This window comes from Mobula birostris, chromosome 2, assembly GCF_030028105.1.
Source record: "Mobula birostris isolate sMobBir1 chromosome 2, sMobBir1.hap1, whole genome shotgun sequence".
NCBI lineage: Eukaryota > Metazoa > Chordata > Chondrichthyes > Myliobatiformes > Myliobatidae > Mobula > Mobula birostris.
The window spans coordinates 118165327-118292948 of NC_092371.1; the positions used below are offsets into that span (position 1 = coordinate 118165327).

The 127622-nt window shown below is 40.4% G+C and overlaps 2 protein-coding genes across 2 annotated transcripts; both read right to left on the bottom strand.

The window, feature by feature from the left end:
• Positions 1 to 3231: 3231 nt before the first annotated feature.
• Positions 3232 to 92885, bottom strand: nphp1 (nephronophthisis 1). Its single transcript, XM_072246858.1, has 20 exons — positions 92749 to 92885; positions 85309 to 85367; positions 80280 to 80340; positions 75185 to 75330; positions 73270 to 73465; positions 71545 to 71646; positions 70233 to 70384; positions 65941 to 65989; positions 58888 to 58972; positions 54611 to 54705; positions 53761 to 53889; positions 52995 to 53069; positions 48420 to 48530; positions 47013 to 47095; positions 38699 to 38775; positions 38526 to 38619; positions 34888 to 35000; positions 31013 to 31086; positions 14178 to 14222; positions 3232 to 6119 (listed from the first exon to the last, which is right to left on the bottom strand). Exons 1-20 carry the CDS (start codon positions 92812 to 92814, stop codon positions 5841 to 5843), a joined length of 2091 nt encoding a protein of 696 aa, XP_072102959.1. The 5' UTR covers positions 92815 to 92885; the 3' UTR covers positions 3232 to 5840.
• Positions 92886 to 96425: 3540 nt separating this feature from the next.
• Positions 96426 to 100170, bottom strand: LOC140209098 (mitoregulin). Its single transcript, XM_072277623.1, has 2 exons — positions 99940 to 100170; positions 96426 to 97646 (listed from the first exon to the last, which is right to left on the bottom strand). The coding sequence occupies exon 1, from the start codon at positions 100155 to 100157 to the stop codon at positions 99987 to 99989; it is 171 nt and encodes a 56-aa protein (XP_072133724.1). The 5' UTR covers positions 100158 to 100170; the 3' UTR covers positions 96426 to 97646; positions 99940 to 99986.
• Positions 100171 to 127622: the final 27452 nt, after the last annotated feature.

Genomic DNA, 127622 nt, shown 5'->3' on the forward strand with positions numbered 1-127622 from the left:
GACAGTCCATCCCAGGATGACAGCATGCCTGATCTCAGCACTACCATTACACTGGTGCATTATTCATCGAGCTCAGGATGGAGGAGCAACACTTTATATTCCATCTATGTAGCGTCCAACCTGATGACGTGAACATCGATTTCTCGAGCTTCCTGTAACTGGCTTCCCCACTTCTCCATTCCCGTTTCCCCCTCTCACCTTACCTCCTCACTTGCCCATCACCTACCGCCAGTGCTCCTCCCCTTTCCCTTTCCTCCATGGTCTTTAACCCTCTCCTGTCAGATTCCTCCTTCTCCGCTCCTTTATCTCTTTCAGCAATCAATTCCCCAGTTCTGTACTTCACCCCCCCCCCCCGGATCTACCTATCACTACCACCTTATACTTCTTCCTCCCCGTACACACCTTCTTACTCAACTTTTCCTCTTTCCTTCCAGCCCTGATGAAGGGTCTCGGCATGAAACGTCTCTTTTCCATAGATGTTGCCTTGTCTGCCAAGTTCTTCCAGCATTTCATGTGTGTAACACAGACTTCTATTACTTGTGGTGATATGAAGATGGCTTGAAGTCGTTCCATCTGGATATAGGCCTCTTTAAGGCTGCCCTTCTGAATCACTTGCAGCCTTTTCCCTGGCAAGCATGCAGCTGATGCTCTCCTACCCAATCCTCCGTTAGTTTGCCTGGAGTCACTGCTGGAAAACTGGGAAGCAGCAGATCTGGTAAATATGAGCAGTAGACAGATAAAAGAGTTATACACAAGAATGTATTTTCAGTTATATGGTTTCATAGTTTGAATAGGTGTATATGTAATTTGGAATCATAACATTCAGATTTTGCATTGAAGTGGACACTGTAACGTTGAGGAAAGATAATACAAGAAAGGTTCTGTAATGAAGAATACTTGCATCTTATTCACTCACAGAACACAGACATAATTGGCAAAGTCCAATTCTAAATTCTCCTTGAGAAGGTAATAACAAGCCATCTGCTTTTGGGAAATGAGGTTGCAAGAAATTTTGTTCCACTGCACTGTTCTTCCAAGCGGTGAATGCCAAAGACCTGGCAGGTGCTACTGGAAAAGTTTCAGTGAGTCTCTGCACTGCATTTTAACGATGGCACATGCAGCAGGTTGAGATTGTATGGTGGTGGGAGGAAATGTTCAGGGTGTTAGTTGAGCTGCCAATGGATTGTGCTTCTTTATCCTGAATGATGTTGAGCTTCTTGAGCATTGTTGGTGGTGAGCTCACTCAGGCAAGTGGAGAATATTCTGTCACACTGTAGATGAGATCAAGATGATGAAAAAGCTTTGTGGACTCAGAATTTGTCCCTCACTATAAACAATGCCTCTCAAGTGTTTCAGCACAAAACATCAACTCTTTATTTTCCTCTCATGATGCTGCTTGACTCTAACATTTTGTGTATGTTGCTCAAGTTTTCAGTGTCTGTAGAATCTCACATCAAAGTTGCTGGTGAACGCAGCAGGCCAGGCAGCATCTCTAGGAAGAGGTACAGTCGACGTTTCGGGCCGAGACCCTTCGTCAGGACTAACTGAAGGAAGAGCTAGTAAGAGATTTGAGAACAAAACTTCTTGCAACCTCATTTCCTAAAAGCAGATGGCTTATTACCTTCTCAAGGAGAATTTGGAATTGGGCTTTGCCAATTATGTCTGTGTTCTGTGAGTGAATAAGATTCTCAAATCTCTTACCAGCTCTTCCTTCAGTTAGTCCTGACAAAGGGTCTCGGCCCGAAACGTCGACTGTACCTCTTCCTAGAGATGCTGCCTGGCCTGCTGCGTTCACCAGCAACTTTGACGTGTGTTGCTTGAATTTCCAGCATCTGCAGAATTCCTTGTGTTTACATCTGTAGAATCTCTTGTGTTTATGATTTGGTACTCTATCCTTCTTTATCTGACCAGTGCTAGGGGTCAGATAAAACAAGGACAAAGTTTGCTCCAACATGGCAGCTATAATACCCTGGGTTCAGCTGCAGCAAATTTGAAGAGATTATATGCAAATTCTGAATTCCTGTGTTGACCAAGTTCTTCCAGTCAGTGACTTGTTCGCACATGATGAGCACAGAATGATCAAAGCTTCTTGATGCTCTGGTATTGGTCCATGGTGTTTGCGGAGAGCTTTATGAGGTGGGTGCAATACATCAGCAATCCCCTGTGAGGGAGTTTGTACTGTCAGTAAATCTCTTTGCCTGTACTACTTGCTCCCTTCAACCAAGGAGATGAATTTCTCTTATTCAGCTGAACGTTGCAGGGTGGAAGACTTCACTTTATATTTTATTTTCATCTCTTTCACATGTTGCCCTAGATGCCCATCCTTTATCTCCTTGTCTTACTTGATGCCTGGTAAATGACTCCAAATCCTACAGCAAAAATATCAGTCAAGCTCCAAGGGCAGCACATCTATTTGCTTTCACCTGCAACTTGATATCTACTCAATACAGTTAGGAACGTCAATAAATGCTGACTATTCTATGCATGAATGAACAAAGTTCATGTATTGTATATGCCACTCCCTGTACACATGTCCCACACTCCTGGTTAAATGCCTCTAAGTAGGCATTTTCTTCAGAATGCCACAGTTTAAGTTACAGAGGATTGGTTCATCCGGACAGACTTCCATGTTTACTTTGTTAAAACTGACTCGCATAGGTTTAAAATCTTCAATTTCTGGATAAAGTAAAGCAAAAGAAAGTATCCAGTATATAATAGGGAACTCCTTTTAAAAAAATGGAACAAAAATATCCCATTATCTTGCTCATATACCCAATGCGCAGCTTGAGTGTCTTACATATCTTGGGCTTAAGTCTGCTATCTTATTTTAATCATCATGGTTATGAGAAAAGCGAGGACAAGAAAAGCTGGCTTCAGATAGAATGTGTCCAGCAGAAATTGCATTGTGGAACATGTAACAGCTTTGCTGTAATTAAATTTCCTTTGTGTATCATTATCCCAAGACATTTAAACAAATAAGGCACACTACAGAAGATTTCACTGGGTCACTCATAGTTAATTTCACACATTGAATCTAAATTTCTTTAGGGATGCCTACTCATTCCAATGGTACTTCCAAAACTGTGCTCCTTTTTCATCGAGCTCAAAAATTAAATCACAGATATTAATAAGGTACAGAAATTGGAATACTAGACATAATGCTCCACAAAAAATACTTTGAACAAAATGATGAAAAGATTAGACATCAGACTGTATTATTTTGCTGAGAGACTGGAGTGATGAACTGGAAAAGGATTAGTTAATTGCACTGATAAAATACAACTTGTAGATTCATAGACAAATATTAGTCCACTTTCCACTTTGGGTTTCCAAGATAAAAAATGTTTTTCCTAGCTGTGCACTACTGTGTCACAATACACTATATTAACTCAAGTCATTACACAGTTCCTTTGTTTCAAGGATACAAATCACATTTTCTGCCAAATAAGTTAACTTTAATTATAATAATTTTACAACAATCCTTAAAAGACCAGCCCTCACTGATCTAAGTATAGAAAGTACCTTCATAATATGATTTAAAAAGTCATCTGTACAAATATACACTTTTAAGATGAAGTGATTGAAAAAATAACTACCATAATTTTTTGCACACCCAGTCAATGTAAAATATGGCAGCAAAATTATCTTTTGTGTAAATATAAACACAAGAGTTCTATAAGAAAGGCCTCTGTAAACCAAGGAGCATTATCTGATTTTTGTAATAAGATTTCTCCATAAGATACTTCTCAGTCACACGACATACCTGTATTATTGTGCGTAGCTACAAATCTATGTCCATGTACAGCAGTTGACTGGCTCCAATTTTACACTAGCAATCCAATGGCAGTGTAGATAAATAAGCAAAAAAAAAAACTGCTGTTTTGCCTACATCTATTAAGATAGAACTTCACTGCACACTTCACCCCTGATCTAAACAGTGGCATTGCCATGATGTGAATATATGGACCATGATTGGCACAGATGACTGCTGGATGGATCATTGCCTCATCTGCTCCACCATATGCATCAGACTCATGAAAAAGAGGAGGTTCTCAAGAAACAGACCAAGCCAAGGCTAAAACACAAGACCCTGCTTGATACAGCCACCAAACGGCACCTTCAGGCCTTGTTTGGTGAAATTCTCCAACAAGAATATCCAGAGGATATCAAAGAATATCAGGGTGAGCTTAAATCCACCATCCTTGATAGCTGCAAAAACATTATTGGGTCCAGAAAGTATCAGGATTGGTTTGATCATAACAACATGGAAACAAAACAACTTAGCTCCAAGAAAAGCCTATTGTGCCCGCCAGAATGACATCGGCAGCAAGGCCAAAAGAAAAGCTTACTCCAGAGCCAAGGCAAATGTCTAGCTCAGGGCGAGGGAGCTAAAGATTTCTTGGTGGACTGAGAAAGCCCTGGAAATCCAGCGACTGGCAGACTCTGGTAACCAGTACCACCAAAGCAGTCTATGGCCTAAATTACTTCAGATTAAACCCCCTGTGCTCAGAAGATGGGAAGAATTGCTAAAGGATCAGAAGGATATCAATAAACAATGGAAAAAGCTTCAAGACCTTCTTACTGCTAACCGGGGGTTACTGACCAAATCCTCTAGAGACCTGTGAGAAAAGACAAGGGGGGGGACCTCCCTGTATGAATTACGTCCATGATTCCATTAGGAGCCTGAAAGGCCACAAAGCCACTGGTCCTGATGGGATCCCAGCAGAGATCCTTATGAAAGGTGGACCACCGCTCCTGCACCATCTGGGAAAATGAACAACTGTCCTCATAGCTCAGGGATGCTCTAACAGTGACCATATCCAATCGCGGCATTTTCCAGAGGCAGCTCCTCCCTTCAATAACAGGCAAAATGTTTGCATGTATCCTTGTCAACCAACTCCTTCCGCTATTTGGTTTCTGAATCACAATGTAGTTTCTCCCCATCTAGGGGTACACAGGTATGACCTTCATAGCACACCAATTAGAGGAAAAATGCTGAGCACAAAGGCAACCGTTGTATTTGGCTTTCATATATATGACAAAGCCATAGACTGCCAAGTGCTCTGGTGTATACTAACCAGAAATGGCTGACCTGACAAGTACTTACAAATACCGAGGCTACAGCAGGATGACATGTCAGCCACAACTCTCAGCAACTGTGGTGCTTAATCAAAACCCTTCACTGTCAAAACAGTAGTCAATCAAGGCTGTATCACTGCATCCACCCTACTTGCCTTCATTATTGCTGATATCCCTCACCTCAATGGCCAAGACCTACCACAGTGAAAAGATTTGGGAAGGTTTATGTCCAAATATTCTGCTAACAATGAACATAGAGTGGCAGTGAAAGGTCAGAGAGATCATTCAAAACATAGATCAATAGAATTCCAGGTATTACAGGAATCAATGAATATGGGAACAGTGCAGAAAATGGTATTGAAGTAGATCAGGTATGATTTTGATGAACAGCAAAATAGGTTTTAAGAGCAAATTGTCTACTTCTGCCCGTTTCTTATATGAAATGTTCCACTAATGGCTATTGCAGCAGAAACTTCAAATTAAAATGAAATTAATCAGGATTTGAAAGAGTACAAAAGGATACAGGAAAAATGACCAACATACTGTACCTGCTGAAATACCAGGACAGATCTGAGAGGGGGAAAAGCTGTACAAACCTTTGACAATGTACAATCATGCATCAAGGCACTATCAGTAAGCTTATAAGACTAAACTAACTGAGCAATCTTTGGTTATTTTCAGTCCCTTTCTCCAAACAATTATTGAATGCTTTTATGACCACCTTTAAATAATACTATTCTCATTTATAGTTGGCCTCATGGCTATGTCGATGAAGTAGATTTTTGAGTCACTCCCAAGAAATCATAGCTTACTTCTGAAATATCAAAAACATGATAGGTATGCTCTGGAGAAAGTAGACTGTAGAGTGAGCCATTTTTCTCTTGGGTTTGCTGTAAAAAGTTAGCAATGTCTTTCCACCGGCTAACTTCAACTTCCTCGTCAGCCCATTTGTTTGCTGGGAGAGTTGAAGAACGAAGAAGAGGGTATACACTGTCATGGTACACTTGGACAAATAAACGTCTCATAAATTCTTCATCTCTCTGTAAACAACAGAAACAAAGGGTGAACTACTTCTGCTATGATAAGGAATTTTTAACATTCATTTAAACAGCAATTTTTCTGCAAGTTAGCTGTCAAAATATGTAAAGTATTAAAAGCATTTTAAAATCCTATCCCAATTTCACCACATCCTGTAGCAAGTGTGACTTTGTTCAAAACAAACCTTTAACTGGTTTATCTTGTTAATACAAAATAAACAGATTGTTAGCATCTAGTACTGATGAGTTCGGGGAAAATATGAAAATAATCTTAGTAAACAGTAAGACTGTACTTATCTTTTCCTGTCTGCACACCTTTCTAGTTCTTAGCACCATGTTGACAGCAGTGCTACACTAATGATACGTCAATGGAGTTTATATCTTTTCTTTAAAACTCTAAAAAATGTACTTGTGGGTGAAATAGAATCACAGCAGCAGACAAGTTTAAACAGGATAGCAATTGGCATTAGCTTTTTAATACTAAAATAGATTTTGTGCACTTAAACATCTATGGAATGTACTGTAGCACCGATGTTATCATATCACAAGATAAGAAGCAGTAGTTAGTTACGTGATTTAGAGGTTGTCTCCCTGTTAACAATATGCACATTGTGGAGCCAAACCAGTTTTAGAAACTTATAACAATTGGAAACAGCATATCCCTTATGATAAATATCTCTTAATTCTTACCAAAGAATTACAAAACATGCAAAAAGAGTCAGAACGACATGCTCAAAGCTTCTTTATTCAAGTACAACATCCTCACTGTCTGCTTAAGCTCTCTGACCAGTGACCACTCAAAATGAGGAAGCAGTATTCAGGCTGTTATTGAGACCTTTGGGGACATGCATTCTGAATATTATGAAGCTCTGCTTAAGTGAGAGAAGGAACATGCCATCTTGCAAACTACACATCCACTTGTCCATTGGCCACTGCCCACATGGTAGTGAAAGACTCTGCAGATCCTACAATGGCCTCATCAGCCACTTCAGAACCCCCTAAAGTAGAGCAAAAGGAAATTATCCTTTAATCAAAGGAGTGTCTAGGAAGAACCTATGTCGTACTATTTTAGTATAGCATAGAGTTGAGGTAACTGAATTAAAAGAGAGTTGGAAAAAATATTTATTTAAAGTCTGGAAGGGTGGTTGACGAAAAAAATGTCATTGTATTTAGAACTGGTATTCACTATGTTGGTGGACTTTCCTATAAGGCTGTGGTCAGTGTCCTGCACAGTGGCAGTTGTCACTATGCCTTCAATCTGCAGCAATTTGGTTTGCATTGTATAATTGCTTAATCAATAATAAATACTGTTTGCTGAGAACATGGCTTATGGCATAATCTATGCACACAAGCCCATAATGTAATAATCATTATTTTATCACTGGAAATGCATTGGAAGATTATTGGCATGCTCTGCTCCGACTAACTGAAAAATCACAATAAAACTCCAGTTGCTGGAATTCTGAAATAAAATCAATCAGCAGATCAAATAGCATCTGTAGAGAGACACAGAGTTAACATTTCAGGTCAATGTCTCTTCAACAATACTGCAGCGATTATACCTTGAGAAATTCTGATCATCAGAATCACTTATTTCAGCCTTGCTACCTTCTCTAATCTATTCACGGCTACCTGCCAATGTGAACCTAATAATAATATTTCCATTCAGCTTACTCACTTCCAACCACCCCTCCTATATGCAGCACTCTATCCATTATGGACCAACCCTGATATCTTGCTTGAATCAATCAATAAAAGTGCTGCATTGTAGTACGGCAAAATGACATTGAGTACCCATAGACCAAATGCCAGTTTTTCAGACACCTCCTCAAATCCCTCTCTCTGGATTCTGATCCCTTGATAAAATGTCTTTAGCCACATTCCTAAGTTGAGCTTGCAGCCTAATTGGCTATTGTATATTAAGTTTGATGATTGAGAAAAGTGTGGAAAGGTACTGGGCATCGACTTAGAAGTTACTGGGCAAAAGGACTCATCTAGTTCCTGAGCAAGCTGACATAGAATCTTTCTTTCTTTCTTTTTAAATCTTTTTATTGAATAAGTATACAAAGGGTAAACCATAAAGGCACTAATACACTGTTAGAAATTACAGGAAATATTAATACAGAAGAAAAAATTGATACAAACAGTGCAATTTAAACATAAAATAATATGGTAAAATAATAGTATACTAATTTTTTTATATATATATATATCTCAATAGAGAAAAAGAAAAAAAAACCTCAAAAAAAGACCCCCCAAAAAAAACCCACCGTGCAACTAAACTAAAAGCAAAGCAAAGCAATGGGCTAACTTGGAAACAGATAGAGTTAAAGAACTTAAAATCATGTCCTCAAACCCGACCTCCATTAAAAACAGTTTAAAAAAAAGGCAAGAAGGGAATATAAATATGGAACAAAGAGAAAAAAATTACATTAAATGAAAATATTGAATAAAAGATCTCCAGGTCTGTTCAAATTTAAGTGAGGAATCATAAAGATTACTTCTAATTTTCTCCAAATTTAAGCATAATATCGTCTGAGAAAACCAAAAAAAAGGTAGTTGGAGCATTAGGCTCTTTCCAATGTTGTAAGATACACCTTTTCGCCATTAAAGCAAGAAATGCAATCATTCTACGGGCTGAAGGGGAAAGATTACTGGAAATTTTAGGTAATCCAAAGATAGCAGTAATAGGATGAGGAGAGATATCTATATTCAATACCTTTGAGATAATATTAAAAATGTTTCTCCAAAAAGTTTCCAGAGTAGGACAAGACCAAAACATATGAGTTAAAGAGGCTATCTGCCCCGGACATCTATCACAAAAAGGATTAATATGAGAATAGAAATGAGCTAATTTATCTTTGGACATATGTGCTCTATGGACAACTTTAAATTGAATTAGGGGATGTTTAGCACAAATAGAGGAAGTATTGACTAATTGTAAAATCTGCCCCCAGTCATCCACGGAAATAATAGAACCCAATTCTTGTTCCCAATCTGACCTAATCTTATCAAATGGACCTTTCCTAAGTTTCATAATAATATTATAAATAATAGCCGTTACACCTTTCTGACATGGATTAAGGTTAATTATAGTATCTAAAATATATGTAGGAGGTAGCGTCGGAAAGGAAAAGAGTATAGTACTTAGGAAATTTCTAACTTGGAGATATCTAAAAAAAGTGTATTCTTGGTAAATTATATTTATTAGATAATTGTTCAAAAGACATAAGGGAACCATCTAAAACTAAATCCAAAAACCGTGAAATACCCTTAGTCTTCCAAATTTGAAACGTACGATCCATGAGAGAGGGAGGAAAAAATACGTTACCTAAAATAGGGATCGCTAGCCCAAATTGGTTGAGATCAAAAAATTTTCTTAATTGAAACCAAATATGCAAGGTATATTTAACTATCCGGTTAAAGACCAGTTTAAGGCATTTCAAATCAAAAGGAAGAGAGGAACCTAAAATAGAGCCAAGTGCATAGCCCTGAGCAGAATGTAATTCCAATACTATCCATTTAGGAATGGATAGTGTATCTTGGTCAAGTAACCAAAATTTCATATGTCGAATATTAATCACCCAATAATAGAATCTAAAGTTAGGTAATGCTAGACCTCCATCTCTCTTGGCTTTCTGTAAATGTATTTTACCCAATCTCGGGTTTTTATTTTGCCAAATAAATGAAGAAATTTTAGAGTCAATTTTATCAAAAAAAGATTTTGGAACAAAAATCGGTAATGCCTGAAATATATATAAAAATTTTGGCAGAATAAACATCTTAACTGCATTAATACGACCAATCAAAGTTAAATATAATGGAAACCATTTAGATGAAAGTTGAGTAATATGATCAATTAAGGGTAAAAAATTAGTCTTAAATAAATCTTTGTATTTACAAGTAATTTTAATCCCAAGATATGAGGAATAATTATTAATCAATTTAAATGGAAAGTTATTATACAAGGGAAGTTGTTTATTAATCGGAAAAAGTTCACTCTTACTAAGGTTTAATTTATAACCTGAAAAAAGACCAAATTGTGCTAATAAATCTAAAGCAGCAGGGATAGAGTTTTGAGGATTAGAAATATATAAAAGTAAGTCATCAGTATAGAGTGATATTTTATGGGACTTTAAGCCCCGACTTATCCCAGTAATATTTGGAGATTCCCGAATGGCAATTGCAAGAGGTTCTAAAGCAACATCAAATAATAAAGGACTAAGAGGACAACCTTGTCCAGTACCTCGAAAAAGAGGGAAAAAAGGTGAGCTTAAAGAGTTAGTACGGACCGAGGCCATAGGAGAATGATATAACAGTTTAATCCAGGATATAAATTTCGAGCTAAAATTAAACATTTCAAGCACCTTAAATAAGTAAGGCCATTCTACTCTATCAAAAACTTTTTCAGCATCTAAAGAGATAACACACTCAGGAACATTTTGTGAGGGGGTATAAACAATATTTAACAGTGTGCGAATGTTATAGAAAGAGTAACGACCTTTAATAAAACCCGTTTGGTCTTCCGAAATAATAAAAGGGAGTACTTTTTCTAATCTGTTTGCTAATAATTTAGAAAAAATTTTAGAATCAACATTTAATAAAGATATTGGTCTATAAGATGCACATTGAGCAGGATCTTTATCCTTCCTTAATTTTAGAGAGATTGACGCTCTATAAAAGGATTCAGGAAGTTTACCAAGTTTTAATGAAGCCTCCAAAACCCAGGGATTAATGAAGGTGCAAAAAACTTATAAAATTCCACGGTAAACCCATCAGGGCCAGGAGCTTCCCCAGGTTCATAGAGGAAATAACATTCTTAATCTCATCAGTAGTAATGGGAGTATCAAGCATAGAAGACATAGAAGAAAGAAAGACTCAGATTGATAAGTGGAACATGTGCTTTAAGTCTCCGGAATACTTTAAAAACTTTTTTCCTTTTAATAGGATAATTAAGACCATTAGTATTCCAGGAGACAAAATTAATAATAGACTCCATAAACCCTAAAGTCAACCCGCAAAAAAGAGGATTGACGATAGGTTCGACCCACGAACCCGGAAAGGGAACAGAACAAACCAGAGATAACGGGTAGAAGAACGCAACCAATGCTTCAGTAATGTAAATAGCCCAAGAAGAAAAAAACTAAAACATGAAGCCCCTCCCACCACCCCCCACCCCATGACCCCAAGGCTAAATCTAAAGCAGACCCGCCAGAAAGAAGCAAGCACTAGAATTACCCCCATGACTTCCAATAGACGCTCAATAAAAAGTGTAAATATAAAAAAGATCAGCTAGTTATAAAACAGTAAAAGAATAAAAAAAGAACAGTTAAGACAAATACGATATAAAACAGAGAAAAAGCCAGAAAATATAAGGAAAACTGTAACAGACCACAGACCCTATGATAACCAAAAAAAAAGAAACAAAATTATTAATATAAACTAGCTAGGAAAACCTACAGAAAAAAGTACATTTAAAGACTACGAAATTTAAGGCCTCAAAGGAAATACACAAAATGATGCTGAGGAAATAACCACCCAGAATCCCCAAGGAAAAAGAAAGGAATGACACAGTTAGAAAGAAAGTTTAGCAACCTTATTAATTAATCAAAAATAAAGTTTTCTGCCCATATAAAGCAACCAAAAATTAAACCCGACAGATTCACAACCTCCGATCAAACGGAGATAATTAAAAATTACGATTAAGATGTTGAAGGTGAAAATTGATCCAGATAACTCTGGGCATCCGATGGAGATTCAAAAAAACGAAGGGCTCCGTCAGGCGTGCAGATCCTTAAACGCGCCGGATAAAGCAGCGCTGGTTTTAAATCCATCTTGTAGAGTTCCGACATCACAGATCTGTAACGAACCCGTTGATCCCGAATCTGTTTGCTGAAGTCCTCCACGAATCGGAACTGAAGATCCAAAAAATCAATATAACCTTTAGATTGAACAAATCGAAGCAGTTTCTCCTTGTCTTGAAAGTAATGAAAACGTAAAATGACATGTCGAGGTTTATCTGACTTAGATGAATATGATGGAACTCTGTGAGCCCGATCCAATAACGGTGGTTGGTCAGGAAATACGGTAGGAAATGCATCTTTTAAAAGTTGAGAAAAAAACTTTATAGGGTTGTCAGATTCAACAGCTTCACGAACACCAATAATTCGAATATTCTGCCGTCGCATTCTGGATTCTAAGTCAGAGTTTTTAAAAGTCAGAAAGTCCAGTTTTTTCTTCATTGAAGTAATTGTTTCTTCAATTTTCTCCATCTTGAGTTCATTTTGTTGCGTGGATTTTTGAAGATTAGATATAGCCGACTGATGTTCCATGATAGATGTTTGCATTTTATCGATTGAATCCGCAATTTTCTGGAAATTAATTGAAATTTCCGCACGAATCAGCTCCGTTATGGAGGTTGAAATTTCCCTTTGAATTAGATTCGATATAGCTTTCAGAGTCAACGGCGGTTCAGTCGGAGGGAGATCGGTACCTTTCGGTCTAACCGGAGGTTTGCCGTCTTTCCCATTTTTTCCGTTCTTGGACATAGCAGACCTTAAAAGCATCCGAATATCAAAAAGCCCAATTTGTTTCAGATTATTGTAAAAGTCGATACCTTAATGGTTAGATAAATATAGCTGATCATAAGAAAAAAAACTCAGAGGTAATGGAGCAAGTCAAGAGCACGACTTCACTCCATGAGCTCTACCGGAAGTCCCGACATAGAATCAACAGTCTGAATGACCTACCTCTCAGTTGTAAGGAAAATATGTAGAAAATGAAAATAAAGCCCCAGCACTGAATGTCATGCCATTGTCCCCCAGTCACTGATCCTCTATCCACAGCCTTCTGCTTCATAGCCCCTTAACCATGCAACACCAGCTTCCACTTTCTCAGGAAAACCCACAATTGGAACTGTCCAGGTACACCCATTGCTTCAGTTTACTCTTCCCCCACTGACTCCAATTCTTGTTGCCTTGTCGCCATTATTTTGCTCCTGGGGTAGTCCTTCGTACTTACATTCCAAACATCTCTGTTAGACTTCTTTGGCCTCAACCAGCTCACCCTCACTTTTGGCATGCAATTTCTCAACAGGTCCACTCCACAGATGGATAGACAGAGGGTCCCAACTATTTCCCCTCCATCAACTATCAGGCTGAAACTGTTCTTACATGGAGCAACAACTCTACTCACTTGCTCCAGATCAAAGGTATGGAAACTTGGATGAGTATACGTTGAACCCGTATCTTCATTGGATATATGAAGCTTTCTTGGTTTCAAGACCAACTCAGCCTTTTACCTTCAACTCCTTATCTGGTATATTTATGATTGTATTGGTGCTGTTTCCTCTATCCATAAACAACTGAAAAATGATTTCCTTCACTGCAAATTTTTGAGCTGCTTTCACTTTCAAAGGGTCTCTTTTTTCTGTATTTTTCTGTCTCCATCTCAGAGGACAAGTTCGTGACCATTATTCATTAGAAACACAAAGATTCCCACTATTAACTTGATTATGATTCTTCTCGCCCTTCGTTCTATAGGGATTCCTTCCCATCTGCCTCTTCTGAATATTTACACATTCTCACTTTGGTTGAAAGGTTTTAGCCACAACTCTGACCTACATTTCACAGCTTGCATATCCCCTTTTGTTTGTTTTCCTTCCCTCATTAACCTATTAATCAGCAAATATTGAGATTAGCTGGGAAATATACGCTTTACTCTAGAGATGTTCCATCTATCCTATCAATTGTCTTTACAACATTGAAAACTGATTTGATTTCCTCAGCAGGGAACTGATTTTGGACCAGCAGATCCAAAACAATGGTTAGAGAAAAAGTACACCTCTTTCAGAATCTACAGACAAATTTGTTCTATTTTCTTTTCAGTTATCTCTCTTTTGAATGCTATTATTGAATAATTTTATACTTCTACAAAACAATCTAACAGGAACTAGCAATCTTTCAAAAGTCTGTTATTCTCTTTAAATTAACAGTGCCTTTCAATATCATTAACTTACAAGCAAATCTGGCTAAAATAAATAAAACTAAACATAAAATTTACCTTCTCTGATCGTTTTACAGTTAATTCCTTCTCAGACCACGCACTCTGTCAAATGTAAAACAAACATATCAGTATCAGTGAGAGAGATGTCTATTCCTAGTTACACAGATAATTCCTCAATTTAAAATGCAAGTTGAGGTCAAGGTGTTTGAGGCAGCATAGTAGCGTAGAGGTTAGCACAACCAGTGACCCGGGGTTCAATTCCCACCGCTGCCTGTAAGGAGTTTGTGCACTCTCCTTGTGAACACGTGGGTTTCCACAGAGTGCTCTGGTTTCACCCACAGTCCAAAGGTGCACTGGTTGGAAGATTAATTGGTCATTATAAATTTTCCCATGATCAGGCTAGGCCTGAGGAATGCAAGGCAGCGCAGCTCAAAGGACTGGAAGGGCCTATTCCACACTGCACGTCAATCAATCAATCAATAAATAAATGATGTTCAAAGTTTGAAACCTAGCTTGCAGTTTCTGTGGAATATATATAATTATTTTGTCTCAGCTCTTAATCTGCATTGTTCCACAGAGTTATTTCAGGTGTTTCTCAAGTTGAGATTCTAGCTAAAAAGAATCAGAAGTCTGCAGTGCACATAGCTTGATAAGGACAGGCAATCAGTGTTGCCAACATGATTCACAGGTCAAAGTTACAACAAAGGATGCCAAGGCAGTTAAGAAGACAGCAAACAAATGGATAGGTTCTAAGCCAATGACATCTTAGACTCTTTATATTTGAACAATGCACAAATAAAATCCAAACAAAACTGAGCCTTTGATCTGAAGGCACTCACAACATTAAAACATCACAGCCCTATAAAAAAGTCAAATACACCTGCATTTCTGTAATATTTTTCACCTCCCTTGTAGGATGTCCCAAACTGGTTTTCAGTCAATGAAGTACTTTGAAGGAGAATCACTAATGCAATTTAGTAAGCAAAGAGAATTTTTTTAAAAATACTGTTTCTTTAATCCTTGATGTACAGCATACATGTTCAGGTCAGAATAGTTCCTTTGGCCTCACATGGTCTGCTATTGTTTTATCTAGTTGCTCATGAAAATGCCCCGGCTATAAATTTGCCAACAGTACCAGGATACACCAGATCAATCCCAACTCTTAAAAGGAGCATACCAAAAGTGCTACCTAGCACAGACAAGTGGTAGGCAGCACATCATCACATTCAATCATCTCACCCCAAAGGCAAACCCAGCTCGTGATGTAGTTGTACGAGTGAGCACGTGTGTTACTATACTGTGAGCTCTTAACTTTCATGGGGCACACATTCCAGAATAGAGTATGAATCCTGTACAGTCAAGTTTATATGGTTTATGTTATATGCATGTATAGAGTTAAATGACTATAAATGTAAATAGAAACTGAGACAATGTTTCTTTGAACCAGGATGTAAAGCACAGTAATACACATAACACACGATAACTTATGAAGGTAAGGATAAAATCTACAGATGAATCACACATAAATAACAAACTAAAGTGCATAATACTAAATATCACAAGTTACAGAACAGAGTAACCAGTGACATTTCGAATACGATGGGGCCTGGAGTTCAGAAGCTTAATGGCCTGGGAGAAGAAACTGTTTTCTCATTCTAACCGTTCTTGTTTTTAATGCATTGTAGTCTCCTGCCTGACTGTATAAAGTCAAGGAGGATGCTGGATGGATGGGTGGGATCCTTAATAATACTAAGGGCCCTACATATGCAGCGCTCCTGATAACTGTTCCTGATGGATGGTGGGGAGACTCCTATGATCCTCTCAGCTGCTCTCACAGTCCTTGTAAGAACTTCTGGTCTAATGCTCAGCTGCTTCCATACCAGCTAGCGATGCAACTTGTCAGGACAGTCTCAATAGTAAAGCACAATTAAGATGGGGGGGTGGATGTGTGGGAGAGCCTTGCTTGCCTCAATCTTCTTAGGAAGTGGAGGTGCTGCTGTGCCTTCTTGTTCAGGAAGGGGTGATATTAAGGGACCAGGTGAGGTCACCTGTGATGTGAACTCTCAGGAACTTGGAGCACTTAACTCTCCCTATGGAGGAGTCATGTATTCGCAGAGGGAGATGGTTCATCTGCACCCTCCTGAAGTCCGTAATGATTTCCATTGTCTTCTCCACATTCAGGCTTAGGTTGTTCTTCTCACACCAATCCACCAGCCGCTCCACTTCCTCTCTATACTCTGTCTCATCATTGCTCTTGACAATGCCAATCACTATTGTGTCATCCGCAAACTTGATGACACGGTGTGAGCTGGATCCTGCGACACAGTCATGCGTCATTAGTGTGAACAGCAGTGGGCTGAGCATACAGCCTTAGGGAGCGCCAGTGCTCAGCATAATGAAACAAGAAATATTGCAGCTCACACGGACTGACTGTGGCCTTACTATTAAGAAGTCCAGTATCCAATTGCAGAGGGGGGTATTGAGACCAAGCAAGGACGGTTTCCCCATCAGTTTCTGAGGTAAGATGGTATTGAATGGCGAGCAAGTCTATAAATAGCAGTCTGGCATCTAAGACTCCATTTTCCAGGTGGGACAGAAGAGAGTGGTGGGCAGAGGCTATTGCATCGTCAGTGATCGATTTGAGTGGTAAGCGAACTGGGAAAGGTCCAATGTAGCCAGGAGAAAGCTTTAATGTGCTCCATGACCAGCCACTCAAGGTATTTCATAATGGTTAATGTTAATGCCACCGGACAATAGTCATTTAGGCAGCTTCCTGTTGCCTTCTTTGCCACCTTGAAAACCAAGGAGACGATGAATTGTTCCAGAGATGTTGAAAACATCCGTCCGCACCTCCATCAGCTGGGCTGCACAGTCTTTCAGAATCCAGCCTGGTATATTATTGGGCCCTGCAGCTTTGCATGTGTTGACTCTGGCAAGAATTTGTACGAAAATACAGAAATGAAATAAAAAGGCAAGTACAGTATGCAAAGTGTCATAAATAAAAATCTAATACTTAATAACCTTACCATAATACGCACAGACAACATAACTACTATGAATTTGTTAGGTGGATCCATAAGGATTCCTCGAAACATTATGTTGGTAATCTAACCAGGAAAAGGGCCACATTAGACCTTGTATTGTGAGATGAGCCTGGCAAGGTGATCAGAGATTCAATAGGAAAGCATTTGGAGAACAGTAATGATAACTCCTTAAGTTTTCCGATATGGATAAGGATAAGCCTGGAGCTTGGGGGAAAGTGCTAAGTTGCAGAAAGGCTAATCACAGCAGTATTAGGCAGGAGCTGGGGTGAATATTATATAAGACCATATCTGACTGTTCGGAGTCCTTTAAAAGCCAGCTGGTCAGAAATTAAGACTAACATGTTCCCATGAGGAAATCCTACAAGGATGGCAAGGTTCAGGAAGCCTAAATGATGATAAATTCTGTAAATTTAATCAACAAGTAAAGTGAAGCATATGCAAGGTCTAGGAAGCCCTTGAGGATTATAAAAGAATCAGAAAAAAAACTAAAATAGGGAATTAGGGGGCTAAAATAGGCCATGAAATAAATGCTTTTGCTGAGTAGCATTATAAAGAATCCCAAGGAATACATACATTAAAAACAAGAGGGTAACTAGAGAGAGAGTCACTAGGGGTAGCATAAAATCAATTTTAAGGCAAAGTAGGGAATTTAAGCCTGGGGCCAGAGGAAGTAGACAAGTTACTAATTGAGAAAATCAATATGCACCAAGGAGAAGGACATGAGGGATAGTGAAATCAGAGAGGGGTATGTTGATGTCCTAGTGATGTTGATATCAAGGTAGAGATAATTCTACTATGACAAGGAACATTAAAGGTGGTTAAGTTCTTACTGCTTCACGAAGTCTATTCTAGATTCTTAAAGGGGCAAGAGAGGAGATTTCTGGGGTCTTGACAAAGATTCTTGTATCCCTCTTTGGATACAGTCAAATTCCCAGAGGACTGAAGATTAGCCAATGATGTTCCTATGATGAAAGAGATAAACTTCAAAATTATGGGTCAGAGAACTATATCAGTGGTGGGGAAATGATTGTAGAAAATTCTTAGGGATAGACTTTACACACATCTGGAAAAGCATGGATTTGTGCAGAACAGATATATCTTTTGAATTTTTTTTATGGAGGTGATGAAGATGTTTGTGGAAGGTAGGTCAGTTGATATTATCTATATGAACTTTAATAAATCATTTTACAAGGCCCCTCATGGTAGGCTGAACTAGAAGATTAAGACACATAGAATTCATGGAGCCTTAATAGATTGGCTTGGCCATTGAAGGCAGGAGCTAGCAATGGAAGACTATTACTCTGACTGAAGGTCTGTGTAGAATTATGAATAGTGAGGAAAGTTGTCAAAGGATACAGCAAGATATAGATCAGTTAGAAACATAGATAGAGAATTGGTAGATGAAGTTTAATTCAAACAAGTGTGAAGTGTTGCACCTTCGGAGGTCAAACATAAGTGAAAAGTTTACAGTAAATGGCAAGACCCTTCGGAGCATTGATGTACAAAGGGATCTTGTGGTTCAAGTTTATAGTTCCCTGAAAGTTGCTACCAATGTAGACAACACGTTAAAGTAGTCATATGGTATTTGGGCCATTAAGTATAAAAGTTGGGAAGTCATATTACAGCTGTATAAAATCTAGGTTGGGCCACATGTGGAACATTAGATGTAGTTTGGGTCACCAAATTACAGGAAGGATGTGAAGACTTTGGTAAAGGTGCAGAAGGGATTCATCAGGGTTTTGCTTGGGTTAGAGATTATTAATTATAAGGAAAGATTGGACCACCTTGGACTGTTTTTTCCAGAACTTCAGAGGCTGAGGGGTAACCGGATAGAAGCATACAATTTATGAGAGGCACAGACAGGATAGAGTCAGGGTCTTTTTCCCAGGATGGATATGTCAATTCTAGAGGACATAGTTTTAAAGTGGGGGGGGGGGGGAGTTTAAATGAGATTTATGAGACAAGTTATTTTTCATGAGTGCAGTAGGTGCCTGGAAGCCACTGCCAGGAAAGTTGATGGAAAGATACAATAGTAACCTCTAAGAGACATGTGGAGAGGTATGCATTTAAGATAAACAGGCAGAGAATGGACGGAGGTGGACTACGTGCAGGCAAATAGAATTGGTTTAAATTGGCATGATCAGCACAGAAATTGCTGGAAAGTGTGTTCCTGTGCTGTATTCTAGTAGTTGAATAATTATTATGTCAGTTTGCCTCAGTTCAATGTCAACTTCCAAGTTTTAGTGGGTAGGGTCACATTGGTAGTACCGTGTGCTCTTCTGATCACCACATTACAAATAAGATATGGAGGCTTTGGAGAGGGTGCAAAAAGATTCACATAGTTTTCTCTGGAGCTTTGGAGGTTGAGGGGTAACCTGATAGAAATAATATTAAGTTATGAAAGACATAGATTGGGTAGATAATCAGAGAATATCCTTGGACTGAGTTGGTAGATGCAAATAACACATGTCACTATGTTTCAATGTACACGTATGAAATAAATTGAATCTTATCTCTTACTGTATCTCATGTGCAGACAGATGGGATTAGTTTAAGTTGGCATCATGATCAGCACCATCACTCTGGGCAGAGGAGCCTGTTCCATTTGTACTCTAGTATGTCCAATGTTTGTGTTCCATTTGCTTCCTAAATGTCGTTTGCTACTTCAATGGTAGTCACTTAGCTATCAGCTGTCAAATGCCATTTATGAATTTGCTGACGACACAGCATTGTTGACAGAATTTGAGATGGTGACGAGAAGGTGTACAAGAGCGAGATAGATCAGCTCGTTGAGTAATGTCACAGCAACAACCTTGCACTCAACATCAGTAAGACCAAAGAATGGATTGTGGATTTCAGAAAGGGTAAGACGAGGGAACGTACATCAGTCCTCATAAAGAAATCAGAAGTGAAAAGAGTGAGCAATTTCAAGTTCTGGGGTGTCAACATCTCTGAGGTTCTATTCAGGGCCAAACATATTGATGCAATTACAAAGAAGGCATGACCATGGCTGTATTTCATTTGGAGTTTGAGGAGATTTGGTATGTCACCAAAGACAATTGCAAATTTCTACAGGTATACTGTGGAGAGCATTCTAACTGGCCGCATCACCATATGGTATGGGCAGACTACCGCACAGGATTGAAAGAACCTGCAGAAAGCTGTCAATTCAGTCAGCTTCAGCATGGGCACTAGCATCCATAGCATCCAGGGCATCTTCAAGGAGCGATACCTCAAAAGGGAGGCATCCATTATTAAGGCCTCTCATCAACCAGGATATGCCCTTTTTTCATTGCTACCATCAGAGAGGAGGCACAGGAATTGAATTGACTTTATTACTTACATCCTTCATATACATGAGGAGTAAAAATCTTTACATTTTTATCTAAATGTGCATTGTGCAATTTATAGTAATTTGTAATAAATGGTATGTACAACAGGACAGTCACTATAACATAGAAATACAATTGTATCAGCGTGAATTAATCAGTCTGATGGCCTGGTGGAAGAAGCTGTCCCGGAGCCTGTTGGTCCTGGCTTTTAAGCTGCGGTATCGTTTTCCAGATGGTGGCAGCTGGAACAGTTTGTGTTTGGGGTGACTCAGGTCTCCAATGATCCTTTGGACCCTTTTTACACACCCGTCCTTGTAAATGTCCTGAATAGTGGGAAGTTCACATCTACAGATGTGCAGGGCTGTCCGCACCACTCTCTGCAGAGTCCTGTGATTGAGGGAAGTACAGTTCCCATACCAGGCAGTGATGCAGCCAGTCAGGATGCTCTCAATTGTGCCCCTGTAGAAAGTTCTTAGAATTTGGGGGCCCATACCAAACTTCTTCAACCGTCTGAGGTGAAACAGGCACTGTTGTGCTTTCTTCACCACGCATCCGGTATGTACAGACCACGTGAGACCCTCGGCGATGTGAATGCCGAGGAACTTAAAGCTGTTCACCCTCTCAATCCCAAATCCTCGATGATGTCAATAGGGGTTACCCTATCTCTATTCCTCCTATAGTCCACGACCAGCTCCTTTGATTTTGCAACATTGAGGGAGAGGTTGTTTTAATACCACTGTGCCAGGCTGATGACTTCTTCTCTGTAGGCTGCCTCGTTATTATTTGAGATTAGGCATCCGAAGACACACACTCAATGATTTAGGAACAGCTTCATCCCCTCTGCCATCAGATATCTGAATGGTGATTGAACCCATGAACACTACCTCACTACTTTTCTAATTTAACTAAATATATATTTACTGTAATTCACAGTTTTGATTATGTATTGCATTGTACTGCTGCCACAAAAACAACACATTTCATAACATATGCCAGTGATAATAAACCTGACTCGGATTCTTCTGATTCTGGTAACAAACAGCAGAAACCAGTCAAACTCTTCCCTGTTAGGATGCAGTAAATCAAAAGCATACTCTGTTGCTTTGATATAGTGAAGTTTACAAGTTATTCATTGAACTACCATTATTGACAGAAATGCCAGGTGAAAGATCATTTAGGGTGGAGTAACTACATTATATTCCAGAAAATGACGGATTGTTAATTAATCTGGGATTAATTTAAGAGATTGCTCTATGTGAAATTTTTTGATTACATGCATTTGTCTCTCAAAATTCAAAGGCATCTGGCCAATTTATTTTACCTAGTTGCAAGGGTACACTGTAGATACCCCTTTTTAAAATAGCTTGTTTATTTAATCTTAAGGAGAAAGAGAACCACAGGTAAACAACATAGATTAGTTAAAGTGCATGGCTTTCATTTTCCACACCAGGCCCTTCATCCAGTCCATGCTCAAACCATTTAAACAGCTACTCCAATTGACCTGAACCAGGACCATAGCTCTCCATATCCCTACTGTCCATGCACCTATTCAAATTCCTCTTAAAAGTTTGAATTGAGCTCGCATGGACCACTTGTGCTGGCAGCTCATTCCACAATCTCACAAGCCTGAGTGAAGAAGTTTTCCCTCATATTCCCTTAAAACTTCTCAGCCTTCATCCTTAACCCATGACTTTCTGGTTGTAGTCCCACCCAACCTCAATGAAAAAAGCCTGCTTGTATTTACCCCATCTATAACCCTCATAATTTTGTATACTTCTATCAAATCTCCTCTCAGTCTTCTACATTCTAAGGAATACAGTCCTAATCTATTCTATCTTCTCTTATAACTCAGCTCCTCCAGACCCAGCAAGATCCTTGTAAATTTTCTCTGCACTCTTTCAACCTTGTTTACATCTTTCCTGTAGATAGGTGATCAAAACTGCACACAATTAGGCCTCACCAACATCTTACACAACTTCAACATAACATTCCACCTCCTGTACCCAATACATCGATTTATGAAGAACAATGTGCTAAAAGCTTTCTGTATGACCTGATCTACCTGTGATGTCACTTACAACAAATTATAGACCTGTATACCCAGATCCCTTTGTTCTACCACACTCCTCAGTGCCCTACCATTCACTGTGTAAGTGATGATAAAGGAGTCAAGTTAAGAGGAGCAAGCAGGAGATTCTATGGATGTGAAAGAGACACAAGAAGGCTAAGTTGCCTCCCAGGTGTCAGGGTCAGGGACACCTTGGATCAGGTCCAAAGCATTTTAAAAGGAGAGGTGAGCAGCCAGAAATTGTGATACATATTGATATCAACAACATAGGGAGGTAAACGGCTGAGGTCCTGAAAGAATATAGTGAGCTAGGTAGAAAGCTAAAAAGCAGAACCTTAAGGGTAGTAATCTCTGGATTGCTGCCTATGCCATGTTCTAGTGAGTGTAAGAATAGGATGATTTGGCAGATGAATAACTTGACTGAGGAATTGGTGCAGGGGGCAGAGTTTCAGATTTCTGGATCATTGGAATCTCTTCTGAAGAATGTATGACCTGTACAAAAAGGACAGGTTATACGTGAACCTCAGGGTGACCAATACCCTTGTGGGTGGATTTGCTAGAACTGCTGGGGGTGGGGGGGGAGGTGTTTAAAACTAGTTTGGCAGGGGGATGGGAACCAGAATAATAGATAGAAGATGGAACAGTTAGTATCGAGGTAGATGTAGCATGTAGAAAATTTGTGAGGAAGGATAAGCAGTTGATAGGGCAAAATTTTAGCAGGTGGGATGGGCTGAAGTGTGTCTATTTTAATGCAAGTATTAGGAACAAGGATGATGAATTTAGAGCATGAGTCAGTATATGGAACTATGATGTTGTGGCCATTATGAAGACTTGGCTGTCATAAGGGCAGGAATGGCTACTAGATGTTCTGAGGTTTAGATATTTCAAAACGGAACAGGGAGGGAGGTGAAAGAGGTGGGAAACTGGCATGGCTAATCAGGGATAGTGTCTCATCTGCAGAAATGGAGACATTGTGGAGGCATTATCTACTGAGTCAGTGAGGGTGGAAGTCAGAACTGGAAGGGAACAATCACTCTACTAGGAGTAGTCAATAGAATGCCCAATAACAACAGAGACACTGAGGAACAGATCAGGAGGCAAGTCTTAGAAAGGTGCAACAATAACAGATAACATAACAAATAATATTGATTGGTACCTCCTTAGTGCAAAAAGCTTGCATGAGGCAGAATTTGTTAGTTGCATCCAGGAAGGATTTCTGACATTATGTAAACAGACCAACTATAGGAGAAGCCATACTGCATTTGTGTGAGGCAATGAAACAGGTCAGAAGTCAGATCTCTCAGAGACAGAGCATTTCAGAGACTGTAACCACAACTCCCCGACCTTTTCTATAGCCTTGAAGAAGAATAGGAGCAGACAGTATGAGAAAATATTTAATTGAGGAAGGCAAATTATAATTCTATAAGGCAGGAACTCAGGAGCATAAATTGGGAACAGATGTACTCTGGGAAATACACACAGAAAAATGGAGGTTGTTGAGGGAGCACTTCCTGGGGTTTCTGGATAGGTTTTTCAATTCAGGCAAGGAAAAGATGGCGATGGTTTACAAGAGATGTGGTACACCTAGTCAAGAGGAAGGAAGAAACTTATTTAGGGTTTGGGAAGCAAGGATAAGACAGGGCTCTAGAGATATAGGTAGCCAGGAAGCTAAAGAATATACTTGGCAGAGCTAGAAGGGGGCAATGGAAGACTATGGCGAGTAGGATTAAGGAAAACTCCAAGCTGTTCTACACATATTTGAAGGGCAGGAGGATGGCCAGAGTGAGGGTAGTACCAATAAGGGTTAGTAGACATGTCCTTAGAGACAGTGGAGGTAAGGGAGATCCTTAATGAATACTTTGCTTCAGTATTTACCAGTGAGAAGACCTTAATGATTGCGAGGACGGTGTAAAATAAGCTGATTTTACAGCTTATGTGAAATAAGCTGAAACATACTGCTGTTAGGAAAATTTGAAAAATATTAAGCTAGATAAGTTCCTGGGGCCAGATGGGATGTATCCCAGGTTCCTATGAGAAGTGAAGGAAGAGAGTGCTCAGCCCTAGGTGATGATCTTTGCATCCTCACTGGCCACAGGGAGCAATACCAGATGATTACAGTGTGGCAAATTACATTCCTTTTTTTAAGAAAAGGGAGTAGGGATAACCTAAGGAATTGTAAACCAACAAGTATTACATCAGCAGTGGGCAAATTATTGGAGAGGATTCTTAGTGGCAGGATTTGTGAGTATTTGGTTAAACATGGTCTGATTAGTGATATTCAGCATGGCTTTGTGAGGGGCAGGTCATGCTTCACGAACCAGACTGAATTCTTTGACAATGTGACAAAGCACATTGATAACAGTAGAGAACTGGATGTAGTGTAAATAGATTTTCGTAAGCCATTTGATAAGGCTCACTATGGTAGGCTTATTCAAAAAGTCAAGAGGCATAGGATCCAAGGAAACCTGGATACAGAACTGATTTCTCTACAGAAGGCAGAGGGTGATAGTAGATGGAGTATATTCTGCCTGGAGGTCAGTGTACCAATGGCGCTCTGCATGGATCTGTATTGGCCCATATGGTGCTACTCCAGCTCTTTGTGATTATTATGAATGGTTTGCATAAGGAAGTGGAAGAGTGGGTTAGTAGGTTTACAGATGGCACGAAGCTTGATGGATTTGTGGATAGTGTGGAGGATTGTTGTAGTTGCAATGGGAATTGACAGGGTGCAGAGCCAGGCTGAGAAGTGGCAAATGGAGTTCAACCTGGAAAAGTGTGAGGTGATTCATTGTAGAAGGTCAAATTTGAAGGCATAATACGGGGTTAATGGCAAGATTGTTAGCATTGTGAAGTAATAGAGGGATCTTGGAGCCCATATTCATAGATTTCTCAAAGATGCCACACAAGTTGATAGGTGCGTTGGCCTTTATTTGTTGGGAACTGAGTTTAAGAGCCGCAAGATAATGTTACAGTTCTATAAAGCCTTGAACACATTTGGAATGTGATGTTCAATTCTGACCACCTCATTAATGGAAGAAGGATTTGGAAGCTTTAGAGAGGGTGTAGTGGAGATTTACCAGGATACTGTTGAACTAGAAAGCACGTCTTACGAAGATAGGATGAATGAGCTAAGGCTTTCTCTTTGGAGCAAAGGAGAATAAAAAGTGACTTAATAGAAGTGTACAAAATGATGAGGCATAAATCGAATGGATAGCTAGAGACTTTTTCCCCTGAGCGGAAATGGCTAAAACAAAGGGGCATAATTTTACTTTGATTGGAGGAGCATATAAGAGGACATCAGAGGTAAGTTCTTTACACAGAAAAGTGGTGGGTGCTTGAATGCCTTGCCAGGGGTTATGGTAGAGGCAGATACATTAGGGGCATTTAAGAAATTCTTACATAGGCACATGGTTAATAAAAAAGGAGGGTTATATAGGAGGGAAGGATTACCTATATCTTAGAGTAGGTTAAAAAGGTGGTACAACATATGGGCCGAAAGGCCTGAACTGTGCTGTAATATTCAATGATCTATGAAAAGGGTTGTGGGCACTTCTCTTGGGAATTCTGAATGATAGAAGTTTGAATATAAGCATGAATAAAGGAGGAGAAATACAGTATGATATTGCACCTCCAGAGTCAGCAGTGAACCAGAAACCTATAGATGTAAAAGTATTCTGTACCTGGGAGATATTTTTGGTTAGCATTAAGCAATGGATTACCAGAATAAGCAACATCAATTCATTGGTGATTGGTAGGAACTGGAGGGGGAAATTCTCCAACAGCTGAGTGAACAGATTAGAGTTGTCCAAAAGGACAGGGTTTGCTCTCAGGTAGAGAGAACCACAAGTGTATAATTAACTAATGATTTCTGGGTCTGAAGAAGGAGCCAGTGGAAGCACTAAACCCGACGTTCAGGATAAGGTGGCAACCTTGTGAGCAAAAGTAGAGTTCTAAATTTCAGAGCAGCCATGCTGGACGTCAGATTGTGTGTGTGAATTTCATTGATTGAGATGTACTCAACATATTTAACAGAAATACAAAGGAGTTTAAATTTGTCAATGTCAATGTGAACAGTCTGTTCTGATCTGACTATTAAATTATAAATCAACTGAGTGGGAGAAAGCAAAGTAAGGAAATGGGCATAATACTCACATACAGCTGCATATTCGTTCCTTTCACAAAGCAGCAGCAAGAGAGTATATCTAGTAGAGATTAATGAATTGAGAAAAGGAAGTATTTGCTGAATTTATGGTATGACTTCAGGCATTATGCGAAGTTCACAAGAGATCAATTGACATTAAAGTGAACTCCATCAAGTGTTCAAGTAAATAAATACAATGTCTCCATCGAATGTCTCAAAGGGAATGCTTGATAACTCCAAAGTAAAAAAGCACTTCCTAAATAAAATAGTGCCACTAATGTACTCAACACATTCCCAAACACTAGAGAAATGTGTCACCAGAAAAAGATTCACAAAGTATTAGATGGAAACAAGCATCAGGTGGGGCTTCCCACAGTTGTAAATGTTCATAACGAAAGCAAACTGAATTTTTAAACAGATGTAAGTAAAAGATAACATTTCTGTCAAATTCCTTCTTCGATAGAAAACCAGTGAAGTAGGGAATGAAGTAGTGCTGATTACTTGAAGTGTTCATTCCTTTGAAATAACAAGCATGCTTTTAATTCCCCCCATCCCATTGTCAATGGGATTTTTTTTAAAATGAGCAATGCAAAGGAGAGAGAGAAATATATCAGGACTTTTGTTTAGACTCAAAGTAAACAGAACTAGGATCTCAGAATCTTAATCAGGTTTATCGTCACTGACATATGTTGCGAATTTTTTGTTTTCTGGCATTAGTACGGTGCAAGCGTAATAAATTACTTAAAGTTAATTTTTTAAATTAACAAATAAATAGTGCAAAAGAGAAATAGAGTGGTAGTGTTCATGAACCTTTCATAAGGGAAGAAACTGTTGCTAAAATGTTGAATGAGAGTCTTCAGGCTTCTGTGCTTCTTCCTTGTGGTAGTAAAGAGAAGAGGGCATGTCCCAGTATGACTATGACTATGTTTGTACTTGCACACTAAGTGTAAGTCCCTAGGGTCCATAGGAACCATAGAAACTACAGCACAGAAACAGGCCCTTTGGCCCTTCTTGGCTGTGCCAAACCATTTTCTGCCTAGTCCCACTGACCTGCGCACGGACCATATCCCTCCATACACCTCCCATCCATGTATCTGTCCAATTTATTCTTAAATGTTAAAAAAGAACCCGTATTTACCACCTCGTCTGGCAGCTCGTTCCATACTCCCACCACTCTCTGTGTGAAGAAGCCCCCCCCCCATGTTCCCTTTAAACTTTTCCCCCTTCACCCTTAACCCATGTCCTCTGGTTTTTTTCCTCCCCTTGCCTCAGTGGAAAAAGCCTGCTTGCATTCACTCTATCTATACCCATCATAATTTTATATACCTCTATCAAATCTCCCCCCATTCTTCTACGCTCCAGGGAATAAAGTCCTAACCTATTCAACCTTTCTCTGTAACTGAGTTTCTCAAGTCCCGGCAACATCCTTGTAAACCTTCTCTGCACTCTTTCAACCTTACTTATATCCTTCCTGTAATTTGGTGACCAAAACTGAACACAATACTCCAGATTCGGCCTCACCAATGCCTTACACAACCTCATCATAACATTCCAGCTCTTATACTCAATACTTAGATTAATAAAGGCCAATGTACCAAAAGCTCTCTTTACAACCCTATATACCTGTGATGCCACTTTTAGGGAATTTTGTATCTGTATTCCCAGATCCCTCTGTTCCACTGCACTCCTCAGTGCCTTACCATTAACCCTGCATGTTCTACGTTGGTTTGTCCTTCCAATGTGCAATACCTCACACTTGTCTGTATTAAACTCCATCTGCCATTTTTCAGCCCATTTTTCCAGCTGGTCCAAGTCCCTCTGCAGGCTCTGAAAATCTTCCTCACTGTCTACTACACCTCCAATCTTTGTATCATCAGCAAATTTGCTGATCCAGTTTATCACATTATCATCCAGATCATTGATATAGATGACAAATAACAATGGACCCAGCACTGATCCCTGTGGCACACCACTAGTCACAGGCCTCCACTCGGAGAAGCAATTCTCTACTACCACTCTTGGCTTCTTCCATTGAGCCAATGTCTAATCCAATTTACCACCTCTCCATGTATACCTAGCGACTGAATTTTCCTAACTAACCTCCCATGCGAGACCTTGTCAAAGGCCTTACTGAAGTCCATGTAGACAATATCCACTGCCTTCCCTTCATCCACTTTCCTGGTAACCTCCTCGAAAAACTCCAACAGATTGGTCAAACATGACCTACCACGCACAAAGCCATGTTGACTCTCCCTAATAAACCCCTGTCTATCCAAATGCTTGTAGATTCTGTCTCTTAGTACTCCCTCCAATAACTTACCTACTACTGACGTTAAACTCACCAGCCTATAATTTCCCGGATTACTTTTCGGTCCTTTTTTAAACAACGGAACAACGTGAGCCACTCTCCAATCCTCCGGCACTTCACCCGTAGACAGCGACATTTTAAATATTTCTGCCAGGGTCCCCGCAATTTCAACACTAGTCTCCTTCAAGGTCCGAGGGAACACGCTGTCAGGTCCCGGGGATTTATCCACTTTAATTTTCCTCAAGACAGCAAGCACCTCCTCCTTTTCAATCTGTACAGTTTCCATGGTCTCACTACTTGATTCCCTCAATTCCATAGATTTCATGCCAGCTTCCTTAGTAAATACAGACGCAAAAAACCTATTTAAGATCTCCCCCATTTCCTTTGGTTCCACACAAAGCCGACCACTCTGATCTTCAAGAGGACCAATTTTATCCCTTACAATCCTTTTGCTCTTAATATACTTGTAAAAGCTCTTTGGATTATCCTTCACTTTGACTGCCAAGGCAACCTCATGTCTTCTTTTAGCCCTCCTGATTTCTTTCTTAAGTATTTTCTTGCACTTCTTATACTCCTCAAGCACCTGATTTACCCCGTTTCCTATACATTTCATACAACTCCCTCTTCTTCTTTATCAGAGTTGCAATATCCCTTGAGAGCCAAGGTTCCTTATTCCTATTCAATTTGCCTTTAATCCTGACAGGAACGTACAAACTCTGCACTCTCAGAATTTCCCCTTTGAAGGCTTCCCACCTACCAATCACATCTTTGCCAGAGAACAACCTGTCCCAATCCACGCCTTTTAGATCCTTTCTTATTTCTTCAAATTTGGCCTTCCAGTTCAGAACCTCAACCCTAGGACCAGATCTATCCTTGTCCATGATCAAATTGAAACTAATGGTGTTATGATCACTGGAACCAAAGTGCTCCCCTACACAGACTTCTGTCACTTGCCCTAATTCGTTTCCTAACAGGAGATCCAATATTGCATCCCCTCTAGTTGGTCCCTCTATATATTGATTTAGAAAACTTTTCTGAACACATTTTTACAAACTCTAAACCATCTAGACCCCTAACAGTATGGGAGTCCCAATCAATGTATGGAAAATTAAAATCCCCTACCACCACAACTTTATGTTTCCTGCAGTTGCCTACTATCTCTCTGCAGATTTGCTCTTCCAAGTCTCGTTGACTATTGGGTGGTCTGTAATACAATCCCACTAATGTGGCCATACCTTTCCTGTTTCTCAGCTCCACCCATAAGGACTCAGTAGACAAGCCCTCTAATCTGTCCTGCCTGAGCACTGCTGTAATATTTTCCCTAACAAGCAATGCTACTCCCCCACCTTTCATTCCTCTAAGCCCCAGAGTCATCAGAATGCAAACTACCACTGGTCTGTTTCTATCCTAATTCTCAAGAGCCTATATAAAAAGGAATGCATTTGAATTTAAAAATAAGTTCAAATATAACTTTATACCTTGCATTTCCAATGCACATCTAATGTATCTAACACATTCCCAAGCACAGGGAAATGCATCATCAGGCTACAGTAAAGCTATGATAGTCCAGCAACATTAGAGCCTTGGTATTGTTGGACTGGTAGGATTGCCAGACTATTGGATATCAGTCTGATTAATACACCAACACACTTTTAATTCTCTTTTTGAGGAAACAATTTGTACATGGTTAACTTTGCTTTAAACAACAGAAATACCTCCTAAACAGAGGCACTGCAGGTAGGAATAGTTGAATTCATTGAAACCCTAACAGGAGCACAGAAGGATTTGCTGACAGAAGAACTATGAACTCTGTAATGGTAAAAATAAACTCCTTGGAAGTCAATGAGGACAAGGATAATGCTGGAACATAGTTTATGGAACTTCTGTAAACTGGAGCATGCAACAATAGGGAATAAGCTGGTCCTGAAGTAACAAAAGACTGGTAGCTTGGTAATTTTGTGCCAATAAAAATAGTGCAAAATCTCAACAGAAGACTTACCCTTAAAGCATCTACAATATCAGTTTGCTCCACAAGTTCTGAAAATGTTGCCAACACTGGGTTACAGATGAGATCTATAATGCAAATAAACAATAAAAATCAATGTCAATATGTGCACTTTATTCTAATTTTTTAAAATTACACTTTAATCATAATAAAAAAATAAGAATAAACCATTTAACACCTTTTCATTCTACATTCATAGGTAATGCATTAAGTAGCATTAGCTTACATTTTTAAACTGATAGCACCTATGGCATTCGCCACAGCCTGGGGTGGTATGCTACCACAATAATTGAGGGGTTTTCTCAGCCAATCAGGCTCCTCCATTTCCAGTTGTAGAAAAACCCTGTACTTTGGTAACATCTCACATCTCCTTGTGCAATGCAAATTAGACAAAGATTAGACAAACTGTCTCAAAATCAGACTTTTGATCTACTGATGAAAGTCACATCATTGTTGCAGTTACTGAGGTAATCAAACAAATTTATTGATAAAGCAGTTGGGAGCTGTTATTGTGAAGGGAGTATGCATTACATAAAAACTTTCTGGGGTAATACTGGGTTACACCACTACTAACTTGAGTACAGCAGAGAAAGCCTGTACAGTTAATATTATGAACAGCTTCAGTACGGTAAATAAAACACTTCTGTGGTTAGCAATTCATGATGGGAGCTGAATGAAGCGGGTTCATTCATGTAAAATTGTCAGCAAGAGAGTGAGCGATATGATTAAAAGGGAGCATAGTAGCGTACTGGTTAACACAACACTATTACAGTTCGGGGAATTCCGAGTTGGGAGTCTATTTCCGGCGCCATTCTATAAGGAGTCTCAGTAGGTCCTTCCCATGGAATACATAGGTTTTCCCCGGATGCTCCTGTTTCCTCCCACAGTCCAAAGACATACCAGTGAATTAGTCACTGTAAATTGTCCAGTGATTAGGTTAGGGTTAATCAGATTTGTGGGGTTGCTGAGGTGGTGCGGCTCGAAGGGCCAGGAGGACCCACTCCACACAGTTTCGCTAAATAAAATAAAATTTCTTTCCATGTAGAACAATTAAGACAAAAGTCATTACATTATTATAGTAAGAGACATAGGAATATTTATTCAATCAGTGAATTATACTAATAACACAGAGTGGGCACTGAGATTGGTTTTAGCTTCATGTTTAAACCACTTTTTATAATGCTGAACATCTACGCTCTGTCCGCCAGAGAAAGCAGGATCTCATTAATTCCACATCCCATTCCCATTCTGACATGTCTATCCACGGCCTCCTCTACTGTAAAGATGAAGCCACACTCAGGTTGGAGGAACAACACCTTATATTCCGTCTGGGTAGCCTCCAACCTGATGGCATGAACATCGACTTCTCTAACTTCCGCTAAGGCCCCACCTCCCCCTCGTACCCCATCTGTTACTTATTTTTATGCACACATTCTTTCTCTCACTCTCCTTTTTCTCCCTCTGTCCCTCTGAATATACCTCTTGCCCATCCTCTGGGTCCCCCCCACCGTCTTTCTTCCCGGACCTCCTGTCCCATGATCCTCTCGTATCCCCTTTTGCCTATCACCTGTCCAGCTCTTGGCTCTATCCCTCCCCCTCCTGTCTTCTCCTATCATTTTGGATCTCCCCCTCCCCCTCCAACTTTCAAATCCCTTACTCACTCTTCCTTCAGTTAGTCCTGACGAAGGGTCTCGGCCTGAAATGTCGACTGCACCTCTTCCTAGAGATGCTGCCTGGCCTGCTGCATTCACCAGCAACTTTTATGTGTGTTGCTTGAATTCCAGCATCTGCAGAATTCCTGTTGTTTTTGTTTTTATAATGCTGTTTACATTGTAAATTCATGCTGGTATTTATGTATTTATGCATATTTCATTCCATATCTGCACTTTAACCTCTAACTTTGTTTTATACATATAATTCTTTATTCTTTATAATTGTTGTTTTTGTTGCATGTCAAATCAACACACCATAGCAAATTCCTAATACATGCAAGTGTACACTCAATGGCCATTTTATTAGGTCCTTCCAGACCTAATAAAGTAGCTACTGAATGTATGTTTGCGGTCTTCTGCTGCCGTAGCCTATCCACTTCAAGGTTTGATGCGTTATGTGTTCAGAAATGCTCCTAGTTACTTGAGTTACTGTCGCCTTCCTGTCAGCATGAACCAGTCTAGCTATTCTCCTTTGACTTCTCTCATTAACAAGGCATTTTCACTCACAAACTGCTGTTCACTGGATTTTTTTTTGTCTTTCACACCATCCTCTGTAATCTCTAGAGCAGGAGTTCCCTACCTGCCACAGTCGAAGTTACTTAGATTAAGGACGCCACGGTAGTGTAGTGGTTAACGTGAAGCTATTACAGCTCAGGATGTCGGAGTTCAATCCCAGCATCCTCTTTAAGGAGTTTATATGTCCTCCCCATGGAATGCGTGTGTTTCCTGCAGGTGCTCCAGTTTCCTCCAAAAGACGTAGGTTAGATGGCCGTTGTAAACTATCCCGTGATTAGGCTAGAGTTAATATAGGTAGGTTGCTGGCAGCACAACTCAAAGGGCTGTAAGGGCCTGTTATACACTGTACCTCTCAATAAAATACCATCAATCACATTTCTTCCCCAATGTGATGTTTGGGCTAAGCAACAGCTGAATCTCTTAACCATGATGGCACGTTTTATGCATTGAGTTGCTACCACATGATTAGCTGATTAGATATTTACAGTAACAAGCAGTTGTATTGGTGCACCTAGCAAAGTGGCCATTGAGTGTGTATGGCACATAAGTTCATCCTTGATTCTGTCAGAAAGAATCTACAAAAAAAAAGCTTGCAGAAAAATAATAATCCATTGATACTGAAAACCATTATAGTTCTATGATAGCATACTAGTTTGTTTTAAACGTTATGTGTGTAATTTTGCCACAGATTCTACCCATTGATATGCTTTGTTTCACCCTAGCATGTCAAATTTCTGAAATAACAGTTTACTCCAGTATGTGGTAGAACTAGCTCTCCCTCAGTAAATTATACTGCAAACAGTGATAAAATACCAACCTAAGAAAACTTCCTGTTCATGAACACCAGTTACAACTTCTGTAAATTAAGGCAATTTTGAACTATTGTCTCTTACTACCACCCATCCCTTCCTCTTAATTGCTCAGGTGCCAGCTTTCATCCATTAGTTTACTAAATAGCTATGATTTAGAAGCTTACCTCGAGGATGAATGGGGGCAAGAGTAAGCACAACTATCCTTTGTTTACAGAGACATATTTACTCTCCTCCCATCCGGTAGACGCTACAGGAGCCTCCGCTCCCGCACCAGCAGGCTCAGGAAGAGCTTCCACCCTGAGGCTGCGACCCTGCTGAACCTCACGTCACAGCGCTAAGTAATATTGCACCCATATTGGACTATCTCAGTACTTTCATATTTGTATGTTGTAGCACTTACTTTTTATTCACAGTTATTTTGTAAATAATACTATTCTTTTGCACTTCCAATCGGATGTTAATTGCATTTCATTGGCTTTGTATCTGTACTCCGCACAATGACAATAAAGTTGAATCTAATCTAATCTAATCTAAGTAATCAACAGCAGGAAATCAGGACAATTCTCCATGTCCCTAATGCACAGCCACTTGAGCCAATTGTCACACACACAGTTCTCTATGGGTGAGATTAGCTAACAGCACCAACCAGTGGTTTATCCTAGCATGATGCCATTTCAGCCACTCACCCACTGCATAAATTCAATCAGCTTCACTGAATCTAATATAACGTGCTTTTAGAAATACATTTAAGTCTGAGCAATTCCTAGTCTAATATCACAGTAACTTTCAGAATTGGATATAATAGAGGCTTTTGGCTTAGCATTCTCACCGGCACTTTGCATATTAATTCTGTCTTTAAGAAGTGCTTCTGCAAGTAACTGTCGATAAAAGGCCAATAAGTGGACGTAGCATTTGGGACCAACCAGTGTTTCTGGAAGCAAGCTGCAAATAAAGGAAGCAATTATTTAATAGGAGCCAGCCACCAAGAACAGAATTTTAATTGTCATGCCATAGCTGTAGGATAAGGACTTTTACAGCTGCACAATTCAAACAGAAAATCCCAGGAGAGGTGATAGAAGCAAATACAATGGCAATGTTTAAGTAGCATTCAGACAGGCACATGAACAAGCAGAGAATTATGGAAAAGTATCACATGCTAGCATACATGTGGTTTAAAACTGGTATCTTGGTCAGCACAAACATTATGCTAAAGTCTAGGAGATGTGATATTATATTGAAATTGTATAAGACATTGGTGAGGCCTAATTTGGAGTATTGTCTGCAGTTTTGGTCACCTACCCTCAGGAAAGATGTAAATAAGGTTGAAAGAGTGCAGAGAAAATATACAATGATCTTGCCGAGTCTGGAAGACCTGAGTTATAAGAAAAAATTAAATAGGTAACAGCTTTATTTCTTGGAACATAGAAGACTGAGAGGACATTTGATAGAGATATACAAAATTATTTGAGGTATAGATAAGCAGACTTTTTCCACTGAGGTTGGGTGAGACTACAACCAGAGGTCTTGGATAAGGGTGTAAAGTGACAGTATAAGGAGAACATGAAGGGAAACTTCTTCATTCAGAGGATCATGGAACTGTGGAATGAACTGCCAGGACAAGTAATACATGCAAGCTCGATTTCAATGTTTAAAAGAAGCTTGCATAATAGGGATATGGAGGGCTATGGTCCCAGTGCAGGCCGATTAGAGTAGGCAGATTAAATGGTCTGGCACAGACTAGATGGGCCAAAGGGCCTGTTTCTGTGCTGTACTGTTCTATGACTCTATGAAGGCCTGTTCTTGTGCCATTCTGTTCCATGTTCTAAACTGCTAGAAACACTCACTAGCTCAGGCAGCATCTGTGGAAAGGGAAACAGACTTAACATTTCAAGTTGAATTGTTTACATAACATTGCTGTTTTGAAAAGTTTTCAGCCTGAAAATGTTAACTCTGTATACTCCTTTGTCATGTCTGGATCTTCCCAGCTCTGGATTAAATTCTATTTGCTATTTTTGTGACAACTGACTAAAAGAGCTAGATTTTCCTAAAATATAAAGCTTTCCTCCTCAATATCAATCAAGCAGCTGATTTTTACTTCACCTACCTACTTCTTTATTATTGTCTCTAAGTCTCAATCATTTAATATATATAAGAGGCAAGGAACCAATTACGGGGACTTGTCGAATTATATTGCTGACATCTTTCCTGCCACAATATACTCTATCTGTGAATGATTACCCTTTGACCCCGACTACTAGATTAATTTCTACCATACTTCTTTTGGGCTCATAACTTTTTGATCAACTTGGTACGTGGGACGTAATCAAAACCCATGCCGAAATCTATGCAGACTGCATCAAACATGCAGCTCTCATCAATCCTCCTCATTACCCATTATTTTTAGGATGCAGCCTTCCCTTAACAAATCCATATGGATTGCTGTGATGAATGAACCTTTAAAAATTAAGATTTTTACTGATCCTTAAAGTGATTACAATAACTTTCACACAAAGAACATTATGCTAACTAGCCAGTAATTCCATCCTTGTCATTGAATATAGACCCAATCTTCTTAATGCAACCATTTCATCTCAGGAATCAACCAAGAGATGCTTCCCTTAACTGCCTCAAATGCAAATACTGAATATCCTCCTTTTACTAAAGACACAAACTATATGCAACATTCCACAGGTAGTTATATCATGCTGTCAGTTGTAACAAGACTATTTCCCTCTTGTATTCCATTCCTTTCAACTTTCCATTTGCCTTCTTAGTTACTTGTTTTATCTCATTACTCCTGTGAATCATGAGGCCATCCAGAACACCCATACCACAGTATTTTCTGTTTTACTACACTTCCTAATGGAATGGATAGAGTCACGTTATGTTTTATGTACTAAATTTTTGCCTACTCTATTTATTTACATTCCTATGTAAACTATTTGTGTCCTCCCGCAACACTTCATTTCTTCATGTTTACACTCGTGAAGATTGTAAATAGTTGAGGCCCTAACACTAATCGCTGTTGCAGATCTGTTAAGGACCTATTCATCCCAACTTCACTATTTTCTGTTAGAAAACCATTCTTTATCCATTCCAAGATATCACCCACAACCTGATGAGCATTTACCTTGTGGCATAACGTTTTATATTTCATTTAATGAAAATCCCTTTTAAATACTCAAATACACTAGATCTACTGATTCCGCTTCATTTAGCCTGCTGACTATAATTTCAAATAACAGCAAGAGATTTAAGTGGAAACATAAAAGACTGCAGATGCTGTAATCTAGGCTAGCTGGGACCAAAGACAAGACCAGATTACTAAACTAGCAACCTTGCATTTTTATACAAGTTCGTTAAGCATAAATCCCTGACAGAAAACTATTGTGATTTTGTAAGTTACAAAGACAGCAGAGAAACAGGGTTTTCTGCTCACCAAGTCAACCTCAACCATACAGCATTCATTTACTCTAATCCCTCATTAATCCCATTTTATTTATTTATCCCACATTCTTATCAACTCCCGAGATTCTACCACTCACCTCCAAACTAGGGTCAATTTATAGTGGCCAGTTAACCAATCAACTTGCAAATCTTTGGGATATGGGAGGAAACTAAAATAGAAATCAATGCAATCACAGGAAGAACATGCAAACTCCATAGCTAGCAATGAGATCAGGAACATGCCGGTGTCAGCAGTGGATTCCAACTCCTTCCCCAGTAATGAATGTTGGGCTAAGTAGTTTATAGACTTCTTGTCTCCTTCCTTGAATACAGCTGATACATTTGTAGGCTTCCAATCTGCATTGGAACTTGCTATAATCTAGGAAGTTTTACAAGATCACAATACATACAATACTGTAAAGCACTGGAAGTTTTTGCAGCTACTTCTTTTAGTTACCTAGAATGCAGGCCAAGTCTGGCCTTGAAGAACTTGTCAGTCTTCATTCTAATTAGAGAATAATAACTTAGCAAAGCAATGTTAATAATTGTTTTAAACTCCTCTCTTTTGTGCCTTTATTTCCAAGTACCATTGGGATACTTTTTAGTATCTTCTACCATGAAGACAGATCAAAGCCTGTGTCCTGATTATTAATTCCCCAGTCTCACCTTCTATGGTTGCCTTGGTTTCTCACTTCCTTTTTGTTTAAAACACTTTCAGTACCTTCTTAAAATTCTGACCTTTGTACTCAATTAAAATAGAGCTAATTATTCACAGCAAATAGCATTGCTCATTAGTGTGCCTTGCTCTGACCATGTACATCTGATGTGGTAAATATACTTACTATGCCTGGCCAGATAAGAATGTCTTGCTAAGGGATTAAGGGTTATGGGTAAAATTCAGGAGAATGAGTTTTAAATAAATTAGCCACAATTGAAAGGCAAAGCAGACCTGATGGCATAATTATGCTCCCATATCTTATGGTTTCATGAAACATGAAATGTCAGTTTAGAAATACCTACTTCAGGCTATGTCTCATTTGACCAGATGGTGTCTTCAGCTTCACTAGGAGTTTAGGTTGCTTCCTGGATGCAATAATCTGTTCAAAAAAGTTAGCTAAAATATCAAAGTAAAACAAGATTAGGACATAGTTGAAGGAATCATAAATATCTGTGTATAAATAGATATACCCTACCTCTTCTAGAGAGTATTGGATCCACTTCCAAGCCTTTTTCATAAGGTGTTCCACCATTTAATACAATTTCATAGGTCCTATATTTTATTTTTTTTAAATGGAACAATACATATATAAATATTTTGGGGACACAAAATAAAAATACAATTCTAGCTACAGTGGCATGCAAAAGTTTGGGCACCCCGGTCAAAATTTCTGTTACTGTGAATAGCTAAGCGAGTAAAAGATGACTTGATCCAAAAGATGATGATGATGACATCTACTCAGACCTGAGATGCCAGCGTCGGGCATTTTCATGCCTTACAAGGTGCAGTTCGAAAGGCTGTGTGGGACACCACTCCTCGCACAGACATTTTGCATTATTATTTTACGAGGCCAAATTGCGAGCTCGACATCAACCCAGCACGGACTGAGAGCGTGCACGGGGGTGGTCTGTCACTGGATCAAACTCGGGAACCAAAAAGCATAAAGTTAAAGATGACACATTTCTTTAATATTTTAAGCAAGATTACTTTTTTATTTCCATCTTTTACTGTTTCAAAGTAACAAAAAAGGAAAAGGACCCGCAGCAAAAGTTCAGGCACCCTGCATGGTCAGTACTTAGTCACACCCCTTTGGCAAGTAAACACTTTCTGTAGCCAGCTAAGAGTCTTTCAATTCTCATTTAGGGGATTTTCGCCCATTCGTACTTGCAAAAGGATTCTAGTTCTTTGAGATTCTTGGGCCATCTTGCATGCACTGCTCTTTTGAGATCTAGTCATAGATTTTCGATGATGTTTAGGTTGGGGAACTAAGAGCCATGGCAAAATCTTCAGCTTGCGCCTCTTGAGGTAGTCCATTGTGGATTTTGAGGTGTGTTTAGGTGTTGTCATAGTAACCTGGACTTGAACATCACAAAAACCAAGGAGCTGATAGCAGACTTCAGGAAATCAAAGCGCGTCGAGCACTCTGCTCTGCACGTATACGGGAAAGAGGTGTAGAGAGTAGAGAGTTTCAAGTTCCTCGGTGTCCACATCTTGGCTGACCTCACCTGGACTGCCCATATCTCTTATCAGGTGGGGAAGGCCCAACAGAGGCTCTGCTTCCTAAGGAAGCTAAAGCACTCTCTCCTCCCTCATCACCTGCTGATCAACTTCTATCGGACAACTATAGAAAGCCTCCTGACGTATTGCTGTGCAGTGTGGTTTGCCAGCTGCACAGAACAGAACAGGAAGGACTTGCAGCAGGTGGTGAGGGTAACAGAGCAGGTTATTGGCACAACATTACCCTCCCTCAGAGACATTTATACTGGCAGACTTCAAAAGAAGGCTACTTGTATTTCAAAGGATCCCACTCATCCTGGACATCACCTATTTTCCCCTCTACCTTCTGGGAAGAGATACAGAGCATTAAGGAGGAAAACAAAGAGACTCCTTAACAGCTTCTACCCACAAGCAGTGAAATGTATAACACCCCCTTCCCTTCTCCTGCCCCCCTCCTAAGACAGCGGCAGCTAAATGCATCACACTTCCAGAAATGGCAGGTGTGCAGTAGTCCTAACCCCCCCCCATTCATATATTATTAATTTTGGACTGCACTCCTGAGGTTTTAGAGTTTATTTTATGTATATACTCTTTGTCATGCGGCAAAACGTTGAGCTGCTAAACTGTGTTTCATTGCTCCACAACAATGACAATAAAGATATTCTATTCTATTATCCTGTTGTAGAAGCCATCCTCTTTTCATCTTCAGCTTTCTTACAGACGGTGTGATGTTTATTTCCAGAATTTGCTGGTATTTAATTGAATTCATTCTTCCCTCTACCAGTGAAATGTTCCCCATGCCACTGGCTGCAGCACAAGCCCAAAGCATGATCGATCCACCCTCATGCTTAACAGTTGGAGAGGTGTTCTTTTCATGAAATTCTGCACCCTTTTTCCTCAAAACATACCTTTGCTCACTGCGGCCAAAAAGTTCTATTTTAACTTCATCAGTCCACAGGGCTTGTTTCCAAAATGCATCAGGCTTGTTCAGATGTTTCTTTGCAAACTTCTGATGCTGAATTTTGTGGTGAGGATGCAGGAAAGGTTTCCTTCTGACGACTCTTCCATGAAGGTCATATTTGTGCAGGTGTCGCTGCACAGTAGAACAGTGCACCACCACTCCAGAGTCTGCTAAACTTCCTGAAGGCCTTTTGCAGTCAAACGGGAGTTTTGATTTGTCTATCGTGTAATCCTACGAGCAGTTCTCTTGGAAAGTTTTCTTGGTCTTCCAGACCTCAACTTGACCTCCACCGTTCCTGTTAACTGCCATTAATTACATTATGAACTGAGGAAACGCCTACCTGAAAACGCTTTGCTATCTTCTTAGCCTTCTCCTGCTTTGTGGGCATCATTTATTTTAATTTTCAGAGTGCTAGGCAGCTGCTTAGGGGAGCCCATGGCTGCTGATTGTTGGGACAAGGTCTGAGGAGTCAGGGTATTTATAAGGCTTTGAAATTTGCATCATCTGGCCTTTCCTAACGATAATTGTGAACAAGCCATAGCCCTAACAAGCTATTTAAGGTCTGAGACCTTGGTAAAAGTTATCTGAGAGCTCAAATCTCTTGGGATGTCCAAACCTTTGCATGGTGCTCCTTTCCTTTTTTTTCCACTCTAAAATTATACAAGACAAAAATAATACACTAATCTTGCTTCAAATGTTGAAAAGAATGTTTCGTCTTTAACTTTATAACTTTTGGAGATCAGATCATCTTCTACTCACTTAACTATTCACAGTAACAGAAATTTTGACCAGCGGTGCCCAAACTTTTGCATGTCACTGTATTAAACTTGTGAGAATATTATTTACCAGAACACAAGATATTCATACACTATATCTTAGAAACCAAGATACTCTGTGGAAAAACAGATAAGAATTGAACAAAAACTGCAGAAATGATAACTTTTTGGCTTTGGTGTTGCTTTTGGTTTATTATTGTCACATATAGTGAAAAGCTTGCTTTACATATTGTTCAAATCATTGCACAATGCAATGAGGTAGAACAGATCAATCAACAATGCAAACTAAATTATCAAAGATACAGAGGAAGTGTGAGTAAATAAAGTGCATGATCATAATGAGGTAGATAGTGAGGTCAAAAGTCAATCTTATCATACAAGAGATCCATTTGAGAGACTGATATCTGCAGGATAGGGGCTGCCCTTGAGCCTGGTGGTGCATGCTTTCAGGCTTTTGTACCTTCTGCCTGATGGAGGTGGGGAGAAAAGAGAATGTGCAGGGCGGGTGGAGTCTCAGTTTATGATTGCTATTTACTGAGGCACTGAGATTATTGCAGGAGATTACTGAAAGACTAATAGGAAAGTGAATAACTCACATTCAAGTCTGCTGCATCATCCCATCATGGCTGATTCATCATCCCTCTCCTGCATTCTTCCTGTAGTCTTTGTCGCCCTCACTAACCAAGAACCTATCAACCTCTGCTTTAAATATATGCAATGACTTGGCCTCCACAGCCACCTGTGGCAATTAAATTCCAGATTCACCACCCTCTGGCCAAAGAAATTCCTTCTCATCTCTGTTCTAAATGGACATCCCTCTATTCTGAGGATGTGCCTCTGGTACTAGACTCATCCACCACAGGAAACATCCTCTCGACATCCATTCTGTCTAGGCCTTTCAATATTCATAGGTTTCAATGAGATTCTGCACCCGCCCCCCCCATCACCATTCTTCTAAACTCTAGTGAGCACAAGCCCAGAGCCATCAAGTGCTCCTCATACATTAGCCTTTTCATTCCCAGAATCATTCTCATGAAAATCCTCTCCCCTTCCAATGCCAGCACATATTTTCTTAGATAAAAGGTCCATTACTGCTCACGATACTCCAAGTGCGGTCTGACCAATGCCTTATAAAGCCTCAGCATCATATCCTTGCTCTTATATTCTAGTCCTCTTAAAATGAACACTAACATTGCATTTGTCTTACCACTGACTCAACCTGCAAGTTAACTTTTAGGGAATCCTGCACCCTTTGCATCTCAGTTTTTTGTATTTTCTTCCCATTTAGAAAATAGTCTATGCCTTTATTCCTCCTATCAAATTGCATGACATACACTTCCCTGTATTCTATCTGCCACTTCTTTGCACATTCTCCAAATATGTCCAAGTCCTTCTGCAGACTTCCTGCTTCCTCAACACTACCTGCCTCTCCATCTTTTTGTATCATCAGCAAATTTGGCCGCAAAGCCACCGATGTTGTCATCCAAATCATTGACGTATAACGTAAAAAGAAGCGATCTCAATACCGGCCCTTCTGGAACACCACTAGTCACTGGCAGCCAACCAGAATAGGCTCCCTTTTTTTTCAACTCTTTGCCTCCTGCCAATCTTCCATCCATACTAGGATCTTTCCTGTAATACTATGGGATCTTAGCTCGTTAAGGAGCCTTATGTGTGGCACCTTGCCAAAAGCCTTCTGCAAATCCAAGTAAGAAAAATTACTAACTCTCTTTTGTCTATCCTGCCTGTTATTTCCTCAATGCAGTCTAATAGATTTGTCAGGCAAGATTTCCCCTTCAGGAAACCATGCTAACCTTGGCCTATTTTATCATGTGCTTCCAAATACCCTGAAACCTCATCCTTAATAATGGACTCCAGCTTTCCAACCACTGAATTCAGGCTAACTAGCCTATACTTTTCTTTCTTCTGCCTCCCTTCCTTCTAAAACAGTGGAGTGGCATTTGCAATTTTCCAGTCTTCCAGACCCAATCCAGAATCTGGTGATTACAGCTTCCCAAGCAGCTTCTTCTTAGTAATAACAACTACACTCACTTCTGCTCCCTGGTACTCTCGAATTTCTGGCACACTGCTAGTGTCTTCCACAGTGAAGACCGTCAAAAAATATTCATGAAGTTTGTCCACATTTCTTTGCCCCCTATAACTACCTCTCCAGCAACATTTTCTAGGGGTCCAATATCCACTCTTTTATTCTTTATATATCTGAACAAACTTTTGGTATCCTCTTTTATATTTTTACCTTTATACTTCATCTCTTCCCTCATTATGGCTTTTTAAAGCTTCCCAATCTTCTAACTTTACACTAATATTTCCTATATTATATGCCCTCTCTTTTGCTTTACGCTGTGACTTCCCTTGTCACCCACAGTTGTCCTGTCCTCCCTTTAGAATATTTCTTCGTCTTTGGAATGTATCTATCCTACTTCTGAATTGCTCTCAGAAACTCCAGCTAGTGTCCCCTTATCAACTTTTACCCAACTTTCCAATCAAGTCTCATTCCCGTCGTGTAATTCACTTTACTCCATGATAATATTGATACATCTGACTTCATCTTCTCCCTCTCAAACTGCAGGGTGAATCATATCATAATCACTGCCTCCCAAGAATGCTAGCATATTATGATCAATGTCTCCCATTGTTAAGATAAATAACCAACAGTGAATGGACAGAAAATGGATAAACAACAGTGGAAAAAATAAATATATACAATACAAACAAGAGAAAATCTGCAGACACTGGAATCAACTTCCCAGCTCTTTACTTCATCCCTCTCCCTCCAGGTTTCACCTACTACCTGGTGGTTCTCTCTCCCCTTCCCCCACCTTTTAAATCTATTCCTCAGCTTTTTTTCTCCAGCCCGGTCAAAGGGTTTTGGTCCAAAACGTCAACTATACTTTTTTTCCATAGATGCTGCTTGGCCTGCTGAGTTCCTCCAGCATTTTATGTGTGTTGCTTATATACAGTACAGTTGTGATGGTTGTGTTGTTACATTTGCACACACTACTACAAACTAAGCTAAAATATTTCCATACTTGTGATAACTTAAACTAAATGTACAAATGAAATTCTGATGGGAAAAAGAGCTTCCTCTGTCCATTTTCTGGAAACTAAAAAAAAATGTTCTTATGGCATTTCGCTTCATGTGCTCCAAATGCAAAGCATTGATTTGCATCAGACAGATTTAGTCTATTTTATATAATATATTGTAAAGAGACGAAAAAGTGAAGTTTCATATTTGATAATTATAAAATAAGGATCAAATTACTCAGAAAAGATAGTGATAGATTTAGCAGATTTATTCACTGAATAGTAAGCTAATCCAAATTTCATTTTTAGGTTCATTAATGTTAAATAATTTTTCACATTCTAATTGAAGATAGCAAATTTAAGCAGATTATTCAAAATAAGAATGCATTTCCGGGAACAATTCTGAAAGAGTATTGTTAATTACATCAGTGTTAAGGAAGCTGCTTTAATTTCATCCATTGCAATTTACTGCGCGGTCTTCAGGGATTCAGAACAGGTGCCAGAGAACTCTTGGCATTTGATGAGGCCGAAAGTGCACAGCTCACCATTTTGGTACAAATTCCAGAATGCAAGCAACACATCCTTCCCATGGAAGGATCCAAACAGTGGCCAAATGGGTCTTACATTCTTTGTCTTTGAATTCAGGAGCACAATCTCTCCTTCAGTTTTTCTTTGAAAATGAGATTGCAAGTAGCTATCGCACATAACAAGTGTGGTGCAGTCAATCCCTTCAAGAGCCTTGATAAGCCAAAACAGTGATTCTCAAAAGTAGCCTTTAAATTTTAACTTTTGCATTTACAATATTCTGAATATCATAATGTGGTTACTACCGGCCACAAATGACCATCTCCAATCCACCAACTTCCATAATTTATTCAAAGGTCTCAGCTGGCATTAATATAACTACTGACTTTCACCTTTGCACCCAGCACAGGCTCCCTTTGCATTTGATGATTCTAGACTCAATTACATCACATCCTTAACAAACATGAGCTTTCTCCATCAGTTGGCTTTGCAGGCTGAGCCAGTATTTCATTGCCCATTCCTAGTTGTCCTTGAGAAGGTGATGATGAGGTGCTTCCTTGAATTACTGAAGTCCTTAAGGTGTAGCTATGCTGTTAGAGAAAATTAACACCCTCTGCCTGTTCACCACCCTCACCCTCAGAACATCCTGGACCCCTTCACAAGGGAGAGAACATAGCATTATAGAATCATGCTTGAGACCACAGACTATCTGCTCACCTAACCACAGAATCCACTAATGCTATTACTTTCTTGTCCTCTCTCCTCGTTCCCTAACACTAATAATTTCATGCCCTCTAGTGTGCTGAAGTCCCCAAAGAAATCTTTTTCCCCACTTGCATCGAGTACAGAACACTTGATAGAGTAAGATGCCCTTTGGGGTCTCCTGAACTACCTGCAAGCTCTTTTGTGTCTGTTAGATGGTCACTTGGTGCCAGTTTGACCACTTAGTGAAACATTATATCCATTGAGCCTTCAGCTTGGGAGATGAAAGTAAGTGTTATCAGTAGTTGCTCCAAATCCAAAATCCTGAATTTCAGATTCTAGAGTTCTTGCAATCAGACAGAACAGAAACAGGCCCTCATTACCAAGTCTATGCCAAGCTTTATGTATTCATTTACACTAATCCAACACCAATTCCACTTGCATTCTTTCCAACACAAGATACTACCACTCACCTACACACTAGAGGAAAATTCACCAGCACCAAATGAACAACCAATCCCATAACTTAGGGAGGAATCTAGAGCACCTAAAGAAACCCCATGACGTCATAGGGCAAATGTGCACTAACACACCAGAGGCCAGTACTGAACTATGCTCACTGGATCTGTAAAGCAATGGCGCTACTAACAGTATCACTTCCCCCATTGGTGGTTACTCAACACAGTTTCCATGTAGCATAGAATATGTTTTTCACAGGTTTACGGTGTCCTGCTATTACTACATCTATTAAGTTATCTCACTTAACCGAAATAAACTGTTTAAATACAAAAGGACTCAGCTGTCACTCAGAGACCAGGTAAGCAACAACTTGCCTTCCAGTTTGATAATTTTTTAGCTTTTTCTTAAGTGTTGATGTTAATCATGCTCTCTTATTCCAGCTCTTCATTCTCATGGTTTTCTCTTCTGTCTTAAGCTAATTCTTACTGTTCAAATCCCTTACTGTACTAAATTCCCTGTTCACCATCTTCCCTAATTTGGTACTGTGCAACATATGTAGTAACTGTACTTGGAGAATTGGACTTTATTCGACTGTGCAGCTTTCTAACAGTGAAATCTAGTAGCAGTGCTCATTGGCAGTGCGTTGAATTGGGGGGAAATAAGACATCTTTCATATCTTGGAAGCATGGGGCTCATGTATGTGAAATGTTCTCAAGCACCTGAACAGCAGAATATTGTTGAGGAACCAAAGCTAAAACAATTATGCACAAGATTGGTATTTGCTTTTAGTTTTCTGAGTTGATACTTAACAAAACTTCTTTTACCTGTGGGGAATAGCAGTGCCTTCAGCCGTAAAGAGTGGCAAAAAAACCCAGCCACAGCTTAATTCCCCTCGATGACCAGTTGACTAAAAATGTAAAAAAGATTTCATAAGAATGAGAGAAATTTTCATTTTAATTTAGCTGATGTATTCAAGTGTGACCATAGTAAGTAATAATTACACAGTATTTTATCAATCCAAAGAAACAAAAGGAAGTAGAGGCCCAGTGAATCCAAAAGGAAAAAAAGTAACTCCTGTTATTTCAACTGAGAGGAAGGACAGGCAGACTGTAAGTATGGATGGACAGTTGGGACCAGCTGCGCCCAAGGGGGCACGAGTAGAGCTTGGTGAGTAGGATTAAGAAAACTCCAAGGCGAAGAACAGGAGGATGACTAGAGTGAAGGTAAAACTCATCAAGGATCAAAGAGGAAACATGCTTGAAGTGAGAGGAGGTAGGGAAGGTCGTTTGCCTCAGTATTTATCAGAGATACCTTGACATTTGTGGGGACAGCATAAAGCTGGCTGATATGCCAGAACATATCAATTTTAAGAAAGAGGATGTGCTGGAATTTTTGAAAACATTAAGATAGTTAAGATCCCAGGGCTGGATGGGATATATCTTATGTTAATACAGGAAGCGAGGGAAAATATTGCTGCACCTTTGGAGATGATTTTTGCCTCCTCACTGGTTGTATATAGTGTGTTGATCTGCATTAATCTAGAGATTGAGTTCAAGAGCTGTGAAATAATGCTGCAGTTCTATAAATCCCTGGTTAAAATATTGTTAAAATATTAAAATCCCTGGTTGCCTCATTTTCGGCAGGATATGGAAGCTTTAGAGAGGGTGCAGAGCAAATTTACCAGGATGCTGCCTGGAACAGAGAGCAAGTCTTACAAGGATAGATTGAACAAGCTAGTGTTTTTCTCTTTGGAGTGAAGGAGGATGAGAGGTGACTTGATAGAGATATACAAGATAACCTAGTGGACAACCAGTGACCTTTCCCCATGGTAGAAAAGGCTAACACATGGGTCATAATTTTATGGTTACTGGAGGAAAACACAGGGGATGTCAGAAGTAAGTTTTTTTACTCAGAGATAAGTGGATGCAGGGGTGGTGGTGGAGGTGGTATGTTAGGAACACTATTAGATAGGTAGATGGATGAAAATAAAATGGAGGGCTATATGGGAGGGAAGGGCTAGATTGATCTTAGATAGGGTACAAGGTCGACACAACAGCTTGGGCCAAAGGGCCTGTACTACGATGTAATGTTCCATTTATGTAGATTTCTCATTTAGGAGATATCTACTGCATTTTATAATACATATTTAAATGAATAAATATTTATTTTTACTTTGTAAAGTAATTGCTCTGGAGTTGCAATTATTTGTAAATTATAATTAGACAACTTACGCTATAAATATAGGAAATGCCCACTTCAAAGAGAATACCAATATCAGGAGACTGTGAATTTGACCTCATAAAACATTCACCATCCAACAGGCTGGGAAGTATACCTGTAACCTGTAACATCACAGAAAATAAATATCAATTAAACTCTTCTGGTGCAATGAGTATGAATCAAAAATACCTGTGGAAAAACAAAAGATATCAAATGTACGAGCTTTTACAGTCAGCTTTAAACAAGATAAGCTTTATAGTCCAAAGATAAGACTTTATAATCAGAGACAAGCACAGTTGTCTGCTATCACTGCATTTACTTTGGAAACATAACCAAATTTTAACTTCATTGTGAATATAGTACAAAAAAGAATCTGAATATGAATGCATTTCATATTCAAAAGCTTGAAGGGAGAACCACAAGCAAAATGTTAAAAACAGATGACCTAACTCAAAGTGAAGGCTTGAAACACAGACTGTAACTTTAAATAAGATTATTACAACTTCTTATCATCAACAATACAATGTAATATTCTAATTATTTCCATAAAAAATCATCAATGGACATGGCTCTTGTGAAAATTTTGTATAAGGGAACATTTACAAATGCTGTGTAATTTTTTTCCATCCTTCAGGACACGGATATCTACATATTATTCAATTATATAGAATTTGCATTCAAGAATACAAGTTGCATATTTATCAATTACAATGAACATCCCAACGTCAGTTGTGAATACTTTTATCCCCGTTCTGCAACACATTCATGAAGGAAAACATACAGTAAACCTAGTAGTTTCTACAAACACTACTGAGGTCTATACTGAAAGGTATTGCAAATATCAGATATTGACAGGATTTTAATATTAGAAGAATGACAAAAGAAATAATTTCTGGGTTTTGTTTCTTGATTTGAAGTACTGAGTTGGCTTCAGTGAAAAGTAGCAACTGGTACCTCACATCATCGCCGTAACTCATTTCCACTATTTGCATTCTATGATTTAAAGTATTTCTTTGTAATATCAAATAACCACATAACACTAAAGCTAAGCAAGTAGGATAACCACACATACCAGATCACCAATCTCCATCAGGAAAAATTGTGTCAGAAGTTTTTTTTTAATTATCAGAAGCTAAATCACTATTTGAGACAACTGGTGCACCTAGGTTTTTGGTGGCGAGAATAGGTAATGAAATACAACCACATTCACAAAGTCAGTTGCTGATTTGTCAGAGATATTTCTCAGGTAACTTGAAAGACATATTTAAGAGACAAATAGAAATTGTGGGAATGGTGAACATGCATGGGATATTGTGAATGAGAACATAGTGGATCATGTGGCTGACTGTACTTGGGGTGGGGGGAAGCTTCTGATATACGAAAGATTTTAGTCATTTACAGGCAATTTCCTTCCCACATGTTTTTTTACACTCTTCCTTAAGACAGTCAAAACATTTCTTTGAACAAGTTTTGGTCACATTTTAAGATCATCTTCCCTGATTCAGTATTTTTATCTGATTATATTCTAGTGAAATGCCTTGGAACAGCAACCTTAAAATGCTGGCAATACCTTACTTTGAAGCTCTTTTCTAAATTAAGCCAATAACGAAAAATCAATAAATAATGAGTATCCTTGCATAACTTCTGGGAACATTACCCAATTATATTTGTCCTGTTATCCATTGCAATAATTGATTGAAATGATTTACATGATAGCTTTCAGAAATTAGGCTCGGCTCCATGCTGCAATACTGTTAACAGTTGAGAAATCAAGCTGAGTGAAAATTTATTCAATACAAAATATCTGTTACTGGATCTGAATATTTGAAAAATAAAAATTCTCAATTATGCAGCATATCAAAAATTTAAACCATATCACACAACGAAACATAGCTGTCATGGAAAATGCTGATCTTTTGGCACTACTTAATGCCAACAAATTCCCCCCCCCCCCAAATACCTTCAGCATCCACAACATGAGAAATATCAGCCTAAAGATGCACTTCAAAATACACAAATACACAATAAAGCAGATGCTGAAACAAACCCAGAAAACATTGGAAATACTCCATTAAGTAGTGCCTGTGCAGATCATTAGAACCTGGAAGATTCACCCTGCTATCCTCTCCACAGTAACTGCCTAATACAGCATCCTCACATCACTTTCTCTTTTTATTAACATCATTCAGTATAGCTGTAGTGCAGAACAGCTCCTGACCTTCATTATGCCACAAATTATGGAATTTTCACAAGCTAAACAGCAAAAATTATTTCAGAAATAAACTTCAGAAAGTGAATGATTCCTTAGATAGCTATTTCCTCATATTTGCTGAAACTAATTTTACAGAGAAACAATATATAAATGTCATTTCATCCACATACTGGTGTTTGTCCTCGACATATAGTAATCCTAACATCTTATGCTTAACTTTATCTATTTTATTTATTTATTTAGAGGTACAGCGTGGAATGGACCCACCCAGCCCTTCGAGCTGCGCTGCCAACAACTTATGATGTGACCCCGGCCCAATCATGGGAAAGTTTACAATGACCAATTAACCTACTAACCAGTACATCTTTGGACTGTGGGAGGAAACCGAAGCATCCGGAGCAAACACACATGTTCACAGTGAGGATGTATTCCTTACAGAGGACGCTAGAATTGAACCCTGAACTCTGATGCCCCGAGCTATAACAGCAACACGCTAGCCACTACCATGGTGCTTAGTTGTTCGTTAATCTTTGTTTATATATAGTTTTCATAAATTCTATTGCAATTTTTTATTTTCCTGTAAATGCCTGCACAAAAATGAATGTCAAGATAGTATATGGTGATATATACAGTTGCAAGAAAGAGTTTGTGAACTCTTTACAATTACCTAACGTTTTGCATTAATTACTCATAAAATTCGGTCTAATCTTCATCTAACTCACGATAATTGAAAAACTTAAACTGCCTAAACTAATAACAAACAATTGTACTTTTCATGTCTTTATTGAATACAGAGTTTAATCATTCACCATCCAGGCTGGAAAAAGTATGTGAACCCTTGTATTTAATAACTGGTGGAACCTCCTTTAGCAGCAATACCAAACGTTTCCTGTAGCTGCTGATCAGACTTGCAGAACGGCGAGGAAAATTTTAGACCATTTGTCCATACAGTTCCTCAAATTTCTGGGATACCTTGCATGAACAGCCCTCTTCAGGTCATGCCACAACTTCTCAATTGGGTTAAGGTCTGAACTCTGACTTGACCATTCCAAAACACAAATTTTCTTCATTTTAAACCACTCTGTTGTTGATTTACTCTTGTCTTTTGGATCATTATCTTGTTGCAGTATCGAATGTCTATTAAGCATCAGTTGACAGACAGTTACCTTGACATTCTCTTGTAAAATGTCTTGATACAATTTTGAATTCATTGTTGCCTCAACGATTGCAAGCTGTCCAGGTCCTGAGGCAGCAAAGCAGCCCCAAACCATGATACTCCTACCATGTTTCACAGTTGGGATAAGGTTTTGGTGTTGGTGTGCAATAACCTTTCTCCTCCAAATAGCAAAGTGCATTTCTGCCAAAAAGTTCAGCATTTGTCTCTTCTGTCCACAGAGCATTGTCCCAGAAGCATTGTGCAACATCCAGGTGGTCTTTTGTACACCTGAGTCATGCAGCAATGCTTTTATTTTGGAAAGCAGTGATTTCCTCTGTGGTGTCCATCCATGAATACCATTCTTGTTCAGTGTTTTTCTTATAGTGGACACATGAACAGAGACTTTAATAAGTTCTAGAGATTTCTGCAGGTCTTTTGCTGCTATCCTGGAGTTCTTTTTCACCTCCTTCAGCATTGTACGTTGTGCACTTGGTGTGATCTTTGCAGGGCGCCCATTCCTAGGGAGAGTAGCAACAGTACTGAATTTCCTCCATTTGTAGACAACTTCTCTTACTGTGAACACTCAGGTTTTTAGAAATGCTTTTGTAGCCTTTTCCAACTCCATGCATCTCTACAATTTTTCTTCTAAAGTCCTCTGGAAGTTGTTTTGATTGAGGCATGGTGCACATAAACAGATCTTTCTTGAGAAGAATAGGCTTTGTCAGTAACCTGACTTTGTGTAACTTTTTTATAGGGTAGGACACCTCTACAACCCACACCTCCGACCTCACCTCATTGTTGGAACACCTGACTCCAAATAGCTTTTGTAGAAGGCATTATCCCAGAGGTTCACAAACTTTTTTGAACCTAGACTGTGATTGTTTAAACGGTGTACTCAATATTGACAAAAAGTACAATTGTTTGTGCGTGTTATTAGATTGAGAAGATTGTGTTTGTCTATTATTGTGACTTAGATCAGACTACATTTTATGAGTAATTAATTTGAAAAATCAAGTAATTGCAAAGGGTTCACAAACCTTTTCTTGCAACGGTACATACTTTGATTGTAGTTTGTTCCCCTGTACCTTTAATCCGCTTTTCTTTTAAAAGTAAATCCAACCCATTCTTTAATTGATTGTCTCTGCTTTATCATTAACTCGTACTGCATTTCACAGCATCACACCCCTGTTAAAAACAAGTCAGGAAAGGTAAACCTACTCTTGGAGAAAAGGTCCATGTTTTGGGGTTCTTTGGTTGCCAAGTTGCTCTGATGGTATGTATATTACTGACAACCTGAAATACAGAAACAATGTGATTAAATAAGGACTAATTATGGAGTATACACTAAAAAAAACTTTACTTTCCTCATTAAGCATGACAAGCTATGCACACGTTTGCCATTGAGACGTGCAAATCCCCTGTTATTACCTTACACATCTGTAAAGAACTTGTCAATGAAGCCCTTCTGGTCCAGATCACTGAGGCCCTACATGGCACAACGGACTTGCACAATATAAAACAAATCAAGTGAATTGGCAAAACAATGCCCCGTCCACAATTCAGATAAGAGAGCAACACCATACAGTGGTCCTGCCAAACTTAGAAGTTTTTTCAAGGCTTTGATTTTCCCCTTTTATTTATAAGCATAGAATATGTTGTCCAGAATAAACATAATCAAGGACAGGAAAAGTGTTCCATTTACAAAATTCACATGAGCATACCTGAGATTTGCTTGGCTTCACACCCACGTCCAATGTCATCACTATTCACATAACCTACATTTTTGATTGTGCCAATATAAATGGAGCTCAAAACCTCAATTGCGTAATGCCCATAGCATAAAGAAGGTTGGGAACCCCTGGTCTAAAACTTTCCTATCTATGTACCTATCCAAGTGTTTTTCAAATGTTGTTAATGTACCTACCTCAACCCTTTTGATTCTAAACCCTAACCAAACTGAAGTACTTGTCAGTACGTGACTTACCTTTAAACTATCGAAGAGACAGCAGCGAACATGTCTGCTTAGCACCTGGACACCTGACACTGGCAAAGGAATCATTTTACAGCTCCACAGCGTAAACAATAGTTCTATGTGCGTCTTCTTTGGGCGGACCTGTCAAGGTCAAATGAAGTGAGAATCTCGTACAGACATTTAATGTTAATGCTCATTTACCTACCCAATACTAAAGCAGATGCCAGAAATTTAAAGCAAGAACATTTAGGGCTATACTCAGCAGTTCAGGTAGGATTTGTGAAGAGAGGAACATAATCCTTTACAGTCTTGACTTGTTCTCATGAAATGCAGATGAAGAATGAAATAAAAATCAAATATTAATACTAGATTACCAAACTTCAACAAAGTATATGATATCCTTGTGACATTGCATCAGAGTTAAGCATAATTCCAGCTGAACTCAGGGTAAAGATATCATAAGGGCTTCCCCTAATCCCAGTTTATTGAACATCCACAGACACTTTAAAAAAAAGAATGCCACCAAACAGGGGACTCATGAAACAAATCCCTAAGATTTGTCTAATTGCAACTACATCTTCCATTAGTACTCTGTATTAGACAAATAATTCTGCAATGCATGGATAATTTTTATGAAGAATGATTACATATTGCAACTGTATACTGTTTGTAGTTAAATAAACAGAGTTAAAACTATTAGAGCTCAAGACTAAATTGGATATGTGTTTAAAATTATATTGGAGGAGGGCAGGTACTTGTAAGAGTACCATTTATTTGTCAATAACCAAATATTCTTTCCAGGCATTGTAACTTGAATTTCAAGTCAGGATCTACAAATGAATGATAACTTAAATATACTCACACCACCATGTGATTGGTCCCAATGAAGGTCTTTAAAGTACAATTTGGATTGTGTCAATGTAGGCTGCAGAAAGTAACTCATGTGGAATTTGTTTCCTATGGGATAAAATACATAATGAGGCTTTGTATACTTCTCTTTTTTTCTTTTCCAATCTTTTTATTAATATCAAAATGTTAAACATAACATAGTATTAATACAAAGCTATTGGGAATACATTGTTAATAATTAGCATATATAAATATAAACTCAGTTAACACACAGATATTAAACCTCCCAAAATCTTACAGAATACTAATATAAGAGAAAAATGCAAAAGTAACATGGAAAAAGAAAAAAAACAAAATACCCCAATTTAAAAAACACAATCTAAACAATACTAATCAACTTTTTTTTATTTCAAAATATACTTTATTCAAAAATAAATATATACAATAAACCATTCAATAACTTTTCATCCTTTACATACATTTCCATTATACTCAGTACACATCCGTATTTATAGCCACCCACGTGGCACTCCAGTAGTTCAGCTTACCATATCACTGTTGAGGGGTATACTCCCCGCCCACTGACCACTCCCACTCCCACGGGTGGAGAAACCTATACCGTGGTCCTTCCCCACCGGGCCCCTGCGGTGGCTGCACCGAGTTTCAGTGCGTCCCTCAGCACGTACTCCTGCAGCCGAGAATGTGCCAGTCGACAGCATTCTCCCACGGACATCTCCATGTGCTGGTAGATCATCAAGTTTCGGGCTGACCAAAGAGCATCTTTCACCAAGTTGATGATCTGCCAGCAGCACCGGATGTTGGTCTCCGTGTGCGTCCCCGGGAACAGCCCGTAGATCAGAGAGTCCTCTGTTACGCAGCTGCTGGGGATAAAACGTGACACTAGCCTGTCTATCCTCCTCCACACCCTCTTTGCGAACTGGCAGTGTGCGAAGAGGTGGGTCACAGACTCCTCCTCACTGCAGTCCTCCCGTGGGCAGTGGGGTGCGGAGACGATGTTCCGGGCGTACAGGAGGGCTCTGACTGGGAGGGCCCCTCTCACCACCAGCCAGGCGAGGTCTTGGTGCCTGTTGGTGAGATCTGGCGATGAGGCATTTTGCCAGATGAACTGGACAGTCTGCTCAGGGAACCACCCCACTGTGTCCATCACGTCCTTCTCCTGCAGTGCCTGCAGGACACTTCGTGCCGACCACTGCCTGATGGCCCTGTGGTCAAAGGCGTTCTCCTGGAAGAACTTTGCTACGTAGGACAGGTATGCCGGCAACGACCAGCTGACTGGGGCATTGCGTGGGAGTGGGGCCAGACCCATCCTTCGTAGCCAGGGCGACAGGTAGAATCTGGGCACATAGTGGTACTTGGTGCCCACGTACCTGGGTTCTACACACAACCTGATGCAGCCACATACGAAGCCGGCCATCAGGGTGAGGGCGACATTGGGGACGTTCTTGCCCCCGTTGTCCAGGGACTTGTGCATGACGGTCCGTCTCACCCACTCCATCTTGGATCCCCAGACGAATCTGAAGACAGCCCGAGTGATTTCCGAGCTGTAGGAGCGGGGGACGGGCCAGACCTGCGCCAAGTACAGCAGCCCTGAGAGCACCTCACACCTGATGACCAGGTTCTTGCCCGTTATCGACAGGGAGCACCCTCCCTACAGTCCCAGTTTCTGTTTCACCTTGGCAGTCCGCTCCTGCCAGTTCTTGTTGCACGCCTCAGCCCCTCCGAACCAGATCCCCAACACCTTCACGTGGTCAGACCTGATGGTGAAGGGGACGCTGGATCGGTCAGGCCAGTTGACGAAGAGCATGGCTTCGCTCTTCGTGCAGTTGATCCTGGCCCCCGACGCTAGCTCGAACTGTTCGCAGGTGCCAATCAACAAAATAATCAACTAAACTAAAGAAAAGAAAAAAATATGGGCTGTTGTGTTACTTCAGATAGGACCATTGGTGTCATTAACTCTGCCCCTCTCTCCATATATTTAAGAGTAATAGAATAGGTTTGGAAAAGGTCAAATTACATCGTATGGAAGTGTTGAATAAATGGCCTCCAAGTCTTTTTGAATTTAATAGAAGGATCATGAATGACACTTCAAATTTTTTCTAAATTTAAACACAACATAGTTTGAGAGAACCAATGAAATGTAGTGGGAGGATTAATTTCTTTCCAATTCAGCAAAATGGATCTTCTAGCCATTAATGTAACAAATGCAATCATCCGACAGGCTGAAGAGGTTAAATAATTTTGTTCTATCATTGGTAGACCAAAAATTGCAGAAATAGGGTGAGGTTGTAAATCAATACTCAGAACAGTTGAAATAATATCAAAGATATCTTTCCAATATTTTTTCAAAAGAGGACATGACCAAAACATATGAGTTAAGGAAGCTATCTTAGAGTGACACCTATCACATACAGGATTTATATGAGAGTAACAACGAGCTAGTTTATCTTTAGACATATGGGCCCTATGTACTACCTTAAACAGTATCAGCGCATGTTTAGCACATATAGAGGAAGAATTAACTAATTGAAGAATTTTTTCCCATTTTTCTATAGGTAAAGTAAGCTTAAGTTCCCTTTCCCAATCATTCTTAATTCTATTAGATAAGTCTGGACGTATTTTCATAATTGTATTATAAATAGTCGCTATTACACCTTCTTGAAAAGGATTTAAATCTAAAATTTCTTCCAAAATATCCGTTGGATTCAGATTCAGAAAGCTAGGAAGAACAGTATTTAAAAAGTTTCTAATCTGTAAATATCTAAAGAAATGGGATCTAGGCAAATTATATTTATTAGATAATTGATAAAAGGACATGAAACAATTATCCAAAAATAGATCACAAAATCATACTATACCTTTGGTTTTCCAAACCAAATAGGCTTGATCCATAATATAGGGTTGAAAAAAAATAGATATAATAGGGCTTGCTAGAATAAATTGATGCAACCCAAAAAATTTTCGAAATTGAAACCATATTCATAAAGTATATTTAACTATTGGATTATCCATTTGTTTATGCAATTTAGAAAGAGCAAAGGGAAGCGAAGTCCCTAAAATAGAACCCAGTAAAAACCCTTGTACAGATTTACATTCAAGATTTACCCAATGTGGACTTGAAATTATGTCCAAGTCCCATGTCCAAAATTTTAAATATCGAATATTAATTGCCCAATAGTAAAATCTAAAGTTCAGCAATGCCAGACCACCCTCCCTTTTAGACTTCTGTAAATATCTTTTACCTAACCTAGGATTTTTATTCTGCCATATATATGAAATTTTAGAATCAACGTTATCAAAAAAGCATTTCAGAATAAGAATTGGCACCGCTTGAAATAAATATAAGAATTTATCTAAAATAATCACCTTGATAGCTTTGATCCGACCAGTCAATGACAAAGACATTGGTGACCATTTAGTAAACAGATGTTTAATCTGATCAATTAAAGGTAAAACAAATTAGCCTTAAATAAATCCTTGTGCTTTTTAATAATTTTAACCCCTAAATAAGTAAAACAGTCGGTAACCAATCTAAATGGTAAACATCCATAAATTGGAACCTGCATATTTCACGGAAAAAGTTCACTCTTATTAAAATTCAATTTATAATCAGAAAAATTACTAAACTGAGCCAACAAGGATAAAACTGCAGGAATGGATTTCTCAGGATTGGAAATATATAATAGCAAATCGTCTACATATAGTGATAATTTATGTATCTCATTCCCACGGGTAATACCAAGAATATTAGGAGAATCTCGAATAGCAATTGCTAAAGGTTCTACAGCAATATCAAATAATAATGGACTAAGAGGACATCCCTGCCTAGTACCACGAAATAACTGAAAAAAGGGAGATCTTTGATTATTAGTAAAAACCGAAGCTACCAGGGGTATGATATATCAATTTAATCCAAGATATAAATATCGAACTAAAATTAAACTTCTCAAGGACACTAAATAAATATGGCCATTCGACTCTGTCAAAAGCTTTCTCAGTATCTAATGAAGGGACACATTCTGGAGTTCTAAGGCTTTGTATACTAATACTCCGCTATTCCCCAAGAAGTTTCGCACAATAATTCTAAACCTCCTCAAACAATACCATCCATATCTCATTGTAAAGTTGGAATTTTGGAATTACTACTGCACTCTCGTCACAAAACCATGAGTTCACATTAGAATTCATTTAAAAACAAACATCAAGTAGTTTGAAGTTAATGAATTAGTTAATATTTAAGTACTATGAATAGTTAATTTCAAACAAGATTACCTTCTGTTAGCAGCTGTGAAAGAGTAGATGCTCTGAAACCTTCTGGAATGGCTCCCTTTTCCACTAACATATCAACAGCAGTAATCTGATTAAATAAAAGATTCAAAGTTAAAGTTGTTAGATACAAGCTATAATGAATGATTGAATGGGGTGACAGAAGTGACTCTGCTTTATTTCAACAGAGTTATTGTTCCAGTAAGCAGGAACTGAGTTTAATACCTCTTCCGAAAGATGTGTCATATTTAATAATACAAGACCCTAAGTACTACTAGAACATGTAAAATTTGTATGGCACTATAAATATGGGAAAATATGCCAATTCATTAAGCTATAAATTATCAACGAACATACATAGTCCACCGAAGTAAATTATCAGTTTCTCAATAAATTAGTGACTAATATACTGTTAGTGAATTTGTATTATATTTCAACCAAAAAGCACAATTCCACAGATCAGGTAGAAATTTTTCTAAAATTTCAGCATTAAAAAAAATCATATTCATATGAGTGCTAACTTCTTTGCCTGTCCTGCTTAATCATAATTAATAAACACTTACATCGTAGCAAATTGCATTGTTGTGGTAGGAAATGTCCCAAGTCTAACAGTGTCAACCGTGACTCAGCATCCTAGCGTGTGATCAAGTCTGAGTTCCAGCCCAACTTGAGACTTCAGGAGAAATTCTAGGCTGATACTGTGGCAAGGGACTGCTGATCAGTTGAAAGCTCCTTCTTTCAGCTAAGGCATTAAACTGAGAGCATCAGCACTTTAATGTGGATGCAAAACATACCCACAAAACCTTATCAGAACAGAGCAAACACTGCCCAGTATTTGTTTAGCATCTTTTCCAGTACACAAGTGAAAAGGAGAATGAAATAACTGTTACTCCAGATCAAATAAAGAACACGCTAAAGAACACAATAATATAACAAAAACAAGAAATAGAAATACATAAGATAGCTTATATACATAGATTTATTGTATGTCTATAAAGTGATGCTAGACACAGGAGCGTTTATACATAAGGTGCCTGACAGGAAATGATAAATTACTGTGGTGGGGGGTGTAAAGGGGTGGGTTAGTAGCTGGAGGTGTTGATCAGCCTTACTGCTTGAGGAAAGTAACTGGTTTTTGAGGCTGGTGGTCCTGGCATCGATGCTATGTGGCCTCTTCCCTGATGGGAGTCCATGAGCATTGTGGGTGGGATCATTCACATATTACAAAATATATTTATATTAAAAATATATATTAATGTATTTAAAATGATAAATTGCACATTATGAGATTGTTCCTGGTGGCAGCTCACTGTGTGCAAATTGGTGGCAACATTTTCTGCAGTGACCATAGTGGACACAACTGCTATATAAATACAACTCTTTAAAGTATATATCTAATATCCAGCGAGAACACAAGATTAGAAATGTAGGAGTAAATTTCTAAAAAGTGTCCTTAATTTAACTGTGGTGAACCAACTTAATTTCCTTTCTTATCATGTTATTCTCTCATTTTGTAGCTACCCATTCAGTTGCTCCCTCAAACTGATTAAGGCATTTGAAGTGCATTTCTGGTTCTAGTGCACCATTAGCTCCCCCTGCTGGAAACACTAGCCATAACAGCAATTAAACCAACATACAGCTATCAAACCCCATTTAGTATCAGAGTTTAAACACAGAGTAAAGGTCACTTGGAAAAGAAATTGGAAAATTCACCAGGTCACGAAAGAGAAGAAGAGTAGGGACAGTAAACAAAATTTGTGGGTGCACCAAGGTCTGGAAGAACATTGCTTCATTTGATTGTATATACATTTAGTCAGATGACAATAAACTTGAACTTCACATCTTTCCTGCAGGGAGGTGACCAAAACTGTGCACAATACTCCAAATTAGGTTTCACTTTTACATTTTCAACATAACATCCCAACTCCTGCAGTAAGTACTTTGATTTATGAAGGTGAATGTGCCAAAAGCTTTCTTTACAACCCTGTCCACCTGTGACACCACTTTCAGGTAGCATAAATCTATATGCCCAGATCTCGCTGTTCTTCTGCACTCATCAGTGCCCTACCACTCATCACACAAGACTTACCCTGGTTTGTCCTCCCAAAATGCAACAACTTACACTTGTCTGCATTAAGTTTCATCTGCCATTTTCAGCCCATTTTTCCAGCTGATCCAGATCCCAATGTAAGTTTTGATAGCCTTCCTCACTGTCCAGTACACTCCCAATCTTGGGTCACCCTCAAATTTGCTGATCCAGTTTACCACATTATCATCCAGATCGTTAATACAAAATAACAAGCATCAATGGGCCTAGCACTGATCGCCATAGTACATCACTAATCACAGGCTTTCAGTCAGAGAAACAACCATATACTAGCAACCATATCTGGCTTCTCCCACAAACCCAATATCATACCCAATTTACATCCTCATCCTAAATGCCAAGCAACTGAATCTTCTCGACCAGCCCCCATGTGGGACATTGTCAAAGGCCTTGCTAAAATCCACGTAGACCCACGGTCTTCCCTTCATCAACTTTCCTGGATACTTCCTCCAAAACTCTATTAGATTTCTTCGACATGACCTACCCTGCACCAAGCAAAGTTTGTTAACTTTAGGACAGCAGTACAATGAAATACATGATAAATAAATTTTTAAAAACTGAATTACATGAAGTCTATATGTGCCTATTAAATAGTTAAAATAAGTAGTGCAAAAAAACAGAAATAAAGAAGTAGTGAGGTAGTGTTCATGAGTTCAAAGTTCATTTAGAAATTGGCTGGCAGAGGAGAAGAAACTGTTTCTGAATCACTTGAGTGTGTGTCTTCAGGCTTTTGTAGCTCCTTCCCAACAGCAACAGTGTGAAGAGGGCATGTCCTGGGAGGGGGGGGATCCTTAATGATGGATGCCACCTTCCTAAGGCACCATTCCTCGAAGATGTCTTGCATACTACAGAGGCTTGCACCCATGATGGAGCTGACTAATTTTACAGGTTTCTGCAACTTACTTTAATCTTGTGCAATAGCACCTCCCATACCAGATGGTGATACAGCCAGTCAGAAAGCACTCCATGGTACATTTGTAGAAGTTTTCAGGTGTTTTAGTTGACAAACAAATCTCCTCAAACTCCGAATGAAATATAGGTACTGTCTTGCTTTCTTTATAACTGCATCAATATGTTGCATCCAGGTTAGGTCCTCAGAGATATTGACACCCAAGAACTTGAAATTGCTCATTCTCTCCAGTTCCAATCCCACTATCTACTCTGGCATCTTGTTCCCAACTCCTTGCAACTCTAGCTTAAACACCCCATGCAGCACTGGCAAACCTTCCCTCAAGGATATTAGTTCTCCCACTGTTCAGATGCAAGCCATCCCTTCTGTACAGGTCACACCTTCCCTGGAAGAGAGCCCAATGATCCAAAAATTTTATGACCTCCCTCCTGAACTACCTGCTTAGCCACATGTTAAACTGTATGATCTTCCAATTTCTGGCCTCACTAGCACATGGCATGGGTAGCAATCTTAAGATCAGAACCCTGGAGGTCTTGCCCTTTAATTCACTCTGCAGGACCACATCACCCTTCCTACCCTGTACCAACGTGGACCACAACCTCTGGCTGATCATCTTCCCACTTAAGAATGCTGGACTCGATCTGAGATTTCCCTGACCCTGGCACCCAGAGGACAACATACCATCCAGAAATCTTTGTTCTCATCTTCAGAACCTCCTGTCTGTTCCCCTAACCAATGAATCTCCCATCACTACAACTTCTTTCTTCTCCTCCTTTCCCTTCTGAGCTGCAGAGCCAAACTCAGTGCCCAAGACCTGACCACCATGACTTTCCTCTGCAAGGCCATTTCCCCCCACAGTATCCAAAGCAGTATACCTGTTACTGAGAACAGCCAAAGCCTGAACTCCCCTTCCTAACAACAAATGCTCCCATAACTTCTTTCCATTGGACTTTGCCATTTGTCTAATTACACACACTCCGACATCTGCTCGGGAACTGTGGCATGCAGAATGTTCTGACTGCCTCCATTTGCTTCTTTTGAACTCTCTCTCCCACTACACAATTCAACGTCTCCTCAGGAACTGTGATGCACATGATGTCCTGACTGCCTTGCTCGATTCTCTTGAAATCTCTGTTCCGTTATGCAATCCAATATTTCCTTGGGAACTGCGGAGCACTTAAAATTACCTTCAGTAAATCTTCTCATGTCAGCTTTGTGAATTAAGCCAAGTACCAATTAGGCAGTCATTAACAGAATGCCTTTGACAGGGTGCTGCACATGAAGCTGCTAAACAAGCTAAGAGCAGATGCAATTACAGGAAAGATATTAGCATAGACAGGCTGATTGGCAGGAAGCAAAGAGCGAAAATAAAGAGGCCCACTTCTGATTGTGACTCGTAGTGTTCTGCAGGAGTCGATGTTGGGGCCGCTTCTTTTAATGTTATATGTTAATGATCTGGATGACAGAATTGATGGCTCAGGTTCATGGATGATACAAGGATTAGTGGGGAGGGGAAGCAAGCAGTGTTGAGGAAGCAGGAAGTCTACAGAAGGACTTGGACAGTCTGGGAGAATGGGCAAAGAAGCGGCAGATGGAACTATAGTGCAGAGAAGGGCATTTTGGCAAAAGGAATAAAGATAAACTGTTTTCTAAATGGGGAGCAAATTCAGAAATCAGAGGTGCAAAGGGACTTGAGAGTCCTTGAGCAGGACCCTCTAAAGATTAACTTGCAGATTGTGCCAGTGCAAGGAAAGCAAAGGCAATGTTAGCATTCATTTCAAGAAGACTAGAATTATCAGAGCAAGAATGAATGCTGATGCTTTGAAAAGCATTAGTCAGACCGCACAGAGAGTACTGTGAGCACTTTTGGGTCCCTTATCTAAGAAATTTAATTGCTCTGGATCTGTACTCTTTTTTTTAAAAATTGAGATACAGCACAGAATAAGCCCCTGCAGCCTTTCCAGCTGCGTCACACAGCAATCGCTCAATGTAATCCTAGCCTGTTCACAGGACAATTTATAATGTCCAACTAACCTACCAACCAATACATTTTTGGACTGAGGGGGGGAAAGTGGAACACCCAGAGGAAACGCATGCAGTCACAAGGAGAACGTACAAACTCCTTACAGGCAGCAGCGGGAACTAAACCCAGCTTGCTGGTACTGTAAAGAGCCATACTATTCACTACATTACTGTGCTACCCTATTCTGAAGTTAGAAGAATGAGGGGGAATCTCACTAAAAGGCTTAGACAGAGTGGAGGTGGAGAGGATGTTTCCAATAGTGGAGGAGTATAGGGGCAACAGACAGCCTCAGAAAAGAAGCACGCCCCTGTATAACGCAGGAATTTCTTTAGCCAGAGAGTGGTGAATCTGTGGAGTTCATTGCCACAGACAGCTTTGGACACCAAGTCATTAAGTATATTTGAAGTGGAGGTTGATAAGTTCTTGATTAGTATCGGTGTCAGATTGTGGAGAGAAGGTAGGAATATGGGGTTGAGAGGAATAACAAATCAGCCATGATTAAATGTTGGAGCAGACTTAATGAACCAAATGGCCTAATTCTGCTCCTATGTCTTATGAAGTCCTGCATAAAACCAACATCTTCAAACTATGAATAACATCACATAGGGGTACCAGAACAAGTTCCACCCACAGAAATACTTCCCTAGCCAGTGGAGCAACGGTTCAGGCTAAAGGCTGATTTATACTTTTGCGTCAACTCAACACCGTAAGTACGGCGTCGCCACGAACCCTACACAGAGCCTACGCGGATCCCTACGCCGTAGCTTGACGCGCACCTCTCCCAAAATGTAACTACGCGTCACAGCAACACAGACCGAACAACTGTGATTGGTCCACTTGGTAGCATCGCATTTCCTCCTACGCTGCAGTAGCTTCCCATTGGTCGACTGAAGGGAAGGGAAGGAACTCTGGCTGCAATGCTTTCCACAAAGCTTTACAGACCTCTGAAATTATGGAGGACACATTTCGCTTATACGAGAAAAGAAGCTCGCTTTAAACTGGTTTACCCCGAGAAAGACTACAATGACCATGATGCCTTGTGCGGGCAGGTGTGCGCGCATGCACGACATGCCCGGATTGCAGAGCGATGCAGACACACCAATGCACAAGTATAAATGCTTACAACGCGCGTAGGCCACTTGCGTAGGTTACAGTGTCGAGTTGACACACAAGTATAAATCAGCCTTTAATTTAGTACCTGGTAAACCTTACACCTCTTCTCTAAATTAAGGGAGTTTATCTGCAAGAAATGAAAGAACCAATAAGAAGAAAAGCCTGTTCACTTCACCTTCCTAATCTATCCATTGCTATTGTATCTATGCAGCCCAATATTGGTTACTGACCAATGTACAACCCTTGTGAAGTCAAGGTTTCACACTCAGGACACTCAGCATTCAAACAAAATTGTGTTGTATAGCACCACTACTCCATTAACGGTAATAAGCACAGAGTTCCACAATTAACAATTTATTCATCAGTTCATTAACTCCCAGTTTAGAACCTAGTGGAATGGCTCAATGACTGATCTGAACACAACTTTGATCCAAACAAAGGCAAAAGACCTGAATCTCAGTGTAGACATCAAGGCATTTTACAAACAGAAGCCCAAAGGAATTTCATTAAAGCAGGCCAATACAAATCATTGGACAAATTGTTTACTGGTAGAATCACACCCAGCACAGTCACTGGTGTTTATCTGAGCAGGGACTCAAGGAAAATAACTTCAGCTATCTCAATACAATCTTCCCTCCTTCAGGTCAGAAGTAGTGATGATATCTGACAATTAAAAATAATTAGATTCATTAGAACTTAGCAGATGCTTTGTGATAAATTGCTTGACAAATGCCTGCAACTGACAAGTGACAAGTTTCCATTCTCAACTGTTTTGTCTGGTTAAGTGCTTGTCCAAAAATATAAAGATGTCTGCTACGTAAAACAAATTTAGCTCATGTACAAACCACTAATGCAGAGGTTTGCCTACACACCAGGAAAGAATAAATAATTACAAAATCTGCTTACCTCTGAAACAACCTTTTTGGCAGCTAACATGTGTGATCGTGATTCTTCACTGTAAAAATAACGATGCTGTTAATATCTTCAGCAACATAATTTATAAATACATGTAAACCTACTTATACATACAGCAAAATATTCTGAGGATGATCAGAACATTGTAATTACTGACTGATTATGGTACTTGAAGATTCCAGTGTTGCACACTCAAGGGAATAATCAAGATCTGTAGCCTGTACAATCAAACACTAAACAGGCACAACACTGAATACTGTGAATTTATCCCAGGGCAAGCAGTGTGCAATTGTTGCACTTTTTATGATATAAAGAAATCCATATTTTTCCTATTAAGAGGCCTGCACACAAGCTGAAACTAATTTAAACTAATTAATGCCATTTCTTCATCTCTGATGAGAAGCCATTAGAGGATCCAGCCACCAATGCAAGTCATATTGGGAAATTGCTTAAAGAAATGACTACATAGACACAGGAGAGCGTAAACTTGCTTTTGGGTAGAAGCAATTGGTATAAGAGATGCTCCCAATGACTGGAAAATTTGCAATTGAATCTGCAAGTGTTAGGCTTTAACAGACATATTATTAAGATCAAGTCTTGTGAAAGGAAAGAAAGTTTGATTGTCTATTCCAGTGACCACATTATACCAATGATGGACTGCAATGCAAGTTCAGAATGCTTAATGGTGATTGCAATCCCACATTCCAAGTAAAGATTAGCTTTATTTGTCATATGTATATTGAAACATCGAAACTCACACTGAAATGTGTCATTTGTGTCAACAACCAACACAGTCCAAGGCTGTGCTGGGGGTGGCCGCCAAGTGTCACAATAATTCCAGCCTGGCATACCCACAATTTACCAACCCTAACCCATATGTCTTTTTGGATTGTGGAAGAAAACAGGAGCACCCAGAAGAAACCCATGCAGTCATGGGGAGAACGCACAAACTCCTTACAGAAAACAACAAGAATTGAACCACAATCTTACAGCTGGTGCTGTAAAGCATTATGTTAACAACTATGCTACCGTGTCACCTTCAACTTCAGTGTCTTTGTAGCTGCATTCATATATTACCTTTGGAGCTGTAAGAAGCTTCTTTTGAATCAAGACACCTCCCATGTCTGAAGAAACAGCTTTGTGAACTAATATATATCACAGGAGTATGTGCATACAGTGAGATGCCTAGAGATCATTGTTGTTTAATTGTTGGTTCAAGTTTTTTTTTACACAATATGGGCTTTATTGACTGAGCTAGCATTGATTGTTCAATCTTAAATGCTCTTAAGATGGCCACACCTGCTTGAATTGCTACAGTTCATCCAGTATAGATCAACAGATACAGAATTCCAGGATTTCCATTCAACTACAATGAAAGAATAATTACGCTTTGATAATCCCAGGCACACGTTACCCATGTTTGTCTTAGTGGTAGAGGTCATAGATTTGGGAGATACTCACAGATTATCCAAGGGTATCCTGCTACAATCACAACCCAATACTGTACCACAAAGTCTGAGCAAGTGGCATCTGGTCCTTAAGTGCGGATTCTGGGATACAAGACATGTACTGAAAGCAGAGAGTGTTTCCCTTCTTTCTCTTCCTGCTTGTTGTATGCTAGACAAAGATTTTGCCTTATATACCAGATAGTGCAGAATGCAGAAGACTACAACAAAGTGCATCATCCTGACTGGATAGTATTGTAGGAAGCCCAATGAGTAGTTTGGACAATAATTTGAATATTGAGGACCCAGAGAGTAAATTCCAATTTACATCCTGTGGCCTCAAAAGGTTGTGATTCTACTCTCCCACACAACAACACAATCAGACTGGAATGATGAGCTAAGAATAGAGAACATCACCTTTATTTGGCATGGTGATTGAAATCCATCATTCCAGCAATTAATGAATCACATGACTTTCTAAGCACAGAAAGTCAAAGGACAGACATTATCTACAGGGAGCAATACACAATACACTTGATGAGCAGTTGATGTGTTGAACCTTGATACTTCCGTTGGTCGGGGTCGACCATGGATATTGCATACTGTCATACACAAGCCAGGGCAGTACACTACAGAAGAGGAAGCTGCTGCCCATCCAGCAGGCTGCTCCCTTCCACACAGCTGATGAATCCAAAGGATCTGCAGAGACTGATACAGTTTGGCACCAGCAGCATCACAGGAGTTGCCAGTCAGTGTTAACAAAACGTAGGGACTCCAGCTCCATATTTTTCCTTGGGGTTCACTACCGAAGCCTTCCCTATGAGTGGGTGTAGCCACAAGGCAGCGGAAGCTTGAGATCAGAGTTTTCCTTCTCCTAGATGAGCTGCCAACCGTGGCTGACAAGCCCCATCTGCCTGAAGTGACTGGTTTTAAGATGCAAGTAACCCGCCTTTGCCCCTTCTCCTGTCAGACGAACCAGTTCCACCGGACTTAGTAGCTAAGCCACATGTGGAAGCCAGAAGTTGGACTTGGTTGTCAGAGGCTATTTGCCATGCACACCACTGGAAGCATTTAATAGGTATGGGAGCTTATCTCCACTGTTCCCCCCCACCCCACCACCCTGGCTATGACAACTTAAGGAACTGTGTTGAACACAGAGAGCAAAACAGAGTGCAGACTTACTTAATCTGAGAACCCAGCAGTTTAGAAATATGTGCCTGGCTTCTGTCCCTCTTTAAAATGAAATGGAATTTCCCTTCCATTACATAAAGAACATCTATGTCATTGTATATGCAGCCATATTCTACAAATTGTGGCATATATATTTGTGTTGCAGAGGGTGAGTGTAGGACTAGTGTGACCTTCAACTCTAAAAACAGAGCAATTCAGGCAGATATACAAGGCTGGGACATTACTAAAAAACATTGATCTTTGTCAACACTATTTTTGAAAATCAACAACTCCAGGAACTCATTTCTTGGACAAATTAAAGGAGTATAGTTCATGCAAGATTGAAGTCTCCTCTCATTCAACTTTTCTGCGGAGGATTGTTTCTTCAGGAAATTCTACTCCTCTGCCGAAGATGAAAACCAGAACCTAATGAGCACAGAAGAGACTGCAGATGTTTGAATCTGGAACAACACAAAAAGCATGGGAGGAATTCCATATGTCAAGCAGCATCTATGGAGGGAAAAAGATGTCAATGTTTGTGTTGAGATCCTTCTTTCGCATCAAGACACCTATCCCTCCTGGAAAGGGTGGAGACAACCATATAAAAAGGTGGAGTAAGAGCTAGCAGGTGATATGCTAGCTGTCTCCCCTATTCTTTATGGTCCAGATGAAGATCCTCAACCCAAAACATCAACTCTGCAAAGCCCTACCCTCTACAAAATCTCCACATTTTTCCTGTAAATTAGCAACTAGAAGTGCACAAATACACAAAATGTGACTGAACCTGCAAAATGACCTCCCTTCTTTTATATGCAACGCCTTAACTAATGAAAGCATGTATACAACAAGCCTTCTTTACCACCCTATTTGTGTTGACACTGTCAAGTTATGGACCTCCCTGGAGCTATGAGCTATATACACCCTACGATCCCTCTGTATGTCAATGCACCTATGGGCTATTCCATTTATAGTAAAATCTGTTTTGTCAACTTTAATCTGTTTATAAAGCCTCAAAGCAACAGAATAAAGTACAAATTATCATTAATGTGAGCACATTCACAGAGACTACAAAGACTTGTTGTTTTGAGAAATAGACTATCATCCAAATGTTCAAGCAAACCTCTGAGGCTAGTTTGAGGAAATGTAGGAAAAGCTGTAGTGTTCAAACTGTGCTCTATCTGATGATGTACAGAATCTTCCACTGTCTAAAAAAAAGTGCTGGAGGAACCCAACACGTTGGGCATTACTCAAGATTTCCAGCATCTGTAGAATCTCTTGTTTCTACAAAACCCAAGTTGTTTCCTTCCACAGAAATGGCCTCCCTTAATCTTAACCAATTTTACTTTGCAAGATACTTTCACTGAGTCATTTTATATCAGAATTAAAGCACAAAAATTGCTTAAATCTTTCTGTACAGTTTTTCCACACTCGACAACAGAGGTTCCCAAACTTTTTTACGCCATAGATGCTTACCATTAACCGAGGGGTTTGTGGGTCCCAGGTTAGGATCCCCTGCTCTACGATATGTGATCGCTTTCCCTTCTCATCTATTTCTTTTCATTTCCCATAGCTACCTTTCAGTTTATTATAGCAGTCCAAACGCAAAATATCATATGTTTAAAGGAAGGAAGTGAACAATCTGGCACAGTACAATATTATGTATGATACCTCTGCACTTCATGTACTTTTCTTTTCATGTATTGTCTTTTAACTTCGTCTTCCTTCTCATCATCATCTTCATCTTCTTCATCCTCTTCATCTTCACTTTCCTCATCATCTTCAATATTATCCAGTGTTCCCTGACTCTGTTTGCTATATACCTATAATGCAGTTTGTGTTTGTACAAATTAAAATAAAACTACGTTTGGTCAAGTGCAATTTGAATCTGAACATAGTAATTTACCATAAATGAAATATTGTAAAAAAAAATCCATGTACTGGCCAGAAATACACCAAATGAAATTAATAAGCAAAGTGCTGGAAAGATGCCTGCCAAGTTACAAGGACGGATGCTACTTATGAAGCCTGTGCTATTTTTGTGGGAGGCTACACCAGCAGTGGAACTATAACCTTGCACAAAAACTGCAGCATGGAACAGGTCTTGCCCTCTTTATATAAACAAAGAACATTTTTACTACAGCCATTCCTACAAAGGAAATCAGCTCAACAGCAACTTGAGGTCGGACGAAGGTGGTGTGGAAAAAAGGAGCAATATGAGGTAGTAAGGATCAGACACTGAGGCAGTGGTGGGAAGAGAGGAAAACTATCAACAGATTGGGGGAAAAAAATCAGGAATTATGGGATGGTGAAAGATGGTCAGGACATGCACCACATCTTGTTTCTATTACTATGCATACACATGGAAAAACCAGATCCAAAAAATCTATGCAGGTACATTACATGCTCAAAACAGCTGATGGTATTTAGCAATTAATTATATGTTAGGTGAAATGAATTTATTTTGAGTCATAATCTTTGCATCATGTAACACAATATCTAACCCAAATAATGTACTCATTTATCCATTTCCCACATGCTGTGTTATTTGTTTCACAGTTTGTGCATGGTACAAGCTTGATTGCTGATCCTACGCACTATATAGAATCTGTTCTGATCCAAAATTTAGAGAAGATATGAATGCTGTTTTTCCTGCTCTAATCAGTGCTAAAAATGCTATGACCAAACTCACAGAATAGCAGGATAATAATCACCCATCTGTAGATGTACCAAAAGATATCAAAGAGTCACATCTATTTAGCAGTGAGACATTAATGGCACAGAAAGGCTATCACATTGCTTTAATTAAGTGTCAATGCATTCTGAAATGTTAATATTAATACGTGAAACTCTTTGCAGCTTATTGTCAACAGTATTACTACAAGAAGTTCTTGTCCATTGGACAGTATAAAAAGTTTCTTTTGAGTGTTAGAACTCTAAAAACGGTAGCTACTGTACAAAATTAACTATAAAAAAACCTGACCTGTAAATAAGTTTTAGGAACTAGGCCTTCCTTTCCTTGAGCATTTACTCCAAGCCACCATCCATCAGGATTCTGATTAAGGATTCTTATAAGATCGCCTTTCTGCATCATTAGGACAAATCAATAATATAATTAAACCAAACAACAAGCAAATATGTTAAATAGCTTAAGAATAATTTTCAGTCAATATAACTTTCTTCAGGGATATGCAAAAAATTATATCTCCTTAGGGGCCTTGCAAACTGCATTGGCCCTGCAGTAGAAATAAAGTGCATGAGGAAAAGGTGACCCAGTAAAGGGCAATGAAACATGCACCAAAAAGGATCTAGTACTTTCCGGCATATATGACAAATAAGCTCTTCTGGGCATCTAGCCGGGTACAGGTATCAATTTTAACCAACTTTTCGATGACAAACTCTGCCACCTCCATCAGGGATGATGCCCAGACACGTCTAGTCCGGTGCTATCTACACCCCCATCATCCATCCCTCCTGATTGGTTGAGGTTTCCACTGTGCCACTTCGCTTACAATCAAATTCCAGTTCTTACTTAGAGCAAGACCTTCGTCTTTGTTAAAATTCTTATCCTCTAGTTTTATTTCAATGGCTTCTTTCACCAGGTGGTCCCAAAAGCCAATGGCATGGCACATTAGTTTTGTGCCATCGAAGTCAATCCTATGGCCATTGCAAATGTAATGCTCTGATACTGCCGATTTCTCCGGGTACCCCAAAGATACACCTCCTATGTCCATTGATGCAGGTTTCCACCGTGCGCCTCATCTGGCTGATATACGCTGCTCCACATTTACAGGGAATCCTGTAAACACCAGCCATCCTGAGTCCCATGGTTTCTAGGAGGATCACCAGGATCCTGAAAAAATAGCGGATTAATACCATACACAAACGTAAGGAAGCTCAAATCTCAACTTATGCAGGTCAAAGATGACCTGGGACTCAGGACAGCTGGTGTTTACAGGATTCCCTATGAATGCCGAGCAGCGTGTAATGGCACACGGTGAAAACCCGTATCAAGGAGCATGGGAGGTGCACAGGTTTGGGTAACCTGAAGAAACTGGCAGTAGCAGAACACTCTATGCACAATGGCCATAAGATTGACTTCAGCAACACAAAACTACTGTTTTGGGACCACCTGGTGAAAGAAGCCATTGAAATAAAACTAGAGGAAAAGAATTTTTGAAAAAACAAAGGTCTCACTTTAAGTAAGAACGGGAATTCGACTGTAAAAATGTGGGACAGCAGAAACCTGATTGTTTGAGAACTAACCATTCAGGAGGGATGGACAACAGGGGTAGATATACTACTGGACTGGACATGCCTAGGCATCATCCCCGATGAAGATGTCAGAGTTTGTCATTGAAATATCAGTTAAAATCGATAACTGTACCCAGCTGGAAGCCTGAGAAAAGTTTATTCAACATGTACCAAGTCCATTTAGCTATCGAGGCATAAAGAAGCGTAGTCATCTTTTGAGATTCACAATCATAGTAAACTTATGAAACAGAAGACACACATCATGTCCATATCTTTGTCCATAGCACTGCAAGTCATAGCTCTTCAAGCTCACATTCAAGTACTTTGCATTCTAACACGCTTTGGGCAGTGAACATACCGGCAGTGTTGAACTGTGAAGTATATTTGATACATATTTTACTCAAAACATGGTAATATTTTTCTCTTTTGTTATAATCAATACACAAAAAAATACCTTAAAAGACAGATCATGTTCTTCCTGAGCTTGAAAGTCACTGATGGTAACAAATAGATCAATGGCATCTTGATTATTATCAGATTCCACATCTTCATCATTATCACTTTCATCCTTGTCATCTTCTTCTGCATCTTCATCCTCTTCATCACTCTTATTTCTCTGCTTTGCTGCGGTGGCCCTGCCCTTTGTGTTCCTACCAAAAGTGAATTAGCTATGTTATTTCCACAGGCTCAGAACTGCAAATTAAGCTCCAGATGCCATGATGCCTTCACTTTAATAAGGCTGGAAAAAAAAGCAAATCAAAAATGGGTGAAAAATTACACATTTGATTTATGTTCTCTAGAAAACTTTTCCATACAAATAGTTCTTGGTTGACCCAAAGTGCATTTTAAATACTTGCATCATAATTCACTTCTTATCTTGAACTCTGCTGTAATCAGAATTGATCTCCAGCAAACAGCACAGGATCCAACAATGCAATATTACACATCCATTCTGAGCTGAAGAATTAACCTACTTTACATCATCTATGCCTCAGTAACTTCAATTACCAGGATGAAAAGTCCAAGTCTTTAGAGATTTTCCTTAAAGTTCGAATTTCTGACTCCAGTGACCTCAGTTTATCTCTCCACTGGCTCCATCAGTCTTTACGTAAAACATTCTGACACAAAATATCTAGACTGTTCGATATCAACTTCTGACACTGACTATATGCCACAAAAACTGGAAAAATAAAGCATAATACAGTACAGATGAGTGAATATGGAACTGAACTTTATAGCTTTCATTCTAAAATTTGTCCATTTTCAATCATTTCAGGTTTTTGAACAGCTTGCTCCTTATAAAATACAGCCCAGGGATTTATATCCCATTTTCAATTTAGCTTCCAAGGAAACATTTGTCATCTGCCACAGAGAGCCATCACAACAGTCTATCATTAACCTCTTAAACATTATTCATGCCCATTGAGGTTCAGCAATCTCATCAGGTAAAAACCCTTGCTTTTCTGGTGGTAAATATGCAAGTCAAAATGGAATAACAAGATAACATCACAATCACGGAAGGAAAACAACATCAGTTTTGGAAACCCATCATCCAATTTACATTTCCTCCATCTTGCCTCCCCACTGGTGATTTAATCTATGTATATCAACTTTGTACTGGGATTTATAAAGGAAATGTTACCAGTGAGGAAGTGGGAATTTGGTAGGAAGTCACAAATAAAAAACACAGAAGAAGCAAACTATAATAAAATGAGATAGGGCCAGACTCTTATGAATTAACATGTATAAATTAAATGGTATTTGTTGATTTAATTGTACATCCTGGTCAACCTAGATTAATTGCTTTGGGTAGGAAAAGATTTAGCTAACCAAAAGTTTACTTCAATACAACCCTACTCCTACAAATCTACTCTTCAGCTTTTTTTCTCCAGTCTAGCCGAAGGGTCTCCGCCCAAAACTTCAACTGTACTCTTTTCCATAGATGCTGCCTGGCCTGGAGAGTTCCTCAAGCATTTTGTGTGTGTTACTTGGATTTCCAGCATCTACAGATTCCTCTTGTTCCTCCAATTTCTCTTGTTTTCAATATGACGCACACACTTCTATTAAAATGCATCAGGTAATCTCAAACTTAAGAAAATTACAGAACCCTCACCATTCCCAAGAATATTTATACATCTCCCAGGTATTAACCATCTATTGAATGAAAATTCATTTACATTGATCCAGAGCCACCTTTAACCAGTTGGTCACTTTACACTTCAGTCACAGTTACTTCATCCATTCCAATAAAAATACCATATATACCAATACAAAGATCTCCCTCATACCTTGCCTGCCCAACAGAATTAGAAGTGTTAACATTCATCTGGAGTTAAAAGGCTTTTCAATTCAGTTTAGCAGCCCCTTACTTTGCAGCTTCCTCCATTTTCTGCTTAAGACGCTCTTTTTCCAGTCTCCGAGCAAGCTCTCGAAGCAATTCTGACATGCCTGCCAGTCGCCTCTCCTCAGCCCGCTTCCGCTGATCATAATTATTTACATGAGTCAGTTCATTTGCCTGAAGAAAAAGACACAGTCTTTGTGAGAACACACCTGAAGAGCACAAGAAGGTTTGCAGTTTTGTATTTAAGTGTGGGAGCTAAGTATGAGCTCAGTAATAGTACTTCAGACTAAACTTATTCCCTGTTCACCCTTGCAGGTGGGCATCAAAGATAAATGTTCAATTTGAACATAACATGGAAGTTTACCCTGTTTATCCTCAAATATTGCTGCAACAGGTTAGCTCATTATTAATTACTTCATGTAAATTGTAAACCAATTACACTTTGAAAGGTTATTTTTATTATATCAAAGATTCAAGATTCAAAGTACACTTAATATGAAAGAATATATAAATTATACAACCTTGAGATTTGTCTGCTTACAGGCAGCCAAAAAGCAAGTAATCTGAAAGAACCCAATTTAAAAAAATAAAGACCAACACCCAATGTGCAAAGAAAGAGGGGGTTAAAAAACACAAATCATGAAGACAAAAAAAGTGACTAACAACATTACAAACCAAATTGCATCCTTACATCTGAATTCCCGGAGTAATACCAAAACCTTGGTCTCAGTTCATCATATTAGCGGGACAAATCACAGCAAAGCTCGCAGACATGAAGCAAAGCAGCCAGGAAGTCTCACAGCATCAGCGCAAAATTGGCCCAACCCTCGCCTCCAGTTTCGACATCCTGCCCTTCCAGTTATCTGGGCTAGCATTTAAATTGTCCAAATAGCAGATCATGCCTCACATTAGGAACAGGGTCCCACCACAGTGACAAGCTCTGGGCCTACACTATGCCGCCAGCGATTCCTTCTGGGCCTAGACAACACCGCCCAGCCCAAAGCCATTCTCGACCTCTCCGAATTAGCTCGACGCTTACAGTGATTCAACCTTGCACTTGGTTTAGTTGGACAAGCATCGAAACCCCTCTATCTCAACTCCTCCTCTCCGAATCACTCACTCCAATTACACCTGCGTCAATTTAGCAATGCACCAGCACGCTCATTCCCTCAAAATAGCATTGCCTTCGCTCATCTCTTCATTGTTTGCGTGATAGTTTACCACAATTTATTTCAGTAAATATGCTATTAATAATGTTTTAGTTGAATCTCTTGCCTTTCAAACTATCAGTAAGATGTCACTTGCCTTTAGTAGCACTATCTTAAACCGAAGATTCTCTCTACATTTATAAACTATATACATTGAGTTTACACAGCTATTTTTAATCTTTGGAAGTTCTTATATAAATCCTTTTTTTCTATTGTATATTTTTTATTTTGCTTTCCCAACCTTCAGAATCAAGGATAGTCATAGAATCACGTGACACAGAAACAGGCACTTTGGCCCACAATGCCTCTGCTGACTATCAAGTACCCGTCGGTACTAATCATATTCACCAGCACTCAATTTGCAGACCTTTATGGCTTGATGATTCAGGTAATGGTCTAGATACTTCATTATTGTGACAGTACCTGCCACCATCATTAACTCAAGACAGTGCATCCCAGTTTCCAACCAACTTCATCACATCTCCATCTGGTTGTAACTTACCCTACACCTATGCTTCTTTGTTTAGACACGTTTGCTTTGGGGTAAATGTTCCTCCTATCCATGGCTCTTATATTTTTGTATACCTCTATCAGCCCAACCCCCTTAGGCTCCTCCATTACAAAGAAAACAAAACCAGTCTTTCCAGTCTAATAACTGAAATGCTTCATCCCAGGAATTGCACCTCCACCTTTTCCAATGCAATCACATCTTTCCTATAGTGTGGCATCCTGAACTGTACATAGTAACCAGCTGCTGCACAGAGTACTCCAACTGTAGTTAAACCATACAAGAACAACAATAAACTGATTCTTTTTTTCTCCATTCCCACCATCTTTTGTCTGGCTGCATCACAGCCTAGTGGAAACACCAATGCCCTTTTACAGAAAATCCTACATAATGTAGTGAATATGGTCCACCATGGGTAAGGACCTCCCAACCACTGAGCATATGTACATGAAACACTATTGCAGGAAAGCATCATCATGGACTGCCACCAACCAGAACATGCTCTCTTTTTGCTGCTGCCATCAGGAAGAGGTACAAGAGCCTCAGGACTCACATCACCTGGTTTAGGAATAGTTACTACCCCTTAACCATCAGGCTCTTGAACCAAAGGGGATAACTTCACTTGCTCCATTGAAATGTTCCCACAGCCAATGGATGCACTTTCAAGATTTCATCATCTCATGTCCTCAATAATTATTGCTTATTTATTCATTATTATTTCTTCTTTTTGTATTTGCACAGTTTATTGTCTTCTGCAATCTGGTTGAACGCCCTAGTTAAGCAGTATTTCATTAATTCTGTTATGGTTATTCTTCTATAGATTTATTGAGTATATCTGCAAGACTATAAATCTCAGGGTTGCATATGTTGACATGTATGTATTTTGATAATAAAATTTACCTTGAACTTTTCCGTGCCGCTTAAGTTCAGTCTCTAGAATGTGTACCTTTACAAACTTCACTCAAAAAAGTAAGTAAAATCAAGAAGTTCTACAACATACTTAAAACCAAGCAGTAAAGTATAACGTAACTTAGTTGCTCCAGCAAGTAATAAGGCAATATTAGTTCACTACTACCATGCTCCAATCCCAATTGCATGCTATTAAGACAGGCCATTCCAAAAAGAGAAGAAAATTTACTGTGAAAAGAGATGTAATTGTGTGCAATCAGCTAGAAAGTTGATTGGCAAAAGGGATACAGAGCTGGAGAAGGGAGAGGATCATGGGACAGGAGGCCTAGGGAGAAAGAAAGGGTGAGGGGAGCCCAGAGGAAGATGAAGAGCAGGCAAGGAGTGATTGTGAGAGGGAGAAAGAGAGAAAAAAAGGGGGGGGGAATAAATATATAAATGATGGGATAAGAAGGGGAGGAGGGGCATTAACAGAAGTTAGAGAAATCAATGTTCATGCCATCAGGTTGGAGGCTACCCAGACAGAATATAAAGTGTTGTTCCTCCAACCTGAGTGTGGCTTCATCTTGACAGTAGAGGAGGCCATGGATTGACATGTCAGAATGGGAATGGGACGTGGAATTAAAATGCGTGACCACTGGGAGATCCTGCTTTCTCTGGCGGACACAGCGTAGGTGTTCAGCGAAATGGTCTCTCAGTCTGTGTCGGGTCTCAACAATATATAGAAGGCCGCACCAGGAGCGCCAGACGCAGTATATCACACCAGCCGACTCACAGTTGAAGTGTCAACTCACCTGGAAGGACTGTCTGGAACCCTGAATGGTGGTGAGGAAGGAAGTGTAAGGGCAAGTGTAGCACTTGTTCCGTTTACAAGGATAAATGCTGGGAGGGAGATCGGTGGGAAGGAATGGGGGGGGGAACAAATGGACAAGGGAGTCGTGTAGGGAGCAATCCTTGAGGAAAGCAGATGGGGGTGAGGGAAAGATGTACTTGGTGGTGGGATCCCGTTGGAGGTGGCGGAAGTTACGGAGAATTATATGTTGGACCCGGAGGCTGGTGGGGTAGTAGGTGAGGACAAGGGGAACCCTATTCCTAGTAGGGAGGCAGGAGGATGGGGTGAGAGCAGATGTGCGTGAAATGGGAGAGATGCGTTTGAGAGCAGAGTTGATGGTAGAGGAAGGGAAGCTCCTTTCTTTAAAAAAGGAAGACATCTCCTTTGTCCTGAAATGAAAAGCCTCATCCTGAGAGCAGATGCAGCGGAGACGGAGGAATTGCAAGAAGAGGATGGCATTTTTGCAAGAGACAGGGTGAGAAGAGGAATAGTCCAGATAGCTGTGAGAGTCCGTAGGCTTATAGTAGACATCAGTAGATAAGCTGTCTCCGGAGATAGAGACAGAAAGATCTAGAAAGGGGAGGGAGGTGTCGGAAATGGACCAGGTAAATTTGAGGGCAGGGTGAAATTTCGAGGCAAAGTTAATGAAGTCAACGAGCTCAGCATGCGTACAGAAAGCAGCGCTAACGCGGTCATCGATGTAGCAAAGAAAAAGTGGGGAAAGATACCAGTATAGGCTTGGAATATGGATTGTTCCACAAAGCCAACAAAAAGGCAGGCATAGCTAGGACTCATATGGGTGCGCATGGCTACACCTTTAGTTTGGAGGAAGTGGGAGGAGCCAAAGGAGAAATTATTAAGAGTAAGGACTAATTCCGCTAGACGGAGGAGAGTAGTGGTAGAGGGGAACTGGTTAGGTCTGGAATCTAAAAAGAAGCAGAGTTTTGAGACCTTCCTGGTGGGGGGATGGAGGTATATAGGGACTGGACATCCATGGTGAAAATAAGGTGCTGGGGGCCAGGGAACTTAAAATCATCAAAAAAATTCAGAGCGTGAGAAGTGTCACGAACGTAGGTGGGAAGGGATTGAACAAGGGGGATAAAACAGTGTCGAGGTATGCAGAAATGAGTTCGGCAAGGCAGGAGCAAGCTGAGACAATTATTTTGTGTTGAGGCAATGGGTCTACCTGGACAGGCAGGTTTGTGGATCTTGGGTAGGAGATAGAAACGGGAAGTGCGGGGTGTGGGAATTATGAGGTTGGTGGCAGTGGATGGGAGACCACGGTTATTGTGTTTTATTGTGTTATTGAAAATTCATTCCTCTTTCAAGACATTTTAATTCAAATTAATTATCCTAATTTGGGGGTGTTTTGCCCAGAGATTGTGAAATGTGCCATAAAATTAGTAATACTATATATTAAATTGAGAAAGAGAAGTTAGTTTAATTGAAATGCAGGATTTTCACTGGAAATGTTGTTTTCCCTGGAGTGAAGGAGGCTGGTAGAGGGGAGAGCTAACAGAAATATGCAACAGTTATGAGGGTTATGGACAAGGCAGATAGCAAAAAACTCTTTCCTCATTGCAGAAGTGTCTAAACAAAATCTGAAAACTGGAAAATAAATGACAAAAAGTGGAAGAAATTACTGTCAACAACTTAAATTTAAACTTACCTTCTTTAACTTGTGCAGAGTGTCCAAAGTTTCATCAACAGATTGCTTTAATTGAAGACAACTGTGTAAAAATCAAAATATCCGTTAAAAGCAATTGATATGTACAAAACCATGAAAACCATTAAGATGACAACGTTAAGCACACATAAACATACTCGTATGATGTTTATTGCACTTTCACCCAAAAGTTGAACCTGGCATGCTTTGCAATAACCTTACAATGTAACATCACCAAAACGAACGAACAGAGGGGTGCCGGAGTGCAACAAGAGATCACGAAGAATAAATGGTTTTACTTTTAGAAATAAACAGTTATTGAATTAGACTGTCTTCAAGTTCTGGCTTTCTTCTCTCAATGGTGCAGAAAAAAAATTGAAGTGTATACTACTAAATAAAAACCCAAGATGGATAGACAAATTAGAATTAAAATGTGCAAACTTTTGCAATAGTGGATTTTCATCACAACAGGTAGGTGTAAAATAGTGCTGCAGTGGTAAAGGGATTGTTATGAAATATAAGCAGTCCCTAAATTGCATCAGGATTCTGTTTGTTCCTGAAGTAAGTCAGATTCATCCATTTCCTCTAGCAACCCGTAGCGTATGGCTTTACATATGCTTGCTGTAATTCTTTCAGTCCATTTAGCATTCACCCTAACACCACCCATAATTAAACTAATGGAATATATACTGTATAACACAAAATATTTTGTTATTACTATCTGGTAAAATGCTATAGCAACACTGTATATGGGACTTAATTTCCATAAGTCAGATCATCTGCAACCTGGGGAGCATATGCATGCAGTAATTTAAAAAAACAGTCAAGCTGTGGCCCGGCAAAGGAATAAAGGAAAATAATAAGATGGTGTGAAAAGACATGAGGCCTGTTATCCCCACTTGACCATCATAGTTTTCCATCCAGTAGCAAGTATTAAGAAATGGAATAAAGCCATGCAATGATTTTATTTACAAAGACGATTTGCCTCCTTAATAAACTAGATGGCATGAAGAAACTTGGGAAAGTACTATGAAAGACAGCTTAATGGAATAGTGAAAAGCTTTAAATGTATAAGTCTATTTAAAGTTTCTTTAAGGTTGTTATAGCCAGGGGTGGTAGTGGGGATAAGCGCCCAGTACCTATTAACCAAGTCCAACTCCTGGCTTTCATGTGTAGCTTAACTACTAAGCCCGGCAGAACCATTTCTACTGACAGTCACTTCAGGCAGATGGGCCTCGTCAGCTGTGGTTGTCAGATCATCAAAGAGAAGGAAAACTCTGATCTCGAACCTCCACTGCCTTTCAGCTATACCTAATCGTGGGGAAGGCTTTGGGGGTAAACCCCAAGGAGAAATGTTGGAGTCCCTAAGATAGTCCTACGTTGAGTTCAACACTGACTAGCAAATGTTGCAATACCGCTGGAGCCAAACTGTATCAGCTTCTGCCCTTACTTTGAGTTTATCAGCTGCATGAAGAGAGGGAGACTACTACATGGGCAACAATTATGTTCCATGAAATTTAGCACAACTGGAAGGAAATCTGTAGTCAACAGAACTTAACAGAAGGAAGGGAAACTTGCACCGCAATCACTCAAGGCGTGAGACTACAAGGTGGAGAGGATCAGATTCTGATTGTCATTTACTGAGGCAAACACATTAACTGTTGTTTTTTTCTACTGGAGCTCACTTACTAAGGAAATATGTTGTGCGATACAAAAGTGAAATGGCTTAAGTTATGTAAAGCAAATGATAAATTAGCAAAACTTACACTATTTTCACAAATCTTCAACAATTCTAACATATATTCAATAGAAAGGGTGCGAGAGGGAGGATAGGCAGGTGATAGAGAAGGGATGTGCTCAGACCGATGGTTTGAGATGTATCTACTTTGATGCAAGGAGTATTATAAACAAAGTGGATGAGCTTAGAGCGAGGATCAGTACTTGCAGCCATTACAGAGACTTGGATGGCTCAGGAGCAGGAATAGTTGCTTTGAGTGCCAGGCTTTAGAAGTTTCAGAAAGGACAGGGAGGGAGGCAAAAGAGGTGGGGACATGGCACTGTTGATCAGGGATAGTATCACAGCTGCAGAAAAGGAGGAAGACATGGAGGGATTGTCTACAGAGTCTCTGCGGGTGGAAGTTAGGAACAGGAAGGGGTCAATAACTCTAGTGGGTGTTTTTTTATAGACCACTCAATAGTAACAGGGACATCAAGGAGCAGATAGGGAGACAGATTCTGAAAAGGAGTAATAATAACAGGGTTGTCGTGGTGGGAGATTTTAATTTCCCAAATATCGATTGGCATGTCCCTAGAGCGAGGGGTTTAGATAGCGTGGACTTTGTTAGGTGTGTTCAGGAAGGTTTGACACAATAAGTAGATTAGCCTACAAGAGGAGAGGCTGTACTTGATCTGGTATTGGGAAATGAACCTGGTCAGGTATCAGATCTCTCAGTGGGAAAGCATTTTGGAAATAGTGATCACAATGCTATCTCCTTTACCATAGCACTGGAGAGGGATAGGAACAAACAAGTTAGAAAAGCGTTTAATTGGAGTAAGGGGAAATATGAGGCTATCAGGCAGGAACTTGGAAGCATAAATTTGGAACAGATGTTCTCTGGGAAATGTACGGAAGAAATGTGGCAAATGTTCAGGGGATATTTGCATGGGGTTCTGTGTAGGTACGTTCCAATGAGACAGGGAAAGGATGGTAGAGTACAGGAACCGTGGTGTACAAAGGCTGTTGTAAATCTAGTCAAGAAGAAAAGAAGGTTCAAAAAACTAGGTAATAAAAAGAGATCTAGAAAATTATAAGGCTAACAGGAAGGAGCTGAAGAAAGAAATTAGGAGAGCCAGAAGCGACCATGAGAAGGCCTTGGAGGACAGGATTAAGGAAAACCCCAAGGCATTCTGCACGTACGTGAAGAGCAAGAGGATAAGACATGAGAGAATAGGACCAATCAAGTGTGACAGTGGAAAAGTGTGTATGGAACTGGATGAGATAGCAGAGGTACTTAATGAGTAATTTGCTCCAATATTCACTACAGAAAAGGATCTTGGCGATTGTAGGGAAAGCATCAAGTTGGATAAATCACCAGGACTGGACAAGATGTACCCCAGGCTACTGTGGGAGGCGAGGAAGTAGATTGCTGAGCCTCTGACAATGACCTTTGTATCATCAATGGGGTCGCGAGAGGTTCCAGAGGATTGGAGGGTTGCGGATGTTATTCCCTTATTCAAGAAAGGGAGGAGAGGTAGCCCAGGAAATTATAGACAAGTGAGTCTTACTTCAGTGGTTGGTAGGTTGATGGAAAAGATCCTGAGAGGCAGGATTTTTGAACATTTGGAGAAGCTTTATATAATTAGGAATAGTCAGCATGGCCTTGTGAAAAGCAGGTCGTGCCTTACAAGCCTGACTGAATTTTTTGAGGATGTGACAAAACACATTGATGAAGGTAGAGCAGTAGATGTAGTGTATATGGATTTCAGCAAGGCATTTGACAAGGTACCCCATGCAAGGCTTATTCAGAAAGAAAGGAGGCATGGGATCCAAGGGGACATTGCTTTGTGGATCCAGAACTGGCTTGCCCACAGAAGGCAAAGAGTGGTTGTAGACGGGTCATATTCTGCATGGAGGTCGGTCACCAGTGGAGTGCCTCAGGAATCAGTTCTAGGACCCTTACTCTTCGTGATTTTTATAAATGACCTGGATGAGGAAGTGGAGGGATCGGTTAGTAAATTTGCTGATGACACAAAGGTTGGGGGTGTTGTGACAGTGTGGAGGGCTGTCAGATGTTACAGCAGGACATTGATAGGATGCAAAACTGGGCTGAGAAGTGGCAGACGGAGTTCAACACAGATAAGTGTGAGGTGGTTCATTTTGGTAGGTCAAATATGACGGCAGAATATAGTACTAATGGTAAGATTCTTAGCAGTGTGGAGGATCAGAGGGATCTTGGGGCCTGAGTCCATAGGACACTCAGAGCTGCTGCGCAGATTAACTCTGTGGTTAAGAAAGCATATGGTGCATTGGCCTTCATCAATCATGGGATTGAGTTTAGGAGCAGGGAAGTAATGTTGCAGCTACATAGAACACTGGTCAGACCCCACTTGGAGTACTGTGCTCAGTTCTGGTCGCCTCACTACAGGAAGGATGTGGAAACCATAGAAAGGGTGCAGAGGAGATTTACAAGGTTGTTGCCTGGATTGGGGAACATGCCTTATGAGAATAGGTTGAGTGAACTCGGCCTTTTCTCCTTGGAGCGATGGAGGATGAGAGGTGACCTGATAGAGGTGTATAAGATGATGAGAGGCATTGATCATGTGGATAGTCAGAGGCTTTTTCCCAGGGCTGAAATGGCTAACACGGGAGGGCACAGTTTTAAGGTGCTTGGAAGCAGGTACAGAGGAGATGTCAGGGGTAAGTTTTTTTATTCAGAGTGGTGAGTGCGTGGAATGGGCTGGCGGCGATGGTGGTGGAGGCGGATGCGATAGGGTCTTTTAAGAGACTCCTGGACAGGTACATGGAGCTCAGAAAAATAGAGGGCTATGGGTAACCCTAAGTAATTTCTAAGGCAAGGACATGTACGGCACAGCTTTGTGGGCCGAAAGGCCCGTAATGTGCTGTAGGTTTTCTATGTTAGAAAGCAGTGAGATTTTAAGATCATTTCTTATTTAATTGCTTATTTACTGACTCTGTTAAGAAAGAAGCAAATAGCAAGATCCTGGTTGTGGGAACATGACAATGGAGCAGTAGATAAATAATGAACAAGGGGGCAACAAAACTGTGCGGAGATACAGATAAGTGAAGAAAGTTATCATCAACAGCACAATTAACCACACTTTGTATAGCAAACTTTTATGACAGTAGGTAATTTTGAATGTTTTCTGCCTTGTAATATAACAAGACATCAGGAACTGTACTTTACTACTTCAACGCATATAAAATAATATTTTTTCCACAATGGCACAGTACTTAAAGTTGACATTCAAATTTTGTTATAAAAGCAAATACTAAAACAACCCAAGAACTTACCTCTGATAAGCTTCCTCTCTCTGTTCAGGACGTTTAATGTTCTTTAGTAAGGCATCAACCTTAATGGAATATGGAAATATAATTTGCATGCGTACACCATAGAATGTCTATTACAGCACAGGTGGAGGCCACTGAGTATGTATTCTGACTCTTTAAGGGCCAATCCATCCCTTTGCTCTTTCCCCATGGTCCTACTGCCACAACAAGTCAACAGCAGCCTGGCTCATCATTCTGCTCTGGACCACCTGGAAGACAGCAACTCGTAGGTCAGGCTGCTGTTCATCAAATACAGCTTGATGTTCAACTCAATCATCCCATCCAAACTTACTATCAAGTTTCAAGACCCGGGCCTCCGTAACCCCCTCTGCCACTGGATACTCAACCTTCTCAAGGGCCATCCTCAATCAGAGAGGACTTATGACATCTCCTCTTCACTGATGATCAACATAGGTGCACCTCAAGACTGCATGTTTACCCTCCTTCTCTACTCTCTGCATATACATGACTGTGTGTCTCAGCATAGCTTCAATGCCATCATCAAATTCACTGATGATACTACTATTGTTGGACAAATCATTGATGGCAAAGAATCCGCTTACCAGAGCGAGGTAAGTCACCTGTCTCGCTCAACATCAACAAAACTACAGAGCTGATTGTTGACTTTAGGAAGGGGAAGGAGGGCAAACATCTGCCAGTTTACATTGGGGGATTGGCAGTGGAAAGATTCAGCAGCTTTAAATCGTTGGGTATTATCATATCAGATGACCTGTCCAACTATTCTAATACATCTTATATTCACTCTCTCAAGGACCTTCAAATATTTCCCCTGACTGGTGTTTAGTAAAGATTCAGCAGAATTTCCCTACTTTTGTATTCTATCCCTCTATTTAGAAAGTCCAGGATACCATGCTTCAATAACCATTTCCTTAATAAAGTCCACTGCTTTCGAACACATACTTTCTCCATCATGACAATACTTAACTGCGCTATTTTGCCTGCATTGTTCCTCTGAATCCTTTCTTTAAAATTATGAGACTACACACCTTTCTCTGCCACTATTTTTCCACTGAGTAAGCAATATGAATTCTTTTGCAATTTATTGCAATCTTCTTCAGTATTTTGAAATACAGTGGATTCCAGTTAATTGGGCCATAGGTTAATCAGAGCAGCCACTTATTTATGACAAGTGTTAAAGAACAAAAACTAATCAAGAAAATAGCTGGGATTCCCTTTGTTTATTTGGGACAGGAGACTGTTGCTGAACGGATTCTAACTAGCATCAGTCATGTGCAGTTGTGTGACCATTAGATACGACACCATGCTTACAGTAAACAGTTGCATGTGTTTGTGTTCAAAAAGCAAGTTAGGAACTAAGAAGGTGAAGGCATCGACAAATGCTACAATGAAGGTGAAGGCATCGACAAATGCTACAATGAAAATGAAGATTTGGAGAATGCAATCACAGACATCCCACCTCTCCTGGAAGTTCCGGGCGTCTCCCGCATATTAATAGTGGCTCCCTGATGCCCGCAAATTATATACAATATCATGGAAATCAATTTTTTTGAGAGCGAGCGAGAGAAAGCGAGAGAAAGCAAAAGAGAAAGCGCGAGAACAACCACGAGAGACAGCGCGCGTGAAAGAGAGCGAGAGCAAGGAAGCAAGAGCGTGCGAGCGAGAGAGAGTGGGAGAGAAAGCAAGCGAGAGCATGAGAGCGACCACGAGAGAGAGAGAGCAAGCGAGTGAGAGCGTGCCATGGGAGAGTGTTCCAAAAAAAGAAATTATAAAACGTACGTCACTCCAGACTACCCTAAAGTGTACCCCTGCCTAATAGGGGTCAAAAATAATGACAGTGTTGCTCACTGTGCTGTTTGCAACAGTGACTTTTCTATTGCCCATGGTGGGTTAAAATGTAAAAGATGTTGAGGTGAGTTTTAACAGGTGCCATTTGTTCATTAGCATAGCTAACTTTATTTAAACTAGCTGGCTAGCTGCTAAGGAGCTACTCTATTGCAAACATCCCACCTCTCCCGGAAGTTCCGGGAGTCTCCCGCAAATTGATGGTGCTACCTCCCTGAAATAAGTTTTTGCAGGGTGGGATGTCTACAATCATTGAAAGCATTGTATGAAGACGGTCCATTATCTACACTTAGCATCTGCGCTAATTTTGTTCATTTACAGCCTTATGCCGATGATAATAAGGAATACAGGGGCATCTTCTACAGGTTACACCCTTTATAAACTTTATAAAGGGACATGAGAAGGTTAGAGGAATTGTTAGGATTAGATTTGTCAGAACCCAAAATCGATGGGATTGTGTCAGGAAAGTGGCTACAACAATTGGTAGAGACAGTGAAAGAGGCCAATTATGTGGCAGCCCACCAGCTCCAACTATGCAGGGATGATAACTCTCCAGCAACCAGAGAACAACCATCATGGATATGGAGGGCTCCATGGATACGTGGAGAAAAGGACCATGAGTAATGCCTGGCCAGCTTCAGCGTAGACTCCTTTCCCGGATAATACCTTTTCATTTCATTGACTGTTCATGGAGGGTCAGGGATCTAGTAGAGTGCACACAAGTAGTTAGTTTGTGAACCCACGTGCTTTTTAGTTGAGACAATAGAGGTTACTTGTTGGTAAATACAGATTATCTGTGCCTCACGGATCATTATTACAAGGGGTGATTCTTATAACAATACACTAGGTGAATTCCTCCACTAATAACTATTAGGAAGTAATGCAGTTTTATAATACTGTAGTAGTATTGGTGGTGTTCTAATTTGTTCTGTGTTTCATTAAATATATAATTTGTTACTCAGTTAAATGGTAGTTTGTCTTTTTTTTATACCTTTTAAACTATTTCTATGAAAATTTGGCTATTAGAGGGAAACACTTAATTGGGCCAAAATGTACTGGTCCCAATATGTTCGAATTCACTGGAATCCACCGTATTATGCACGTTTTGTGAATGATATGGATAATCATGAAAGGTGACAACAATGGAACTAATGAACACAAAAAGGATAGTTATGAATTTTCTAAAATAGTTACACAGGTTTATTTGCTGTTTATTTTTCCTGAGGAAGCAGCATTACCAATCATTGGAGAAGGCAGTGCAAACAACTGCAGTGACCAACATCCCGTTGCACATTTAGCCATTACTGCACTGATAGAAAGGAAAATCACATTCACATGGAGCTCTTTCATCCGTACCAACGAATTCCTGCCTTATGCAACAACAAAAAAAATTCCCGGAGGAACACAGCAGGTCAGATAGCATCTGTATATAGATTTTCATCCTTTATGTATGTTAGATGCTAATCACCAATGCTATTCCTTTTTAAAGAAAATTACCTTCAGACAACTCTTGGGACAGCACAGTAGCATGGGGGTCAGCACAATACTTTACAGTACTTGTTACCCAGGTTCAACTCCTGCCATTGCTTGTAAGGAGATTGTATGTTCTCCCTGTGACCGTGTGGGTTTCCTCCGGGTGCTCTGGGTTCCTTCCACAGTCCAAAGACGTACCAGTTGATAGGCTAATTGGTCATTGTCAACTGTCCCATGACTAGTCTAGGATTAAATGGGACACGCTGGTAGCGTGGCTCAAAGGGGCAAAAGGGCCTTTTTGCACTGTATCTCAATAAATAAATGATAAAAGACCTTTTCTTAGACTTCTCTAAAGGTCTAGGTAATTCATTTGCTTGCCCTGTATTTTGTTTTTGCAATAGAGATGGTCCAAAAATACAAGTTATTGTTGCTGTTTGAAACACAGAAATTACTGAAGAGAGAAAAAACACAAAGTTACACAACATAATGGAAGGATTGATGCTGGGATCCTTGCTGGTTGTTATATACGTTAATAATCTAGATATAAAACGCAGGAGGTATGATTAGTAAGCTTGCACAAAACACAAAAGGTTCCAAAATGAGGGTGGTAGGTAAAAAAATAGCAAATAGAATTTAATCCTGAAAAAGGTGTAATGCCTTTCAGGAAGGCTAATAAGAAAAGGATAAATAATTGAATGGTAGGACCCTATTGAGTACTGGAGTTGGGATGTTATGTTGAAGTGGTGAGGCCTAATTTGGAGTATTATGTGCATTTTTGGTCACCCACCTACAGATGAGACATAAATAAGATTCAGAGTCCTGAGAAAATTTACAAGAATGCTGCCAGATCTGGAGGATGTGAGTTATAAAGCAAGATTGAATAGGTTAGAATTTTATTCCCTTGAAATTAGAAGAATGAGGGCAGATTTAACAGAGGTATGGAAAATTATGAGGGATATAGCAAGGGTAAATGCAAACAGGTTTTTTCCACTGAGGTTGGGTGAGGCTACAACTAGACGTCATCGGTTAAGGGTGAAACTTCTTCACTCAGAGGGAGGCAAGAGGGTGGGATGAGTTGCCAGTGCAAGTGGCGGATGCAATTTTGATTTCAACTTTCAAAAGAAACTTGGATAGATACATGGATGGGAGGACTATGGTTTGGGTGCAGGTTGACTGGACTAGGCAGTTTCAATAGTTTGATGCAGACTGGATGGATGGGCTGAAGGACCTGTTTCTGTGACTACAGTATATAAAGTACTGAAGAACATGGGGACATGTCCAAAGATTCCTGACAGCAGATAAAGTGGTTAAATCAGCATATGGGATACTCACTTTAATTTGCTTTGTTCCAAGTAGAAAGATTATCATACAACATTAACAACACAAAATGCTGGAGGAACTCAGCAGGTCAGACAGCGTCAATGGAAGTGAATAAACAGTCGACTCATCAGACTGAGACCCTTCTTCAGGACAGTGCTTCTTTCTCTCTCTCTCATGTTTTTAATATAAATATTAAGTAGGCCACAAGCAAATATAATTATACTGATAAAGGTGCATGGGAGATATCGCCTGGGATGGAGCATTTCAGCTACAAGGAGATAGTACAAGACTTGGCTTTGTTTTCCATGGAGCAGAAGTGGGGGGTGCGAACGGATACAATATAAAATAGACTTAGGCAGAATCAGAGACTCTTACAACACTTACTAAGTGTTGGGATGAACACTTGAAACGCCATCCCAATGCTGGAAAATTAAATTGGTGTAAGTCAACGGTCCCCAACCACCAGGCCACAGACCGGTACCGGGCCACGAGGAAACGATATGAGTCAGCTGCATCTCTCCTCATTCCCTGTCACGCCGACTGTTGAACCTGAACGCACTGGAGGACATCAGTCGGTCATTAACCTACAACAACTTGATGAGTAAAAAAACAAACGTTGCTGAGAGTTTCTTTGGAAGAGGCAGTAGGGGACATAAAAGGCCTAACAATGATGATAACGCAGAGACAGCTGAGGACGAGACTGCAAAAAAAAAGCTTCCTTCAACAGAAAATACGACGAGTCGTACATAAAATATGACTTTATTGTGACCGATGACTCACATGCTCCAAGCCCCCGTGTGTGATACGTGGAGACAAGCTGTCTAATGAGGCAATGAAGCCCTCAAAACTGCTTTGGAACCTTGAGTCCAAGCACCCTGCACTTAAGACAAACCTGTTGAGTTTTTTGAGAGGAAAAAACGTGAACAAGCGGGACAGAAGCAAGTGCTGACAGCCACCACCTCCACAAATGCTGCTGCTCTGAGAGCGTCGTACTTAGTGGCTAGCCATATTACTAAGGCTAAGAAGCCTTTCACTGTTGGTGAAGAACTGATTCTGCCTGCTGCCAAGGACATGTGCCGTGAACTGTTGGGAGAAGCTGCAGTTAACAAGATGGCACAGGTTTCTCTTTCAGCTACCACAGTTTCAAGGAGAATCGATGACGTAGCGGAGGACATCGAAGCACAGCTGTTGGAACGGCTTAGCGAGTCTGGTTTCACTACCCGAGTCAAAGAGGTTGTTCCTGAATGCCAGTCTACACACTATGTCACACACAGGGTAATGCTGAAACTGAAAAATGTCAACTGATCTTAACAGCGTATTGAGTGACGTTGTTGAGGTTATCAATCACATCAAAGCAAAAGCTCTTAACTCATGTCTGTTTGAGCAGCTTTGTGAGGAAATGGATGCAGAGCAAGAACGCCTTCTCTTACACACTGAAGTCAGGTGGCTATCGAGGGGGAAGAGCCCTGGCCTGGGCTTTTGAGTTAAGAGAGCAGCTACAGAGATTTCTTTCAGGAAAAAAGTCAGCACTGGCAGCACACTTCAGTGACGAGGAGTAGATAGCAAAACTCGCTTATCTGTGTGACATCTTCAACCTGCTCAATGAACTCAATTTGTCACTTCAGGGGAGAATGACAACTGTCTTCAAGTTGGCAGATAAAGTGTCTGCTTTCACAGCCAAACTGGAACTGTGGGGACGGTAAGTGGACAGGGGCATATTTGACATGTTCCCAACATTAGCTGGGAATTTGGGAGAAACTGAGGCTCACAGCTGGTGCGCGAACACCTATCTTCGCTGTCGACAGAATTCGATCGTTACTTCCCAACCGCAAATGACCCAAGACGTGCAAAGGAATGGGTCCGTGACCCACTTGTAAATGTCTCCGGTGAATCAGCCATGTCAGCGCGGGAAGAAGATCAACTTCTCGAGCTTGTAAATGATGGTGGGCTGAAAGGTATGTTTGACATAACATCTCTGCCGGCATTCTGGATCAAAGTCAAGGCTCAACATCCTGAGATAGCCACGAAAGCACTGAAAACTTTGCTTCCATTTCCAACATCAAAACTAAGTTGGGGAATAGACTGGACAGAAGGAACCCCCTTATGACTTATAATTGACCTATCACTAAATTCATGCCAGGAAAATATGCGCTGTGTGTTTAATATTAAATTCAATACATAAACCCTTTTAGAAGCAAAATTGAGTGTATTAGCCACTGATAAGTGACATAACCTATATTCCGGTCGTGATTAACACCACCCCCGCCTCCCCCCAGTCGGCCGGTCCGCAAGAATATTGCCAATATTAAACCGGTCCGCGGTGCAAAAAAGGTTGGGGACCCCTGGTGTAAATGGCCAGTGAAAGTGGACAGCACCTTGTAGTAAACCGAAGGGGCTACTTCACCATGCTCCGAATTGCCACAGTAACTAATTTCTGGCAGTCTTCAAGAGAGCAAGCGAGGAGTCGAGAACAAGCAACGACCACCATCACCCCTTCCTTTTTACTCGGATCCACTCGTTCATTCAATTTCAATGAAGTTTTATTTAAGAAAGTCACGAAATATAATTAAAACAAATTGAAGCGGGTGATGTTGCACGGGGGGGACAAATCTGAATCAGGGACAAGATTCGCCGCTGAAATGATGGATACTGCGAGACCCAGCACTCCCTGGTGTCGGCCTCAAACCCGCGGACTGACGGTAACCACAGCGCCCAGCCCCTATTCATGGTGGGGCAGCGTTCGCCCCCCGCCCCGCCCCGCCCGCCTGGTCTCACGGAAGCCGGTACCTGGCCCTGCAGGTTGTTGGCGGTCACCTGCACCAGCCGCAACGACCCTTTCCGCAGGGAAGCCATCGCACATCAACCCCGATTCCAAGGCCTCCGCCGCCGTATACCGGGAAAATCGCCTCACGGCGTCACCATGGCAGCTGCGTCCAGCTAATGACGTAACTACGTACGGGCCAACGTGTTGGAGTAGAGGGCGTTCCCCTTTCCCTCTCCCACTAACTTCAGGCAAATTGTTATCTTTAATTGCAACGCGATAATTTCGTTAAGTGTACTTCTTCAGCCCTTTTGAAGGGTCTCGACTGTCCAGTTACCTCCATAGATGCTGCCTAAGTTCCTCCAGCGTTTTATGTATTGCATCTGAGTTTCGATATTGCTGGCCATTTTAATTCTCCATCCCACTCTTACCGCTCAATCTGTGGTCTCCAGCACTACTACAAACAAGGCCTAAATCAAACTTGAGGAACAGCACCTCATCTTTCATCTGAACGCGTTGCAGTCTTCTTGACAATGTGCAATTGCCCGCCTCCAGTGAACTTACTTTCTATAAGTATCATAACTATTTTAAGTTATCCATCTGTGATGTTAGCTCAGCTGTTATCGTTCCATTAGTGCAGCGACTTCCCCAGTACACGGCGGCGGAGACCTCGGCATTTCACATTTTACACTTTTTTTGTCTTTATTTTCACTCTCCAAGAACAACTAATACCCAACCCACAGCAAACCTGGCGTCACCCCTTCACAGACATTATCTTCCACCTATGCATCTTTAGCTACCTTCTCTACAAATAATAGAAATTGTATTTCTATTCTTCCTCGTTCTGACCAAGCGTCTTCAGAATCAGATTTAATATAACCGGCATAATTTAACTTTAAGGCAGCAGTACAATGAAATACATGATAAATTAATATGGAGAAAAAAAACAGCTACATTCACTACATATATGTATATTAAAAAGTTAAAATAAACAGAAATAGTAAAATACTGTTCATGGGTTCACTGTCCATTCAGAAATTGGATGGTAGAGGGGAAGAAGTTGTTCCTGTGTGCCTTCAGGCTTCTGCGCCTCCTTCCCAACAGTAACAGTGTGAAGAGGGCATGTCCTGGGTGGTCCTTAATGATGGAACCTGGAATCTTAGCTCTACTTTTTCTACAGATGCTGCCTGATCTGCTGAGTTTTTCCCCTACAATTTTATACTTGGTTTGCCAAAATCCAAAAGTAGGTCACAAAAGCAAATAGACACAAAACTTGGCATGATAAAATCTGAGAATAGTAATAGACTTCAGGCAGACACAGACAGGCTGAGATGATGGACATCATGTAGCAGATGAAATTTAGCTGTGACAGAATGCTAAATTACATTTTGGAAAAAAAAATGAGAAGAGAGACTCTAAATGAATGGACAGAATTCTAAAAGGAGTATAAAATATCTGGGGTGTTCCTGTGTAGTTTATTGGAAGTGCCAGGGAAAATTAAGAAAGGGGTTAAGGAGGCATAAATCGTAAAGAGATCACCAGGATCCATCCAGAGAACTGTGTCCAGTTCAATGTGCCAAACTTAAAGAAGCAAGTGAAAGCATTGAAGAAATTTATTGAAATAATTCCTGGGATGAACGTGGACTGACGGCAGGGGTGGCAACCTAAAATGAAACAGAAAACCTACAGCAAAATACAGGCCCTTAGGCCCGCAATGCTGTGCCGAACATGTACTTACCTTAGAAATTACCTAGGGTTACCCATAGCCCTCTATTTTTTTCAGGCTCTTAAAAGACCCTATTGTATCTGCCTCCACCACCGTCGCTGGCAGCCAATTTCACACACTCACCCCCGACATCTTCTCGGTACCTACTTCCAAAATGGTGCCATATAATTACTGTATTTTCCAATAAAAGAACCTTTCCAATGAACATTGGAACTAAAGTTATTACACGATGTATTCACCCAGAAATCATTGAGAATTATTTCTTTGTAAGGAATTATAAATATTAGGTTAAGTGAGAATTTTTTTTTTTGGTAGTCCAATCAAGCACTCTTAAATACACATTCCCAGCTGTATTCTCAATATGAAATATGATCTCTTAGGTGTGATATCAGGGGCTATAGTTGGTGTTCTTAAGGTACAAGAAACAAGGTAATGAAGTAACCCCAATGAATACCAAACTATGTCAGAAGCATTACTGATACCATTTGCCAGAGTGAAAACCAGATCCCATAACACCACCCTCCCCCAGTGAAGACAAGGTCTCCTTTCCACCAAAAGTCCATTATAGAGGCAGCAGAGTCAACTACCGGGCCATGAGGAAACGATATGAGTCAGCTGCACCTTTCCTCATTCCCTGTCACGCACTGTTGAACTTGAACATAGGGTTGCCAACTGTTCCGTATTAGCTGGGACATCCCGAATATTGGGCTAAATTGATTTGTCCCATACGGGACCGCCCTTGTCCCATATTTCCCCACTAAGGTACAGCGTTCCTATGAAACCTTTCGTGCCAAAATGGCGTAAAGCGAAGAAGCAATTACCATTAATTTATATGGGAAACATTTTTGAGCGTTCCCAGACCCAGAAAATAACCTAACAAATCATACCAAATAACACATAAAAGTGAAAATAAATAACACTAACATATAGTAAAAGCAGGAATGATATAATAAATACACAGCCTATATAAAGTAGAAATAATGTATGTACAGTACAGTCAGGAAGATGAAGGCAAAACTGATTTGTGGGGGGAAAAATCGGCACGTACGTGCATGCACACACAGGTGCCCGTGCAAGGCTTCATGGTCATGGTAGTCTTTCCTGGGGTAAAGTGTCCCGGGAATTGACTGTTACTTTTGTCCCTTATTTGGGAGTGAGAAAGTTGGCAACCCTAACTGTAAAAGACACGTTGAAGTGAGTTAAACCCTACTTGAAAACCCCGCCCTCCCTGTCGGCCGGTCCGCAAGAATATTGTCAATATTAAACCGGTCCACAGTGCAAAAAAGGTTGGGGACCCCTGGATTAAAGGCCAAAAGAGTTTCATGGAATGCAGAAAGCCATTCTATGTGCCTGTACTTTCCACCTGAATGAGCCATCAAATTAGATTGACAGTCCTCCTACATACTGTATGGGGCACTGGAGATTTGTCACCTGGTGAATCTGCTTATAACCACCCTTCTAGGCAAATATTCCAGATCCTAAACGGCAGTTAGTTTCTTTCTTTTTGGCACCCTCAAAATCCTTCTGACATTTTAAACAGGGCGCAACATTCGGAAGACTAAGAACAGTATCTGAGGAGAAATATCACTGCTTTTCTTAGTTTCCACAGATAATTGAAATTCATGCCTACTACGCACCCCCCACCCCCATACTTTGCTTTGAGCAGATTAACAGTATCATTGGTTGACTATCCCACTCTAACATGCAGTAAGAGTGGTGCAAGTACGAGTTGCAATAACTACAAACAAATACACAGTCAGACATGATATAGAATAGCAAAAGTTCAGATGCTGATCAAAAGGTCACAAGTATTGGAAAAATTAATATAGAAAGAACAGTTAAACTAACGTTAAGTGCAAGTCCTTTCCTAAAAGAAGCTTTGAAGCTGTGTATCCAAAATGCTGTTTCTTTCACGTGCAGATTAATCTGATGAGCATAATACAAATACCTGTAGGCAAACAAAAAGTGCACAGTCCATGACAACAAAATCCAACGCTTTATTAGCACAGTTCTTGTACTGATGGAACGGTATGCCTGAAGTCAGTTGCTGAAAGGCATTTCTTAGTCATCCACACAGCGTGTTTGTGCAATGAAAGTCCTGAGGTTTTGATACAGAATGCACAGCTGAGAGAAAAAATAAATCACTTGGTGTGTTTGGAGTGATAAATGAAAAACATACAGATCACTGTAACTGAATATGATTCAAATAGTAACAATCAGCAGGAAAAAGACAAAAATATTTTATAGTTTATAATTCCAAGTCTTAATATGGCTAGAGTTTTGTTCGCAGTACCTCCACAAATAGATTTGTGACATCATCTCCCCAGTGCTGCTATTAGCCCCTTGATGGAGCTATCCAGTTCAATCTTATTTTTCATTCTCCTTCCCGCCCCCCCCCCCCCCATGTTGCTTTGAATTTTTCATTGGTTAATCTAATTCTCTTAAATACCGTGACGGATTCATCTTTCAGTAAAACTACCCAACAGGCACTTGTTTGCATGACTAACTCCTAATCACACACTATACTATGTATGTTATTCCTGTTACAAACACATTAACCTAAAGTTTATTTACTGTCCTAATTGTTTGTTTGCAAAGTTCATCACCAAAAAAAATTAAAGTATCTAGCAGACCAGCTCAAAACTAGAACAGCTTTCCTCCCACGAAGACAAAAAACTGATATAAATCAAACTCCAGAAGCGACTTTCCTTTAAATCATTCCATTGTTTGTCCCTAAATCACAAGCATAGGTAAACTTTAAATTCAGTCTGTGCACATGATTTTTAACAATAAGTTTGAGAAAATCTATTTTGAACATTAGACTTTTTCAGCCAGACAAGTTAGATTTTTTTTGAAACAGATGATTTGTTCATTTGACAGAAATTCTGTTTAAGAGTGAAAAATATTCTAGGAACGCAGGGTATCTGTCACCCAAAAATACAGACATTAACTTTTTTAAAAAAAAAATCTTACTTGAAATCTATAAATGATTTAAATCAGTTCATATCTTGCACATAAAAATCAAGGTTTTAGAGCAGCATTTCAGTTCCTGTGTACCACGTAATGGAGCCAAAGCAATAGCTTTCTGTAAAAATGAAAATGTGCCTTGCATGGTTGTTTTGCAAAGTTGATTATTTCAGTTTCCTCACAGCCATTGTCAACGTTCCAGGAACTTCTCTGTGAATATGGGTTATTTCCCTAAAGAAAGAATGACAACAGTACAAATTATAATCAAGTAATATATTAGATATAAAAAAACATACCCACTCAATCTTAATATTTTTGAACTCTGCCTCAGCCAGGAAGTAATAAAGCTTATGTCCATGGCCTCCTCTTGTGCCACCCTCAGGGTTGGAGAACAACACCTTATATACTGTTCGATGGCATAAATATTGATTTCTCCCTCCGATAAAAAAACTCACCCCTCCCCCTTCTATTCACCGTTCCGGCCTCTTCCCTCTTACCTGCCTATCACCTCCCCGGTGCCCGTTCTCCTTCCCTTTGTCCGATGGTCCACTTCCCTCTCCTACCATATTCCATCTTCTCCTGCCTTTTACCTTTCCCAACCACCTGACTTCACCCATCCTCCTTCTCCTCCCCTACCTTTTTATTCTGGTGACTTCCCCCTTCCTTTCTAGTCCTGAAAAAGGGTCTCTGCACAAAATGTGGACTATCTTGTTCATTTCCATTGATGCTGCCTGACTTGCTGAGTTCCTCCAGCATTTTGAGTGTGAAGTCTTTGAATTTCCAGCATTGCAGACTTTCTCACATCTATAAAACTTCACTGCTGTTTGTAATGTGTTACATGAATACTAAATCTGTCAAATTAATCCATTGCCGAACCAGCAACATTTCAATATGAAATGCAATAAATGTCAGCGATTACAGCAAAATGAATCCTTACCACAGAAAATGTTTCAAATATACCAAATACTGGAAACTTATCTTCATTAGTTGGTAAATAAATTATAAGAGCAGGGGAGTAAAGGCACATCTTTATGAAACACTGGAGAGTGATGTGTAGTATAGTCACTGCACTATAGGAAAGAGGTGATTGCACCAAAGAGGAGATTCACCTGGATGTTGTCTGGTTTGGAGCATTTCACTTATGAACAGAGAATGGATAGGTTTGGTTTCTTTTCCGTGGAGTAGAGGTAACTTGGGAGAACTTGATCGAGGTATGCTAGATTATAGATAGAGGGGGGAAATATTTAAAGGGGACCTGGGGAGCAAGTTTTTCCCACAAAGTGCCAGAGGAAGTGGTAAAGGTAAAGGTGGGTGCGATTCCAACATTTAAAAGACATTTGAATAAGTATCTGGAAAGGAAAAGTTTAGAGGGATTTGGGTCAAATGCAGGCAAATTGGACTGGCTCAGGGAGGCACATTGGTCAGCATAAATGATTTGGGCCCAAAGGCCTGTTTCCATGATGTATAACTCTACAGTATGTAGTAGGAACAGATCGCCACAGTGAATGTATCTAAAATTAGAGGGCATAGGTTTAAACTAAGGATAGGAGGTTTAGAGGGCACTCCGAATTTTTTCCCACCGAAGGATGAGAACCTGAAATGCACTGCCTCAGAGTGGTGGTGACAGAGACACTCATAACATTCCAAGAGTTTCGAGAAAACCATGGACTTTTTATTCTCCTCCCATCTGACAGGCGCTACAGGAGCCTCCACTCCCACACCAGCAGGCACAGGAAGAGCTTCTTCCCTGAGGCTGTGACCCTGCTGAACCTCACATAACAGCGCTAAGCAGTATTGCACCCATATTGGACTGTCTCAGTGCTTTTATATTTGTATGCTGTAGCACTTACTTTTAATTCACAGTTATTTTGCAAATAACACTATTCTTTTGCACTTCTGGTTAGATGCTAATTGCATTTCATTGGCTTTATATCTGTTCTCGGCACAATGACAATAAAGTTGAATCTAATCTAATCTAAAAAGCATCGACTACCAACACGTGGGTAGCTACTGACCAAGAGATGGTAAATCGGATTATTAAAGGTGGGTACTCAATGATCAGCATGGAATTGGTTGGTCAGAGGGCAGGTCACTGTGCTTTATGACTTGAGGAAAAAGCTTTTTGACTCGGGAAGTGGCAGAGCGTTTAAATTTTCCACCCCAAAGATTTATACAGTACTCAGTCACAGACCTGGGGTGGATAGAGGGAATTAATGGATTATGAAGATAATGTTGGAAACCTCTGCTGAAGTAACATGTCTCATCATGATCTTGATGAGCCGCACAGCAGGGTCAAGTGACAAAGTGGCCTACTAATAACTCTTACCGACATTGACAAAATCGCTTCCCAGAACACACTTCTTTTCAGTAGTTGCAAGCCTGCTTGCCAAACGGTAAATATAACTATGGCAGGGTTATAATATTAACTGTAGAAATCGGTAGAGTCCCTACGATAAATTACAGAATGTCACAGTATAGGAAGAGCCTGTGAACACAAATATAAAACCCAAATGGAACTGCTCACATGAAACAGAGACCCATGCTGAGCATAGAGTTTCGTTAACCTTCCTCTTAAGCCAAGTCCAGCTTCTTTTGCGTCTCGATCAGCTTCGACTGCAGCCGCTTCTTCCTCCAGTCTAGGAATCTCCTTCTCAGGATGTTAGCCTGCCAGCCAACGATGAACCCCGAGGTAAAGGACAAGACGACCGCCAGCTGTAACGTCCTCTCCGTCACTTCAGCCATCTTCCGCCTGGGAACACGCCAAATGCGCAGGCGCTACCGAGGCCACGCCTCCACGGCCGCCGCTCCCAAGTTCTCCCTTTCGCGGTTCTCCTGAAAGTGCAGCAAAAGCTCTTGTGACTGCGAAAATACAAACCTGGTTGATCGTTTCCGGGCATGGTGCATAATATATTATTGGCCTGCTTATTTCATGAATTGAATTTGACAAAGAAAAAAAGCATTATATTTACACATACTGTAGCTTTATTCAAGTCTATACACTCAATGGCCACTTTATTAGGTACACCTGTGCACCTGTTCGTTAATGCAAATATCTGATCGGCCAATCATGTGGCATCAACTCAATGCATAAAAGCATGCAAACATGGTCAAGAGGTTCAGTTGTTGTTCAGACCAAACATCAGAATGGGGTGATATCCCTGGCTTTGACCATGTTGATGCCAGGGATGGTTTGAGTGGTACTAGGGTATTTGCGTCCTGGACGATTGTGTCCTGGTCATTAGAGTCCCTGGACATTTGCGTCCTTTTTTTTTGGGCTCCCGGTTATTTGCATCCCACTATATGTAACTATTACTGGGTAACAAACCCCGTGTTATATTTGCTAAGCCTCTTATCTCAGCTCAAAAAGCAACCATCTAATCCATTAGGGTAATTGTAGGCAGATGAGGGGTGCCTCATTTACGACTGAGTTACTTATAAACAACCCCCCCATGTGTTTCCTATTACAATTTGGCTTTAAATTTACCTTTTTTCAGAAACTAAGCTATGTCACAGTTCTTGAAATCAAGCAAAAGTGAAAACATACATGATGATGGAAATGATATCTATCACTATCATAAGGAAAATGCTGTGGGCACAAAAGCTTACTGGAGTTGTGTGGTACGATCCAGCAAAGCAAGAGTTCATACCGAGAGCAATGTAATTACAAAACGAATTAATGAGCATAACCATGGTTCTACGCTGCTGCAATTAGAACAAAAGAATCGATTTTAGAGTTGAAAGAAACTGCGATATCCTCACAAGAACCAACAAAACATCTCATTGGAACAACTTTGTCAAAACATGATGAATTTTCAATGGCAGAAATGCCCTGTCTCAGCAATGAGGAGAAATGTTCATCGTTGGAGACAGAAAGCACAAAGTGCTCCATCTATACCAAACCAAAGATGTAATTCCAAAATACCAGAAGAATATTGTATTCTCCCCACTGGACTAAGGTTTCTTGCAATTGATACTAGCATAAATGATGAAAATAGAATGCTCATCTTTGCTTCTGAAGAGGATTTGGATGACTTGACACAATTTCAGAATTGGGCAGCAGATGGCACTTTTAAAATTTGCCCACAAATCTATTATCAATTGCACTGCATCCATGTCCAACATTCAGTATTCCCCATGTTTTTGCTCCTACCCCATAAGACTAAAGAAACATATGACTGTCTATTCACTCTTTTGTTACAGACTTGCCCTCAACTTAATCCCAATTTAATTCTGGCCGATTTTGAACTAGGAGCAAGAAAGAGTATAGCAGAAACATATCCTAATGCAACAATAAGTTCGTGTATTTTCCATTTGTCAAAATTCATCTTTAAGAAAATATGCGACCTCGGTTTAAGACAACGGTATAACGAATTCAATTTAAAAATTAGATGTTTCTCTGCATTAGCTTTCCTTCCAGTAAATGATGTGGTAGCAAGCTTTTTGGATCTGAGTGAAGATCATGACTTACCTCCTGAATTCATCGCATACTTTGAAGTTAAATACATTGGCCAAGCAAGAGGTAGAAGTGGGCATAGGATTGCAGCAATCTTTTCCGTTGCATCTTGGAATGTTCATGATCGTACAATGAACAACTTGCCTAGATCTAACAACAGTTTAGAGGGGTGGCATAATGCTATCCAAAATTCAATTACTTGTCAACACCCCTCTGTTTGGAAATTAATTGATGCATTGAAGAAAGACGAAGCTATGGCCACAAAGAAGAAAATTGACTACCAAAGAGGGATTATTGTCCAACCAGGAAATAAGAATATCAGTAAGCGCCTTCAATCATTAATTGCACGTTACAATCCCTAGGACAAATTAAGTTTCTTACAAGGGGTTGCCCAGAACCTGCAGACTTCTTAAGTTTGGACTTATAAATTAAATTTTTAATCAATAAAATGCATGCTACAATCCCTTTTTTAATTAATAAAACTGTTTTTGATTTTAAAAATTACATGAATATGTACAATTATATCTTTTATGAAATATACATATATTGGGACAGAAATCTAATATGAGATATACATATATAGGGCCACAAATGTCTGGGACAGAAAATAACCGGATGCAAATGTCCAGGAATGCCAATGACCGGGACGCATTTGACCAGGACACAGTAGTCGAGGACACAATTGTCCTATCACCGGTTTGAGAATGTCTGAAACTGCTGACCTCCTGGGATTTGCACTCACAACAGTCTCTAGAGTTTACAGAGGATGGTGCCAAAAAAAACATCCACTGAATGGCAGTTCTGTGGGCAAAAATGCCTCGTTAATGAGAGGTCAGAGGAGAATGACCAGACTAGTTCAAACCGACTGAAAAGTGACAGTAACTTGAATAATCATGCATTGGAACAGTGGTGTGCAGAACAGCACCTCTGAATGCGCAACATGTCAAACCTTGAAGTGGGTGGGAAGACCACGAACATACAGAAATACACTCAGTGGGCTCTTTATTCGGTACAGGGGGCCCAAATGAAGTGGCCACTGAGTGTACTTAGTGGTTGTTACTTTTTTTCACTTCCCAAACCAAAAATTTTCCAATTAAACTGCTAATTAAAAAGAAATCAATAGTGAGATGTACAATTCAATTCCATCTTGACATTGAGTTTAATATTCTTGGACAGGCATTAGTGTATTTAGCCCTGATTTATCTACACCGTGTCCATTAGTTCCTCAACTAAAATATTCTCTCTTAATTCTGAGCAGAGGTTTTCCAGGCAGGACTATCCTTAGGAGAACATTCCTGGCAAGGTTACCATAATCCAGGACATGCCCTTTTCTCACTGTTACCATTGGGAAGGAGGTACCGAAGCCTGAAGGCATACACTCAGGGATTCAGGAACAACTTCTTCCCCTCTGTCATCTGATTCCTAAATGGACATTGAACCCGTGAACACTACCCCTCTTTTTTAATATATATTATTTCCATTTTTGCATGATTTCTAATCTATTCAATATACATACACTGTGATTGATTTACTTTATTTTTTTCCTCGATATTATGTGTTGCAAATTTCACGGCACGTGCTGGTGATAATAAACCAGATTCTGATTCTGATGTAGATGGACAAACTTGAGTTGTTTTCTTTGGAGCGGCAGAAGCTGAGGGGAGATCTGATAGAGGTTTATAAGATTATGAGAGGCCTAGACAGATAGAGTAGACAGGGAGTACACGTTTCCCAGGTTGAAATGTTTAATACCAGAGGGCATGCATTGAAGTTGAGAGGCGGTAGGTTCAAAGGTGATGTGAAGGGTAAGTTTTTTACTTAGGGAATGGTGGATATTCGGAATGCACTGCCTGGTATGGTGATAGAGGCAAGTACATTAGACACTTTTAAGAGACATCGAGATAGGCCATGAATGTGAAGAAGATGGAAGGTTATGGATATTGTGTTGGGAGGTGGGATTAGTCTTGGGGTGTTTTTGATCTATTTTTTAGCTGGTTTGGCACAACACTGTGGGTTGAAGGACCTGTTCCTGTGCTGTACTGTTCTACGTTCTATGTTCTAATCATTTAGTCCACTTACAGTACGTCAATGATTCCGGGATTGAACAGCTTGTCATTGGAAGAGCAATTGATGGCTCTGGGACTGTATTCACTGGAATTCAGAAAAAATGAGGGTTGACCTATCGAGCATTGAAAGGCCTCAATAGAGTGGATGTGGAGGGGATGTTTCCAATAATGGGAGAGTCTAATACCAGAGGACACAGCATCAGAATAGAGGGGCATCCTTTTAGAACAGAGATAAGGAAGAATTTCTTTAGCCAGAGAGTGATGAATCGGTGGAATCTGTTGCCACAGGCCAATTTTCTATGCACATTTAAGGAAGCGGTTCATAGATCCTTGATTGGTCAGGGCATGAAGGGATATTGTATATCGTCTCTCACTATTGCTCTGATCTCATCTTTAATTAAGAACGCTACCCCACCTCCCTTACCATCCTGCCTTTCCTTCCGTATTACCTGATATTCTTGGATATTTAATTCCCAATCCTGTCCAACCTGCAACCATGTTTCTGTAATGGCCACTAAATCATACCCCTTTGTACTGATTTGCGCCACAAGTTCACTGACCTTGTTATGAAAACTATGGGCATTCAGATAAAGTACTCTTACACTCATTGTGCCTTTAAAATCTCATAATCTTTATCTCTTATGCACTTGACTTTTCTGCACTCCACCCTTACTTTTCTCTTTTTTAACTTTTGCTTTTACTTTAGCTTTATCCACACTTTTCTCTTTTACTTTATCCATACTTCTCCAATCTGTTGACCCCCCCCCCCCCGCTATTTAGTTTAAAACCCTATCCACAACCCTAGCTATGTAATTCAACAGGATCCAGGTCACATCATGGTTTCGGTGGAGCCTGTCCCAGTGGAACAGCTCCCTCCTTCCCCAATACTGGTGCCAGTTTCCCATAAATTCAAGCCCACTTCTCTCACACTAATCCTTGAGCCATGCATCTAACTGTCTAATCTTCTTAACCTTGTGCCAACTTGCACGTGGTTTAGGTAGTAATCCAGAGGTTACCACCTTTTTGGTTCTGGTTTTTAATTTAGTCCCTAGCTGCTCAAATTCCCTCAACAGAACCTCTTTCCTCATTCTGCCTACTTCATTGACACCCACATGGACCATGACAACTGGATCTTCCCCCCCCCCAACTGCAAATTCCTCTGAAGGTCAGATAAGATGTCCTGAATCTGGGCACCAGGCAGGCAACACAGCCTATCCTCGTAACAGAGAACTCTGTCTATTCCCCTGACTATACTATCCCCAATTACCACTACATTTCTCCCCCCACTCTTGAATGGCTCCCTGAATGAAGGTGCCACAGTTAGGTTGCTCATCCTTCTGTAGGGATGCTCAGCCCCCACTCTCATCCACATAGGGAGCAAGAATCTCAGACCTGTTGGACAAGCTCAAGGACTGAGACTCCTCCAGCACTGTCTCTTGGATCCCACTACCCACCTCACTCACAGTCACACCCTCCTGTCCCTGACCACAGACCACATTTGAGGCAGCTAATCTAATGGGTGTGACTACCTCCTGAAACAAAATGTCCAGGTAACTCTCCCCCTCCCTGATGTGCCACAACATTTGAAGCTCAGGTTCCAGGTCATCATCTTTGAGTCTGACTTCCTCGAGCAGCCGACACTTACTGCAGATGTGGTCACCAAGAACCACAGTGGGGTTCACCAGCTCCCACATCGTGCAGCTACAGCACATCACCTGATCCTGCATTTTCCTTGCTTTATTTAGTTAGTTGTCATTTGGTGACTTTTTTATTCAACCCCTACAAAAGCTTTACCCGCTACTCCACTGTGCCTCCTCACCAAAGCATTTGGAGCCAAAGTCGGTAGCTCCACTCTTTTCGCCGGTAAACTATACGGCCAAGGACTCTTAGTCCTGCCTTGTTAAGCCTACATCAACTTCACCACTATTCTAATTATCAGTTGGCTTTTTTTCCTTTGAAAAACATGATAAGCGCCTCTATTACCACTCGCACTAGCGAACTGCTTATGCAAAGGCGAAAAAGAAAACGGCCGCCTGAAGCAAGGGATAGGCCGGGAAAAAATTCCTCTGCGGCCACTGTAAGGCGACCAAACACAAGTTATAGTCATAGTCATAGTCATACTTTATTGATCCCGGGGGAAATTGGTTTTCATTACAGTTGCACCATAAATAATTAAATAGTAATAGAACCATAAATAGTTAAATAGTAATGTGTAAATTAAATTATGCCAGGAAATAAGTCCAGGACCAGCCTATTGGCTCAGGGTGTCTGACCCTCCAAGGGAGGAGTTGTAAAGTTTGATGGCCACAAGCAGGAATGACTTCATATGATGCTCTGTGTTGCATCTCGGTGGAATGAATCTCTGGCTGAAAGTACTCCAGTGCCCAACCAGTACGTTATGTAGTGGATGGGAGACATTGTCCAAGATGGCAGGCAACTTGGACAGCATCCTCTTTTCAGACATCACCGTCAGAGAGTCTAGTTCCATCCCCACAACATCACTGGCCTTACAAATGAGTTTGTTGATTCTGTTGGTGTCTGATACCCTCAGCCTGCTGCCCCAGCACACAACAGCAAACATGATCGCACTGGCCACCACAGACTCATAGAACATCCTCAGCATGGTCCAGCAGATGTTAAAGGACCTCAGTCTCCTCAGGAAATAGAGACGGCTCTGACCCTTCTTGTAGACAGCCTCAGTGTTCTTTGACCAGTCCAGTTTATTGTCAATTCATATCCCCAGGTATTTGTAATCCTCCACCATGTCCACACTGACCCCCTGGATGGAAATAGGGGTCACCAGTGCCTTAGCTCTCCTCAGGTCTACCACCAGCTCCTTAGTCTTTTTCACATTAACCTACAGATAATTCTGCTCACACCATGTGACAAAGTTTCCTACCGTAGCCCTGTAGTCAGCCTCATCTCCCTTGCTGATGCATCCAACTATAGCAGAGTCATCAGAAAACTATATAAGCAGCCGCATCCAAAATGTAAAATAGATTTTTAAAAATGCTAGAGGCCAAACAAACCAGACCTCTTTCTCATACTCACACTCTCCCAAACAGCACGCACTGTTGGACCTGAGCCTGCTACACTGGCTCAACCTGGAATATTGTGTACAGTTTCGGTCTCCATATTGTGTTAGGGATGTGAAGGCACTGGAGAGAGTCCAGAGAAGGGTGACTAGAATCATTCCAATCTGCAGGGTATGAGCTATGATGAAGGATTGGAAGAATTAAATCTTTTTAGCCTAAGTAGATGTAGAATGAGAGGAGATAATGATAGAGGTGTTCAAAATCATTATGGGTATAAGTAAAGTGGATGCCAGCTGCTACTTCAAAGCTAATCCATCATCAAGGACATAGGGCCATAGGTGGAGACTGGTTAGGGGGAGATTTCAACTAACATCAGGATGGATTTCTTTACACAGTGAATTGTGGACACATGGAGCAAACTATTGAGTTGTGTAGTTGGAAGTAGTTACTTAGAGATTTCCAAATCTAAACTCGATAGTTATTTCAACACACTATTTGATTAGGAATTTGGCAAGCTTTGTTGGGATGAATGGCCTTTTCTCAGCAAAAGCTTTCTAATGTTCTAATGTCCTCAGTATTCCAGATTATGCAGTGTTTATAAAGAACAAGCCAAAAGGGAAAAATGAAAGATAGTGTATCTGGATTTTAGCAAGGCATTCAACAAGGCTCCCGTGTTAGGCTTGTTCAGAAAGTCAGAAGGAATTGGATCCAGGGAAAATTAACTGCAATTAATTTGGAATTAGCTTGCCAACAGAAGGCAGAAGATGGTAGTAGATGGAGGGTATTCTGCCTGAAGTTCCATGACTAGTGGTTTTCCACGGGGATCTCCTCTGTTACCCCTGCTCTTTACAATTTCTTTATACGTGACTTAGATGAGGAAGAGGGATGCTGGCTTAGTAAATTTGCAGATGTTGCTGATAATGTAGGCTGTTGTAAGCTACAAGAGGACATTGATAGGATGTAGAGCTGGCCTGAGAAGTGGCAGATGGAGTTCAATCCAGAAAAAAGTGAAATGATAAACTTTGGAAGATCAAACTGGAAGGCAAAGTACAAGGTTAACAGCAAGATTCTTAGCAGTGTGGAGGAATAGAGGGATATTGGGGTCCACATCTGTAGATCCCTCAAAGCTGCCACATAAGTTGATGTGGTGTGTTGACCTTCATTAGTCAGGGGACTGAGTTAAAGAGCTGTGAAGTAATGTTGCAGTTCTATAAAACTCTGGCTAGACCAGACTGGGGGTATTATGTTCAGTTCTGATTGCCTTTTGATAGGAAGCATGTGGAAGCTTTAGAGAGGGTGCGGATGAGACTTAGCAGGATGCTGTGTGGATTAAAGAGCATGTCTTTTGAAGATAGGTTGAACAAGCTAGGACTTTTCCCTTTAGAGTGAAGGAAGCTAACTGTGTATAAGATGATAAAAGGCAAAATAGAGTGGACAGCCCGATTCTTCTTTCCATGGTGGCAATGGCTAATTTGAGAGAACATTCTTTTAAGATGATTGAAGGAAAGTATAGGAAATGTCAGAGGTAGCTTGTTTTTCTTTTTACACGGGGAGTGACAAGTGCATGGAACACACAGCTGGGATGGTGATGGAGGCAGATACATGAGTGACATTTAAGCTACTCTTAGGCAAGCACATGGATGAAAGGAAAATGGAGGGCCATGTGGAAGAGAAGGGTTAAATTAAAATTGGAGTGGGCTAAAGTGGGCTCAGCCTGTGCTGAGCCTGTACTGTTTGATATCCTATTAGATAGGGTAGTGTTGCTACTCAAAGACGATACCAGACTGGCATTGACTAGGAGCAGTAGATAGTGTGAAATCATGAGCAGCATGGAATGAAGACAAGGGAGGGAGTAGCCTATAGTTGCTTGTGATAAGATGGAGCAGAAATAGTTAAATATCTAGGCTTTGTTTGAAAGGAACTGCAATTGTCATAGAGGATTTTAAGCTACATATTGATTGGTTTAACAAAACTGGCGAGGGTATCATAAAAGAAATAAAGCTCAGAGTAGCACATTACAGAAACCTCTCAGGAACTGGCTACTTTATAATTGGCCATGTGTAATGAGGAAGGATTGACAGGAGATTTTCTGGTTTTCTCCAGGAGACAGTGATCACAAAGAAGATGTAGTTCAGGACCAAGACCACTGTCTTCATCTTCATTAAGGACAATGAAGATGGAGTTGGTGAGGATGATCAAGGGAAATAAACTAATTGACAGGTAACACACACAAGGTGCTGGACTGTACTCTTCCTCATAGACATTGCCTGGTCTGATGAGTTCCTCCAACATTTTGTGTATGATGCTTGGATTTCCAGTACGTGCAGGTTTCCTCGTGTTTGTAATTGACAGGTAAATAGATGTACAGTCTCAGGTAATCAAATAGCTGGCCTATTAGGCTCAGTGGGAATTTATCCCAATTAGAAGGAAGAATTCCGTGAGAAGGAAGCACAATAAAGGGATTTGGGAGTCCTTTTACAGGATTCCCTTAAGGTTAATTTGCAGGCTGAGTAGGTAGTAAGGAAGGTAAATGCAATGTTAGCTTTCATTTCCAAAGGACTAGAAAATAAAAACAAGGATGAAATGCTAAGGCTTTATAAGGCACTGGTCATACCACATTTGGGAGTACTGTAAGCCATTTTGGGCCTCTTATCTAAGAAAGGATGTGCTGACATTGGAGATGTTCCACAGGAGGTTTACAAGAATGATCTCAGGACTGAAAAGATTAATTTGTGAGGAGTGCTGGATGGCTCTGGGCCCATTCTCATTGTGGAGTTTAGAAGAACAGAAGGACATCCTTTTATAACAGAGATGAGGAGGAATTTCTACAGCAAGAGGATGATGAATCTCTGGAATTCATTGCCACTGACAATGAGGTTGATCAATTCTTGATTAATAAGGTTGTCAAAGATCACAGGGAGAAGCCAAAGGAATGGGGTTGAGAGGAAAAATAAATCAGGCATGATTGAATGGCAGAGCAAACTCGATAGGCCAAATGGATGGATTCTGTTCCTATATCTTATGGTCTTAACAAAGGATGTCAAGGATAATATTAAATTGAAATGTGAGGTATAAAAGGTGGCAAGGGTTGGTGGTAACCAAGAGGACTAGAATATTTTAGGATCCATCAGTGAAAGAATTAAAAACATATAAAAATGGGCAAAGTTGATTTTGAGAGAAAACTTGTGTGCAATATCAAAAAAGGCTGTAAGAGGTTCTATGAATATAGAAATGGGAAGAAGGCAGTGATGCTAAGCATATAACAAGTCTGATTAACTAATAACAGTAAACAAAGAAATGGAAGATTTGTTTAATCAATTCCTTACACCAGTCATCACCATCCCCAGGAATTCTTCAGTCATGATTACCAAGTTTTTCTTCCCAAATTACAGATTATGAATTAAGTTTCAATCCACAGCAGCTATGGTGGGATTTTTACCCAGTTCTCTGGATTGTTAGCACAGTGTTCTGGATTACCTGTCTGATCATTAACCACCATGCCACCAACACCATCTCCACATGCTTCCACTGCAGAGACTTGAGGTAGTTGCTTCCTTTCATTATAACCTTTCTCCATTTTGATCCATCAACAGCCAAGAATTCTGATGAGATGAGAGAGTACTTTCCAAATCTTTTAAGGATACTGTTAGAATTTGAATGATAAGGGAGATTGGATAGGCTAGAGCAAAGGAGATCGAGTGGTGACATGATAGAAGTACATAAAATCATGAGTGGCACTGATAAGGCCATGGTAGAGATATCTAAAACTAGAGGGCATGGGTTTAAAGTGGGTGTAAGAGGATCTCAGAGCTTTTTTTCCATAGAGTAGTTGGTATCTGGAATGAGCTTTCAGAGGAGGTGGTGAGGCATAAACAGTAACAACATTTAAGAGGCAGCTGAACAGATACTTGAAAGAGCAAGGTATAGAGCAGGAGATCCCAATCTTTTTTATGTCATGAATCCCTACTATTACGGAGGGGGTCCATGGATCCCAGGTTGGGAACCACAGGTATATAAGGATATAGAATTAATGTAAGTATGGGATTAACAAAGACAAGACGTTTAACATGGGTACAGTGAGCCAAAGGTCCTGTTTCTGTGCTATACAATATAAAGTTACGAAATGCAGACAGTTGTGAACATAGCTCAGCACATCACAGAAACCAGACTCCCCTTCATAGACACTGACTATACCTCTTGCTAGCTCGGTAAAGTAGCCAACATAATCAGAAACCCCAGACATTCTCTCTTTACCTCCTCCCATCAGGCAGAAGATACAAAAGCCTGAAAGCATGTACCACCAGGCTGAACGAAAGTTTTTATCTTGCTGTTATATGACCATGAACAGTCATATAAGATGGTCTATTGACTACACAAATCTACCTCATCACAGCTTTTTACCTTAATGTCTACCTGCACCGCACTTTCTTTGTAATTGTAACACTTTATTCTGCATTCTGTCAATATTTTCCCTTGATCGCTTGGCACCAAAATAAACTTTTTTGTACAATTCATATTCCTACCTGTAAAAATTGTATATAATTTATGTTTATTCATGGTTTTTCCTTGTGAACGCTGCTTAAATGATGTATTGTGCCTGTGATGCTGCTGCCTGTACCTGCAGGTACTTGCGCATGTGACAATAAACACATGACTTGTAATGAAATGATCTGTATGGTCGTGTAAAACAAGTTTTCTCTGTACCTCACTATTTGTGACAATAGTAAACCCACTCACCAATTTACTGAAATGTAGTTATTTGTTCTTTTGGAAATCCCTTACCACGATAGAGCCTGAAGTACTTACTTATGGAGTATTGTGTCAGGTATTTAAACAACATGGCCACTGGTCGAGCTTTCTCAGAGTCTCAAAACTGGGTGGTCGAGAAGTGGATGCAGGCAGTGGAGTACTTCTCCGCCAATGAGTTTGAAGGATCTTGTGGATTAATTTTAGTGGTACCTTTCCAGTGCTTTGAGGGATCCACTCTAAGTTCTTCATTTCTTGAGAGCACTCAGGAATGTAGAAACAACTGCCGTCTGGTGGTCAACAAGCTTTCTTACCTACAACACTGATGAAGGTTATTCAACCCAATGGGTATAGCTTTGAACTCTGCCACTGACAGTCCCAAGCCTGGCTGCAAAAGGGGGAGGATTGAGCATGGGGCTGGTCAACTCCGTCCTGTAAAAAGCCGATGTTACAGAAATGCCAACAGAAGTTCCAAAGACCTCATCCCTGGGAGAGGAATGATACAACAAGGTGGGCTACACCTGGGGACAACTTGAAAGACCGGCCCAGAACTTCTTTTGAGCTACTGCTGGCAGCCCGTAAGTAAGTAAAGGTGGATGTTTGCTTCCAGCATTCCCTTTACCACACACACACACACACACAAACACACACACACACACACACACACACACACACACACACACACACACACACACACACACACAAACACACACAGTCCTGAATATGAAATTTCAATCTTTTCCTCAGACAGCCTTGGGCTGTGCCTACACACTGATCAAACTTGTCATTGTTGTCTGCCTTTGCTGCTTTTTCTACTGTCCATTATACCACTGGCATTTAGAGCAGCAGTGAAGGTCCTCCATCTCTGGTGACGTTCAAGACTTCGTTTGTTGTGTCAGTAGCTCGGTTTTCAGGTGGAGACTCACGAATACCATTGCACTCAGATGTAGAAGGATTCTTCATTGCTGTTTCTGTAACAACTGTGTTTTATCAGTCAGGGTTGTTAGCCCTGAACCTGGAGGACCAGTGGACCACTCTTAGTTTGGCCTCCACCCTTAGACATGGGTGACCCTACCAAAAGCCAAAGTATAAAGCCCTGAGTCCAGCCTACATAATTTTCCAGGTTATTGAGGCATGTAAGCATCCAAACCACAGTAAGGTTATGGTCCTCCTTGAGGCTTTGCTGCCTTACTGGGAAGTGATGATAGATAGATAGATACTTTATTGATCCCAAAAAAATTACATTGTCACAGTAGCATTACAAGTGCACAGATGTACAAATATTAAAAGAGAAGCAAGAAAGAATAAAAATAAGTTATCTCAAACAGTCTAATAGGAGAGGGGTCATTCCTTCCCCGGCTATGATCCACATTCTCACGTGTACCATTGTGGACCCTGATTTTCAAGGTAGTATTGATGTGCAGACTGGTGGACCAGCTTTGTCTGAGAATGTTTAATCTAAGTCCACCCTCACACATATTTCAACATTGACTTGAAGCAGTCTGCGTTTGAGCACATATTATCTCTGCAGTGTAGTTGAGTTGGGATGATCCTGATTCTGGAAATGAAATGATTATGACTGAACAGTCTTCCTTTTCATCCTGTAGGTTAACTCCATTTTATTGGCAGCTTACTTGAGGTGGAATGTAGTATTGCAGCAAGGAAGACTGAGAACAGGACCTTTGCCATAGCACTGTTTTGCTTGAATTGAGTCCCTGGGAGTTGGTCTATGATGGACCCATTGACTGGGGTCACAACATCACGTAGCAGATGTAGAGAGAGAATCAATTTCCAAGAACACCCAAATTTGAGAAAGAGTTCTCCACAATCATTCTTGGATGACAAGTCTAAGATTTGTACAAGATTGAAAAGGGCAACAAACAGTGCTTCACCCTTCAACGTTTTTGGATTTGTTACAGATTGACAATCGAGTCCATTGTACCTCAGGATGAAGGAAATCTGAACTGCTACTTTGGGAAGAACTCACAAAGTCTGAAAGAAGCTTTTGAAGAGGTAGTTATAACAATATTTCATGAGACAGTCAGCAGGAAAATTACACTCCTTATTACACTATTGTATTGGTCTCTACTTGAAGATGGCTGCGTATGTGACATCTCTGAAATTCTCTGATGTACTCTCCTCTTCTCAGAACAGACAGATGAGGTCATGGATTCATGCATAGCGTTCTTAGTGTGATGAGAGTCCTTGACGAGGATGGTTTGGACCTAAATGCTGGGGTATCCAAAGCAAGGTTCGAGACACGGTATCAAACTGGATCTGAGCACAAAACAAACACTAGACAATAATACTAGTAGGCTTACGATTTGAGCACCGAACTGCAGGTCAGGTGTTCCTTAGATATTCAATTTTTGGCACCCAAAACGTAATTACCAATTAGTGGGACAGTCCTCGACTCTTAAAGGGGCCATGCCAGCTTTCTGTACTCCGGCAAGTTAGATCCTGAAAGCTGGTGTAGTCAGCAGCATCTCCTAACAGGACCCCCTCCCCTATGGCCGACTCCTGATGGTCATGGCTGCTCAGAGAGGCGGTGATGGAAATCATGGATGAGAGCCAGATCCTAGACGTCTCTTTCAGGCACCCAGCCCATCTCCTCAGGTGCAAATCCTTCCCAGTCCATGAGGTATTGCCGAACACCCTGAACAGCTTGGGAGTCCAAAAGGGATCTCACTGTGAAGATCTGTCCCCTCTTGCTGAAGACTACCTCCAAGTCCTTGTAAATGGAAAGGATTTTGACCGGTTTGGGCATTGTTATCTCCTCCAGTTCTTCCTTCAAGGATGACTCCTGAGGCTTCTTGGGTGACAAGGGTGATTCAACAGACATCAGGCCCCTCCCTAGGTTCACAAAACTCATTCGTAGAAACAGTGGCCAAATCAGAGTCCATATCCTCATCTGTATCTTCAGGCAATGACAAAAAGGTTTTACAGAGGGATCTTACATGCCCCGCCCCGGAATAGGCTTCAAGGACTGGCGTAAAGGAGTCATTTCCTTCCTTGAGACCTGGCAGCAAGTTTCTCAGACTCCTCGGGCATCTCCTTGGGCCTCTCCTGACTACAGACTCCCTCTCTCTAGTTCTTGTGGGATCCCAACCAGATAGTGTCCAGACTTACACAGTCCCATTGGCTGGAACCGGCCTTTCTGCTCTTGAGGGCAGGACTAGGTCTCCAGAAGGTCTCAGGCTATGTCACACTGAAGGCTGCCCCCTTACTAGTTGTTGGTCACAGGAGAGTCTGGGGGTCAGAACACCACGCCATAAACAAACCCTTTTAAATGACTGGACCAAGGAATGATTCTCCCTTCCCTCCAGTCCAGGAATGGGGTTACGCTGGGACAGCCAAGGGTACCCAAGTATCAGGGCTATGAGCCGAGAGTCAATAATGTAGAAACTAACATCTTCCACATGATCCCCGATCCTCGTCTGTCAGGCCAGTATATTGCTGAACCTGCCTGGAATCCAGTGGGTGGCCATCCAAGACAGTTGCAAGCATGAACTAACTCAACTCTCACAGCAGCGTGTCAAACCAACTGGGGGTTTCTAAATCCAGAAAATCACCCTCTCCCCCCGAGTCCACAAAAGCCTTCACCTGCCCCTAGTTCTTACCCCAGGTGAACTCTGCCTTCAGCACAAAACCAGAATCAGTGGGATTGGGCATAGTGGCTGCTACCATCACATTCCTCCCAATACTGGATGGTTTTGACAATTCTCCAGGTGCCTGTGGCTTCGGACATTCAGCCCACAGGTAAGGTAACCTGCTTCCCCACAGTACGAGCAAAGACCCTGACTCCAAGGCTGGGACCTCTCATCGGCGAAGAGTCCAGTGCCACTGACATGCATGGGTTTGTCTGGATCTTGTACAGGCTATGGGCTGGTTTGAGGTTGAGGAGTGGAACTGCAAAGTGTAGGGACCGAGCTTGGACAGGCTCTCCTCGACCTCCTGAAGTGGTCCCACTTTCACTCCACCAGATCATTATCCAGATGGATGGACTGGTCAATCAGAACTTCTAAGTTCTCTGCTGGCTCTCCCAAGGTAAGAGCATCCTTCAGTTTTCCTTTGAGTCCATGGCAGTAAAGCGTGGCCAAGGCCTCCCCGTTCCAACAACTATCCTGTACCAAGGTCCGGAATTCAATAGCATAGTCGGCTGCTGACTGTCCCCCCCTGTCGAATCTTCATCAGGCAATCAGAGGCTCAGCTGGCTCTGGTGGGGTGATGAAGCACCTTCCTCACGATGGCCCTGAACTCCTCCAAATCTGAGTAGATCTCTGACCTGCATTCCCAATGCATGGTGGCCCAGACCAGGGCACTTCCAGTCGGAAGAGATAATGAAGGCCACTTGACCATGCTCTGAAGAGGACTGGGATGGGTGGAGTTCAACTACTACGGAACATTGGATGAGGAGGCTGTAGCAAGAACCCGGGTCACCGTCAAATCTCTCCAAAATTGGATGATGGACTGGCTCCCCAGAGTGACCGACAGCCTCACCCAAGCAACTTTGGCTTCCTCTCTGCAATAGTTGGCAAACAGCTACCTGAAGGTCGTGCATCTCCAGGCTATGTCTTGAAATTTTCTTGCTGTGCCTGGCCACAGCTGACAAGGGGCTCCGATACCCCGATGGTTCCGTGTTGGCTCCATCGTACTGTGATGAGGGTCCTCGATGAGGATGGTTTGGACCCAGATGCTGGGCTATCTGAAGCAAGGCTCGAGACACGGCATCAGACTGGATCTGAGCACAAAACAGACGCTAGACAGCATCACATGTAGGCTTATGATTGAACACCGAATCGCAGTTCAGCTGTTCTTTAAATACTCAATTCTTGGCACCCAAAACATGATTACCAATTAGCAGGATCATCCTGAACCCTTAAAGGGACTGTGCCAGCTATCCGTACTCTGGGTGTTAGAGTGTTCTAAATCCCGGAAGCTGGTGCGATTGGGAGCACCTCGTAACACTCAGCGCTTCAGAAGGGATGTCATCCATTCCAAAAGACTTCTTGAATCTCGCCTGTGGCTTGGACTTCCCAATTTCTTGCCAGACTGGAATAGTAGCAAAGACGGTCGCAGACAGGAGGCACAGACACTCAATTTAAAGAGTGGGGAAAAAACCCTCCACCATCAGATTTCTAAACTGTCCATGAACCGATGAACACTACATCACTATTCCTCCTTTGTACTATTTATTTATTGTAAGTTTTAGCAATTTTTATGTCTTGCACTTCATAACATATGTCAATGATAATAAACCTGATTCTGATTCTGAACTCATGTCAGGCAGCACATGTGGTGGCAGAGGGATAGTTGATGTTTGACGTCAAGACCTTGTACTGTATCAGGACACAGATAACCTGGACTGAAATATGGTTCAGATTAAGTACTCTGTCCATAACAAAGATGGTTAAGAGATCCAATAGAAGTGTTCAAAATGTTTTGAAAAGATAACTAATTTCAATTGGTTGGTGAATTGATAAATTTCAGACTATCGCTAAAGTAATGAAGAATGCAATTTTATTTATTTTCTTGATTGTTCAGACATTAAACATCCTCCTGTGCATAATTACAAAAGCAGAATCTAAAAATAGTTTTACAGTAGGTTTAAAATATGAAAAGCATATCTCTGTAGAGGGGAAACAGAATAAGAGAATCAGATTAAATGATGGTTCATTTGGAAAGCCAGTCCAAACACAGTGGTTCCAGTAGATCATTCACTGCTCTAAAGTTTTAAGATGCTTTTTGCCTGATATAATTATCCAAAGGTTTATGTAGTCAATACAAGTAAGTGACCCAATCTACTGATAAGGATGGAATAATGCCAGCAATATGAACAAAGGTTTAAAGTGAGCAATAAAAACTTGGGACGTTGTTTGAGAACTGCCTACTTTGGTCAAAGAACAGCAGAGGTTAGAGATCACTCATTACCTTGGTTTAATCTAATTAGCTATTTCAGAAATTTTAGCTCATGAGAGTAAATGACTTCAGGTATTCAATTATTCGATCATTTTGTTCCGTGTCACAATTTCTTACCCATTGCTCTTTTTATTTCAAATACTTCAGCTCTGCTGACAATACACAGTGTAGGACTTTATCACATGCCATTGGGGGGTCTATTTAGACCACATCTTTATATTGGTTTCTACCTTCAGGCTTTTCAGAAATATTTTAAAAAGCCATATGGTCATAGAGCATAGACACAGCTCCTTTAGCCCAACTGGATCATGCTGACAAAGGTTCCCATCTAAGCTAGCCTCATTTGACAAAGCCCTTCAATGGCTTTCAATCAGGGTTTCCCAGCCTTTAAAACACTTTGGAGCCTGACCACTAACAATGGGGCCCAGGTTGGGAACCCCTGTTTTAAAGAGTTTGGCACTTTCAAAAGTGGATATAAAATGAAAGTCTTCTTTTTTTCATTTCTGTACCTCATTAGAATTATGTTCTAAATTCAAGCTGCTTAAAAACTAAATGTCAAATCCTTTGTGCCTCATTCTAAGAGTGAGTGAGTGATCTATTGGAAGAGAAATTAAAGACACAACAGATAGTTATCTGGAGCAAAGAAAAAAGACTGGAGGAACTCTGCAGGTCAGGCAGCATCTGTAGAAGGTAATGCAACGTTTCAGGTCAAGACCCTTCATCTGGACAGCCAGTGTAAAGAGAAGAGGGGAAGGGGTGGAGCAAGACCTCAAAAGTAATGGGTGGATCCAGGTGAGAAAGGACAAGAAGATGGAGGAGGGAAAAGTGGAACTAGTGACAGAATTTTCATTGTTCTCTCTAAGAGGATACTTCTGCAAATGAGAGTTTACTGTTGACACCATTGTTGTTATCATTGACACTGCATGGGATCGTTTGAAGTGGAAAGCTATGATCGCCCAAGCGTGTAACAGAAGAAGTAGAAGAAGAAGAAGAAGACACCATTAGATGCTTTTCTATGTTTATGAGGGTGGGGGAGTTTTCCCTCTCACCAATGAGTGCTGACATTTGTGGATGCCTTCAAAGCTGTGCTTGATCCTATCCTCTCCTGGTATACATCCACATGGAGTTACGTAACCAGCAGCAGGAAAATCTAATTAAACCATGGATCACTCAAGCTATGTGCAGTATCCTGAATGAAATGAAGCAACTCAGCAATGAGCAGAGGTCATATCCATGCCATAAAGCACAAAGACAATGGATTTACATTAAAGGTGTTTGTAAGCAAGGAGTTTTGTTAACAAATATTTTTTTCTCTCTGTAGAGCTTCAGCCTCAATGGCTTTGGGAAGACACAGTAATGCTAACATAAATTGCTCAGTATTAAGGCAGTTGCTAGCAGAGTGCAACTCTGTGTCACAAGTGGCTAGTGGAAACAAATAGGCAACATTGAAGAAACTGTGTTTCCTCTGGTACAGAGTAATCCAAGTGATTTTGGAAGAGAGTACGTACAGTAACAAATTTTCTTAAGAAGAATCAATTTCAATTGGCCAATTATATTTAATTCTATCCTAAAATTTCACTGCCTTGCTGCAAGAGTAATAACAGCACAGTGGTTAAATGCTAGAGGGCAGAGTTCTGGTGCAATAATCCAGCAATGTTAATTCAATCCCATCATTACATTTGGTGATTTAAATTCAATTTAAGTGGCAACTTCTAAAAATTAACTCTAGTGACAAAAGCGATAAGAACAAAGTTCCAGAACTATAATTAAACAACCAGCTGGCTCGCCTCTATTTTTTTAAGGAAATAGATCTGCTGGTCTTTCAGTGAATCTGTGATCCTACCAATCTGTTTGGCCCTTAACCACCGTGCAGTTAAAGCGCAGTAAGCAATGGGCTCCGGTTGCCAGCAAGGCACATATCATGTGAATTAATGTGTTTTTGTGAAAACATTCCACCATCCTCCGCAAAATTCAAAAACCTTGTCTCACTGTTAACAGAGTTTTGTGAATAGGAAGTGTAATTTTATGTCTGAGATTGCATAATAAAAACCTATCAAAAGTATTAAGGAATTATGGTGTTTAGTCAACAATCAGGTGTGGTCTTAACAAACAAATTAACATTTAAAAAAATATCATCCCAAATTTCCTGGAAAATTATAACTCACAATAGCAAGAGCATCCTTGAATGCCTCCTATAACCCCCTGAAATTATGTAGTGTGCTTTATGACTGTTTGAAATATGTCAAAGAACCTTTACAGTAGGGGTTCCCAAACTGGGGTCTATGGACCCCTAGCTTAGTGATATTAGTCCAAGGCATAAAAAAGATTGGGAATTCCTGCTTTAAAGTGTATTCTCTGGTGTATGTTAGAAACTACAGCCAAAATGAGTTCTAACCATTCAGCAACAACTGGCAAATTTAAACTACATTCCTACTATGGAATGAAAATGAACATCAGTAAGTCATTAGAAACCCATATTGTTCTCACATTGGAAAAGGACATATCTGGGCCATATGTTCCCCCAGATCTGTTGAAGTGTGGTTGATTCTTAAATTCCCATGAAAAAAAATCATTCAGCAGCATCAAAGCGATATAGTAAAATATTCTGGGAATAAGAAATGTACACCACACAGTACTGAACCAAGAATGACAAAGTTATATTTAACCTGCCAATCCCCTCTTCGAGTATCAGAGAACAGAATGACAGAATGCTTCCGAAAAAGTAAAAATCCATTAAAAGTCAATATGCAAAGAGAACTTGGAGCTTTGGTGCACAGGCCAGACAAGAGGCCACGGAGTTCAAGTAAGCAAAGATTTTAGTTGAGTATATGCATTTTGGATTGTTTGAACAGGTTTTCTAAAAAGCTTCATTTATTTCAATCTGCCTCTGCTACATGTTTATCAATCATAAAACAGCAAATACATGTAAGTAAGCCACAGGACTCATCCTTCTCCCTTAAAAACATCCATAATTAATGTTACTTATTCATTCATCAATGATAATCTCCGCTCAAAATAATCACAGCAAGCTAGAGAATGTTTTAGAAGATTTTCATAAATTTGAACACACACCCTCAAAAAAGTTTACTGCCCCTGCACAAACAAACTGACTGCAGTACTATAGACCTGTATGACAGAATTAGCTAGATCTCCAACTGCACTGGTTCAGTAAAAACTATTATCTATACAATAATGTGGGAAAAAATGCCCAGTAATATAATTCATGATCAATCAGTTCTTAATTTGAGAACAGCCTGTCAAGGAGGGGTGATTGGGTAATGAAATCGGGTTACAAGGGCTGAAAGTAGTTGAGATTCACTTGAAGTACATAATTGGTATGTCATGGTCCGCAGCTCAGTGCATTTCATTTCTGTACCAGTTACACTGCTCTTATTGGGAGTTGTTTCTTTCACAAGTTCTGCTTCTTCTGCTCTTTCAGTAGACTTCTTATATTCACTTAATTGTTTGTTGAGGGCCAGGACATGTAGTCTGCCCAATTCATTGATTGACAGTATTGTGAATAGAAAATGTAGTTTTAAATTGTAAATAGCTTAACAAAAATCTGTTAGAAGTATTAGCAGTTTATGGTGTTTTGATCACTAATCATCATGGTCTTAATGGATCATAGCAAGGAGAGTTAAATAGTCTTTCCATGTTCCTGTTCACAAAATTCAGTAAGTATCAAACCATCAAAATTACCACCATCACCTTACTCAAGATGATCCATAATCATCAGAAAAGTGCTGGAACAGGAGTTTCCAACCTTTTCTTATGCCACGGACCCTTGCCTTTTACCGAGAGGTCCAAGATCCCAGGTTGGGAATCCCTGTGCTGGAATGCGTGCTGTCAGAAAGCACTTTTTTTTTTTACTATTAACTTGTTCACAGGTCCACATTTTTGCTTATATACCTGGTCAAAAAATTGGATAAAATATTTTTAAAGATGAAATGAAATTGACTGTCCTTGAAGTTGAAGCAGCTGTTGACCAGGTGTGGCATTAAGAAACTCCAGTCAACAGGAAGGAATAACTCTTCACTGGTTGGGCATCCATCTAATACAGAGATTCTCAACATGATTGATGCAAAGATCTCTTTAATATTTGGAATTTTTATGTGGACTACCATATACCTGCTGTTCAATATTTACACATTATTATATAAGAATTGTATGAATAAAATGACAATAAAAAATAAGAATATGCATCCAGTATTATTGGTAATGTACTAAACTTTAAGATTAGAACTTCCCAACTGACAAAAACTGCCAGATACTTGTAGGAAAATAATTTGTAGGGTTCCAGGAAAATACTTTGCAGAGTTACAAGAGGAGAGGGCAAATTAAACTTACAACCTTCCTCTGCAAAGAGTTAGCGCAGATTCAAAGGAATGAAAAGATTTTCTGTTGTAATAATTCAATAAGAAGTCATATTGACACTGAATCTGGTGTTCTGGTTATAGCTGTTTCTGCAAGTCAGGGTTTTCCAACATTTTTTAAGCAAGGAGTCCTTGGATCGTAGGTTAGAAATACCTGCTCCAGGAGGTGCTTAAAATGGCCAAGACAAGTTACAAACGTATTTCACAGGACTATCACAGCTGAAGTAGCAGAAGACTGGAAAATAGCTATGTCCTCATATTCAATAAGGATAGTAGAGATAAGTTAGGAAACTAGAGTGAGTGAACTTTAGGGAAACCATTCAAAAGAAGAATCTTAATGGTAGGATTTATGGTCACTTGGAAAGGCAGAGGACGATTAAGTGGGGAAAGGGGTGAACATAGTTTCATCCAGGGAAAATCATGTCTCACAAATTAGAGTTTTGAGGAGGTCACTTGATAAAGACAAAGCAGTTGACTTGATGTACATGGACTTTACTTAGCAAAGCCTTTGACAAGATTTCACATGGGAACTGTTTCAGGAGAGTGGGTTACAAGGTGGAATCCAAAGTTGGCAGCATGATAAGATGCAGACAGTAGTGATTGTAGAGGCAGTTGGTTCTCTGGCTAGAAGTCTGTAATCAGTGGTATGCTGCAGGGATGACTGCTTGGGCCTTTGTTGTTTGGCATGGATGAGAATATTATATTAGATTAGATTAGATTATGAAGACACGCAGTCTTCTTTTATTGTCATTTAGTAATGCATGCATTAAGAAATGATACAATATTTCCTCCGGTGTGATATCACAAAACACAGGACAGACCAAGACTGAAAAAACTAACAAAACCACATAATTATAACATATATTTACAACAGTGCAACAATACCATAACTTGATGAAGAAGTCTACGAGCACAGTAAAAAGTTCAAAGTCTCTCAAATGTCCCACATCTCACGCAGATGGGAGAAGGAAGAAAAACTCTCCCTGCCATGCCCGACCACAGTCCGACTCTGAGTCATCTGAAAACTTCGAGCCTCCGATCAGCTCTCCGACACCGAGTACTGAGCGCCATTTCTATCCAAATGATTCAACCTCAATCTTGGTCGCCAACAGCAGGCAAAGGTGGGGATTTTGAGGCCTTCCCTCCGGAAGATTCCCGACCGCGCAGTAACAACAGCAGCGAACTGGCATTTCAGAAATTTCTCCAGATGTTCCCCTGTGCTTTCACGTCTGTCTCCATCAAATCAGAATTGTCCACGGCCCCTATTTAACGGACACAATATCATTTTTCACAGAAAGGTCAAAACTGTTACGGAATGTGCTCCGCTTACCTCTATATTTAACCACACTTTATGTCATCCTAATACAAAGGGTAGAGCAGTGGCACTTCCTGTCTCACAACCTCGGTAACCCCTGATGAAGGGTCTCGCGCAGAACATTGATCCTTTATTAATTTCCATAGATGCTGCCTAACCTGCTGAGTTCCCCCAGCATTTTGTATGCATTGCTTAGGAATCCCAGTGCTGTCTGTGTGAATTTTGCAAGTTTTCCCTGTAAATGAGGGGTGCCCAACCTGGGGTCTGTGCACCCTTTGCTTAATGGTATTGATTATGGCATTAAAAAAAAAGGTTGGGAACCCCTGCTGTAAATGAATCAGTTTCTTCAGGGTCTTCTGGATTCCTTGAAAACCCAAAAGACTTGCATATTGGTAGGTTAATTTTCTCTAGTGGGTACATAGAACATAGAACAGCACAGGAACAGAATCTTTGGCACACGATGTCTGTGCCAACCATGCTAATTTTAACTTATACTACCGGTATGCATTTTGTCTATATCCCTCAATTCCCTGTCTGTTCATGGTAATGCCTTTTATACACTGCTATCATATCTGCTTTACCAGTTCCCCAGAGCCATCTTTCAGGCACCTACACAAAAACATACACAAGTCTCCTTTGAACTTTCCCTCTTTCACCTTTAAGCTATGTCCTGTAATATTTGACAGGTATAGGGCAAATGGTAGAGTCTGGAGTTGTTCATAGGAATGTGGAGAGAATGAAAGGAGATGAGTGGCTGGTTTAGAGCAGCAGTTCCCAACCTGGGTCCATGGACCCCTTACTTAATGGTGTTAGTCCTTGGCATAAATAAGGTTGCGAGCCCCCAGTTTAGTGTCAGTGGTCTAAAGAGATTGTTTCCATGCTCATGACCCTTAATAGAAAGCACATTTTATGCCTCTGTATCCAATAGTAGTGCAATGTGTTCACATTGTAGTGATGTACCAAAACCTTCCTTACAGGACTTCCCAGGTCTCTAAAGCCTTTAAAATGCAGCCAACATTTTGAATAAGCTCTAGCTGTCAAGTCTGGCAAACAAGACAATTACAAGAGGTCCAGGTACGATTTCCAGAAAGCCATCTCACGGCCAAAGTGGCAATTCTGGAACAAACTTGAACCACAAGATGCTTGCCAGTTTGGCGGGGCTTGAATGCTACCACCTCCTATACAAAGTGAAACCAAGCGACACGTCACAACAAGGTTTCACTCCCAGATGAGCTCAATGCCTTTTATGCTTGCTTTGACTGACAGAACATGGAGCCACCTTCACGAACCTCCACAACCTCCAAGGACTCTGCAATTTCCATCTCTGAGGTCAGCATGAAAACATCCTTCAGAAGGTGAACCCACAGAAAGCATCTGGCCCAGACGGTATATCTGGCTGAGTACTGAAGATCTGTGTTAATCAATTGGCTGGAGTTTTTACTGATATATTTAACCTCTTGCTTCTGCCAGCTTCAATCAGAATCAGGTTTAATATCACTGGCATGTGAAATGAAATTTGTTAACTTAGCAACAGCAGTACAATGCAAAACATGATAATATAGAAAAAAATGAATTACAGTAAGTACATATGTAAATGTTCCTTGGAGTTTAGAAGAATGAGGGGAGACCTCATAGAAACATTTCAAATGTTGAAAGGCATGGACAGAGTGGATGTGGCAAAGTTGTTTCCCATGATGGGGGAGTCTAGTACGAGAGGGTATGACTTAAGGATTGAAGGGTGCCCATTCAGAACAGAAATGCAAAGAAATTTTTTTAGTCAGCTTGTGGTGAATCTATGCAATTTGTTGCCACGGGCAGCAGTGGAGGCCAAGTCATTGGGTGTATTTAAGGCAGAGATTGATAGGTACCTGAGTAGCCAGGGCATCAAAGATTATGGTGAGAAGGCGGGGGAGTGGGACTAAATGGGAGAATGGATCAGCTCATGATAAAATGGCGGAGCAGACTAGATGGGCCGAATGGCCGACTTCTGCTCCTTTGTCTTATGGTCTTATGGTCTAAATTAAAGAGTTAAATTTTAAATTGTAAAAACAGAAATAATAAAACAAATGAGGTCCTGTTCATGGGTTCAATGTCCATTTGGAAATCTGATGGCAGAGTGGAAGAAGCTGTTCCTGAATCGCTAAGTGTGTGTCTTCAGGCTTCTGTACCTCTGTCCTGCTGGTAACGATGAGAAGAGGGCATGTCCAGTTGCAGAAGGAGGTACAGAGGATCAGGTTCTGTAGCTTTGCTTTGGCTTTCCAGTCAGGACTGCAGGAATGGTACAGGTGCCAAGGAAGAATGTGGTAACCTGCTTCAATGTCTATCATCCAGTAGCACTTACATCCATTGCGATGAAGTGCATTGAGAGGTTGGTGTTGAAACATCAGCTCGTGCCCGAGGAGTGACTTGGATCCACTCCGATTTGCCTACTGTCATAGCAGATCAACAGCAGAAGCCATCTTATTGGCTCTTCACTCAACCCTGGGAACTCTGGTCAGTGAAGATGCATACATCTAGATGAATACTCTGCATTCAACACTATCATCCCCTCAAAAATGATCAATAATCTCCAGGGCCTAGGCCTCTACATCTTTGTGCAACTGGATCCTTGATTTCTTCACTTGCAGACCCCTGTCAGTACAGATTGGCAACAACATCTCCTCCACAATAACTGTCAGCACAGTTGCACCACAGGGCTGTGTGCTTAGCCCCCTGATCTATCATCCTTATGCTTATGACTGTGAGGTTAAGTACAGCTCCAATGTCATATTCAACATTGCTGATGTTGTTGGCCAAATCAAAGGTAGTGACAAATCAGCATATAGGAGGGAGATTAAAAATCTGGCTGAATGGTGCCACAGCAACCTCTCACTCAATGTCAGCAAAACCATAAAGTAGATTGTTAATGACAAGAGGAGGAAACAGGAGGTCCATCAGCTATTCCTCATTGGGGGATCGGAGGTGGAGAGGGTCAGTAACTTTAAATTCCTGGGCATTATCACTTCAGAGAATCTATCCCGAGCTCAGTACATACGTGCCATTACAAAGCACCATTAGGGGCAGCACCTCTACTTTCGTAGATGTTTGCAAAGATTCAGCATGCCATCTAAAAGTTTGACAAAGTTCTATAAATGCATGGTGGAGAATATATATTAACTAGTTTCCTCATAGCTTGGAAACACCAATACCAATGAATGGAAAAGCCTATAAAAAGCCGTGGATACAGCCCAGTCTATCACAGGTAAGGCCCACCCCACCACTGAGCACATCTACACATCTACAAGGAGCACTGTAATTGCAGGAAAGCAGCATCTATCATCAAGGACCCCACCACCTAAGCCATGCTCTCTTCTTGCTGCACCTACCAAGAAGGAGGTACAGGAGCCTTAGGTCCCTGTAAAGTTATATTGCAACAGCGTGTTAGTGCCTATATGGTTTACCTTTTGTGTACTAATTCAATAAAAAGATTTAAAAAGAAAGGAGCCTTAGGTCCCACACCGCCAGGCTCATGAACAATTATTACCCCTCAACCATCTGGTTGCTGAATCAGATTGGATATCTGCACTCACCCCAACAGGGAACTGATTCTGCAATCTATGAACTTACTTTCAAGAACACCACAACCATTGTTCTCAATATTTATTGTTCGTTTATTATTATTATTATCATCATTTTCTTTTTTGCATTGGCACTATTTGTTTGCACCTTGGTTTTTGTGCAGTTTTCAGTAATTCTATTGTGTTTCTTTGTATTTACTGTGAATGCCCGCAAAAAATAATCTCAGGGCAGTGAATGGTGCCATATATGTATTTTGATAATACATTTATTTTGAACTTCGGACTTTGAAGATTTATTCACTTCCAATTCAACAAGTGTTGCATTGAGAAACGGTATTCAACAGAACGTTGGAAACAGGAGACGTGTCGGTCTCAGGAAATGTCCCGACCCACTGCACAGAAATTAAAGTAAAAGCAGACTTCCGAGAACCTCGTCGTGTTAAATGAATGAAAAACTAAACAAGCTGAATTTCTTTAAATCCATGTTCATGCATTTGGTAGCTGACTGGCAGAGACCGACAGGCAGGTGATAACAGAATTACTACATTTCAGTCCTGATGGAAGGTAGTTTGTATGTGTCGCAAACGACAGGAATTCTGCAGTTGCTGGAAATTCAAGCAACACACATCAAAGTTGCTGGTGAACGCAACACGCCAGGCAGCATCTCTAGGAAGAGGTGCAGTCGACGTTTCAGGCCGAGACCCTTCGTCAGAACTGAAGGGTCTCGGCCTGAAACGTCGACT

Excerpts from the sequence above, each read along its gene's own strand:
- nphp1 (XM_072246858.1), bottom strand. The coding sequence starts at position 92,814 with ATGGCTTCCCTGCGGAAAGGGTCGTTGCGGCTGGTGCAGGTGACCGCC. Across the intron at positions 53,890-54,610 it reads GGGACCAATCACATGGTGGT|GTCCGCCCAAAGAAGACGCA; the intron begins GTGAGTATATTT and ends TGACCTTGACAG. Across the intron at positions 14,223-31,012 it reads ATATTGTAGATGCTTTAAGG|AGTGCGTGGTCTGAGAAGGA; the intron begins GTAAGTCTTCTG and ends TACATTTGACAG.
- LOC140209098 (XM_072277623.1), bottom strand. The coding sequence starts at position 100,157 with ATGGCTGAAGTGACGGAGAGGACGTTACAGCTGGCGGTCGTCTTGTCC.